This window comes from Mytilus edulis, chromosome 8 (assembly GCF_963676685.1).
Source record: "Mytilus edulis chromosome 8, xbMytEdul2.2, whole genome shotgun sequence".
In the NCBI taxonomy this organism is placed as follows: Eukaryota; Metazoa; Mollusca; class Bivalvia; order Mytilida; family Mytilidae; genus Mytilus; species Mytilus edulis.
In genome coordinates this window covers 49190898-49335076 of record NC_092351.1, presented here as the reverse complement: position 1 = coordinate 49335076, position 144179 = coordinate 49190898, and the positions used below count along the sequence as shown (strand labels likewise).

General features: G+C 31.5%; 6 protein-coding genes across 6 annotated transcripts; 1 reads left to right on the top strand and 5 right to left on the bottom strand.

Annotated features, from left to right (window-relative positions):
- Positions 1 to 1143: 1143 nt before the first annotated feature.
- Positions 1144 to 14313, bottom strand: LOC139485802 (uncharacterized). The gene is made up of 9 exons (XM_071270450.1): positions 14129 to 14313; positions 11964 to 12167; positions 11210 to 11374; positions 10158 to 10220; positions 9162 to 9371; positions 8088 to 8258; positions 7076 to 7306; positions 5927 to 6020; positions 1144 to 2860 (listed from the first exon to the last, which is right to left on the bottom strand). Exons 1-9 carry the CDS (start codon positions 14187 to 14189, stop codon positions 2548 to 2550), a joined length of 1512 nt encoding a protein of 503 aa, XP_071126551.1. The 5' UTR covers positions 14190 to 14313; the 3' UTR covers positions 1144 to 2547.
- Positions 14314 to 19165: 4852 nt separating this feature from the next.
- On the top strand, positions 19166 to 26664 carry LOC139485801 (oncoprotein-induced transcript 3 protein-like). Its single transcript, XM_071270449.1, has 9 exons — positions 19166 to 19323; positions 20250 to 20456; positions 21754 to 21918; positions 22522 to 22587; positions 23522 to 23731; positions 23958 to 24122; positions 24776 to 24844; positions 25327 to 25423; positions 26168 to 26664. Exons 1-9 carry the CDS (start codon positions 19266 to 19268, stop codon positions 26241 to 26243), a joined length of 1113 nt encoding a protein of 370 aa, XP_071126550.1. The 5' UTR covers positions 19166 to 19265; the 3' UTR covers positions 26244 to 26664.
- Positions 26665 to 33282: 6618 nt separating this feature from the next.
- On the bottom strand, positions 33283 to 55307 carry LOC139485800 (von Willebrand factor D and EGF domain-containing protein-like). Its single transcript, XM_071270448.1, has 19 exons — positions 55132 to 55307; positions 50662 to 50862; positions 49752 to 49940; positions 49113 to 49175; positions 48365 to 48729; positions 47853 to 47956; positions 46655 to 46970; positions 46172 to 46257; positions 43790 to 43868; positions 42418 to 42615; positions 41183 to 41385; positions 40232 to 40568; positions 39648 to 39803; positions 38908 to 39103; positions 36427 to 36617; positions 35223 to 35483; positions 34791 to 34815; positions 34410 to 34527; positions 33283 to 33586 (listed from the first exon to the last, which is right to left on the bottom strand). The coding sequence occupies exons 1-19, from the start codon at positions 55196 to 55198 to the stop codon at positions 33427 to 33429; spliced, it is 3315 nt and encodes a 1104-aa protein (XP_071126549.1). The 5' UTR covers positions 55199 to 55307; the 3' UTR covers positions 33283 to 33426.
- Positions 55308 to 66754: 11447 nt separating this feature from the next.
- Positions 66755 to 78900, bottom strand: LOC139485799 (oncoprotein-induced transcript 3 protein-like). The gene is made up of 12 exons (XM_071270446.1): positions 78452 to 78900; positions 77476 to 77682; positions 74701 to 74865; positions 74435 to 74500; positions 73553 to 73753; positions 73029 to 73193; positions 72393 to 72458; positions 71734 to 71943; positions 71321 to 71485; positions 70719 to 70802; positions 69135 to 69231; positions 66755 to 68644 (listed from the first exon to the last, which is right to left on the bottom strand). The coding sequence occupies exons 1-12, from the start codon at positions 78507 to 78509 to the stop codon at positions 68419 to 68421; spliced, it is 1710 nt and encodes a 569-aa protein (XP_071126547.1). The 5' UTR covers positions 78510 to 78900; the 3' UTR covers positions 66755 to 68418.
- A 28315-nt stretch (positions 78901 to 107215) lies between these two features.
- LOC139485798 (von Willebrand factor D and EGF domain-containing protein-like) lies at positions 107216 to 114288 on the bottom strand. The gene is made up of 8 exons (XM_071270445.1): positions 114091 to 114288; positions 113150 to 113311; positions 111946 to 112141; positions 110835 to 111025; positions 109747 to 110007; positions 109073 to 109097; positions 108361 to 108478; positions 107216 to 107973 (listed from the first exon to the last, which is right to left on the bottom strand). The coding sequence occupies exons 1-8, from the start codon at positions 114271 to 114273 to the stop codon at positions 107919 to 107921; spliced, it is 1191 nt and encodes a 396-aa protein (XP_071126546.1). The 5' UTR covers positions 114274 to 114288; the 3' UTR covers positions 107216 to 107918.
- A 2265-nt stretch (positions 114289 to 116553) lies between these two features.
- Positions 116554 to 129620, bottom strand: LOC139484160 (uncharacterized). The gene is made up of 6 exons (XM_071267891.1): positions 129577 to 129620; positions 127177 to 127501; positions 122380 to 122465; positions 122062 to 122140; positions 118808 to 119014; positions 116554 to 116772 (listed from the first exon to the last, which is right to left on the bottom strand). Exons 1-6 carry the CDS (start codon positions 129618 to 129620, stop codon positions 116554 to 116556), a joined length of 960 nt encoding a protein of 319 aa, XP_071123992.1.
- Positions 129621 to 144179: the final 14559 nt, after the last annotated feature.

Below are 144179 nucleotides of genomic sequence, written 5' to 3'. Positions count from 1 at the left end.
CGGGTATGGGTTGAGTTTGTCTGGGGCAAACAAAATATAGAAGTCGCAGTGATCATGAAGCGATCGGGCATTTGTCGAGTTAATCTGGACCATATATCAAACAGGTTTGTGTTGATTAGGAATTGATCGGATGTTAGTCAAACAAAGGTCGAAATGATCGAGTTCTAATCGGTAAAATATTTGTGTTCTGACTAAACTCGATCCCTACACAATCCTTTCCCGATCAAGTCTACCGCTACTTGACGATTTATCGATCTCTTCTCGAGTGACTGGTTTATCACTCCTAACTTGAATTTTGTTGACATGTCAAAAACTCTCAGGTAGAACGTCAGATCGATGACGACCAAGGTAGATCACCCGAACATTATTGTCGATTGAGTCAGACCAGTCTCTCGATCGCTTACTTTATAATCTTGATCGAGATTGATCGAGTTGGTATGACCAGCAGTGTGAACATAGCTTTAATAATTACTTGTTAAAAAAGATTCGAGTGTTTTGGGGGTCTTTTGCACGTATCACGTATACAGATCTTTCACGATTCTTTTGACGATCATCCAAATGCGGTACCCAATCTTTCATGATTTTATTCAAATATTACTGTGTTTGCAAAGTTTCTGAATACAATAAATCAATATAACTCCAAGAACCATTTCAAACAGTAATATTAAACGATATTTCTAGGAGAAAAAATAGTATATGCATTTCAATTTGGAAAAAACACCCGTTTGTTTACAATTTTATTTCTCTGAAATTTCGAAGAGAAATCCGCCTTTTAAATGTTTTTCATTGAATGATTTAACAATTTTTCCAATTATTATAAATACATGTATGCTGAATTGGATTTCGAACTTGTGTACTTTTATTACTTTTATTGACTGGTATACATTATATATGTGTTAAATAAAAAGACGCCCAAAGTAGAAAAAATATCATTGTAAAATAAACTCATTATCACTGAACTAGTATAATATATATTTGTTTAGGGGTCAGTTGAAGGATGCCTCCGGGTGCGGGAATTTCTCGCTGCATTGAAGACCTGTTGGTGACCTTCTGCGGTTGTCTGTTCTATGGTCGGGTTGTTGTTTCTTTGACACATTCCCCATTTCCATTCTCAGTTTTATCATCAATGTTTCAAGTCAGTCATGATTTTAATATTTTTTTAAATTGTATACGAATACGTATATGATTTCATGCTTTATGTTAGTATAAAAAATTGAATTTAAATTCATAATTTGGCATTAACATATCAATTCAATTGAATAATGGATCGGATCCGGAAACAAGCAGTTAACTTGTATGTGTATATTAATCTGTTTTCTGATTCAAAAAAGAAGATTTTATATCGTAATACTAAAGGAGTAGACATATATGAAAATAAACAATTTTACATAAGATCAAATATAACTAAAGGTTGTGAACGCAAGAAGAGAAAAAAAATCAGATATTTCGGAAAAATAATATTAAAGTACACATTTCTGAACGGACAAAATTAAATTAGATATATACATTATGTACTATAGACTTGTTGAACAAGATTTTTGTAATCAAATGTTTGAACTGCCGTGAATATCTCAATGGTTTGTTCGTAGCTGCTCAAGTTCTGGTGAACCGTATAGTAAGCATACTTTCTTTTGACAAGTTAGGCCCGATAAAACAGTTAGTTTCCCCTATCTGTCTATAATACTATAAAGACAATAAAAAAAATATCACCTGCACTTTTCTAACATGATTTGTTGTACATAATGTTTGACATTTACCCAAAAACATATAAAAAAAGAAAACTTCATCAGCTCGCTTTCTCTATGCAACACCAAGCACAAGGACAAATGTACATGTATGGATGAAGCCAGAGAGCGAAAATCACACATATGATTACCCAACCAAATCACTCACTTCTGCTCAAAATATCAAAAACAATTTATAGACATTATCTTAGATGACTTTACATTCATATAAAAGCAACAAAAACCTAGGTGATGGTAAAAATTCAAAAAATTAGGCAAATTTTTTTTTTTTTTAAATATTAGTACCCTGCAATTAAAGGAAATTGTATTTTGGGACAACGATAATTGAAGGTACATGCATGATGTAGATAACTGTGTTCCCGGACCAAGAAATGTGTGACTTTGATGATATAAAACTTATATTCACGTATGATGTACATGTGAAATCGACTCCTGGAACTTAAAAAAATGTTTAATACGGCGTTTGAGAGAGAGAAAAATCAATGCACTTCATATTCAATACTGTTCAATCATGACTACAAAGATAAGAATATCAATAAATAGATTATAACTGCTACATTTGAGTGACTGTCCCACTTCTGTTACGTATAATTTATAAATATCACATATTAGTTTGCAAGAACGCATGGATATAATAATAAAAAAACTGTACAATATGTGTATAATATAAATGTCAATCTCAATTCTTCGAAAACATAATGTCACAAAATTGGTTATGCTCTATCGATAAGTTCAGAAACAGAAAATCATATAATTATGTTGTACCGCATATTCATGCATTCATTGAAAAATCTCCGTTTTTTCAGTTTTTATCTAGTGGCACTGTGATAGGATTATGCAGATACATCATATTTTCATGTACGATCTGATTTGAAACAGGCATTGTAGCAAAGTTTTGAAGGTATAGTTTATTGTCCTGTACAGCCAGGTTTTTATCGTAAGGAATCTCGTCGTAGCCCTCATTGTGCATGTTGTCCTTTATTTCTGTTATAGAAGAGTAATGGTTCGTTTCCCCGATTTCGGCATACGGATTAGAAGTATTTTTTTCAGTCTTCATAATATCGTCATAAGTTGGTGGTGGTGGACTCATACACTTAGGTTTAATTCTGAACAACCTGAAAATAAATAATCGAGACTTGGTTTATAATTGCTTTTTGAAAACTTTATAAAAAGAGGTATTACTAAGTACATTTTAGCAAAACAGATGTTATTTAATTAAATGAAAGAAAGAAAGGAGTACATTCGTTTTTCCAATCATACTATGGATTTTTCGTTATCCTTTGATACTAAATTATTACTGTGTGTTTTGCAAGAAATATTGATTTTAATAAAATACAACTTAGTCCAATAATTCGTGAAAGGAACATCGCAAAAAAAGGCCTCAATACATGATCAATACTTTGACATCTTCACCTTTTCTAGCAGAGGTAAAGTTGGCCGTAGATACCCTTCCGAACAAAGGTTAACCCAGAGAAGCGGTGGAAAAACAAAGTTAATTAATTGAATGCGCTTCAACGTACTATACCGGTGTCACATACTAGCATATACACTGATGTGCGCCTGTCATAGTCAAAAACCATGTACGCTGCCAACACGCTAGTTAGTTTTAGACACATTCAACTTGTCAACCATATCTGCATCGAGTACACAACGAGCTTAAAACATGTTTAGGGCGTACAAGAAGCGTACATACATGTACGTGTGTATCGGGCGTTCAAGTGACGTATGTTGGCTTATGTCTGGCGTTTGTCTAACGTAAATGAAATAAACGGTACGATGGAAAAACGTCCTTCAAACATATTTGAGACGCGTCTCTGTCGTACCTGGACAGATTACCCATGCTTTCAGCAAGTCTGAGACATGTACTAGTAATTATGGGGTGTTCCACTGAACTAGTCATAGATGCATGCTTTTTGTATTAGTAATAAGTGGCTTTAAAATAGCTGTCAGTAACTGCGAGTACTCTCGGATGTGTTCTCATTGTCTGTTTGTTGTTGGAATATCCAAGTCCTCGTCCACGTCCACTCTGTGTAATATTTCTATTTGTATCCATCTGATGAGTTTTTTTCAATTGCTTTTTATAGTTTGTTCTTATGTTGTAATGACACACCATTGTCCCGGGTTAAGGGAAGGGTTAGGTATGTGCCTGTCTTAAGTCAGGAGCCTGTAATTCTGTCGTCGCTTGTTGATGTGTTACATATTTGTTTTTCGTTCATTTTTTGTACATAAATTTAATAGGTCGTTAGTTTTCACGTTTGAATTGCTAAGTTATAGTTATTGACCAAGCAAGTCGGTATATGTTATTTAATCTGCACAGCACGAGATGACCCAATAACCCGAACGACGTAGGAGTTCGGGTTATTGGGTCATCTCGTGCTGTGCAGATTAAATATCATATACCTATTTGATTGGCCAATAACTGTTTTAACACATGACGCAATCAATTTACGTAAACGTTTTAGAAATGTGGACGTTATTCCGCAATCAATGGATCATAGGAAAGTTTCTTGTAGGGTAAAGAAAGGGGGAAATACGACTTTGGTAAGTTTTAAATTAATATTTTTTTCATATTTAGACTCATTCTAAATTGCGATTTATAATGGTATATTTTTTTTTATCGTTTCCGTTAAATTTATTCCCAATTTTTTATTTAATTGGTGACGATTAAGACTTGACAAATTGTGTACTTTCAAATCGGTGTATGAAAAAAAAAATAACTGCAAGCTTTAATTTAGGGTTATTGAGTTTAAATTAGATTAATTGCTTTTGAATTTCTTTCCCTCAATGATATGCTCAGAGAAAAAAAGAACCGAGGAAGATGTTATATTACCTAAATTTAAAATGTTAAATAAACAAAAATACGTTTCTCTTTCAAAACCTTTTACGTACCGCACTCCCCCCACCCCCCCCCCCCCCCCCTTCCCTTTTCCAATTTTCTTTTTATCTACTGTATTACTTTTAAAGACACGTCCATCTAAATGAAGTCTGATTGATCTCCAGCTAATCCCCGTTTTGAAACTAACTTAAATATGATCCTCATTAAATTCGATCAAAAATAGTCCTTTTATAGGAATCGATATCCAAAAAGTCGTTAGAAATTCCATTGGGTCTGAAACTAATCCAAATCAGATTTCTTTTATTCGGATATTCTTAGATTCCTTTTTTTTTTTTTTTTGGCAGAAATTACTAAAAATTGTTTTAACTATCTTTCTAACTTTAAACACTGATTTAGATTTACGTTTTACACGAAATATAATAAAAAAGTTTATGTCCCAGCTTAGATAAAAAAACAAATAAATGAATGAGAAACCTTTCTTTTTCCTATTTTGAAACTACGATGTTTGTACGAAGTTCAATGTCGTAATTTCAAGGCAGATGGCGGATTTGGGGGTGGGGGCGAACAGGTACCTTGGATTGGACAAAGTATCGTGTTTTAGCTTAAAATCATCAATATTGTCTTTAGTCTCGCTACACTCGGTGATATTTTTTTTAGTTTGATAGAATAACGCCCCTTTCAAAATCCAGAAACCGCCCCTTAGGGTAAAAATAGATTTGAACTGTGCAGTATATCTGAGGTAGTTAATGCACACCTTAGCTGTGCATTATCCAGATTATAACACAGTAAGAACAAAGAGATTTAACTCTTGCCATGTGCTAATTTTACATTTGTCATTTCGGGGCATTTTGTAGCTGACTATGAAGTATGGGCTTTGCTCGTTGCTGAAGACCGTACGGTGACCTATAGTTGTAAATTTGTGTGTCATTTAGTCTCTTGTGAAGAGTTGTCTTATTGGCAATCATACCACATCTTCTTTTTTATATTGACAACACCATGTAAATAAAGCGACAAAAATAAAGGTATTCAAAACACTACATTAAAACCTTCAGACTGTCCAACCCGAACCAAGTAGTAATCTAAACCAGTGATGATATCGTGTGCTCCGGTACGATCAGTAGGAACTGCTCCACTTATGGCATCTGTTGTGTTGCATGTGGAAGTACAAACTTAGTGACAAGTCTAATTCGGTTATAAGTCGTACTCTGTAAATACTTCAGTATCAATGGCTTGTGTATTAAATTGTGTAAAGTTGGGATAATACTAAATCGATGGACAGTACCTCAATATATGAATTTCGGTGTATATTTATACGATCGTTTAGTTACTACGTAAAATGACTTACATAACAATTGTAACTATAACCACCAGCAGGACAAAGACAAGCACAATCAGGACTGCAACTATTACCATGATGTCAGCAGATTCTTCCTCTTTACCTAAAATTGACATATTGGATTTGCAAAATATATAGATAAACATTACAGGCGTTTATGTCAAGACAAACCGAAGTATAGCTGTACAATATGTTGTGAAAGAAAACTTATTTGGTAAATCTTCCGCGCTGTAATTTTCTTGAACAGATCTTTGCAATTTTCATTTCTGAGCCATACGTACGAAACTAACATTTCTCGTTTATACACTATTTTAAAAGTTAAGATATAAGAAAATAGATTTAAATTCAAATCAATGAATTCATTCTCGCTCCTACCAAGTGTCTCAGATAAAAATCGTTTTTATCTGGTCTCTAACATAAAATCATTCTGCTATCTGGTGTCTTACGTATGCACATTGGATCGCTTTAATCAGCTAATAAATGGCTATACAATTTATTATATCGGGTGTATTACATTAACCACTTCTATCTGGGTTATTTTTATGAAACGTGTATCTTTGTATTTTTGTCCATTTGATGAGTTAAGCCATTTTCAACTGATTTTTATAGTTCGTTCTTATGTTGTACTGTTATACCACTGTCCCAGGTTAGGGGGAGGGTTGAGATCCCGCTAACATGTTTAACCCCGCCACATTATTTATGTATGTGCCTGTCCCAAGTCAGGAGCCTGTAATTCAGTGGGTGTCATTTGTTTATGTGTTACATATTTGTTTTTCGTTCATTTTTTTTACATAAATAAGGCCGTTAGTTTTTTCACTTGAATTGTTTAACATTCGTCTTATCGGGACCTATTATAGCTGACTATGCGGTATGGGCTTGGCTCATTGTTGAAGGCCGTACGGTGACCTACATGTGTTAATGTCTGTGTCTTTTTGGTCTTTTGTTGATAGTTGTCTCATTGGCAATCATACCACATCTTCTTTTTTATATCTTCTTTTTTTCTCAATGTTACACGTTTTACACTTGTTTTATCCGTTTTATGAACTAACAAATGACTCTTGCATGTACATTGTGAACAAAGTTTACATTTGAGAAATAAAAATCATGATGCATTCAATATCAAGTATTATAAAAGTAAATGCATTATACTGTCTGTACCTTTATGAGGAAGATGTGATGTTGTATGTTTATTCAGTGATGAAGTAGTAGAGATCTCTCCTTTCTTAGTTATGGATGAAACAGGTTTTGTCTTGGTTGTCCATACTATTTCAAATGTTGAAGTTAATCTTGGTGTTGTTGTCGTTGGCTTGATTGCTGTCGTTGTTTTTGTTGTTGTGGTTGATCTTGTTGTCGTCGTTAATGTTGTTGGTTGTGGTAGTGGTAACATTCCTGGAGATGGAAATTCAAGAAAAATTTAGATATGTTATATAAATGGTGATTAATGGTGACACATGTGTGATGAAAGTATTAAACAGTCAGAATTGGTATACAATCGTGTAGTCTTCGTGCACTTTTTTGGGTATATGAATATTTTCATTTAAACTAAATTTGAAAAGCCTTAGTCTGTGCTAGTTCTTTCTACTTACAAATGTATATGGTCCATTTTATTTACAACTCAATTTGGTATTTGAATATTATGCTCAACACAGCGTTTTAAAAGACAATACGCAACGTGTCTACTCAGTACCATATAATATGTATTTTTATAAATATCTCTAATAAAAATTTAAATCATACACAAAAAAAAATGTTGTTCAAAGGGGATTTCAGAACATCATATACATTGTATTTGTCAATATATGATTATATTACATAACAACCTTAATAAAGAGTATCACTGATAGCAGGTAGAGATGGTAGAAAATTAAGTTTCCAAGCGACAGCTAGCGGATATGGTAAACGGTTATTTGCGATAATCAAATCATCAATTGATGCCGTTGCGGTTTACAATACAATATTGTTATCTCCATTCTAATGAAACTGACAGAAACAACGTCAAATCATATATTAGTACCTAAAATCTGTCATACGTCGTATGACCTTTTGCGTACGCTTTTTATGGCATCAATTGTGTATTAATGCCATGAATTTTGGTGACGTTTTCTATCAAAAAGGCCGTTACAAATGATGTTGCATTAGATAAAGCAATTTTCAAAGAACCAGCACTCACCGAAACAGTATGCTGATTTGTCAACATCTAACTGTGCCAGGTAATATGTTCTGTAGGTGCCACAGTTTCGTACTTTTATATCATATTCTTTTTCACAGGTATCAGTAAGTCCGGATCTACAGACTTTTCTATTTACAGTTTTATCTCTCTCTCTTCCATCTGGTATACTTCCTGAATGAAATACAGAATACAAAGTGTAATATGTCTTTTCAAAGAAAATACTTGAGGAAAATAATTTGTGACCGCATGTTTAATTTAACAATGAACCGTTTGTTCCCTTTAAAAAGAGAACATTCAAAATTCACAAATCAAAGAGATATTGACAACATCATTGCAGCCAAAAAAAGACGACAAAATGACAAGAAAAGGACAACGAATCTCCATACATTTTACTTGAAAATTGAACTAAAGACTGAGCAACACGAATTGCATAACAAAAATTGGGTATTCTTTGGTGGCCCAGTAGCGTCCACCATCCTGAACCACTCGTGGCACACATCATGTTGCTCTTGTTGTGGATAGATTCGACAACAAGTCTCAATCGATGACTGTACAGTTGAGGAGCCATATAATTATAACATGTACACAAGCATATGTATCATGGAATAAAATAAATACAGTAGGTAATGTGTCATCTTCATTGCTATGAGGTATGTTTTGCATATATGTACAGTCTCATATATAAGTGTACTTTAGTATGTACAAGATTATTTTTATAAATTGTCTGTACTTTTAGGGACATTTAAATTGTATGGATGTATTCTTTGAATTTGAAATTTATTAGTTTCTATACATTCTGAAATAAAAGGACTTTAAAGGTATATTTGACTTTATTATTTTAAAATAATGTATTATGGTTCATAATGTCTCTTATCATCATATATTTTTTTTTTTATTTACCTCATATATATATTCGCGCTTAAAAGCTATACATATAGTTGTTCAATAAAAACATAACAAAACATTACACCTACTGTGTAATCATTGCGGTTAAAAATCATATATTACGATTTGGTTCATCATAAAATAGTTTACAAAGGTCAACATATTCTTAAATAGAAATATTAAATAAACCTTTCATCCAGAGAGGATAAAGAGTGCCGCATTGCATCATGGGAACACTGTTGTTTACAATATCATTTCCGGTCACACTATCGATCCTATACCATCCTGTTCTAAGTCTACTATCTTCTATAGCTACGTCATTTACTGTCAGTGTATAATTGGAGGATCTTTTGACTTCTCCTTGTAGTGTACCATGATTACTGCTTTCGCAAGGATCAGCTAAAAAAATTTATACCCGACCGCTAATTTATGTGGAATAATTGTTAACAAATGTATGATGATCTATGATGTACGTATGATAAGCGTGATATAAACAATAAGACAAGAATTATTTTAATAAACATTCCTGGGTTTAATTTTCAGACAAGAAAATGTGAGTTTAAAACTGCACGTCATTAAACAGAAAAGTTTCAATTGTCTAATTAGATATAGAATGATATTGTCAAATACTGATTTATTTTTAACGATTTAAAATACACAATAGACAACTTTCGAGTTCGATGCATTTCCGTCAAAAACTCTGGTTTTAGTGAACGTCATTTGTGCGTTTAGGGGCGTCGTCACTTCCATTCCAATGTTGAGCGAGTGGTTGGAAAACTATAATTCTATATTGTACGAATTATACGACAAATTGAATTCTCAAAATTGACAATCAGCATTGATGTCATTAGGGAATTGTCATTAAGTACCTACAGAACAAACATTATTTCTAGTTTATCCTGCACAATGACGATCACCAAGACGCTTGATGAACGTAAATAGTGCAGGGATACAGGCGACCCCCTCTATCTGGTAAATGACGTCATAAAGGCGCGTATAATTGACGAGTTTTTTCCGGTGACGGATGAACTCGAAAGTGGTCTATTGTCAGATGTTACCAAGTGTTGTGAAACTCGGAAGAAGACAGAAAGAAAAGCATAATACAGAAACCTTTTTTTTTACAAATAAAGATACGATTAGCATACTAAAGCATGTACATGTACTAGGTTGATTGTTAATACTTACGTTCACAACCGGGACTGAAACCATTATTAGACGTTTCTCCTGGTGAACATGGTAGCTCTGATCCTGAAATATAACTTGTATTTGTAAAACTCCTTTTTTAACATGAAGTTTAAAATGGAAATAAATAGCATTTAGAATATTTGAATTACATTATGAGATGTTTGTTATTATGGGCCGGCACTAAGCCGGTCATTATATGATATATACTTTGCAGGTGTGAGTGCTGCCTTGTAGCGGCTTTAGCTTTCTCTCGTTAACAATCTACAAGGGTGTCTTTCACGTGCAAGAGATTTGTCTCTCTCTTAACACGGGTCAGTCATTTATCGTCCCTTTCCGACGGACTATCATTCATCGATTCTCTAGACCACATTCGCAAATGTTGTCAAGGCAGAACCGAAAATTCAGTCCCTGAAATGTTCACTAAAAACTGTGCAACGCCTCTCCATCGATATGTGGAAGTATAAGTCATAGTTAATGACATTCTGTTCATAAGATTTTTCCATTGATGCGTCTTGACTAAACAAGGGGTCTTGATAAAAATAAGGTCATCTTCACCTTCATTTCACATGTATACCGGTATGAGTGACTGATTTAAGTTTGCGTTAAAGTCCATATCTGAGATTCAACTCGAGGATAAATAATATTTTGTCAGTAGATGTGTCTGTAATATTCAGAATCTAGGTTTCTAAAAATATGTCATCTTGACATAAAATTCATTGATGAGTAAATGAGGTGAAAGGCTGCGTTTAAATCCACATCTGAGATGAGGAATACAAATATTTTGTCAGGAGATGCAACTTTGATAGTCACGTGTTTCAAAATCATGTGTTTAAAATGAATTAGATGATATTTCATTTAAGCAGATCCCCTTAAAAGATATTAATTGCATAAACTGCACAATCAAGTCATTTTTTATGGCAGTATCATAATTAATTGGATTGGACCAGTTCTGGCAATTTAGGATTATATCTAATGTATATCCACAGATACAGAATATCGTTGGTTAAAGAAGTATTCATTATGTTTATAGGTTAGCCCAATGTAAAACTCACCAAAGCAATAAGCCTGATAGCATGGTGCTACTGGAACTAAACTGTAGACAAGGTAACTGGTACAATTTTTCACTTTTATCTGATGTGAATAGGCACAACAATCTCCATTGTAGTTCGCTGCACATGCTGTAACTGATTTGGTTTCATTTGTTACCGGATAGGTTCCTATTATAATAATTAAACATTAAAAGGCATTGTTATTATCGTATGATTATGAATATTCATGAGCAGGTTTCAGATAACGGTATGAAATTGTACATTTAAACCATAACCATAAACTAGTGCATATGTTTAACATTGATACACAGTACATAAATATTTTATTTGAAATAAATTATTAGGGCATTTACTCTTGGGATATTTAGATTGTATAGGTGTTTTGGTATATAATACATTTAATTAACACATTTAAATATCTCAAGAAGGTGGTCTTTTTTATCCCCTTCATTATGTTGTATAATTGATATCTTTTGTGACCACTGACATTAAAATTTCTTTCTGACAAGAGTTGTTCATATATACTAGTATGTCAAATTGTTGAACAAAGTGAGACAAAAATTATTTTAGACGAAATTTTACTTTATTGAAACGTACATGTATAAACGTATTATATTAAAAAAGAAGATATTGAAGAAAGGACACTTTTTACAGAAATGTGTATATCCCAGTTCCTCTGATTGATATGTCTAGCGGACTGATAGTGTTTTCATCGTCATAAATATAAAACATTAACCATAAAATCTTTAATTTTTACCATTCATCCATATAGATGATATTGTCCCACAACGGAAACCTCCCTCTATACATTTCGTTGGCATTCTTTCACCCGCTTTGCTGATAATTCTGTACCATCCTGACTCCAGCATATTATCACATAACGAAGTTTTCTTACTATTGGCAGCAGATCGTTTGAAGTCGTCTGCTGAATCCAAAACTTTATAATTGTTACATGGGTTACCTGTAAATATTAAAAGAAGCAACTTTGATTCATTAAAAAATACACATATATGTGTTGAAAGAGACTATAATTGAATTATAAGTCTTCATTAATGACCCAAAAAATCCGGAATGAGCTGCAAAGTAGAGGCGCTGAGCGTAAAACGTTCAAAGAGAAATTCAATTTTAGCCAAACATTTTACACGCTTTGCATACATGATACTACATGTAATATAAGAAAAAACACAAAAAAGCCATGGTCTTAACAATTCGATCTAATCCAATAGACAGATACTTGTATAGAAGAACAGCAAGCATGTGATACGAACAAAAATATAATATGCAAGGAGAAAGTTAGTCCTAAAACTTATTTTCATTGACGTAGGTACAAACAAGATCAAAAGAGTATTCAATATTTTGCTTTCCTCAGTGAAGTGACAATAACTAACATATCTCTCCCTTTCGTAAGAAACCCTTGCAGACGAGAGTACGATGCCAACCAAGTTATCAAACAAAGCCAATTATGTATGTATGTACTTTATTAACAGGCATCATTTCTATAAAATCTAAATTAGCCATTGAACATGGAATAACAGCAAAAACACCATGTTTTTTCATAGATCACTCTCCACAATAACGATATAATGCATACTTTTATACTCTGTTTAGTATGGGAGAAGTAAAATGGTTGTATAAAGCCTTAATTACAACAAATACGATCTGACCTAAGATAGGATACCATTTGATCGTTTCATATCTTTCAACTTCTCTTAGATATTTCGTGACCCCTATTGCTTCTTCGTAGGTTATGCCTTCAATTTAAAAAAGAGATCCTGTTTTTGTTTAAATATACTGCTGGCGCAATATCATGGAATTTTTTGTTCATATTCGATATTCTTCGCACATTTCAAAATTCAATTTTTGTCATACATTGACAGATGTTTTTAGTGACTTTCTTTTCTTGTTCAATTCCACAATTACGCTGACGTATATATCCTTATGTTTTTTAAGATTTATATACTAAACATGTTAAATACTCATATCTAGAAAAGACTTAAAGACAATTTGAGATTTATATTTTAATTTCCACAGGAAAATTCCTTTTAGAAAAACCAGTATTAAAGGTAGATGTATATTAAATTTAAGAATGATTTGTTATGAGCATGAATTGTTTGTTTATAAGTTTCATCGAGTTATCTATGCTATCTCATTAAAAAAAATCAAAATTTATATGTCATTGTATAAATGAAGGCAACAGTAGTATACCGCTGTTCAAACTCATAAATCCATGGACAAAAAACTAAATCGGGGTAACAAACTAGAACTGAGGGAAACGCACCAAACATAAGAGGTGAACAACGACACAACACTACAATGTAACACACACAGAAACGGACCAAGCATCAGACAAAACCCACGAGAGAAACAAATATAACATCAAAATCAAATACATGAATATGGGATAGACAAGTACCGTGACACGTCTTATCGCAATGTGACTTTACACTCAAAAATAAGAGAAAACAAACGACGCAACGTTAAAATGTAACACACACAGAAACGAACTATAATATAACAATGACCATATTCCTGACTTGGTACAGGACATTTTTAAAGGAAAAAATGGTGGGTTGAACCTGGTTTTGTGGCATGCCAAACCTCGCACTTTATTGGCAATGTTAAATATAACATTGAAATGACAACATAATATTACAGGACTACAATACAAATAAATAGGAAAACGTGTTAGACAAAGAAAAACATGATTAATGGATAACAAAAAGTATCAGGTTTAAAATTCAATACGCCAAAAACGCGCCTCGTCCACAGAAGACTCACCAGTGACGCCCAGATATAAAATTTCAATTATATTGAAAAATGAGCCATATGTACATTTCGAGTATCAGAAGCGTTTTCTGGATTTATCTAGATTAAGAAGTTTATTGTTCCAAATTTACAAATATATAAGATTTACGTTCTCACCTTTTACCGAAATTATCAATATTCCAAAACGGAAAATCGATAAACCTAATATTGTTTTCATTTTTATAATTAGGTATGATAGCAATCCGACTTCATTTTAAATCAGTATGTTTATTAAGTGTTTAGTAACTTCCTTGTTGCATTGATCAGCTGACTTAAGTCTACATTGTATATATGAAAGAACTGTAATAAAGGTTTATTTTTTGTTTAAAACTCTATTCAAAACACAAAAAAATATTTAAATTCATTGTATCGTTTATTTAAAAAAACAATTGAATATACAATGATTTTTTTGTCCGTGATTATCATCCAACATATTATGTGTATTACTTTTACGTACACATCACAACGCAATGTTCTTCCTATCAAATTATGCTTATTTCTCAACTCATCATATACAACTATGTTAACGCAATATAATCAAAACATCAAATTCTATATATAGAAGTTATTCAAACAAGAATCCCAAAGTCTCAAGAAAGAAAACGAATAAATGCTGAAGAGTTTCGTTGAAATTGTGTCGACTAGATTTTTCATTTCTCGTTCATTAGGCTGTATTCTTCTGAACTTTTTATGGAACAGACTTTTTTATCATCCGTATAAGAGTCTGGCGATGTCTCAAATGACAGGTGGAATATCGGGAAATCAGAAGCAGCACACCTTCCACTGTTAGTTTACTACTACCAACAGCGAGAAATGACATATTCAAAAGCTTCTAATGAATTCATTGCACACATAACGCATACTTTGCACAATACGGGATAGGACAAAGATTTGATAGACGTAAACAGATTTGAAACAATACTAAATTTGACAAATGTTCTGCAGAAACAACGTTTTCCCACACCAGACACTAGATTACCACAAGCAGATTTTGGCTAATGGTTTTGAACGCTGTTCAACTTAGTTTTTTGAATAGCCATACAACTATTTTGATCCGAGAGCCTTGATGTGTCTTAAGTATTTCAAACGCGCTTTAGATGTATCACATAATGAGTATTTTATCTCGATGAGGTTTTGCCTGATCTCGTATTATGTTTTCCTTTGTATTAGATGTGAACTTATACGTTAAAAAGAGGGACACACGTTACCAGAAGGACATTTAAACTCATAATTCGAAAACAAACTGACAACGCCATTGCCAAAAAAGAAAAAAAAACATTAGTGAACAAAAGACTGAGCATCACGAACCCCCTCCATCCTCCAAATGGAAGTGATTTCAGAAAGGTTTTGCAGATCTTGCTAATCACGTTAGACCCGTCGTGTTGCTCAAGTTATTTAAAATCCAGTAACAAGTCTAACTTAGTAAATAATAATTTATTTAACAATGAAATATAATATACATGTACACATGTGATCAACACGGAAGATACCTTGGCCTAAACAAAAATGGTGAATACCTATTGAATGATATACGTATATATATCCGAAACGAATTTTATTGTAATTGAAAAGCTGTTAAACACCCATATGACTCATTGAATACATGTAGAATTTTTACAGTTGTAACGTTCAAATAAATAACAAAATAGGCTGATATGACAGATATAATTTATGCACGGAATTAGATTATCTTCTCTACCTTTTTGATGGGTATATTACAAAACTATTATTCATACTTTGGGACAAATTCGAGTGTCTCTTCATAATTTTCATCGTCAAGTACGACATTAGTTTTATTCTCCTGTCAGTTCATTTTAAGATCAGTATCAATTGAGGAGGACACAAGAATGCAAACGCATGTTCTTCAACAGATAAATGTGAATGCACATATAACTTAATACAAGTAAATAAAAGACCAAACAGAATTTCTTTTTGTCAAACCGAAAATATGTAAACGAAAATATCTAAATAAAGGCATCAGTAGTATACCGCTGTTCAAAATTCATAAATCGATTAGGTAAAAAAAAAATCCGGGTTACAAACTAAAACTGAGGGAACCACATCAAATATAAGAGGAGATCTACGGCACAACAGAAACACAACACTAAAATATAACACACACAGAAACGAACTTAAATATTACAATGGCCTCTTCACGCGGAATTATTACCGGTCGGCTTCATTTTCATAAAAATTTTCATTGCATCTGATTGTCCTTGTCCCGTTTCAAAACGAATTTTTCATTGAAAACCGATTCTATATATAGCTATTCTGCTATCCTACAAAGATGATCATTCCAGTTAAACGTTTTCATTATCTTATATGACGTTATCAAATAAAATAACTTAATCCACTTTAATCGTTATATATAAAATGTAACCAATTCATATTCGTCCGAGCCTTGTGTGAATATAAACGCGCGGTACGTGCATTTCAGGAGTTTTATCTTCGTAGGATAACATTTTCTCTTTTAAAGTGTTTTTTGTGAATTGATTCGTTATAAATATAACTCACTGAGTCGGTTTGACTGGTGTTAAAATTTTAAAATAAATTGATATGAATTGTAATGCGTTTTTGTCCGTTCAAGTTAAATTCGGGTTATTAGTGCAATGAGGGTTCATACTAATATTTTTTTATACGTCATGTTACAGTATATATGTTATATTTGCAACTCGACGTAAAAGCACTATGCATTCCATACAACTTTAGTTTTAGACGTGAGAACAATCAAAATTGAACAAAATACTGTTTATAATGAATTATCTACCATACTTCAGAACATGATAATAATCAATCGTTTCAATTTTCCTATTATTCATTGAAAGAAATAACAAAATCTTATTTCTTTTTATTGACTCATATATGCATTTCATATGCATATGATGAAGACATAATCTATCAATCAGTTTTATTTGGCTGGCATGTCTGTAACTGCTAGTAGTCCTGTGTTAATATAGGTGTCATTGAAATTTTGCTTAGTTTCGTTTGTGACCTTTTCTGATACTAGACTCGTTTTATTCTAAATTGGTTAGAAGTATAGGGAAGGGTTTTGATATATCACAAAACATCTGTATCCTCCACGCTTTCCTGCACCTGTCCCAAGTCAGGAGCCTGGGGCTTTTGTTTGTCGTGTGTATGTTTTAGAGTTTAGTAAGACGTCCATTTTCACTGAACTATTTCACATTTTGTTTTTGAGCTATCTAAAGCCCGCTACGGGTGAGGAATTTTCTCGCCGATGTGTTGAAGACCCAGATGTTTTCTGCTCTTTGTTCGGTTTATTATCTCTTTGACACATTCAACATTTCTATTCTCAACTTTATACTTCTTTATATAATGTAAGCCGTCTGATTTTCATTGTTAGAAATATATTAATGACAGTTAGTAAAAAGGTTCCTGTGTTGTAACATTGAGTGTTTCCAAAGAATTCAGTGAATTAAACGAATTATAAAGAAATTTTTACACCTAACAAGTTTAATTCAAAACTTATTATGTATGATTTAATTGTAACATTAAACTTTTCGATTTAACGATTACATTTGATTGTTAGGCAAAAAACATGCAATTCTATTCAAGCATATGACCAAACTGAACTACACCTTGACCTGAACAAATTTGATTATACTTGTTTAGTGATCTAGCACAAAGATATATGATACTTTATACAAATTATTACATACAACCGTTTCGATTAAAACGTTTTGATAAATAACAAAAATATATTTATAGACATTAACGTTATTGTAATATTAACTAATATGACAGATTTGTATTATGAACGGAATAAAATGGTGTTTTTTTTCAATTCATATGACAAATGTGTATGATAACAAAATGCCATTATAAATTTACAGCTGACTTTTGTTTTTCTTTATCAATACAAACAATCATTGTTTTGTTAAAATTATGGTGTAGTGTTGTAAGGTCGTTGAAGGTTTATTCAGGACAAGTATCATTTAGAAGTACACGATAGTGCAATTGATATGTTTTGGATTTTAGGGTGACGTCCATTTTCATTTAACTCGTATACATTTTGTTTGAGGGTCTGCTAAAGCCTGCATCCTGGTTGCGGAATGTTTTCCTGTGTGTTGAAGACCCATTGGTGACCTATAGAGGTTTTCTGTCCTTTGTTCGTAATGTTGTATTTTTGACACATTCTCCATTTCCATTCTCAATTAAGTTGTAACTATGGTTTATCAGTATTTTTTATACATGCCAATCATCTGATTTTACCCTAATGTGTGGGGTTCATGTTGACAGTAGTGTTTCTGTATAGTGTCTTGTTGAATCAGATTGTGTATCCAATCGAGGTATTCTTAGTCATCGTGTTGCCTGTTTTTCCTTGAAACATTTTGTTTGATTTGCCCAAAGCATTCCCTTCCTTTTTTCAGTTTACTATGATATGGTTTACGAGGCACACTAGTGGTTTGCTGCCACAATCCTTACAGTGCTAGTTGGAGTAATTTGACTAGTACAGTTATAAAAATATTTTTTCACTGAAAATAAACGGTCAAATATTGAGGTAACTTTAAGTCGATTACAATGAATTATTATCCGAAAAGTACTGACATTTACTTTTTTCAAATTTTACCCGTTAAAACGGATAACTATATAATAATGTATCTACATGTAGTTGCATGCTTAATTTAATCAATGAAGGCAGTATATATTGTATATTCAACAACACCGTTGTTACTCTAATTTGGTTCTGAAATTTTAAATCCTACTCCAGAAATATATACATTTTTTGTAGCTACGCATTTAGCTTGATTTGAAAATGTCCAGTGCTATATGAAGATGTTATTGAATATACCTTTCAAACCCATTAAATATAATCAGTACATTAATAGTGTATGTTTCAGCGTGTATCACAACTACATATTTATAAAACAAATGATCGAAAAATGGGCTGAATAAATGATTTACTTCATTAGTTATAATAAACAGCATTGGCGCTCGTACAACTGCTCCTTATTTTTGTTTATTTTGTAAAATTGCTATATTTTCTTCTGATCATAGTATGAATGTAGGTTAATGCCAATGATGACTGATATTGATTATTTTAACCTACTTTTTTATAATTTTGGTTCATATTTCAAAAGCATATTCAATAAATTCTTTATTTGAATTTTAAACTAATCACGTGTTCAATTTTAATGGGAAAGTAATGTATTATAATCAAACAATGTGTCGGACTACAATACTTCAATGCAAATGAAGTAACATAATGTGAAATTTAAATAACTATACAGTTACAATGGAGGAGATTTTAACATTATTTGGAATTCTTTTCATACGTTTTTCAACAAATAAATGTGAGTATCGTTTGATACTTTCTATAATTAATCAGAATAAAATATTTCAAAAGAGACTTATTAAGTAAACAAAATATAGCTTATATAAAACAAAGGAATCAAGTAAGTTATGTATTTGCGTGAGTACGGGCGTGTTTTACGTCTTCCTAAATACTAGTGTCAATGTTGTTAAAATGAGCATGTGAAAATAAATGCTAAAAATAGATTATTCAATTCTGTTTGTATTTTATTTCAATTAATAGTATTTAACGAATATGTTAATTCAATAGCATATTGTGGCATATGACAATGGTTTTTACACGGTTCATGTTTTAGTGAAGTAAGGCCTCTGAAAATGAATATGATATATACAAGATGCACTTTTTTATAAGTATAAAACAAATAAATGAAATTCCATAATGCGATCAGGGGAAACAATTAAGGGAATGTAATGCATTTGTATATTGCATGTGATAAATATCTATGGACTTTTGGAGGTTAAGTTTAATCTCCCACATTTGGTAAATGTGATTTAACTATTAGTCTGTTTTGAAGCATTTTATAAAACTTTACCTGCAATTTAAAAAATAGTTACAACAAAGTAATGTAGTACGATATTAAAACAATAATCTGTTCCGCGTATGTATTATTTATTTGTATTATAAGTCTATTGTATTTCTAAGTATCCCTGGTTTCTTAATAAGTATGTGAATATATAAAATGAAAGAGTACTAAAACAACAAAATCAACAAAAGTGGAATTATGACAATGTTAACGATAAATGAAAAATAAAAAAAAAAAAGAATGATTAAATAAATAATTAAACAATTACAAATGTATCAAATTTATACTTAACATATAATTATGAAAAGATTCCAAATAAAAATAAATAAACTATGTTCGTTACTAACTTTATCAGTTGAAATATTGTGTTCGTTTATTTAAAGGCGATCCATGTGTTAGTTACAAGGTTTTGGATACTGCAGATGCAATTACTCGGTCCGTAGCAAATGCTAATAATTCTCCCTCACTATGTGACAATACTCTAGAAGCTGGATGGTATCGTGTCACTAGCTATGCAGGAGAACGGATGCCAACAGAATGTATAATTGGTGGAATGAGGTGTGGAACATCATCTTCAATTTGGATGAATGGTATTTTTCTTTACTTTTGTTACATTGTAACCGTGTTTAAGAAAATAAGTTCAAAATATAAGTTGTCTTTGACACCGTGTTTAAGAAAATAAGTTCAAAATGTTAGTTGTCTTTGACATGTCCGAGAGACTTAGTGTTTCCACTACGGTGAAGGGACTCAGATTACACGTATAGGCACAGAAATATGGCTTAGGTAAACAAACCACTGGCACCCCTCTTTAACTCCATTCTTATATTGTATTGGTATTTTTCTACCCATGCATGTACTGCATGTACTGCAGGTGAAAATTGTAATTAATCGATTTGCTTTTCAAGATATATGCAGCAAAACAATTTATGATACATGTATCTTTCTATGAAATTTGATCATTCATATTAGTAGTAAATACGATCTATTCAGTAAAAAATATTACAGAAAACTAACCAGAAAATGAAGATTTCTGACCCATTGACTTATGAGAATCTACCTATTGTTATATTAATTCACAAAGTTGCACCTATCAAATATATTTGACTTTTCTTTAAAGTTACAAATACCAGCGGCACATCTGTCTTTGACTTCATAAAGGAAGAGAAATCCATTTAATACATACTTCTTAGTTATATCCTCCTTGATAACATTTTAGATTACAAGTCAGTCCTATATTGCAACAATTTTCGATTGAAAAACAATTATTTATAACGTACTGTTCTTGTTGGTAAAAAGAGGACATGTAAAATTTTATGTCGACAATGATTTGTTCATAGTTTTAAATGTTGTCATAGATAATTGTGTTCTGGAGCTTAATGTCGCGTGTCATGTTTCTCGTACAGTACACTTAAGGCAACTTCAATTGTGTTCATTCTATCATACATATATAAATAAAACAATGCAAAAAATCACATCGAGGTCTCTAATATAGCATACATTATGTATTTAAGTTTTATTCTGATTTGGTAAAAGTTTCAATTTATAGTATGTATCGGGCTGAATTCTGCCAAGACATGCCACTGCATTGGTTTGTCTTTGCAAATTTGTAGCAGTTGCGCATGAATACTGTTGAAATATGCATATCTATTAATTGAGAAAAGATATAATGTTTAACTGAAAAGAAGTATTGTTAAATACAAATCACACTTATGTTTTGATAATTTTCTTCTGCATGTTCTTTGAAGTATGTTCGAACTAGATATATTACAAAATTCTTTTCTTTTCTTATCCTTCTCTCTTACTTTGCTTTAATTTTGTTGTTTGCTATATTTTTCGCTTTTTGATTATCGAAGCAAATAAAAAACTATTTTTTTTTACTTTTCCTAGGAACGTATCCAGACATCGGAGATGTTAAGACAGTTCAAGCATGCGCAGCACATTACGATAGAGATTGTTGTAAACATTCTTATGACATTGAGGTCAAGAACTGTACAGATTATCTTGTGTACAATTTGAGTCCCGTGTCATCATGTTATCAGGCGTATTGCTTTGGTAGGCTTAATCCGAAGAAAGTAATTGCTAATGAAAAGATGACAGCTCTAATAATATTATTAAAAGCAAATCATCACGACAGGTCAACAAACAAACCAGTCGTGACATTTAAAATAGAATAAGTAAATAGGTATTTCCAATTAGTCTGAACCCGTATATCCATTTCAAATATACCAATCAATAAATTAAGTGAAAGCAAATGCATGAACCAAAACGAACGCATCGAGAAATTAAGCGTGTTTTGTATTCATCCAATAATCCGTATTTTTATGAAACTTGTCCATGTGTTTCTCTCAGTTTTAGTTTGTAACCCGGATTTTTTTTCTTTTCTCAATCGATTTATGAATTTCGAACAGCGGTATACTACTGTTGCCTTTATTTAGTTTGAAACCCAGATTTTCTCTCTCAATCGATGTTTGTTTTTTAAACAGCAATAGTCTGCTCATCCGTTTTTTACATCATAAAAAAATTGCAGAAAAAAAACGTATTTTTCAATGGGATTTTGCATTAGCAAATATGTGTATTATCCAGTCAGCTAAAAAAAATTACGTATATGTAAAATGTATGACTAACTTTGTGATACTAGATAAAATGAAATTCTAGGTTCTGAATTGAAATGTCCAGATGGACAAACTTCGGATAATGGAGGATTTACACCAGGATGTGAAAGTATGTATTTAGTATTTCTAGTACAAAATGTAACAAATAATTGCTAGGTTTGAAACAGAATATCAACAAGGTCTCAACATATTGAAAACTTGTAATTATATATTATTACACAGCTCTGCTATAGAATCTGAGTGAAAAACTAAGAGACAATGATAAAAAAAAAATTAAGGGAACCTCCGATTTCAAAATGCTGGTTGAAATAAAAATGTTGAGAATAAGGCTTTTAAATATTAAAAAACAAGTATTCTTTTTTCTGATCAACTTTAGAGACTCGTTTATTTTGTATTCGATCTTAACTGGCATTTTTGCATTTTTTGTTGCTTTGCGTTTAACGTAGGAAATTTGAAGTAATAATGCAAATATGCAAAACCAAATATAGAAATATAAAAACTGATGTTTAATAAACATGTAAAAAGTTAAATCACAAACATACTAAACTCCGAAGAAAATTTAAAACGGAAATTCCCTAATCAAATAGCAAAATTAAATGATAAAACACATCAAACGAATGAACAACAACCGTCATCTTCCTGACTTAGTAAATGCATTTCCAAATGTAGAAAATGGTGCATTAAACCTGGTTTTATAGCGCTAAAACTCTCACTTGTTCGACAGTCGCATCAAATTCCATAATATTTACAATGATTTGTGGACGTTATTTGGTAGATTTATATTACTTTATTTTCAAAACCAATGCAATACACAGGAGGTATTATAAAAATTTCTAGTTTGCTTAGAGAGTGTGAAGCATTTGACCAGAAATAAGATTGAGTCACACGAGATAAAAGAATCCAGATGTGTGGTACAACTATAAAATAAGATAATTATAACATACATGCATAATTTTTTCAATTATTGAGCAATGCCGATAATAAAACACTCTAGTTATTAGTCCAAAACAAAGATATGTAATAAATTTATTCAATTCTTTTAGTCGACCCATGTCATAGCAGTAACTATAGGATACTAATTGGGGAAATAAAACGATCATCGAACTATACACTGCAGGATAGCGATAATGTCATAGAGGATAGTCGATTAACAACAGGGTGGTACATGATCGATAGTGTAACAGGAAATGACATAGTTAATGGTAGCGTTACTATAATGGATTGTGGTACAATAAATCCATTGTGGATGAATGGTGAGTATTTTCATGCTGTACTTGCATTTTATTTTATTCTATTCTTTTTTTTTTGGGGGGGGGCGGGGTGTTATTGATGTTTACTTTACATCCTTCTTATCTGTGTTAATTGGTTTTGATGTTAAGAAATACAGCAGTATAAAATAAAAACCTTTTTTTTAAATTCAAGCAATAAACATAGTTTTGATATATCAACCAGTTATATAATCAAACACAAATATTGTAGGGAGCATACCCGATATGTTACACAAGACCGTTGATAGAAAAGTGTGTTATTCAGGATTATCAAACAGTTGTGAGAAGGAGTTTAATATAAAGGTTCGGAACTGTGGGAATTACAGGACATATTACTTGATTCAGTTGAATGTTGACAAATCTGCCTACTGTTTTGGTAAGCTAAACACATATGAATGTATCGTACAGACTGTTACAAAGGGTAGAATATGCATTTGAATGTATAAACAACTCGTTTCCGCTACAGTCGGATGATACAATTAGTTATTGTCATGTAAACTTTGATATCGTGAGTGCAAATCACTTTTCGGCAAGGTGCGTTCTACTATTAACTGAATTGATAAGAATTAACAATTTTCATGTTGTAGGAGTTTGTTTCTCTCCCTCTCCTTCTTTTTTTACTATAGCTTGTTCTGTCAAATGAGACTGACTGTTACGACCAAAAACTAATCAAAATAAAGTAAATGCAAAGAAGTTAGATATTTTTGTTTTAGAAATTCATTTTACATCCAATACGTATAGCATTTAAAGCATTATATTATTTAATAACTATTGTTTCCCTTATGTGCAATTTCGGGATCAGAACAAATAAACAAATAAAACAAAAAGAACCAAACGTGACCAACACTTCAACAAAGTTTACTGACGATCTGAAGAAGGATTTTTTAAATTTATTTACACTAGTTAACTCTAAGATTTTTAAAAGCTTTACTTTCATTTATTTAGTAGTGTATTATTAAAGATAAATGAATAAAAGATAAATCATTTCATCTGTTATTCATTTACTAGAACTATATTATTAACTTAAAGGTACATTACCAGTTCCTGATCCTACAAAAACAACAACAACGACCTCAACAAGGAGACGTACAAGCATAGGTATTTCGAGTTTTTACGATTTTAGAATATAAGCTTATCGAATATGCACCAATGCCATCGAAATATGCTATTTAAATGAGCTATACAGTATTGTGAATAGTAAACAAATGAAATAGAATAAAGCAGATGATTTGGGAAGATGAACTTTAGCTTCAAATCACGACCATTAAATAGCTGCCATATTTTATGACGATTATAAGAATTAAATGCGTCAAAATGATAAAATCATGCAATGAAGACTAAGTTTATGTTTTATATCCATGCATTTGTACAAGAATTGAATAAACATTCTTTTTTACAAGTCACTCGTTTCATATGACTTTAATATAAGTCGCTTACTTACAAAGAAAAGTTTGAAACCTAATATTGACAAATTGCATAGACAAATCTCGAATCTTACAATTAAACAAGCAAAAATATTCATATATAAGTGATGCCAATTTATATAATTTTCTTACATAGTATTCAATATACTTTGACAGATGATGAGAATAACAAGGAAGACAAACCTTATATTTGGGTTATAGTAGCTATTCTTGCAGTCTCTTCAGCCATATTATTGACTATACTGTTAGTAAAGTAAGTTTATTCTTTTGATGAAAGATAAAAGGTATTGCACAAAACATGATAGGTTTTTTTAGTTAAAACAGCACTTTTTTTTTAAAAGGAAAAACACAACATTGATATGAAAAGAACACACTCATCATATTTACACGTGTTGGATAAAAGAGAAATATACTGTTCCTCAGTAGGCAACACACTTGCATATCATATATTTTGTTCAAATAATAAGTTTGAACACATACGTTCATCACTATAAAGTGTCGCTGTACCAACACATATATAGTAGTTTCTACAACATATCTGTAGTACAATACATCATACACATGACGATAGAGTATATATATCGTGTATGCATCATGATGTTAACAATGAGTGAACTTTTTACAAAATAGATAACTTTTGATTGTTTGAAGCCGTTATCATGAAAAAGAGATATGTTAACGTTTGCATTGAAAATATATCTAAATGCGTTTTTTACGATTTGGAACAAACTGCAAACATATGGTGCAACATACGTCTTTCGTTTCGTTTTTTTATTTTAATTTTACATAATCCACAAAACATTTATATTTATAATTATTTGATCCAGAATAAATTCAAATGTCAAACAATTGTGCATATTTCTTCAATTACTTTTTGAATTTTCTTTAAAAATAAGATAGGCTAACTTCTTATTTTAAAATTGACAACATATCAAGAAACTTATTCATAAAGATCATCAAAACAATGTGTGTCAACAGTTTTTGCTATCTTTTAAAGATTTATATTGAAAAGAACAGCCCAAAAGCGCTCAGTCAGTTGTATAAGTGTGCAGAATACGTTTCCACCAAGTTAAAACGACAAAATTAAACAGTTGATGGAGAACCAAACCTCATGTCTTTGATCCTTATATATGCAATGCTAGCGCCACCAAGGAGTACTTACTATGCATACATAAGACATTATATTTTGTGGCATGGCTATACTGGCAGACCTACTTCAAATAATGCTGTGCGAAAGTTCGAACCGGACGATTTTAAATACATTGATTGATCAAATGATTTTGATTTAAGACTCGTCTGGTAGTTTTCAAACAATTATAAATATGAGAGAATTAGCAAAAAGCTATTTTTTAACGTATTGATCTTTTTTAAAGCGTTAATCCAAATGTAATTGCTTGTTAGATTTTAATGTACCGACATATTTGAATATATTATACATGTAATTGTTTTGTATATTTATATTTAGAAAAGTGATAATGCATAAATATTTGAAAATTTTTTCTATACTTTCTGAATTTCATTTTCAAGTATATGCAGCTAATTAGATAAAATTGTTCAATGATGACATACATAATTCACGGTAGAACGAATAGAACTTGTCATATATAATGAAATATTGTTATGATAACCCTTTTTAAATGACTCAAAAACATGAAGCATTATTTTTTTTTTAATTCGATATAGTATTAACCAAAAACTAATATATAATTGTCACATTATTGGTGCTTTAAGATAAGAGTTTTCTTTCATTTGTTATAATCTTATATAATCGCCGTATAGATATCTACTTTGTTTTCAATCAACACAAAAATGTGTATCAACGTTTTTTGTTCTTACGTGATATGTTACTCGACCAAATTGTATATGCAACATACAACGTTCGTTCGAAATGACAGCTTATTCGTTTGCATGTTATATACAAACTGATATCATTCTGATAACAAAATGTGACAAAATAAATTGTTGAGATGATGCATTTTTTTCACATCTAAAAAGTAATGAGCAATCTCAAAAGTGGCTTTTGCATGAGCCTTGAAATCACTGCCAAGTTTAGTTTTCAGTTGTTATTAAAACGTCTGCATAAAAATCAGTAAAAGCATTTGAAATATTTGCTGGTCGTTTGTGATGTAGTGTTTCCGAAAATTAGTTGGTTTTACGATTTTTCTGAGTATAGTTTTCGTTACACTGTATTTAAATTCATAATCATTTTTCAGAGACGGTACGATTAAATGGTTTTATGTTGAACTTCAATGTTTTCTTGTACATAATTGCATCGCCTACTTTACCATATTTATTGGTTTCAATGTTAACACGTGTATACCTAAACTATGGTTATTATTGTCTAAATTGTGTTAAGAATGGTAGATAGTGGTTGGATAACTTATGTTCCGATAATACGGCAATGTCCCATTTCGTATACCTAAAGAGTTATGATTATCAGACTGAAAATGACATGATACCACGTACTTTCAAAGTCACTAGAATGTATTTAAGAGCCATCTTGATAGTAATGTGTCTCAGATAACTGCTCATTGTTTAGCTAAATGTAGACAGATAATGTTGTTAGGCCAAAAATCCTTGTTTTGAAGTAATGGTTTAGATTCCTTTTTAACGTTGATCCTACCATAAATTCTTCATTGGCGTGGTTTAAACAGTACTACGTGTGTCATGTTAAATATGTATTGTTCTGAATAGCTCAATAGCCCCTCCTTAATTAAGGGGGTCAATGTTTGTAAGGTAAAATTTGGACATCCGTTTTCGGCTTACATCAGTCCTGTAAAGTTATCAATTGCTGGTTTGTGATCAATATAACTCCCATTAATATGAACAGATATTTGAAAAACAGGACAAATTAGTAACTACACTGTCAACTTAATTGTTTATTCCTCCCAGTTTGTTTCTTTATGAATCGCATTGTATGTTTGGGTCCGTTGCTATTACATTTTCCTTTCCACAATTTATAATAATTAAATCAACATTATTGTTTTGCTGCAATGATTTCTGTTGGGTGTTTCTTTGCAATTTTCTATAAAATCTACAGATTTGTATGCGCCTAGTAATATAGGATCTGATTGTTGAGGTCGATCTATTACATCATATGGTCAAGTTCAGTTGTAATCAAAGAAATCGACTGACTCATTTGACACAGTGAATTTATTCGTATTAACGGGGCGCATAGGTGTATACATGTGTTCACTCTTACCTATTGTCGACGGTTGTTTATTTCTGAATGATTTTTTAAAGACGTAATTGACATACGATTTCGTTTCCCTTTCGATTGGACTTCCTTCATTTTACTACTATGTCCCATAAAATTCATCTTGCCGACATCAGATGCTTACCAACTAAAAGTCTTGATTTCTGATTCAAATTTCATTGTTGTTTGGGAAATTTCAGCTTTTTAAAAATAAATCATATTGACGTTTGTTGTCGTCAATAACATTTTCAAGAAATTCAATGTTTGCTTTTCATTTCTTATCATATTTCTAACCCATTGACTCTTTCAATTGGCAAATACAATGTACTGTTAATAATCAATCACCTGCTTTAAGGTTTTTTTCACAAATGGTATCATTATTCTAATTGTCACTTGTTGGATTTACCGACCTAGTACTGACATCCGAGTCAACCTCAGAGTCGTCACCTTCTGTAAACAGTTGCATAATATACAATCCTTGGCGTATTTTTGTATGCTTCTAGCTTTATCTGTGGCTTTTCTATTGCAAGGCTCCCATTTGGAAACCCTTCTATCTCACCCGCCTGGGATAGCACAATATTTCTGTACCAAGTTATCAATAATTCGTTGCCTTTTAAAGTATGCATAATCATGTCAATAGTATTTTCCCCTCGGAAGGCTATATTTAACCTCACCTAAGTACATTATAGTTTGCTGCGATGGTATGTACGAGTCATGTTAGAATGGAATATTTTCTTGTGAATTGAACAGGTTATTGTAATTGTTGACATTTTGGGACTCGAATCTTTGGGACATTGAGATGAGTTCAATACATCGATTGCGTCAGCCATGGCGTTGTTAGCTATTTTTCGATCTATGAGTTGATTGTCCATCTGGTATCTTTTGCCCCTCTTTTGAAGTACATCAAAAGGAAATTTAACCGTATGTAAATAGAGATCAATTTGATACACCACAAATGAGACAGCAACCTCGCGACAAAACTAATTGATTAGTTGAAAATTATTAAAAAAAGAAAAATGGTAGTTAACCAGCTCATATTTTTCTACATTCATTTAATTTGTACATTCGTATTTTCTTCCCCATAAACAATTACGGTCTAGAAAAAATGTTCTCCCTTAAACGTTTCATTTTATTGATAAAAAAAAAAAGTATTGACCAATATGATATGGAAATGTGAGTTACAGGAAATGTATATTGCACAGATTTGTGTCGCTTTGAATCAATATCTGTCTGTAGTCAATGTACTGACTGGCTCTGCCTATTTTCATTGCTACAGTTGAGATAATAAAACCAATTGTAATGATTCATAGTTAATTTTCCTAATCTTTTTAACGTTGGATATTTGTTTTAATTCTAAGGGACCGAACTATTTGTACATGGAATGTAATAAATTTGACTTAAGTTTGTTCTATTCTGGGTTTTTTTTTGCCAGATATCCTCTGATTGTATCCATGTAGTTTTATCTAAAACATTTCACCGCTAACCTCTGTTTTTCTTATCTATTTTTTTTGTAAATATTGTTTTGAAGCCATAATTCTAAACCCTATAAAATCCTTGTTATTTTTTCATAATGTTTGAAAGAAAAAGGGTGCCAATGTTAAACAAACGAAAAATATAGCATACGGACCGGACCCTTCATTTTCTTCTCGTTTTCGGGTTACTTGATTTATATACCATTAATTTACAAGAGTCTTTTAAAAACCTTTTGTTTTTATAAACAGAATAGAAATTATCCTTAGCCCTAACACTTGAAAAGAAAACTCTTACTTAACACTAAAAACATACCCAACACAAGGATTCATGTGGCTGAAACAAAAACCGAAAATGCAGGTAGAATTAAGCAAGCTACACAATGTAATACGGTTTATAAATAGAAGGGAATTTTGTTAAATTTCCAATTTATATAAATTGAGAATGGAAATGGGGAATGTTTCTAAGAGACAACAACCCGATCATAGAGAAGACAACAGCAGATTTGAAGGTCACCAACAGGTCCTCAATGCAGCGAGAAATTCCCGCACCCGGAGGCGTCTTTATTTATACTATCAAATATCTGTAGACATAACCAAGTGTAGATAGAGATAATTAAGTCACATGTACGTAAAATTTTGTTTTTTGAATTACAGGGAAGACAATGTCTTTTGGTTTTCCTTTGTCTTCAGTTTCAAGCGACTCCACCAGGTGTATTTTAAGTTATCATGTAAGGCGTTTTGGTTGATGTACCTATTCCATCGTATTAGACTATATAGTCACTTCATCGATTTTGCTTAGGAGGTTAAACCGTGAACAGAGTATGCCGAAAATATTTGTCACTGACATCCGTCTGACTATGTGGTATGGGTTTACTCATTGTTGAAGCCGTACGGTGACATATTTTAATTTTTAATATCTGTGTTATTTTGGTCACTTGCTGAGAGTTGTCTCGTTGGCAATCATACCACATCTTCTTACTTTTAGATATAAAACTTATTATGATATATTATACCTTGAATGTCAGATTTCACTGTTAATGATTATCTTTCACAGTAGAAGCCACTTCGTCCTGTGAATATGTTCCCTCGTGGCAAAAAATTTAAAAATACTATGTAAAAGGTGTTAAAATATTCTTGTACGCAGGCGAACCAATCCTTTAAACATCCAAAATTTTGATCTTGAGGTCAAAGGTAATGTTACCTGAAGACAGGGTTTCCGCTGGCGGTCGCCATTTTCGCAATTTGCGAAAAAATAATAATTGTGGCGATTAAAATTCGTCATTGGCGAAAGAATTTGGCGAAAGAAATATATAAAACGATTTATTTTCAGCCATCTTGTTTATTTACTTTTTTCGGGTATCTCTGACTTTACCGATCAGACAATACTCGGAATTCACCTTGAACTCGTTAAGATTTTGACAGAAAATCAATAATCAGCTGATTGCATTCATAGATCAGTGGCGGATCCAGGGGGAAGGGGGGGGGGGGGGGGGTTCCGGGGGTGCGCACCCCCCCTTTATTTTTGCCGATCAATGCATTTGTATCGGGACATATGTTTTGCACCCCCTGCACCCCCCTTTGCCCTGGGTTAGCACCCCCCCTTTCGAAAATTCCTGCATCCGCCCCTGTAGATCATTCGTAGCTATCGACATCAAAGGACTAATTAATAAAGGTGTTGATTGTTATGATATATAACAAAATGATATGATTAAATGGCTTCTGTCACATGTCACAAAAGGGAACTATTAACCACTTCGCGACGCACGTGTTTGAAGCAAAATTTTTACGCTGCATCTCCTTCTTTTAATGATAGTCCAGAAAAGAAAATTGTTGTTATGACGAAAAATGTTCAAAAGCAAGAAAGGTCTCTGATTTAAAACTTTATCATTTAACTTTCATATAGATCATTGATTTGAGTGGGTACTCCAAAGTCGTTTCAGTGACACACGTGTTTCAAGCATATAGTTTTACTTATTTACGATGGTCTAGAAAAGAAAACTGTCGTTATGAAGAAATCTATTCAAAAAGTTTGGCATGAGAGTAACCCTTCAATGTAATGACTACACCTTACACCAGGGATCAATTCTTGCTTCGTTTTTTTGTAAAAACGACTTCTTATTTAGGGGGGGGGGGGGGGCTGGAAAAAAGGAAAATTTTAAAAGAAAAATATATTGTGTTTCTTGGCGAAAAAAATAATAAAGTGGCGAAAAATATATTGTTTTGGCGAAAGAGGTGGCGAAAAAAATAATTGACCCAGGGGAAACCCTGCCTGAAGATCATGATGATATGTGCATGTCATAAGGCAATACACGTGCATTACATGTATCATAAATCAAAATCAACCCCACACCACAGTTTTATCCTTAACTTAATTCATGAAATATTTGTCACTGAACGGTAGGTAAATTTAGAATATGTGCCTGTAACACAGACGAGTAATGTTATAACTTGTATATTTTCTTGTTCTAACAAGTCGTCTGTCAATTTGTTTTTATATATAGTTTTCCTTTTGATTTTGAATCGTTACTGTTTTACGCAATTGTTATCTTTTCACAAAAGACGGGATATTAGAATAATTCGTAGAAATTGAAATTTTATTCCATGAAGTAAATGTTTCTTTGGTTTTCTTTTCTTAACATCGTTTAATATACCGAGCTTATTTTGTTTTAAAAGTAGAAAAGATCCGTGAATCGCAATGTGACAAGTAGGAAAAAATAAACAGAAAACTACAAAAAGTGATGCCCCCGACTCCACACTGAAAGACCTGTATTATAGCAAAGTCAATGTGAGAATTTCTTTGAAATATAATTGTGTCTGGGAGACACAAATGATGCTCCCGCAGATGCAGAGATTTATTTAAAAATACACAAACATGAGGGCACAAATGTGTATGGTTCGCTCTAGAACTACCTCTTATACATATAAATTAGATACTCCTAACATGACAAAGTTCAACTTTCTCCCAAAAGGCAATTATTTATAAAATAAAAAACGACAACCTGCACACCTTCAATATTTGTACAAATAGACAGCAAATAGAAACCTTCCTAGCATGCAAACTGTAAAAGAAGTTATCCGGAAATGCATATGCACCTCTTATGCAAATATGTATATATATAGTCCTGAAATGACAAAATTCAATTATCTCCCAAAAGAGCAAATATCAATTAAAAAAATCAAAACCCTGAGTACATGCACATTGTCAGTATATGTACAAATAGACAGCAAAGTAAAACCTTCCTAGGATTCACACTGTCCGAGGAGGTATGTGGAAGAACGGTCACGGGCGCACGGACGGGGGTAAAACAAAACATTTAGTGCCCTTAGTGGACAAAACAAGATACCCCAGTAACTTTAGAGCACCTCATTTTCCACTGTATTTCCGTACTAATTTTCTCTTCTTTACATTATTATCTATCTGTTCAAACAACATAATTTATTAAAAAATTAAATAATACATTTTATCACGGACAATAACAGTAGAGTAAACACATATATTTATTCAATAAACATAATTTTGGCACATTCATTAGCGTTTAAATACAGCAGTGATACAAATTGCACTGCAATATCTGTTATGTAGGTCAGCTACTTCCATCCACACTTTGATTCATGGAAGTCAGTTGTAGATTCAGATCGGAATTTTTCAGATAAAAATATTTGTTCAGATGTCAGAAAATGAGATTTTGGCGCAGTCTGTCGTGTTGTGTTTGGTAAGCTCATTGTTGAATCTCTTATATAAGACTGCCTGAAATGAAAATAAAACACACACTTTTAATTATTTTTTTATCTTAATTGTAATAAGCTGAAAAAAAATTAAGAGACATTTTTTGTCATATTATATTTCCGTATAAAATCATCAGCTATGACAGCACATGCTACCCGTGACAATGTCGAAATAGTGCATTGAAAAACAAACAAAAAGGTTGGTATAACTCTTGAATTTATGGTTGTAGTATATACAATGTAGTTAAAAGAATTGAAAGCACCCGTTTATAATGTTATAGATTGGTAAAATTTGATCCTGTCCTCATTTTTAATACGAAGATGTACATGGACATACAAAATGTGTTTTGGTAAAATATTTCCATTTTACACACCAATATAATTAAAAGGTTAAAAAAAACTTGGACGCTGGTAAATGTTCTAATGCTCCATTTTTTTTTATTTTAAAGAGTTCACAAATTACTTATCCTTAATTTAATTGTCGTATGATTAATTTGGTTGCAGATTCATTTTTTTTCTTTTCATTCACATACTTTCCAAACTAGTTTGTTTTGGAAAAGATGAGAAAAAAGTAGACTCATTGTTACACTTTTATTTGCCAACAAAGGTCTCAATTCCATCAACTTGGACAATATCCTTTATAAAAAAAATGAATTCGAAAATACCTTCCTATTTGAAAGATCAGTTTGTACCTTTAATTTCTTATACTCTATCAAACCAAATAAAAAGAGGCATTAAACATGATTTGCATGCCATTTCTAACTTTGATTTCATACAATAATTTACTTAGTACTTTCTTTTAATACAATTCTTATTATATTCTTTGGTTTCATACCATTACTTACTTTGGTTTAAGCTTAAATTTAAATATAAGTACAGCGATAATAATCAATACAATGACAACAGCTGCAACTACCAGTACAATCATCAAAATTTTCGTCTTTGATTCATCATCTAGGGGTTCTGTGAATTTATTAACAAAATGTTATTTTACTGTATTTACATGTACAAATAAGTAAACAACTATATTACTATTTTCAATATATATAAGTTAAAAGATTGTTTTTTTTTTCTTTTGCATTTCTCATGAGTATGTTTCTTTTTAACAGAAATTAAAATATTTTATGCGATAGGGTGTTACTGATAGAATACAACCCATTTATTTATATGTCATACTTCAACAAATAAGCCAATTAGGGTTTATGCATAAGTAATGATTTACTTACTTTCAGCTTGAACAGGGCAAGTTGTCTGTAAAATAAAAGATAGAACGAAATGTTATTCAATACATGAAATAATTCAATAATGCAAGAGAAATTTTATCTTAATTTGAAGTCGTAGTTTTATAAGTGAAAATCGGATGGTAAAATGAACCATGCTTGCAAATTTTAGAACCTCTCTCCTTGTTTTGTATATTTGTACATTTGTAAATATTAAAAATAGTTATTGTTGTTATCTTTGTATCGATGTCATGCATTAACTTTATCAGAATAACGAAAGAAAGAAATTCAGACTTTCTATTTTTTCGAAGTGTTAGCGATTATCTTACTGGACAATTTATACCTACATTAGTACTCTAAACGTACAATTTTTTTCCCACATTTCTCATAGTAACATATATGACAACTATAACGTATAATAGTGATATATTGACTTACCAATTTTTCACATGATAGAGTTGTTGTGTTACATTCATAGCATGTAGAGTCAAAAACGATACTAGTGAGAGGTTCCGTGTAATTCTCTCCATTGTTGGAAACTGCGATTCGGTATCCAGTTGCAACAATATCAAAATCTGTAGATCTTTTTTCTCTTGATACAGGCATGTTACAGTACATGAAAAATGAACTTGCATAAGTACCAGGATGGGTAAATGTATCTCCCTCTTCAAGCAATGTTGTGGTGCCGTTAGATTTCAGCTACAAAAATACAGTGAGTATATTATAAATTCACATTTAATTTAATGAATCATTACAATCTGAATTGATCATTCGTGGCCAAGTATATTTTTTAGAACAATTTCTATATCAGTAGATAAACTATTAAAAAGTGTAATTATATTCTTTAATATTTGAATATACATACTTTGACAACTATTTAGCTTATATAATTACATCGACATGCATAATGTATCTTGTTTTCTGTGCACATCCAACTAAGGACACTCTTTAACATTGTGGGAGATAAAAGAATTCAGATAAAAATCGTTTCTTTGTTTCCTGTTTTCGTTGTTGTTTATCTTTATTGCTGATCATTTAAAGGATAATAACTCAGAAAGAAGATGATTTCGTCTATTTCGTCTTAATTGTAGATCTTGCCTCATTGATAATTTTATCGTTTAAAGTTTCTTTCTATCTTAGTTGATATGGTTTTTAAGATGAAAGGCAAACATGAAAAAAAAGTTAAGTTGACTTTTAATGGCAATACCTTCTATTAGACATTGCCTGATAATTTTGACGTATAGTTGCTTAAACTCAACCTTATAAACATGTTTTGTTTTATCTCCGGTCAGATTTCTTCATTTAAAACGGTTTTCAAAATAAACAAAACTTGAATTTCAGTCCAAGTACAAATAACAACAATTGATGGAAAATTTGAGTCTTGTCATTTAACATACATATTGAATAGACTCATCTTCACGTTTACCGGTTTAGGTTAATAGTGTGTTTTGGTCTTATCGTAAAACTCAAATGTGCAAAATGGTGTTAAAGATATTTTTGTTTTACTTACTCTTAAAAGTAAATATTTGCTAAAGATACATTGTACAACAACATTGAAAATTAACCTTGGTTATTTAACATGCTGCACTTTATCCGATGCAAAAACTATTACATTAAATACAAATTTATGTTTCAAACTTACAGACATTGAGGTATATTTGCATGATAGACCGGCTCCGTCGATGAAGTCATATCCAGGAACGATAAAAGTTCGGCATGGTTTCTTCGATGAATCACATAGATCTTCAAATGCATTTCTGATAACTGTAGGTGATTGGGAGGTTGTTATAGAACACGATTCTCCAAAGTACCCATTGTTGCATTGACATTCTTCTGTAATAGATAAAACAATTCTAATCTTATATTAAGTCTCATCTACTAATTGTTATTGTGTTTAATCTAGCCAATGTAATGACATAAGTAATTGTATGTGTCCGTTTTATGAATGACTAATTTGGTTTTTCTTTGAAAGAATAGTTTATCACGACTCAAACTGTCTTAACATGTAGACAACTAAAATTTGACCTATGTAAATTTCATGTACTGAAATAGTAAAATCCGTGGTTTACCGAATACGGTTGGTAACCCTTCTGTTCATATTTCGCGTATGCAAAGCATAGCTTTTAAAGAATAAAAGTGTCGCATGGAAAAACATGAAAAAGACATAGAATGTTTAATACAAGACTACAAAATGTCTCTACTAGCTTTTCGAAATTTTTGCTTTTCGAGTATTTTTTAAGCAAATATAGAGAGATAAAAACAATCTATTTTCATATGCGATTAACATTTACTGGGGAATTTAAATATGTCATTAATGGAAGAATGAATTTAAACAGTCAAACCAAAAAGGAGTCAGGTAATCGAATTCGCAACATTCTTTTGAAGATTAATCCACATGATTTTTTTTATCGAATTGTCCTTTTTAATTATCATTCATCAAAATAACTATTCCTAACGCTATTTCGAATTTAGATTAGTTTTGTAAACAAAACATGCAAAACTAGAATTTCAAAGTTCTAAGTACTAAGTAATTGTAATGTGTAATTCAATTGTAGGTTGCAGTTCAAGTTGCCCTACGGGGGTGTCGTGTTTTGAGATTCTAAAACTTAAAACTTTATCAGGTAAACTGTCACCAAACTCGATCGAACAGTCTTGGCGATGTCTTTTTGTTTTACATTTTGCCATCGTATACACAGCTACTTTTTTATAGGTACTATTTCTGTACTAAAAATATGTGGCACGGGAAACCTACTTTTAATATTAAGTACTATTTTGTTACTTTAAAATTATTGTAATATTTAGATACTTAGTATTGTACTAAATATTTTGATACAGATATAATACCAACAGTGATAACAATATTCCATGAAAATCAAAACTTTAAAGAGATTTGAAATGGAAAAACATTCAAAATTCTGAAAATGTAACGGTAGTAACCAAACATCTGTAGTACCTAAATTTCAAGTACAAATAAAGTACTGTAAAATACAGGTACCTAAATATTACAATCCTTTTAAAGTAACAAAATTGTACTGAATATTAAAAGTAGATTGCCAGTACTACAGATTTTTAGTACAGAAATAGTACAGAAAAAGTTCATATGAAAAAGTAGCTGTGTACTTATTTGAATAGTAAAATATAACATATTAAATAAAGGCAACAGTAGTATACCGCTGTTCAAAACTCATAAATCCATGGACAAAAAACAAAATCGGGGTAACAAACTAAAACCGAGGGAAACGCATTAAATATAAGAGGAGAACAACGACATAACACCGAAACGTAACACACACAGAAACGGACCAAGCATCAGACAAAACACCACGAGAATAACAAATATAACATGAAAACCAAATACATGAATTTGGGATAGACAAGTACCGTGCCACATCTTATCTCAATTTCTCAAAAATAAGAGAAAACACAAACGACTCAACGTTAAAATGCAACACACACAGAAACGAACAATGATATAACAATGGCCATCTTCCTGACTTGGTACAGGACACTTTTAAAGGGGAATAAAAGTGGTGGGTTGAACCTGGTTTTGTGGCATGCCAAACCTCGCACTTTAATGGCAAAGTTAAATATAACATTGAAATGACAACATAATATTACAGGACTACAATACAAATTAATAGAACATATTAGACAAAGAAAAACATGATTAATAGATAACAAAAAGCATCAGGTTTAAACACAAATTATATAATACATAATAAAAATAGCAATATTCAGCGTTTGTAATCTTTGACGAAAGGAGTTAGAACAATAGTTTCGTATCAATTTATCTAGATTTATTAACGGGAATTTTATTAATATATGTTGTTTAAATCATTGGTACTTTATATTGAACCGATGATACCATTGGTGACTAATAATCAACCTACGGTGAATTGAATAAAGTGCTAGACATAGAATACATCGCTATATAAATTGTTCAGGTCAGTGCTTTCCTGGCGTGACTTTATCGGTTTGGCTCCAGTCCAAAACTTTACTAACCAGAAAAAATAGATATGTAATAATAACAATTTAACTAACGCTGAATACTTATGTCTTTGTGACAATATTTTAATACTTCTGAAAACAGAAAATATAAGACTTGATTGTAATGCCAACTTACCATCTATACAGAGTCCATTGTTAGAACAGTCATCTGGACATGTCGACTCTTCAATAATAGAAGCGATTGGTTTGTCTGATCCTGTAGAATTTGTACTATTGGTGACCGTCAGTATTTCTAGTCGTTTTGATTCTTGAAGACATACACTCGCAAAGTTTCTTATTGTTACTTTCAACCAACTATCCCCGCCAGTAGACTGAAAATGATACATGTTGATATAAGTCAAAAAAATAAATTACCTGTTAACAAAACTTAAATTTTTTTTAAATATTAAGATTATACTTCAATATGAATACATTACCTTAGCTGTACTTGGAAAAACTTTGAGGAATTTGTTATCCTTAATGCTCTCCAACATCGTACTTTATTTGGCTTTTTAACTCTTTGTATTCGAGCGTCACCGATGAGTCTTTTGTAGACGAAACGCGCTTCTGGCCAAAATACAAAATGTCAATCCTGATTTCTACGATGAGTTTAATTCATGTATAGTAAATGACAAACAGATCATTTTCACAAACAGTCTCAAACGATCTGGAAATCTATAGTTTGTATGTAATGTGCAAAATCAATGTCCATCGAATTTAATTTGATAATTTATGTTAACCAAATTAATGCGTCTCAATATCAGGTAAAGGTAAATGAGATATCAATAAGTCTACACCACAGTAAATCTTTGAGGTCATTCTTTGTAAAAAAGTTTGATTTTTTAATGATTTGTAGGTTAAAAGTTTAACACTTACCTTTATATCTTTGATGCAGCCGTTGATGAATGGAGTTTTATCTACATAAGGAACATACTCAGAGCAAACATTGAAAGCCGGTGCCTTTTCAAAATGATATCTACAATGCTGTTCTGCTAATGCTTCCGTCCAATCATTTTTCCATTCTTCTGTCGTCTATAAAGTATAAGCAGCAAAATGTTATTTTGATAATTCGAAAATAATCATAGAATGTATAACGCGAAACAGCTGTCGTGTCATAATAAGATAATTATACTTTATTGGAGATGTTTGTTTTATAAATCAATAGAATAGTTCTACAAAAAGTGTAAATATTATGTTTCTAGGAGGCATATGCATGTACATCTATGAACAATCATATTAGCAGAGCTCTGGTTATTATGACACCGGAAGGGGGTCTGTGTGGATGTAGGTCGAAAACAAAGCAAGGTGCATATATAAATAATACGAGTCATATTCTAACAGTACAGCTATATATTCCCAAAGGAGAGATATTATAAATATTCAAAATCACATTAAAAGCTTAGTTTTGATTAGCATTCTTCGAGTCAACTTAGGAACAAAGGAATAGCAAAATATCTTACTATAACTGATGTCTCATCGTCAGAAACCATAGGATAAGAAGGAGGTTCATAATCAGAGGTAGATCTCTTTTGCCTTGCTGCTTTTTCTTTATAAGAGGCGGACCTCTTTTTCCGGGCTACTACTGTTGCACAATCAGCTGTAAAAACGCCTATGGCCGTTTTTGTATCTCTACATGGTTTCATGGCAGCTGTCAAATCACAATTGAATTCTGGACTACCATGTGGGTAGACATCATCGGGGGAGACACATGTGCAATACTGCTGACCATTATATATTGTCTCTTTTAACTCTCCGTCAGGGTGAAACAAAGTCTCGTCAGTGTAAGCACCTTTAACTCTGCAGTACATAAATTGGTAGTTTTATAAATCATTATTACTTTTTTTATTTTTTATTAGAAATGTAAATATTAATTTACTATACTCATGACACATAAACTTTACACAATAAATAGTCATAACAAATGTCAAAAATACTTCTGTTTCTGAATTTATCTATATTCATTACTTTGAGGAAAATTACTTGGTCATTCTTTATACCTCATCTATGCATCTTCGAATTATTTGGTGTATTTCTCTAAATATATTTACATTCTGTATACACCGTTCAATTTGTTAACAGAAAACCTGATATCACCCACGAATTTGATGGGATTCGTTGGTCTAATACTTAGTTCATTGTTTTTTATTTTCTATATTTTTCTTTGTCTTTTGGCAGTTTTGGTTCAGATTTTAGTATGTTGAGTTTTTTTTTTGTGGTTTTTTTTTTTTGTTAGTTTGTTTCTTTTGATTTTGCGTTGTCTATATATCATCATCTCATGCAATTGGATACAACTTTGGTTTCTATCTTTTCTCTTTTGGGTAATGAAATGATTTAAAGATATTACAATTTGTGTTCACATGTACATATTGAACAATAGATAATAGGTATTGTTTAAACTATCCAATACTTACTGCCATGAGGAAGCAAAAGTTTTGATATCTGTTACTGGAGCTAGCTGATCTCTAGGTATAAAATCATCACTCGAATTACCGTTGTAAATACCACACAGACCTTTTGTCATACCCGTATCTAATACTGACGGTATAATGTTAATGCCATCTACATAGCTAGAACCATAATTGAATGTGACTTTTGTTCCAGTAGGGAGAGTAATCTGTGTAATACACAATTAAACTTGAAAATTTATAAACAATAAAAACAGCAAAATCAAAACACAAGTAGTTCAATGAGAATGATACACATACACACTCTGCGTCACACCAAATGTTGTCTTAGATCAATTATTGGTCATTTTTCTGAAATAAACGTGAAAACCTAAATTGTCGGTTTTTGTCTGATACTACATAGATACCAACTGTGTACAATTATCTTTTCAAACATCTCATTAATACATTAAATATTATAAGTTATCTACGTTCATATCCGTAGATATGAATATTTTAACACCCTGAAGTACCCCAGTACACCATGAGGCGTAGCCGAAGGGTGTACAGGGCCCTGAAGGGTGTTAAAATATCCATATCTACGGATATGAACGTAAATAACGAATTTATCCCCGGTCTTAGCCCGAATCGGGCGAGTTTTATGGAAATTCGGGTACAAATCGTAACGCAAAAAGAACGTTTTTTTCATTATCTCAAAAAGTTTTATTGAAATTTGGAAATTTTACATATTTTTTATGGGGTGTAGGGTACTACCTTTGGTAGAACCCTACAGGTAGTCAAATATAAGACGTTATTAATACGAAGACAGAGAAACTGGATTTAGTCAAATTTGGCGCTCAATTTTGTGACCGTTACGCCATAGATGGTGTGACGTCAACGTGGGTAATTTGCATAGCTAGGTCAGTAGTCCCATTCCTTGAAAATGTGGCAGTCAAGTGATGCATTCAATGAAATGAGTGTAAATAATAGGCATAACAGGACAAAATCGTTAATGAATTAAATATTTAATTACAAACATCATGGATAATCTACAGAATTCAATATTTCACAAGGAGCAATCATGGAAATAAAACTTGCGTGAAGTTCCCCGGGATAATGGTTAGCAACGTCCGGGGATATGGGTTAGCAACACCCAGGGGCTATGGGTTTTGTAACGACGTGCGTTAACCAATCAAAATCCTAGATATATACTAAGCCGGGGATAATACATAATGTCACTATTGTCCTTTGTATATTCTTACCGAAAATGTAGTTCCAGATTTTGTTACTGTGAGACTTTGGTCGTCACACAATCTTTGAGTCATGTATCGATTCGTCTTTCTGTGGCCTTTATAATTTGTTTCACAGTAATTAGCAACGAATAGACTGTCACCACTTCTAACGGCAATACCACAGTTACACAGAATCAGAGAAGAACACTTCCTAAAGTAGGCGCTAACCTATAAATAAAATAAAGTAGACAAAAAGTTCAGAACAAATATCGAATTCACCCGTTTACGAATAACAAATTGCCATTTACTTTGGGAATACTCGCTTAGAATTTTCCTCGAAGTCCGTTTTTTTTTTTTTTTATTTTACTTTTTCGTGCATGTATCTGCCTAGTATATACACCAACGTGCAATGGCATCAAATGCACAGTTATAGAATTTCTATTATCTATTAATGATGCAATTCGATATTATTATCTAATATTTCAACATGTTCAAGGTTTAAAGGCATCTGCCTCATCATATGTCCTCAATTACCAAACAACTAAGTTTTCAAATTTTTTTTCAAATAAAGTTGACTTTGATGTTGTAGATCTTTTTCGGGAAATGCTTTTCCTTACGTTTTTACGTTATGATACATCCTTGACTTTTATATGTTTCTAATTGAGTGTTAAGGATGCAGGTTGGTCCAAATAACCAGGTTGAATGCAAGAAATGTATCAAATCTGTTCATGTCAGTTCAATTTATATCAGGAATATTTTGCTTCTTGTTTGAATTTGGCAGATATAGAAAATAAAAATATATTGAATAACTACGCAGTTAAAGATTTCGTTTACCAACTTTCAAGTTAAAGTATTCATAAACATATGGAGCAAACAAAGGTAGATCAAATTTATCAAATGTATACCTTCGTTTAAAAATTAAGTATAATTCAGACTGAAAACACTGATTTGTTTTGTGAGTCTTTGTTTACTCCTTGGTTTTGATTGTTATTGTTTTTGTGCTTTTGATGCAATTTGGTTTTGTGAGTCTATGTTTACCCCTTGGTTTTGATTGTTATTTTTTTTTTAACTTTTGGTGCAATAGATTTTTTATCGGATGTATCTTTACATTTTACAATATTCAACCATCACGTATATAGAATTCCTGATACTCAACACTTTACAAAACTTGTTATTTACCCTTTTGGTAACGTTGTGCATGGAAAATTAGTGACTTTTCTTTAGCCTTATATCCGCTCCACCAATTTTCCAAAACACAAGATCTAAAAATTACTGTGTTTTGAGGGTAAAAATTGACACAATATATTTGTAATAATATATTTATTGTTCCCAAGTGGTCAAAGCGTTCTTGCAAAAAAATAATACGAAAATGTTCTATATTAATATTATTCTTTCAAAATACCTGAATTGGCAGACGGTCGTGCTTGTACATAATGTATTCACCTTCTGTTAGTCCTTGGTGAAGCTGGAGTTCATAGTATCTAAAATTGAGTATTGTTTTTAAATATTGTACAGAAAATGTTTGCGGTAAAGTATATAATGATGCTTTGAATATCCGTAGCATTAGAGTATTGTATGTTCCTCCCCTAATAAACCTTTTCAACATCTCTCGACACCTATAGTTGAGAACGACTACGACATGTAAAATGTGAATGGTTGTCTTAAAAATTAAAAAAAATTAAATCATTATTGATTTTATTACTTTCATTGACAATGATACAACTTTCCCACATAACATGGATTTTTTTTATAGTCTATTATATATATACATATATATTATATATATATATAAGAAGAATGATGGACTTTAAGTCTTATTTCATCTTTTGAGACGTTGAGCTTCTAGCTGTCCTGGTAAAATTTGGAAAATGAAATGAACAAAGCATGCTAAATTGTAGTTACAATTTAATTAAACAATTTCTTATGTCTATTGACAAGGGTTGCACAATGTCTATTAGTTTTGGCCTGGGGTGCCTCCATAATGTACCCAATACTTTGTATATTTTTAATTCACCAATTTGGTGTTCCACTTGAATTCTGTATTCACCAATCACGCTATTAAATTTGCTGCTTTTTTTCTCCAATGTTATGGCTTACGATTAATTTGAGGTGTTGTAAATGATGTAACTAAAGGATGACGATTTGGATAAACTATGTCTCTTAGGAGAGCACAGTCCTCCGGGAAATGCAGCCGACCATTTCTTCGTATTTTGATCCAAATTATCCCTTATGTATGGTCATAGATGAGATATAAAAAAAAATCTTAAGTACGAAAAAAAATGAAAAAGGTACAAAACTTTGTTCCGCAAATTGGATATAGAGAAACAACATGAACAAATTCTGACCCGGTGAAAACAAAACAAAACACAGCAATGACAGTGTATAAATATAAAATCAACGAAATTTGATCAACTTCTTGTAAGAAACCAAAAGGTCATTTTCAGGAACAGGGGAAGAACACTATGACGAAGGGACAAGGTATGTTGTTTTCGGGACCTCAGCCGCTGGTCTCCAAGCCCCTGCTTAGCACTGACCATATTGTTTTTGCAATGTCAACGAGCTCTATAGTATTAACTAACAACTTGAAATATGAATTCCATACGCATGTATGTAAAAAAAATATGTACTGCTTAGATGTTGTAACACTAAAACGAAAAGTTAATTATATTTTTTTTTCAAAATTCATCATGAAAACATCAACTTTAATAAATATCTTGAAGCGGAGAAGTCCGCCGTTGATAAAAAAAAATAGATGTGAAATTTTCCTTAGACCTTCAACAAATCTATCTGTGATTATCCATCCATAAATTGAATACGTACATCAACTAAGGTGAAGACCGGTTGAAAAATACCAATTTGGTCGTGTTCACAAGTGTGATACGGACATATTGACAGTCCAGTATTTACTGTTTTACAAATTTTGAAAAAATTCATCAAAACTTTTACACCAACAAATTTATCTTTATTTTCATGCGGCAAATATTTGGTAAAATACTCACATAATCATAAAATTGAAGAGAAAGCGTATCAGGATGCAGAATGGTTGCTGTATTTGTTTTAATAAATTCAACATGAAATGTCGTGTAAATACATACAAAATAAAAATATTATATGACAGATACATATATTTATTTATCTATTTGGTTGATATATATTCTGAAGCTATATAGTCAAGACAGTATGTTACGTAATGATAATCATGAAGGTTTTGTTTTTGAGACGACCCTTCCATTTTACCTGTAACCTGTAGGAGTCATTAGTCGGTGTCGAGAGATGTTGAAAAGGTCTAATGATAAGGCTTGTCACTGATGAGGAAATAGTATTTATTATAGCTGTTGGGATATACGTTTCTTATAAAGGTAAAAAAATACTGTTTTGGTGCTTTATGAAAGCAAAACAATATATTTGAAGAGAAAACAAATGTTGTCAGTAAAATATTATACCAAGTAGTTGTACCTAATTTGGCCTACTTGTTATATTTACATCGTTGTTAATTCTGATTTGATAGGATCATGACTTCATTAAAGATGCTATAAACCAAAACGTTAACTAAACAATGTGGGCGAACTGGATAGCAACAAAGAGCAAAACACCTCCAGCATACTGTCATAGGCGGGTCAGGACCCCAAAATAGAATACCATGCATACATTTCTTTCTAGAGATTAAAAACAATTTTCTCGCAAAACAAAATATCCAAAGGAAAAAGGAGTTGGTCTTTTGCCAAATGCGTCATGTATGATTATATGTTAGAGTTTAAAAAGACTTTATTTAATCTGCACTTACTTCTGATCGAACGTCCTCATATGGGGATCGTTTTGTGAGTAACAGCTTCTACCTAATGTCACAATATCTTTGTCTTTTACATATACCTAAATTTATACCAAACATAATATTATTCACGAAAAGAATGAAACTTGAAACGAGGATTATGTCCATTATACATAAAATTTCATTTTTATTCATTCTGTGGTTGTTGTATTTACGTATCAACATGTACTATGTAAAGAATCAGTCTAAGCACTTTTGTGATCAAATTATGCTAATTCTTTAACAGATAAGTGCTTTTGGCCTATATAATCCATTTCATATTTTCATACCTTTCTTACCTTAATTTGAAAATGAATCGAAATAAGTTGACGAGATATAGATAGTGAACTATTCATCTTTTGTGTTATGCCTCATTTCTTTATTACGAATTTACAAAAAATATTGATCATGTTATCAAAACAAGGTTGTGGGTGATGAACAGGAAAAACAATACTTTACCTTAATATCTGGAAGGTGAATATTTTTCCAATACAATGTGCGAGGTTCTACTTCATCTGAGTTGTAAAGTCGTAACAACACAATTCTGTCAGCAACATTAACCACTAGATCTGTTTGACCCATTATTTTGATTATTTGTTTTTCCTGCCAGTTACTGTGAGAAAACTTGATTCCACATGTTTCGGAGTTGAATATTATTCCGTCTTTTGTTATCCCATTAATACACTCCTCTCCATTTAGTTGATAATCTGGTACACCATTTAAAAGAACCAACACACAATCATTCTGTTTGATATTGTCTATTCTATTTTTTTCTCTGAAATTTTGTAGACAAAAATCAAATAGAACAGGGCGAAACGTAAAGTTAAGGAAAGATTGAGAGAAACAACTAATTTCTACAATGTACTTGAATTTGATTTCCATTATATAAGTATCGTCTTTTTCCCAAAAGCTGAAAGACGATTATCGTTTTTAACATCAGAAATATCGGTGTGAATCAAATCGAAACAGTGAGTTGGCTATTCAAAACAAATTTGAAATAGACCATTGAAAACAAAAAGATCTAATCTCTGTGCAACATTTAGCTAAAGCCATCTGTTTCTGTAATTATATATCTTTTTTTAATAGTTAGATATCTGTTAGTTGTGTATATATCCCAAAGTACCATATACATAATATTTCCTGTAAAAAGAAGATGTGGTATAATTGCCAATGCGGCAACTCTCCACAAGAGACCAATTGACAGAGAAATAAACAACATTAGGTCACTGTACGGCCTTCAACAATGAAAAGGCCTTACCGCATAGTCAGCTATAAACAGCTCCGAATGGCAAATGCAAATCAATTCAAACGAGAAAACTAGTAGACGTGGCCGTGTACTTAAGGGAACTTAAGCCTTGGAGTTTTTATTTTATAAGCATTGAATGTTTTCAAGGAAATATGTTCCCTGAAATCGGATACACAAATTATAATTGTTCTTTTGTTCAATACATCATAAGTCCTGAGACACTATCGTTAATTAAAATATTTCATTGTTCAATACGGTCAATTCAGCTTTTAGCTTAATTGTTTACAATAAGTGATAACTGTTACAACCTAACCATGTACAATCTTTTATTTACGATTTTTTTTGTACAGATTAATTTAGTTATTCGTCTTTTTCCTCTTTTTAAAATTTTATGAAAAATATATGACGTACTCATTTTTTGGCCAAGCGCATGATAAAGGCATAGTAAGTTCTGCCGGTATGTGTAACTCTTCTCCCTCAAAAACTTGGTAATCTGTGGAAGATGATGGATCGATCTACAAAGTTAAAGCAATTCATTCAATCCCAATGTTATGTTTAGATATACCTTACATGTTCTCACATTTGTAGACCTGAGTTTTCATATATGCATGTACAAATAAAATAAGCATATTTTAAGTCTACTCCCTTTTTATAATTTTTCAAATAATTGTGCTTTTGTGGGTATTAAACATTGTAACGTTACAATAATAATACAACAACGCTATCATTAGAGCCATTAGTATGACAGTTGTTTCCATTCTTTCGATGTGTTTGAACTTTTTAGTTTGCCATTTCATAAAGGATTAAATTTTTTAAGAGGGTTGCTTTTTTCCGTTTTTTTTTTTGTATTTTGTAAACTACATATTTTTCAATATTTTATTAAATCACTTAACTTCAGCTTATTTCATACAAATTATGCAAACCTTTAAACCTGCAAAAAACACGTCTGAAGTGTGTTGTGGTCCATATGTTCCAAATCCCTCTCCTCCTACTTGTATAGCACACTTGACTATCATATTAGGCTTATAAGCCGATGTCCAGTGTTCTTCTAACATACGACCTAAACCAGCCTCTACATCTGTTTTTGACAATCCTTCCACAATGGCGTCTTTCATCTCAATATCATTGATATACCATCGTGTTTTATATTTGTATCCATCTGTTAGGTCATTTGCATGACATTCAAAAGTTGCTTGACTGTAAACCATTAATACCCCAAACTCACTGAATGCCTCTTTCTCTGTAAGAGTAGCTTTAACAAACGGTGTCACTTCTACATCAGGAAACGCTAAAGAGAAAAAAAATCACATATATCAAATGCTCATTCAAATCTAATAAGTAAAAAAAACCTAACAATGCCATCGAAGAAAAGTGAAAAAGACAAAATTGCCAACAGGGCCACAAACATAAGATAGAATATATGGATTCGGCAACACGAGTTCCACCACAAAACCGGTGATGAATCAAGTGAACCAGAACATCATGTTCAATACAAAACATTGTTTCAAGTCGACGTTGTTGCTAAAAGTAGACATGAAAAGATAGAAAAACTTTGTTTTAGCACAAAACATGTTAATCAAAACAAATCAATCCTTAAAATTTCATTTGAAAACAGTAATATAGTGTTAACGAAAAACTAAGTTTTAAGCTAATGAAACTTATGATACATACTGTCACATCCTGGTGAGAATCCGTTTTCAGATGTCGTGCCATTTTCACATGGAAGTTCTTTACCTAATAATATTTAAAAAGGTAACATTTATAATTATTGACACCGTTCTATGGTTATGCAAACAGATCAATGAAAATTATTTTGTCTAGTGATTAAAACAAACTAAAACAAAATTAAACTAGTTTAGCAGTTTTTGAATGACAATTACAATTTCTAATGGCAATAATTGAGAACCAAATGATTTTCATACATATTTTGTAAACGGAACCTTAACTGCTAGGATGTGATAAGTAAAGTATAAGGCAAAATTATAGTTAACATTTTTAAGAATTTTAAGGTGATACCCAACACTTTCACTAAAATTAATTTGGCTCGTTTAATTTTCATAAAATTTTGACAAAGTATTTACTTTGACTCTTTAACAGAAATATACAAATTTCAAAAATATTGAACCAACCATTTTACACTGGTTATATAGCAGTTTGACAAACACCAATTTTGATCACTGAGAAGCCTAATATTCCCTTTACAACACAACTTTATTAAAACGTTTAGCTGACTTTACAGAGTTATCTCCCTGTAGTATAAGGTACCACCTTAAAAGATATTTTTTTAACAAAGTGCGTGATAATTCTTACCAAAACAGTATGCTGACGTACATCCACCCGTTATACCTTTGAGGAAATAGACATAGTACCCATCACAGTTTTTTATTTGGATTTGGTATTCTGTATGTTTACAATTACCATCATAGTTGGAAGCAAATGCTGTTCTTGTAACTGTGACACCAACAGCAGGATAGGCTTTCTCTCCAGCAGGTAAATCATCTGAGAACATGAATACATATATTATTTCATTGAGGACGCAAAATACAATTTTTTATGTAGTTTTTAAGGATAATTTCATACAATCATTGATAAGAAAGAGTCTTTAAAACTAATCAAATGTATCAGGTGTATCATGTGTCACGACTGACGCATGTTTTGCCTTCATGTGACTCATCTATTAAGCTTGAATAAAAAATATTAAACATCTAAATTCAAGTTTGAACTGATACAGCATTGATAACAACAATTTTTGTTAACCTGTGTTGAAAATGGCTACGGTAATCTATGCGATAGGAATAAGATAATAAGTCTTTCAAAAATGTTAACTATAATGAATACTTAATTAAAACAATAAATTATCAAACTGTGGACTTATAGTTTAGTAAATAACAGGTCTGTTCTTGGTATTGCTCCAGACTATGTTTTCTTCTACTCTTAAAGAATTTTGAAGTATATAATATTATATGGCGTATATGTTTACGGTTAACAGAAATCTCATCATTGTGGCTCGAATAGAAATCGGAAGGTCACGAAGAAAGCCAGGCATCAAATAGTATGATCAAATTAACATTACGTATATAAATTGTTAATTTGATGGAGAGTTGTCTCATTGGCACTCATACCACATCTTCCTATATCTTTGTTATTTCTAGATTTGAGTGTTATTTTATAAACTAATCGTTAAATGATTATCGTTTTTATAACAGCTTTATCATCTCACCAGTATATAAATAGATTGGTTTGGCGGTATTACATCGTAATCCTCCTACTGGACATTCTGTTGGCATCAACTCTCCTGCACCACTTATAACTCTATACCATCCTTCAGCAAGGATATTATCACATATCTGTGTAGTATCCGTGGCAAATGCTACAGATCGCTGCCAGTCGTTTATATGTTCTGTTGTCGCACATGGGTCAGCTACGAAAACAAAAGAAAATCAATCAATGTTTTTCAGGATGTACACCTCTGAGGAGCCAAAAATTTCTAGAATTAAACTTTTTTTCAAAACCTAATTTTTGGGTTTATATGACTGTAAAAAAAAATTGGTGAAGAAAAAATCATATCTATGGTGGTTCACTTCTTTGTTAGCTATTGCCCTTTGAAAGTACCCAATTTTGATGATTTTTCCATTTTTCATCAATTTTAAACTATTTTTTTCTAAACCTAATTTTTGGAATTATATGACTGTAAAAAATAATTGGTGAAGAAAAAATCATATCTATGGTGGTTCACTTCTTTGCTAGCTATTGCCCTTTGAAAGTACCCAACTTTGATGATTTTTCCATTTTTCATCAATTTTAACCTATTTTGGGGCTATTATCATGAAAAAAAATCACAATTCCACAAGTAAACTGTTTGTCATACTTTCAGTAAAGATAAAGGTGACCAATCTGAATAAATTTGAATTAAAAAAAACTATAGGTGTTAATATAAGAAAGTTTTTTCTCATATTTTGATGCTTTTTTTTGTGTCAAATTTCCCATGTTATCAACTTTGTAAATTTATTATTTTTCTCAGTTTTAATTACAAATTGAAAATTTTACAATTTCTTTGTTATAAACGATTGAAAAAAGTACATATCTAAAAAATTGAAAAGAAAAAAAGGATGTGGGATGTACATATTTCTGGTAAAATCAATTTTTGTACATGCATCCCTCACCAATGTTCTCAAGGTTTTGGCTAAAAAGACTTATTTGATTGGTAATAAAATTTAAAAATGTGATTCCTCATAAACTACTCATTGGAAATACCCAATTATTCACAGGGTTTAGTTTAATTATGCTATTTATCGAATTCATTGCTATTTTCTACTTGTGAACCATGTTTTGGAAATAATTCCAGAATGAGGTTTCAATGAGACTGAATGAGACTGAAACGTCAGAAGAATACACCCTCAATTTACCTTGGCGAAAGATAACAATCGGGCATTCAAACTCATAAGTTTAAAATAAACTGCCAAGCTACATGTCCTCTCTTTCCGAAAGGTAGACCGTTTAAAACATTAAACAAAAATTGACTACTAACAGAACATTGCAGAACACTGAACATTCATTTAACATGTAATTTTAAATAAGAAAGGAGCTACATAAGTTTTAATTATACAAAACGAGACGAAGGTACTAAAGGGACATTATGAACTTCAAAACTGAAAGAGATACTGCCAACGCCATAGAATGACCTTGATTTGCAGTTGTATGAACCGTCTTAAATTTGAAAAGAGATAAGAGTGTTTGTTAATTTGTGTTGAAGGTCTCACTATTATAATTTGAAACGAAGAACTGCACTGTGAGCGCTGTTCCTTTGCTTTGTTGTTGTTGTTGTTTCTGCTGTGAATATATTGATTTTGTGTCGTGGGTAGATACCACATGTCCTTTGTGTTTTTATTAAAAACCAACGTACAGACAACAAATTCCTTAAAACATAACATCATAAACTTAAGTATGAAGAACCCGAATCAAATCAAAAGAGCGTGTTAGACGATGAAATGGAATTGTCTTCAAACTGGGGTTTTTTTCAAATCATGTGGGTTTTTTCAAGATACAAATTAAAATAATCAATTTGCCTATTTATATGGTATCCATAGTAGATAAACCGAATGAAGGGTGCACAGTGTGATCTTCAACTGAACAAATATCATATGATGTATGAATAGGGAGTTCGGATTGTATAGTGAAATTGAGAATGGAAATGGGGAATGTGCCAAAGAGACAACAACCCGACCATAGAAAAAAACAACAGCAGAAGGTCACCAACAGGTCTTCAATGTAGCGAGAAATTCCCGCACCTGGAGGCGTCCTTCAACTGGCCCCTAAACAAATATATACTAGTTCAGTGATAAAGAACGCCATACTAATTTCCAAATTGTACACAAGAAACTAAAATTAAAATAATACAAGACTAACAAAGGCCAGAGGCTCTTGACTTGGGACAGGCGCAAAAATGCGGCGGGGTTAAACATGTTTGTGAGATCTCAACCCTCCCCCTATACCTCTAGCCAATGTAGAAAAGTAAACGCATAACAATACGCACATTAAAATTCAGTTCAAGAGAAGTCCGAGTCTGATGTCAGAAGATGTAACCAAAGAACTACTTACCTATGGACCCATTAGAAATTTATAACAAGGATATATAGTTGCCGAAAACGTTACAACTCCAATACACGAAGTGTCATATTGAGTTTCCAACTCCTACTGGACATATCAACGTATTTTTGTAATATGCAAAGCCAAAATGGTTATCACTTTGAGTTTTGCGAATATGCTACTCTCAGAATTAGCGTATTGTAACTGTAATACATTATTTGGTGATAAAAAAACCGACCAGACATAAAGCAAAAACATGCACAAGGAGCCAGAGTATAAATGAGAGAGAAATAATTCTTACTTTAAAAAAAAATCCTTAATTTTGTACAACCCTTGGATGGTGTAAACTTCCCCGAAAAACGTGTATGGTGTAATGGTGTTTGGCATATGGTGCAATGGTGTAAGGTGTATGGTGCTATGGTGTATGGTGTAAGGGGAATGGTGTAATGGTGTTTTAGGAATGGTGTTTGAGGAATGGTGTGATTTTGTAACGTGTGATCGGGAATGGTGTGAATGATGGTGTACGACATTTCATTGGTTGCAAACAAAGTTCTTTTTATTTTATATTTTCGTATTGTAAACATAAACAATAATAATAATCTTAATATTTGAAATTTAATTGCATTATGGGTAATTTCGGATCGTTTAGATATAATTGGGAATGGTGTATGGTGTAATGTTTACGGTGTATGGTGCAAATGTGTAACGTGTATGGTGTAATGGTACAAGGTGTATGGTGTAATGGTGTATTGTGTATGGTGTAGTGGTGTATGGTGTTAGTGGGAATTTTACACCATCCAAGGACTGTAGCAACACATTTCTTGAAAACTATATACCGTAATCATCGTTACTCGTGTCTTTTTCGGGAATGATCGAGTGTTGGTGATATATAAATATCACCGGAAAAGTTTTTAGGTATGTGTACAAAACACTTATCATCGACTCAATGCCCCATAATTTTACAGATGGTCTTTCATTATCAGAAGACTTGTTATCATAACCATAACATATAGAATTTCAAAATTATGTTAAATGTTAACCAGTGTTCTTTGTTTATGGCTAGTTGGTAAGGAGTTATCAAAAATACAGCTTACATGTAAGTGATCGGAAAATAACTCGAATAAGATTAAAAATAGTCATCTTCTTTTAAGTAATGGTGTATAATCTGATACTTAAACAGGAAAACAGTATTAGGGTAGACAACTCATATATAGAGAAGTGTTAATTTTTAAAAGAAAGATCAATTTCAAAAACGCAATATCTGTTCATTTCATTGGCAACTATCTTATCGATACTTTGTAAAACAAATATTACACTCAAGAAAAAGGTATCGGTTGTAGAAATTATCAGAACTATCAGAACATATCCTCGGAGTTTCTAATGGAAAGAACGAAAGATATAATTATTTCCTTTTCAGAAAAACACATGACCCTTCCAAAATGATTTAAAATGGCTACTAAACTGGCATGTTTAACGGGCATTGCACCATACTTATATTCCTTTGTTAGTTTTAGTTTTAAAAAATAAGAATTTTAAAAATAAGAATTTTAAAAATAATAAAAAAAAAGTCCATTCATCATATCACTGAAAAAATATTAAACATAAATATACAAAAAAGTGTTTAAACTCTTATTAATAATGTAACTGATTATATTCGTTAATTAGTTTTTCTTTTACATATGCCAACTTTTAATCAAGCCTGCATTTGAAAATACACTATTTGTTAAATCCAATCTCTGACGAAATAAATTTTAAATTTATGCAAAGACATAATGTTTATAAGTATAAGTTTTAAGTCTTACGGTATATAAAATAAAATCGAGCTATCTAAGACGAGCCTAACATCATAATATATAAAATGAACGTTTTGTATTAATTATAAGAGACTAAATGATCACACTATTCCTATTCGAAACAAATCAAATACATTTCATATAGAACATAAGTCCTTATTTTATTAATTTACAAAACTTTTCAAATATTACCATTTTCACTTCACTTTTTGTCTGTCACCATTTTAAAAGAGCCAATTGGTGTGTCTTAAAAACACAAATGAATATTAATTAATATTGTACGTAAAGTATAGTATTAATTGATTACTTGCCTGTTTGTATTTTAGGAAGACAAATTACTGCTGTGATCACAACTAGGTGTGTACCAATACTCCACATTGTTTTTAGAAATGCATATCCCTTGTCATGTGTGTTATACAGCCGTGAATTTAGGTATTATAAACAGTTTCTTAAATAGCACATATGCATTAATGGACAGCCAATAAGATTAATCTATGTAACTGTAGTATACAAATAGTTCTTTTGATTTAAATGTCCATGACGAAATATATCTGTCAAAACTTCTATATAAATTGGCTTACAAACAAGAAGTAAAGAATCTAAACATTAATATGTGTACTAGATAATTCTTAATAAAAAAAAACCATTTTCTTTTTACCATTTTCAAGTTGGAAAAGCAGATTTTTTTACACAAAGTTAAACAAGCATGTTTTTTTCTCGATCTTTGGCAATCAAGATGAACAATTATACTACATGTTCCCATACAATTGATGAATTATGGCAGTAGGAACAGTAGGAACATATCAATGGAAAACATTTGGTGTTGATATTATTATTTTGAAGACTGGATGTAAAGATCTAAGTTTTGTTCTTTATTTTGTTATCTGCTGTGTAATTCATATGAAAGCAACGCTCTTTGATTTACAGATAAAATAAAATTTTACAACATATATTATTTAATATAAAAAAAGAGGTGATATGGATAGTTATCGAAGGTACCTGGTTTATAATTCAATACGCCAGACACGTGTTTCGTCTTCAAAACACTCATTCGTGATGATCAGATCAAAATAGTTACTAAGCAAATTGCCAAATAAAGGCAACAGTAGTATACCGCTGTTCAAACTCATAAATCCATGGACAAAAAACAAAATCGGGGTAACAAAAAGTTGTGCCAAATACTGCTAGGGTAACATATGCCTGGGATAAGAAAATCCTCAATATTTCGAATAATTCATACTTTTGTACACAATAAATTTATGAAAATGACCGTGAGATTGATATACATGTCAACACCGAACTGCTGACTACTGGATAGTGATCAACTCGTGGACGAAACGTCCACCAGCAATGGCATCAACCCTATGATTGTCAATGAGACAACTCTTCATAAGAGACCAATTGACACAGAAATTAATAACTATAGGTCTTCATGCAGCCTTCAACAATGAGCAAATCCTATACCGCATTGTCGGCTATAAAATACCCCGAAATGACAGATGTTAACATTGTTTTAGTTGCATAGTAACTTTATACACATCATTACTTGCAATAGACCATTTTACAGTACACATATATGTGAACAGGTGTATCAAATCAAGATAAAAAACGCCGAGCCATACTTTTCTTCAAATGTGTATTGCTGGTTCAATGTACAAATACATTTGACATATTCAGATATTTTATATATGTCATATGCATGCAGTTGTTAAATCGCTGTCTCATTTAACTAAACCATGCATTTCATTGTATTAGACATGTTACGAAAAGGTATATTCACGACGCTGAGGTTGACAAATTACACTTTAAATGTGGGGACTGTGTCGAAATTCAAAAGAGATTATCTGTGAATACATTGAATATTCTTTAAAAACTGCATTGATACTTTTTGAGGCAATTCCGCGATATGGAACGAATATTCAGAAACATTTTTACCATAAGAAATAAAAGAAATAGATATTAATAAATTCCATGATATTTTTAAGAAACTCTAATGCAAAAGATTGGAGGGGGGAGGGAGCGGTCATGTAAATGCAACGGAGACACGGGGTACATGCATGTGTAAATATTTCGGGCGAGCCCTTGCAAAATTGATAGAAGTTGCAAATACTCTTAAGTATTATAAACTACTTTACAAATACCTGCTCGTGAATATATGTAACGGTCATTTTTATATAGGTATGAAAAGCACACAAAGAAGTTTATGTATTTTGATCCAGTTGTTTGCCACCTAAATTTTTATCTGACGGGGTCTGTTTTAAAACACATAGACATGAGTTTTATACAATTTCAACTCGAATCATGTTGCATTCTAGTTTAGAAAATTTATACTCCCGGTCACATAGCTTCGAGGGCATGACTTTTCTTCCTTTATTTTCTTCCAACTTTGTCTTAATTTAAACAGTTTCAGCTCAATTTGTATTTTCTTTATAAGGTGTTTGTGATTGATTGATTATTGGTTGCATAACGTTCAGTGGCAAATATTTAATGTCTGTTTAGAACGATAAGAGGTTTGTGTAAAATATGACTCGCTACTCATCAGTTGAACATTCCCGCAGAGTTTCAAAAGCATTACATAATGACTTTGCATTTACACCTTAACACCACCTTATGCAGGTATTTTGTATTTTACAAATTCCTGGAAAGTTTGGTTGAAATTCGCCAACCGTTTCATAAGAAAATGACAATAGGAAAATTAACACCGATGGCCGATGGGTCTTTCCTCTATATAAGCTAACGATGCTAGGGGTTTCCTAAAATAATTATTATGGCGTTTTTATAGATGTGTACTAACCAGTTGGTTTTTTAGGGAGAGGGAGGGGGCTAGGATTAGATTTAAAAAAGGCATCAACTAAGAGCTAAACGACGAGCAGAAAGAAGAAAATAAAAAAAAATGAATTTTGCGTATATAAGAGTGGCGGGTATATGTCGAACACGATATAAGGCGCTTCAAAACTTTCAGAGTCAATGGAAGATTATGGAGACACCCGAGAGAAGAAATCAATCAGACAATAGAGCGTTGTGTGGGATTAATAAAGCCATACATTAAGCTTTTTCCGGAACTGTAATACAAAAATAAAATTATTATCTAACTGGCTTACTATGTACAAAAAAAATGTATATATAATCAATCTAGAATCGAATAAACTTGTATAACTCTCAGCCCCCCTTTTTCTATCCCACCCACTATTACACGCGTACAACTTTCAAGTCGTTTGATAGTCAAAAATATCACAAAAGCAAATGTCATAATATTAGGATGTTACGTAAATGTGATTTGAATTCACCAAGACGCACATGATTTAATTTTTATCTATAATCAATGTTTTGACACCGTCCTCAAATTTAAAGTGTAATTTGTCAACCTCAGCGACGAGAATATACCTTTTCGTAACATGTATATTTGCAACCAACATAGAACATACTGACAAATAAGTTCGATGAGAACATTTTCAATAAATTTCGTCTATTTTTTGGCAGTACATCTGTCTTTAAATCAGTACATTTACAGTAGTTTAAATCTATAAAAATGCTGATCTGTTTTTGGATTTAATTCCTTTTTTCCGAAACGAATCAGGAAGTTGGAAACATGTAATTAGATACACGTAACAGATAGTGTCAACTGATTGGTCTAGTTATTCATTATGTATGCACTCTTTAGACATGAAGTAGTTATATACAGATGTTTAAAAGATAGAATTTAAAGTTATCGTCGCGTTGGGCAGACTATCAATAAATAATTGTTTTTAAATTTGAAAAAAATCTAAACTGATCAAATATTCTTGTAATATGATATTAGGAACATTAAGACAAAATATAAACATAGTTAATACTACAGTGTTTCGAAAATTTTCAGTAGCTTGTCACATGATTATGTTTGTATCCATTTAAAATGTCCTTGTTTTCGCATTATCGAATACACACATTAACGTGCTTGGTTTTATTTATTTACATTAATTTTTCTTTACTATCGTTGAAAAAATAAAAGCTACCTAATATTCATTTTGCAATTAGTTTCCATTACGTTGCTATCTTAAACTAATTTAGTTTCAAATTGTTTCGTTTACACATTCACCACTTTCACTTTCATTTTAAAAGTATTAAATTATAATCCTGGTACCTTTGATAACTAATTATTCTGTTTATCTATCCGCTGACATTTTTGTTTGTTTTTGTTTTCGTTTTGTTACTTTGTTGTTTTAAATTAATGTTTCCATTGAATTGTGGGTAAAATCGGTTGGTTTTACTTTTTTTAACCATGCAGAGGAACAAAAAAGGGTAAACATATTATGCACTTGTGGTAGTATTTTTTCGATTTTGCTGCATTAAAAATACTTTGTGTTTCTAATATGTTGAATGAATTGTACAAATCGTAAGTCTCAATGTTGACAAAAGAAAATTTCTGCTTATTTTTTTCATTTTTAATAGCTATCAATTATAGTAATATGTTCTATCACGGTAAATGATTTGAAGACCGTTAAAATATTATTAATCTAACACCAATATAAATAGATAGGTAAACGAAACACAAAAATGAATAAGTTAATATATTTATTAGACTTTAAAAGTAACGGATAACAAGATAGGTTTTTGTTGCTAATGATTATGATATCAAGTGTTAAAATGAACACTTTTCGGAAAACCTACACAATGTACATGTGCAATCATGCAATTTATTTTATATATTATTTTGTTGTTTTAGAAATGTATCAGGAATTTGGAAACATGTCAATTGAATACCGTTAAAGATAGATTCAAACAATTGGACTATATATTCTTCATGTTTTATGTCATTTAACCATGACGTACTTGAAGATGTTTATTAGAATAAGTTTAAAATTATTGTTGTGCTGAACATTTATTACCAAAATATTATTGTTTATCAACAAAATACTATTTTAACTGATCAAATGTTGAGAATAGCTTTTCAATTTATAATAATAATCTTTTCTTGATGTTACAATTATGATCTATGTATACAATAGTATCTTTCATAATAAGTACTTTGGACTTTAACATACATGTTCAATTTTATAGCCTTACCTCTTTTTTTTAAATAAGTGTGGTATTGTCTAACATATCATTTAGTTCCAATAGTAAATCTTTCTATTTTGTTACAGCTTAATTTTATACAAACCAAGTCGAGATAATTTTGAGCTTGAAATAATGAAAGCGTCAGACGATAGAATAAATATACTACGAGTGTTACATGTTGGTCTTTTTCATTTTTAGCCATGGCGTTTCAGTTTATTTTCGATTTATAAGTTTGACCTATGGTATCGTTCGCCCCTCTTTTAAATTACTGGTGAAAGAAACCTGCATGTACACTGTCATTAGTAGCTTGTAACGATCATGATTTATAACATATTTAAGATAATTATAAATTAAAAAATGTTTAAACTACTGTTTCAAATACTCAATTGGAAGGTCACCTAAGATTGTGTATGTTACTCCTTGTCATTTGGATTTGTTCTTCAGGGTTCAAATGAAGCTTTGACTTTGATTTGCATCAGTCACGATTGATAAAAAATACACAAAAGCACCTCAGACAATTTTAAGTTGTCATTTTGATGAACAACAATTTTGTCGATTTAGCAAAAAACTATTAAGTGATATAGATTGAAGATTCCAGTACAACAATTTTTCTAAAAAATAATAATTTCAGTTTTTTTTTATATCAATTTGGTCATTTATCTCTTTTGGGGAAGTTGTTTTGTTTTGTTTATTGTTTTTCATTATTATTATTTTTTTGGAGGGGGGTTAAAAATGCAATGTACTGAAAATATGAGATTTGTTTTTATAGAATTCTTTACTGTCCAAGTTAATATCTGCCAAGTTTTTATTAAGTATATGTAAATGTGTATTCCCATATCTGACTAATATCTGTTTGTCAACAAGAACAATTTTAATTGACATAATGCAACCTGTTATCATGTTTATGGCACTGTCACCATTTATATTAACAATACGTATACCTCATCAGTATTGACGATTTTTGTGAATTGCTTTATTTGAAGCGAGTAAAAACAAAACCTCTTCGAGAAAATATTAACATTATAATCTAAACACTGAAAATTGTTTGAAAAACCTTATTCGTGTTGTTGGTAATTTAAATACAATAAATTATTTCAATACTATTTGGTTATGTGTAAAACATGTAAGAAGACGTAAAAGAGGGACGAAAAATACCAAAGGGACAGGACAGTCAAACTCATAAATTGAAAATAAACTGACAACGCCAAGGCTAAAAATGAAAAAGACAACACAATAGTAAACACAACATAGAAATCAAAAGAATAATAAACTAGAACCCCATTAAAAAACTAGGTTGATCTCAGGTGCTCTGGAAGGGTAAGCAGATCCTGCTCCACATGTAATACCCGTCGCGATGCTTATTTTATAACAAATCCGGTAAAAAGTCTAATTCGATAGGTTACATTCATGAAAGGGAAGGGGATTGAAGTTACGACGCAAGGAACATATCCGATATCATTTGTGAAACGGTTATTTTAAAACGGTCAACCAACTCGTGATGGCGTGACACGTAAATCCTCATTCAAAAATGTGAATGCAGTCATATAAACATAAGATAATAAATTTTTCGACAACTACATTGATATATGTGTATCTATTTCCTAAGAAAATCAATATTTTTTTAAACTTTAAGTAACGTATTTCTTTTTGATGTGTTGTCTGTCAAGATATTTATAGATTTCAAAATAAAGAATGTTAACCAAACATATAATGCCATGCAAATGAGCATAAAACAAAAACAAAAATAAAAGCAGCAATACCAACAACTAACTTGCCTTTTTTTATTTTGTTTCTTGTTGACAATTTTTTTACACGTCTTTATTATCACTCAATTTGCAGATAAAAATGCGCTTCTGTTTTTTGAAAGAACAATTTTATTGTACCTGTTTGTTATCAATTAGCTTTCATTTACCAACTTCAATTTGATTAGTATTGAAGATTTGTATAATAAAAGCAATGAATCATTGAAAATTGCCAGCATATTTTGTTACATGTATGCATTATTATCATTTAAATTAGCTAATAAAAGTTTAATTGATATATTGATCATATATAATTTGTATTCATCATGATCATGTTATTTGAGAAGAGTTATTTAAACACATAATTGAACCAAGAAGAGTTTGTTTTAAACAAACAAAGCGAACTTCAGTTAATAACACTAGTTTTTAAATCTTCCTTGGAAACTGAATATAATCAAAATAAAAACACTGGTTTTAAACGTTTGAAAATCCTATGAGGTTTTTCCGTCCATTATTCATAAAGAAAACAAACTACATTATTGACAACTAAAACTAATAATAGTTTTCAATTTAAGGGTCCCTATTGAGCCTATGCCGTTACCGTGGTCTATGTGCATATTCAGCAAAGAACACTCTTTAACATTGTAGAAGAGAATAGACGTAATGAATTATGTTTATATTGTATTACTGATCTTTTAGTTTATCTCTATCTTCTTTTGTTCTTCCTCAAAACACACAGGAGGGTAAAACATGCATATTGAAGGGCAAACAATCCAAAAAAGATTGACAGTCTACCAAATATATTGACAAACTTTTACCTTCAAACAGATCTTGCCCAGTTGATCATTTTTGTGATTTATTTATCTGTAATTTTATACTGCATGACGGACAAAAATGTTTCTCTCGAAACATCATAGTTTTTTTGATTACTGGCAAATATGAAAACAAAATAGTAAAATTTGTCATTTATCATGGTTACGGACAATAACTCCTATTTGAATTATTATAACAATTGGGAGAGCACATTATTCTGAACATTTTTGGTTCTTTCAGATTTTCTCTATTTATTACGATTCAAAAAATATACCAAACTTGCAAAACTTCCTATGTTCTATTCTATCTGTCAGACACGTTGGCTTGTATGCGGGATCATCGGACACATGTTTTTAGATAAGATAAGCTAATGATGATTGTGGTCAAATTGCTTAAATTTGTTTCAATAGACTTAGAAAAGACGAAGCAACTGCGACGGACAATTACAAAGAATACAAAAAAAACTATAAATGGCAATATCTCATAAGAGACAAAAGTAAAATCACAAAAATACTGAAATCCGAGGAAAATTCAAAAAGGAAAGTCCCAACACATCAAACGAATGGATAACAACTGTCATATTCCTGACTTGGTACAGGTATTTTCTAATGTAGAAAATGGCGGATTTAACCTGGTTTTATAGCTAGATAAACCTCTCACTTGTATGACAGTCGCATCAAATTTCATTATATTGTCAACGATGTGTGAACGAAACAAACAGACACACTAGGTAAAAATGTCAAAAATAGGGGTACAGCAGTCAACATTGTGTTATCATCTTATTCACTATAAAACAACAAATGTAACGAAGAAGCACTAAAAGGCATACATCAAATTTAACATCCTCATTTTGCTTATATTATACGATTTTATTTATCTATGTAAAATCCACCCATAAAGGATGGAAGGTTTTAAGTACAATTGATTATTTGTTCATGTTTGACTTATATGTAGATCTCAATTTGGTGCAAATTATTCCTTTATACAGTTTATCTCTAATAATATTCATGACATATCCCATGAAATGCAAAAACAGAATCTTAAAAACTACTGCCTTAGGGACAGCAAACCAACAGTTGGTTGTCTGATTCGATGACAATTTTAGGGCGGATAGAACTAAACCTAATGAACATGTTTACACATTCTCTAAGCTTCTTATATATGTGTGTTCTATTTTAGCCATGTATGTTATATTGGTTGGCAAGCAGGGTTGTCAGACACATTGTGAAGTAGATACCACAACTATTATTGTGACCAAATTCGGTTAAATTTGGCACAGTAGTTTCAGAGTGGAAAATTCTTGTAAAAATTAACGGACAATGACGACGGACGACAAGTAATAAAAAAAGCTCACTTGACCCAATATGCCAAAATTTGCAAAAAATGAATGAAATAGTACTACACCATATAAAGAACACAACAGTTCATCATAACGTATACTAATATCATTTTCATATTCAGTAATGCATTCCTTACTTTTGAAAAATTAAATCAGATCGTCCTTTCTTTTTTGCAGAAGTTTGTTTGTCACTTTAATTGTATATGGATTGTAAATAGTAAAACAAGATGTGTTATCATTGCCAATGAGCTCCAGACAAATATCCACCAAAGTTCTAATGAAGTTGGAGTAAGCAATTAAAGACAACTGTACAGCCTGTATGTATATTCATAGTGAGTTCTTTTAAACACATCTTGTTTTCCTTTTTTTTTCCCAATGTCACAGAGAGAGGTTTTGATCAAGTACCGAATAAGAACATTAACTACTAATTTTAATTGACTATGACGAAATAAAGATTTAATTGGGACAGCGTTTAAAGATTTAATCAGGAAGTTCCAAACAGATACTATTGATACACTTCAAGTTTTTGAATTGCATTATTTAAAGTCTAGAGATCGGTTGTGTAAATTTAGGTCAATGTCACTATTGATAAATAGACATGATTAGTTTATCATAATTTTAAGTCGAAAATTAAAACACAAAATCTAATAAAAGTGATCTTAACGGTGTGGTTTTTTTCTACTTGTTGAAAATCAAACAAACTAATATTAGCTATCAAAAAGGAACTGCAAATATTTTGAGGGAGTCACAATACAATCAGCCTTATACTATGTTTACCTAGCTTCGAGACCAACCATAAAATAATGATTATTATGTGAAAATCATCACTTTTCTGAAAAAGAAAAAAGCAAATCTTGCTTCTGTTTTGCAGAGTTGTATTTGTAAGCAATTCGTTACATTAATAGTTGAATGAATAAATTATTACAGGGTGAAGAGTTATTGTAATCATTTATTTTTTTCGTTGATACAAATATGGATTATAACTGTGGTCAAATGTGGAAAATGGACAGTATGATATGATTTAAACCATTACTATATATTTCCTCTTACTGGGAGAACGTACTAGATTTCATGCAGGAAGTTTGCCGACGGATACTTTAAATGCTCTCCAAATACTTGTATATTTCAATACAGGTCATTTAATGACAAGATAGACGTGATCAGTTTATTAAAGGCGTAACACCTTAAACACAAAAACGTATCAAAGGAACCTTAACGGTTTATTGAAATCAAACAGCATTGACTAATTTCAGAAGACTAATAGAAGATTATATATCATAAGATATAAGATTAATATTTGATTAAGGAAATCTAATTATTGGCATTCGTTTAGTTACACGAAACAGTTTCCATAATGTACATAATAGATTATTGCCAAACTATTGTCTATGTCATCAATTTATTTTTTCTGCATTACGATGACATGATATAAGCTACTAAATTCCCAAAATATTTTCTTTTAATAAATTGACAGTTTCTTGAATCTTACATTTTTACGATGAAATGTTTTCCTAATTTGTCTCCTTTGTTAAAATCATACTGTATGGGCGGGTACAAACAACGAACCCTTTGTTTCAAGAACAAAGTTTAGACCGGATTGTATAAAGTATTGCAAATATTTATATCATGTATACATTATGTGCATTTAAATTGAATACAGCAGTAACATAACAACAGGTTAAAGCCAATCCACATTATTGAACGTGTTTCAATTTGCACAGTTTTTAAAATTATGTGATGCCCTTTCAGTCAAAATATATTTGAACCAATAAAATTCTTAAATAAAACATCTCTATATGTAAGTGGTATATCATTTTAAAACTCGTGTATAAACACTACAATAACTTTATAAAACATATTCTCCCAGAATGTTATCGATGTCAATGTTCAATGCCTAAATATTGTTTGTCCGTTTCTTCGAGAGAAAAAAATCGGTGTTTTTGTTTAATTATTTATCTCTTATGGGCTTTGATATGCTTTCAGTTTTGTCATCGATTTTATTTAGACAATTTTTTAAGGAAAGGAAGGCCTGTTTATTTAATTACTGATATGTCGCTTAATGCAAGTCACAATCTTGCCACAAATATTTAATGATCTATATCCTAACTTAATTCATTATCATAGATACTGTTCACTGAGGTTTTCACAGAATACATGGTCATAACTTTTTCATACTCATTGCTATTTTTAGCCAAAATCATTTGTATTTTGTACTGTTGGATGCAGTTTTTTTCGCAATTTAATCACATGAAGGAATGCCATAATTGCTAGGGTATAACATGTATACCAGTAACAAAAGCAAACAAAACAAAACATTGTTTTGTTCTTTATATAATTTAAAACTTCCTTTGTAATAAATCGGAACAATTTACTTTTTGGTGTTATTATACATGTTATAATGGGGAAGTTCAAATCATCACTTCGTAAATTTTTCGGACGCCATCACGAGTTAGTTGACCGTAATGGGATGACTGTTTCACAGATGATATTGGATATTTTCCTTACGTCCTAATTACAATTCCCTTCCCTTTCATGAATATGACCTACCGAGTTCAACTATTTACCGGATTTGTTATCACATAAGTAACACGACGGATGCCACAGGTGGAGCAATTTTTGTGTGGGGTTCGTGTTGTTTATTCTTTAGTTTTCTATGTTGTGTCATGTGTATCATTGTTTGTCTGTTTGTCTTTTTAATTTTTAGCCATGACGTTGTCAGTTTTTTTTCGATTTATGAGTTTGACTGTCCCTCGGGTATCTGTTGTCCCTCTTTTATATCTTCACATCTACATCAATATGTTTTTTGCAGCATGATCATAAAATCGACACATGCCTAGATATGTTAATATAGCTCGGCAAATCCAAAGTAAAGGGTACGTAATTTTAATACGAAAATGTGATATATTAGGCCCCTTTTTGATTTTTGCAAGTTATTCAAACTTATCTTAGATAGATCGAGTTTTACTGTTTTAATATTCTAATATTAATAAATAAATTAACAAAACATTTTAACCAAACGTTTATTACAATAACAAAACCATGATTTCAAATCTGTCTAATCTAATACAGTTAAGTATATGTACATCTTTTAATGTATGACTCAGTAAACATTAAAACTGATTATATTATTTTAACAACTACGTTTTACAACGTTTTTAAACTCAAATGAAAATCCAGGAACATTACATAAATAGCAAAACTTACATGTGGAGCAGGATCTGCTTACCCTTCCGGAGCACCTGAGATCACCCCTAGTTTTTAGTTGGGTTCTTGTGGTTTATTCTTTAGTTTTCTATGTTTTGCCATGTGTACTATTGTTTTTCTGTTTGTCTTTTCCACTTTTAGCCATAGCGTTGTCAGTTTGTTTTAGATTTATGAGTTTGACTGTCCCTTTGGTATCTTTCGTCCCTCTTTTAATATCGCCATGTCAGTGCAGGAGAGAAAGGAGCAAACGCTTCTTCTATGTTAATTTTCGAAACTTAATCTAAATATCTCTATCCAAAAGTGTTCCCGTTTTATCAGACTTTACTTTTTAAAAAATCCGTAATGATTGTGTGTCAATACGTATTTAGTGGCCTCCGGCTTTATTTGTAGTTTTCCAATTATCAAAACTAACACATTATGAAGTGTGAATTAAGATTTCTTTTAAAATAATGTTGAGTCAGCATATCAAGATATACAAAAGACAATATGTACATCATATCTATTTTTCGGGAATGAACAATTCGTTACACATAATCTCAACCTTTTAATCACCTTCATCGTCCGATATTATTCCTAACCCTTATAGATAAAGTTAGACAGGTTTAATAATGATAGATATCAAGCAACACATAAATGCATAATGTATCAAACTATGTAAAAAAAGATATCAAAAGACGCAAGTACAAAAACAAACTGTCATTCTTACAGCATACAAAAGGAACATGTAAACATAAAAACAATATCTGGACGGTATCGTAAACTGAAGACCTTCAAGAGGTATGATTATACTAAAAATACATACAGCAGAAGTCCTCAATAAATAAAACTAAAGTAAACAAATTGATAGGACAATTCAATTAAAAATACATATTAATTTCTGTTAATAATTACATTAGATGTATGTTTTATTATAATAGGATATTTTGATTGGCTAACTGCACATCACGTGTTATTCCTTAAGTTATTGCATCCCACAATAAAGAGCACAGGTGAATTAAATACAAAAGTTGATAAAATTCGTGTTTTCATGATTCTAGCTAAAAAAATGTAATTTTTAGTATTCAATGCTTTTTGTAACTTCATATAGTTGAATAGCGTTGACCGTGCGCAAGCGCTTCATACAAAATGTACTCATTCAACGCTTTTACACCCGAATGAAGTTACAAAATAAGCATTCAATTCTTAAATAAATTGTATGATTCACATTGATATTTAACTTATAAATTTGCATGTTTGTAAACATTTTTCAATAATAAAAAAAACTGGGTTCACCAATCTACGGTTTGGTGATATTACAGCAGCAATACGAGAAAGACACGTTTTCAGATTAAGTTAAACTGATATACACAAACAAACAATGTTTGGATTAATATTTTATAATTTTTCAAAGAATATTACATTTAATTTGGATTTCCTTACAACAATTTTCGTCTATATATTTTAAAGACATGATCTGTACAAAGTATCTAAAATCTTTTCATTTGCCCGAAATTTGTACTATTTGGTGGAACTGATGCCGTACTAACAGTGAACTGATTCACAGGGGCGCTTTGCCCTACAGTATTAATCTCCAGCAACCGATTGTTTTTGTCGTTTTGTGTTGCCTCTTCGTAAGATGGACACTTTTCCTTCACCATGTTTACATTGACAAAGCTGACCGCGCGCTTAGATGCTGTTCTTTGTAAGAAGACTCTGAAAAAAACATATATATTTTACAGAAATTTGTTGATATTACCTCTTTTTGAAAAAATGTCTGCTTTCGTATTCTCTAAGGAGGACATAGTACAATTTGTCACGACGACATGTTCAAATATATATTACATCGAAAGAATACCAGTGACTGCACATGTAACCATTAAAAATAAGTGTGAAAAATGGAACATGTATACACATAGCTATGAGCTCATGGTCATGGCAAAAGACTTTACTCGTCGATCATACGTAAAGTATTGAATGAACACTATTAACGTCACAAACTATCAGAACATCAAAATATTTTCTATAATAACTCGTTTATAGCGAACAGATCAGTGGAAATTCTAGTATATAAATTCATTCCTCACGCCTTCTAAATGTGCTTGATTCATAGTGTTAACTTAAGAATTGGTTTATACGACAGTATTACATTAGTGTATTGTAATGTTTTGTGTTACGGCTTTTTATACACGTATCTAACACTTACTTTACAAGAAGTATAGCCAGCAATATTGTAGAAAGTACTGCTAGCATACCAACGATGACCCATATATAGGGTTTGTCATCTTTGTCGTTCTCATCATCTATTGAAACATAGTTAAATTCAAGTTTAAATCATCATTTTAAAAATTTTAAAACAACACGTTCACTATTGTTTAGCATTAGATGCGCTTTTCTAGATGTACCTTCATCAGGGACGCTCAATGCCAAACATTTGAAATTCGAGGATGTATAAGTACCTAATCCGTTCAAGGGCTACATGTATATGTCAAAAATACCTAAAATAAATAGCCAAATTCATCTAAAGCCAATTTTACATGCGGAAGTTGAAACCTTAGTTTCTCATTAATTTCAAAACTTATAAACGGAGAGTTTTAGAAAAGTTTGTGAAATTATGTCAGTACCGTAGTACTGACTACTGAGCTGATGATACCCTCGGGTACTTATAGTCCACCAGCAGAGGTATCGACCCATTGATGTAAATAATTGAAAACAACACTTTTGACAAGTTCTTGCGTCCGATGCGCTTTTCTAAATGTTTTAGAATAAGCTTAACCAGGAACGCTCAAGGTTAAACATTTGAAATCCGAAGATGTATTAGTACCGAAACCGCTGAAGAGCTATATGTTAATAATACTTTAACTAAAAAGGCTTACTCAGCTTAAGTCAACTTCGCCTTAGGGAGTTAAAATCTAAGTGTCTGTATAATTTCAAAATTTGTAAAAATATTATTTTAGTAATGTTTGTGAAATCATGTCAGTACCAAAGTGCTGACTATTGATAGTCCACCTGCAGAGGTATTAACCTAGTGATGTAAAAAAAAATTGAAAAAAACCATGTTTGATTATTTCTTGCGGCCAATTGATACCGTGTTCGTTTCCAAACTAAAAGTAAAAGTAAAGACCATATGTACAGAAAATAAAGGAATATGTTAAGCATTCCTAAGTTTTTTTAAATTTCTAACGCAACAATAAGTGTCGTGAAATAACGGATAAAACTTTCACAAGAGTATACATTTGGCCTTTTAACACATACTATTAGATATACTATGTATATATAAACACAACAATATAAAGAGAAATAGTATTTAAGAATAAATTATCAATTACACAGTCTTTGCACTGAAACATTTTTCAATGTCGCGATGTTACAAGTTGGCTATCACATATTGGTTTTCATGGAGTTTGCGTGGGTATGTTATTATTCACACGCAGACTGGTGACAGTATATAGTGATTGCCAATCTGAGACATATAATCTTTAAAGGATATCTCTGTTGACCGATGGTACATAATTTGCCATCTTTGAGCCTCCGATATTCGATTTTTGCATTGTAAATGTATTTCTTTGTCAGAATAATGACAGGGGTTAGCGACAATTTGACAATAATATGATAAAAATACTTTTACATGAACTGATATAAATAAAACATATTTTATCATGGTTCATAAAATCATTCCCTTACATTCTACATGTTCGGAAAGCAATGAATGTTGATTTTAAAATAACACTAGAAGATTTATTTAAATTGCAATAAGATGTATCAAATAATAAATATAAACTGTCGATACCTTCTTTTGAAGGATGGTTTCCTGGTGGTGTTCTTCGTGTGGTGGGTGGTGTAGTAGTTGTAGGATCAGGAACAGGGAATGTACCTTAAATATCAAATAAATAACAAAATAATATGAATACATCCATTTTGTCCTCCTTTTATATAAAATTATATCGATGGTCTTCTGTGAGTAATAAACTGGACAACAACAAAGTACTAATACTAATGAATTTCTTCTGATTATTTGCATTGCATTTGCATTACATCTTCTCGAGTAACATTTCCCATTAATAATGTGTAATTTCAAAAATGATATTAAACGCATCATCTTTTTAATCAATAATTCAAAAAACTTTTCATTTCAAATGCCTGAAACCTCGACATTTTTTTGAAGTAGAATGTAGTAACGTGCATGGTAACAACGACAATTTGTCATAACAGGTAGGACCATAAGAGATATGATTAATTGATACAATGCATATGTTCACTGAACATTAACAAAAGTAAACGCCGACATATTAAGAAACAGACATTAGATTATAATTGTAATATTCCTTACTGGATACATGTCATTTTAAGAAAGAAGATGGGTAAATTTATTTTTTCAAACATAAAACTTACCAAAGCAGTAGGCCGATTTATCAACATTCAACTGTGTCAAGTAATAAGTCCTGTAGGTACCACAATTTCTAACTTTAATATCATACTCCTGGTCACATGTGCTATATAATCCTGATTGACATACTTTTCTGTCAACGGTTTTGTCAGAAACATCAGGTAGGCTTCCTAAAATATAAGAGCTTTAATGTTGATCGCTTAAATATGTTAAATCTGATTAGGTACCAAATAACAGTTTATTAGACAGATTTTAGAATTTTCATTACTTCACATGAATATAATATCAAAGATGTATTATAAGTATCTCTTTGTAACATATATAATGACGTTATTTATATACCTACAAAAACAACAAAAAAATAATACAAATATACACTACAGTCCGCATACACAAGTATTAAATGAAAAATATTCACCTTCCATCCAAAGCGGATATAACGTTCCACACTGCATCATTACAACGCTATCATTGACTATGTCATTTCCTGTTACACTATCGATCTTGTACCATCCTGTTGTTAATCGACTGTCCTCTATCGCCACGTCAGTCGTTTGTAGCGTATAGTTCGATGACCGTTTCATTTCACCTTCCAGTATACCGTAGTTACTGCTATGACATGGGTCGACTTAAACAATAATATGACTTTTTTATTGAACCTTTCTAATTCGGCATAATAATATGTAAATATGTTTTCTTTATTATCAGGTTATCAAGGTATTCATTCGGTTTACACTTTTAATCACTTTTATTTTGTAAATATTCAATTTGATTCTTAGGCAGACGTTAACTACTTTAGCTGCATTTAGCAAAACCATTCAGAACATAGTATCTGCAATGAACGTTAACTTCGAATGTTAATTATATTATCACTTTTTTATTCGAGCGCATTTTATCTTTTTTCTGTAGACTGGACACGTCTGACCTACACATGTATAAGCTTGGTACTTTTTTTTTTTTTAAAGTATTTCGAGTGTACAAAAATTGTACGTTTACACATAATAACACAAAGCTCGTTACAATTATGAAAGATAATGGACTTGAATTTATTGGAGCACACATTCACGTTATACGTACATTCACATCCTGGTGTAAACCCTTCATTATCAGATGTTTCTCCCACTGGACATTTTACCTCAGTACCTACGAAAATCATTTAAAGCATTATTTAAGTTAATCAAAACAAGTAACAAATAATTATCAATATCTTTAGAACTGTCTATTTTTTTAGTTATTTCAGCCAACATTTTATATGTGTCTGGTACCTGATAAAATTAAACCGCTAGTCCATTCTTTGACAATGAGATGTCAATGGTTTAGCATTTACAGCATATAGATTGCTTCGAGTTCCATTGGTCACAATGTATCAGTACGGGTTAAATAAATACCCCGTTCATTAGTTGTGTCGATTTCCCCGTGACCTGTTATATTGAGTTGATGCAGATCATACTCCGCTTTCCCAGTCGATGCACTCGTTGTTAGCTCATACCTTCCCCTCAGGAGTAATTACTGCTAAGGCATATTTCAAACGGACTACCGAGGTCATACCATCATTATTAAACAGCTATTGCAATAAATGAATTCAAAGTTTTGCTTGTTATATTTTTATTTTGTTGTTGTTTGTCTGTATTAAAAAATTGCTAAACAGTATTTTGATTATATACTTTTTCGAATAATAGTTGGATTAAAAGAACTAAAATGACATTATCTCACCAAAACAATATGCTTGGTAGCATCCACTGGTAGGTTTCAAGTTGTATATGTAAAAATCGTCACAGTTTTTAACCTGCATGTCATAAGAACTAGTACAACATCCTCCGTTATAATTTCCAACACATGCCGTTACATTTGCAATTTCACCTGAAGACGGGTAAGATCCTGCAAGTAAATTATACAACAGTTTGTAATAAAGAAAAAAATGGCTACGTAAAGCATACTTATATTTTTATTGAAAACATTAGCAAAGAACAAACTTCAATAATGAGTCGTTCCTTTAGTAATTTTATAAATATCAATAATAACAACGTAGATTCATTAGAGAACAAAGTGTTTTATCTTTAGAAGATCTTTTTATATATAATTTCTTTCTCAGGAAGATAATTCTATGTTTCAATTGATTTTTCATGACTATTTTAAAATGCAGTTAGCTGTTGACATGTATTTCCATTAAAATATATATTGCGTAGGTATGTGCCCAAAGAGCCTATTAATTTCAATTGAATGAGATAAGTTCCTACCATCCATCCATATTGGAGAACTAGTTCCACATTTGTATCCACCTTGTGGACATTCTGTTGGCATCGTATTTCCTACGGCACTTATTGGACGGTACCATCCTGGTGTTAGGGTATTGTCACATAGATTTCCTATTTCTGTATTGTTAACTGATCGCTCCCAATGATCTAAAGATTGATGGTTTTCCTCGAGGCACGGCTCATCTACAAAAGAATTCTTTATAAACTGGAAGTTCTGCAGGTTCAAATGAGCAAAAAAAAAGTCCGGTTTCTATTGACTATAAACACACGAGTTAACATAGAATCACCGCCCGTACATGTACTCCACTTATAACTACCGGTTATCAAAACGTTCTGTGATTACTTGTACACAACTAGGTTCAGTTAAATACTTTGCTCTTGCTAGGAGTTATTTTTTTACTATATTTCGTAATGTTTATCTAAGTTTTCTGCAAAAACATTATCATGATTATTGAATACCATTCTAATTTTTATCCTTAAGAAAGATCTAAAAATATTTTTGTACATAAATAATTTCAACTGGATGTTTGGATACTCAGATACTCATCCCGTCCATTCTTATGCATATTGCAACAAATCAATCAACAGATTAAATTAAACATGTTTATTTTTAAATTTGGCAGTAATGCGTTTGTCAAAATAGAAAATTGTTCAAATAAAACGAATGATATCACACGTCTAATGCAATTATGTAAAAGATGAACGTATTTGTGATAGGGTGGCAATTCTGGTCCTCTTCGTGTCAACTTGATGTGTTTATAATATACAACATGCTATGGACTTCTGTTATATCAGAATAATAGGAAGTAGGAAAATATCCTATACCATCGGCTATTAGAACCAGGTAATTCATTTAAAACTCACATCTACATCCAGGGGTAAACCCGTTGTTGTCTGATGTTTCACCTGCAGGACATGCCAATTCGGAACCTATAATGACAAGATTTTATAACAATTATGATCGAAAAAAGTACTTACAAAAAGATATCTAATAAGAGATATATTTCAAAATGCTGCTATTCTAGTAATGATAATAGACAATATGACATTAAAAGATTTTTGTATATCTTAATGAATACTTTCTTCATTCTCACATCATACTTTAATTAAAACTAATGATGATAATATACCAAAGCAATATGCCTGATAGCACGATGACACTGGCACCAAATTGTACACAAGGTAATCTGTACAGTTCTTGACCTCAATGTCATAAGAGTGTTTACAACAATCTCCATCATAATGTGCTGCGCATGCTTGAACTGTTTTCACATCTCCTGTGTCTGGGTAAGCTCCTAGTGAAAAACAAAAATGAATGGAATATAAAAATAGGCGTCTATATAATGTAGTGCAATGTTTACAAAAAAACTGAGATATCTAAACATTAAAAAAAAAAAAAAAAATTGAAAAACAAGCAAAAACGAAAGAGGATATAGAACGATAAAATGGAAGAAAGACAGACCCACATATATAATATACAAGAAAAAAGTAATCAACCATCAGTTGGTTCATTTCAATATTCAACAGACTTAATATCTAAATTTAGTCCAAGTCTCGTCGCCATTATTCTTCGTTTTAACCATTCTGTCAAATTCTATATCTTATTTATTTAACGAAAATATCAGATATTCATACATTATATGCGTTTGTCTGTATTAAATCACCCTCAATTTTTGTAATCCTTGTTATTATGACTGACACATCGATTAATTACATCTTTAATATGTTTAATCTTAAATACATCAGTGTAATGATCCCATTTAGATTTGATATTTGTTTCATTATTTATTTTTACATGAAATTGAGTTTATACAATAAATGGCATGTATTTAATGGCTTGTTACAATATATATGTTACAGGCATTTTCTAAATTTAGGCATTTTGTAAAATGACTGAATTTTCAGGCAATTTAGAAAATGCCTAACCTTTACAGGCATTATACAAAATGACTAAAAATACCTAGTCATTTTGTAAAATGACTGAAATTTTGAAGCAAAATTCCACAAATTGCCTGTTGAGTTTCAGGCAATTTGTAGAATATCATTGAGATGCAAATGTCAAAGGTTGACAAAAACACAATATCTTCCAAAGAAAATTTATTCTCAAAAACCGTATCGGAAGGGTTTTTTTGGGGCCTTATGATAGGTTCTTTTAGTGAACCTACGTTAAGTACTTACTCACTTTGTATTTCAGATACCAACATTGAATCAATGATTATTTTGTCAAAATGACATAAAGAAAAATTGTTCTGTCAATAGAACAAAATTTACAATCAAATTTTTAGAAAATCTAGATTCAATACACTAAAGTGAAACATGAAATAGAGAAAAGTTTGTTTTTATTTGACCGATTGCTGTTTTTTTTTTTGCTTTCTGTCGCAAATATGTCATGCATTTTTAAGACGTGCACAATTTGGTTATAATTCGTATGGGTTATTTCTACAGAGGATTGAACAAGATTAAGGACAGAAATTTAGACTGCAGATTGCAATTGAAATGAAGGTATTTTAGACAAAATCAGAAAATTCCCCTGCAGAACAGCCATAGAGTTGTAAACGTGTTGTCCGATCGTCTAAAAATGTCAGGGCTGGTAGATCTCAACCTGATGAACTTTTTAACCCCCATGTCAGATTTTATCTAAATGCAGTTTAGAGATGTATTAAGCAAAAAAAAACTGTATTTTCCCATATGTTCCATTTATAGCCATGTTGGTCATGTTGTTTGGCAATCAGGGATTAATGGGACAGTTTTTTAAAACAAAATACTCTAATGACAATTTTGGCCAAGTTTGGATAAATTTTACCTAGTAGCTCTATAGGAGAACATGTCTGTGAAAGTAAACAGACGAAGACGAAAGACAGCAGCCAAGTGGTGAGCAAAGCTTACTTGACTCATTTGACTAGGAGAGCTAAAAATCGACAAAGAAAAAACATAACAGTGCTTTGTCAGATATTAAAATAAATTCTAGTTCTGTGCTTCTGTGAATTAATTGCATTTATTCAGTAAAATGTATTCTTGATTATTTAAGCTCTTCTTTTTTAATTAAGTAATTATCATAAATAAAACAGCTCTGGTGTTCAAATCTTTCAATTGTTTTTTTTAACATTTTATTCTATAAAATGATTTCAGGCATTTTGTAAAATGCCTTTCAATTTTTCCAGGCATTTTGTAAAATGCCTAGAAAATTTAGTCATTATGTATAATGATGTATAATGACTGAATCTTGCAGGCATTTTAGAAAATGCCTAAAGTTTTCAGGCATTTTACAAAATGCCTAAATTTAGAAAATGCCTGTAACATATATATATCATTTATTTAAAAACAAAAATTGAAAAAGTATATATTATATTTAAATATCTCAATGTCAAACTATCATCTGGTTTTGTTAGGACATACGTTCTTCGTGAATGTATATATCACACAAATAACAAAAGTTAGCTACTAATGTTCTCATTTTTGCATGATAATTGAACAACAGACATAAAATGAACTAGAACATATAAGTGGCTTAAATTCTACCTTTAATCACAAGTCTAGTATAGTCGACTATGCAGTATGTACTTTGCTCTTTGTCGAAGGCCGTACGGTGACCTAAAATTGTTAATGTCTGTGTCATTTGGGCCCTTGAAGAATCTTGTCTCATTGGCAATTATACTTCGTGTTTCTTTTATTATTTACCTAGTTTGATTAAAATTCAAAGATACCTGGCTACGTTGTTTAACCTAAGAAAGGAGACATATAATGGTTGAAATAATGTTCTATATCTTATTTTGAAGTTAAAACTACATGTTGCGTTAAATCTTAAAAAGAAGGCTATCTAACAAAATATATATACTAACTCGTCTCTTAAAGAAAATTGTAGATTCAATTTATATCTCAAGCATATAAAGAAAGGAAGAAATTACCATTCATCCAAATTGACATAGATGTTCCACACCTCATTCCGCCATATACGCATTCTGTTGGCATTCGTTCTCCAGCATAGCTAGTGATACGGTACCAGCCAGCTTCTAATGTATTGTCACATATTGCGGACGGTAAGGCTGCATTTGCTACGGACCTAGCATCTTCATTTGGTGTATCCAAAACTTTGTAGGTAAGGCACGGATCACCTTGAAATAAACCAGTAATTAAATTAACCACCAAACATTTGTCAGCATGCTTTTTTGTTATTTTTATCGTACTTCCCTTTAATTATGAATTAAATAAAGAAGAGGATTAAATTTATCGTAAAAAGTACTAGTTAATTAATATACTTGAACTGGAATATAATGAATAGACATATTCACTTATGTTCCCCGCATTTTACTTACTAACTGAATTTATTTTAATTTTATATTTTTATATAAATTAATCTTCAAAAGATTATATTACTTTCAACAATAACTTCTTCAAGGAATGTACAATTGTTTCTACGATTTGAACCAGTGAGCTGGGTAATGAAATTTGTTTTCGGGTTTAATTTATTATTTGAGATACATGTGTACAAAAAACGGTAATTTAAAACCATTAAAAATCAAAATGATTGTTAGCTTTAAAATTATGATTCATGCATGTTACCCTAGGTTCACTATATTTGTTCTGGGTAGAACCTTTATTAGATATCAAATTTGTTATATTAAACGATGTGTTATAAAATTCAAATATTCAACCTGTTAAAAAATGTTAACAAAATACCTATTTCTAAAATAATATGTTATTCAGAATCTATGTTTACATCAAAATTGATTACGACAATATTATAATACATCGTATAGATCCGTTTTTACACTAAAAATAAACTTAACTGATAATATATGTTAGCCATAGTGATAATTAGTTTTAGCCACCATTGATATATTTTATTTTAATTCAGTTAACTAAAGTATAAGAAATACTCACATTTCGTTTTTACAAAATGAATGAAAAGTATAAAAAATAATGTTAACATGTTCTCCATTGTAGATGTTTAGTTATTTTGCTTTCCCATTATGTTACTTCCAATACATTAAAGTCTGACATTTTGTTTGATTGTCCTCATATACTTCCTGATTAATATTTGTCACGTGATTGGTTTAAAACCCAAACAAAGAATCTATTGATTGTTCATATAACATATGAGCCAAATTTATAAAAATGTAAAACGTATCAACATCATCTTTTGGCAAGGACGTATATTGATTTCATGATCACCAGCAATAACAATTTTCCGATATGTTCTTTATAATCAATAAACCATATCAAATTTTCTTCTCAGTTTTTCTATTATAATGAACTTGTGAGTCGTAATGCATAGTGATGCATATCCCTGTAATTTTATGATTATTTTTCGACATGTTTAGAATTACCAATGTATAAGTGATGAATAATTCAGGGCCATTAAATATCTATATTGGAGGTTACGATGTTTACTCTTATCGTGTATTAGTGCTATAAAACATAAATTCTATTTATAACATTGGAAATTTTCAAATAACGTGGATGGGTTTCAAAATTTGTCATTTATGTGGTCTAATCTTTAAAAGAATTACAGTTTGAAAATAATCTTAATATAAAATATAAGTCAATTTTGCACAAAGTATACTTTTTGTCCAATTTTTTGACGAATGAAAAGTAATTATGTAATTATTTTTATTCACACCGTTTAACGGAAATGTTTATTAATAAAAAAAAGAATACAAGTCAAAATCACTATTCTAAAAAAAATCCTAGACGTGAAAAGTTGGCTATTTTAATTTCGTAATAAATATATACCTTTCCTGCAAATAAAATCGGTAACTATATTTGTGAAATGTCCTGGATTACCACCAAAAGACAACAAAATCTTGAGTCATGTTGGAAAATAATTTATTTAAACATATGTAACATTTTTAAGATTGCTATACACATGATACAGTGTTATCAAAAAAGATTAATCGTTTTATTGACTCTCGTGCCCCTAACAAATATAAGAAAGAGTTTAGATTTGTTTAAAACCAAAATATATCCAGTTAAACAGCTTTGCTATTTAGTAAATTTGGATAAACACAAAAAAAATATCTCACATGACTTCATACTTAACAGACAAACTGATTTTTGAGAAACACAAACCAAAACAAACATCGGTAGCCTATTGGGTTATAAATTCCTATGCAATTGTCCCATTAAACGCATCTATCATATTGCATAGGTGTAATACGTAAAACAGTATATAGTATTATAGATAGTATTTATACGTTTGGATTTGGATTTTTAAGATTTATGACAGAAAACAGAGATGTTATGTTTAGTCCTTTATGTTATAACTATATGTGGTTTTCTAATTTACTGACTATAAATCAATAACTTTTGCATATTTTTTCCAAACATTAACGTTCGTACAAGATTACTGTAAAGAAAGCACCTAAAGCGATAATGAAGTATCAAAAGTATGTAGATTTAAAAAAAGAATCTGCTTATTTTGGAAGTGTAATTGTGTTATGTTGATTTTAAAATACCATATAATTAAAGCTATTTTATGCCATGCTTGTAACATCTAATATAGTTATTTACGTCAGGGTTTTTTAAAGTCAGAGTCAGTTCAAATTCATATTACTATAATTAGGGCCATGTAACTGGTATTTACAAATATTGTCTGGGTCAAGGTATCTTCCGTGTTTATCATATTTAAAGATCAAATTACAATTGGTATGCCAATTTTTTGTATGAAATCTATTTAATTGTAGTGACTGAGATAATTGCAGATAATGACACATGTAGAGAAAAAAAAAGTAATGTGTAATATATTTATTTAGCTTTTGTTGTCGTATCAAATGCAATTGTTTTCTTTTGAAACCTCATAATTATGAAAATTTATATATGTTATCCTTGAAACAGATTTCTAGCAGTTGATAAGTCATTTATTGGTAATTATGAAAATAACAACAAAACTTTATTATGGCGTTTAATCACGCATAGGTGAAAGGTGTTGATATGTGATTTTTTTCAGAATGTTTTATAAAGAAAACGCAATTTACGATTTGATAGTTATGTCAAAATATATCTTCCATAACTGCACCTAGTGTGATACGATATTTCTCCATTCGAGACATTTACAATTAAATGTTTAAAACACAATGAAAACAAACATACATATGCTAAGTTCAAGAAACCGTAGCCGTAAAAACAAATATAAAAAGGTATCTTAAAATATATTATAGAAACAATTTTGATTAACCGCTATCACACATCTTTTTACCCATGGTTTTGACAGTTTATTTTTAATTCTTGATTTTGAATGTCCCTTTCGTATCTTTTGGCTCCCATGAAGTTACATATATATTTAGGGTGCTTGTAATCCAAAATGTGATATAGAACCATTGTATTACACCTGCGAACCAAAGTCACTTTATAAGAATTCGTATGCTGAATATTGTCATTTCGAAAAAAAGATCAACCTTTAAAAATCCGCCAGAACACTTCATGTTTCTTTTTTGTGCAATACATCTATTCTTTATAAATGAAAATCGCAAGAATTTCTCTCACAGTAAAATATATATAACTCAACCCGGTGTCTGCTAATGAGTTCTAATTGAACAGATTTGTTTGTTTTAAAGTGATAAAGATTATAACATAATGATGACTGTTGAACCCTTTTTCAACAATCTTTTACTGCTATGTCTGATTGTTTTTTTCACACATCGTTGTCAATTGTGCAATGTATTTTTTTTTTTGGCGACTTTCATACAATTAACAGATCTAGTAAGCTATAAAACCAGGTTTAATCCACCGTTTTCTAAAATAGAAATGCCTTTACCAAGTCAGGTTATGTCAGTTGAAATCCATTCGTTTGATGTGTTTGATCTATTGATTTTGACATTTGGTATGGGACTTTGCATTTTAAATTTTCATTATAATTCGGTAATTTTGTTATTTTACTTGTTTTAGGCAGATGAAAAACATGAATATGCGACGATAAGAAAATATAAACCTTTAATAAAAAGTTTTTAAAAAATGTTGAATTTGAATTTAAGTTTCTATCATCATGGTCAACTTATCTTATCCAATGAACAATTGTCGTTTAATTGTTCATAATTAATTAGTTGCCAATTGTTGAATTAAGTGAATTGACGTTGTATTTTTTCAACTACTGACTGGATAAGTAAAAATGTCGATTTAGTGTTTACGGTTTCTTTTTTAAATTTTGTATCAATGGAATACGCTATAAAACTAGGTTAATACCATCATTGTAATTATGCAGAAGATAATGCCTGTACCAAGTCAACAATATAACTGTTTTTTATCCATTCGTTTGATGTGTATGAGCTTTTGGCTTTGCTATTTGATTAGGGACTTTTCTGTTTTGAATAGAGTTCAGTATTTTTGTGATTTTACTTTTGCACAAGAGGGCATTAATGAATAGACATATAATGCGTCTCTATCCTCATTTGTTGCCAGTAATAATCGCAGAGCAGTTAATCCATGTATTATCTTTATTTTCGTAAAACATATTTTGATTGTATCCCAAAAATATCATAAAACTGCTTAGGTATAACAATTCTATTAAAATTGAAAGTTACATGGTCAAGATGATGACACAGTATATTTGAACAGTCTATTAAATAAACTAACATTTGTTAATTCTTGATCTTTAAATGGATCAGATTTCAGTCATATGACAACATGTACTTGCAAATATTCGATAGCAAACAAACTTCAAATAATATTAATCATCAAATGTTAATGTGTTGTCAATAGACGACATAGACAGGAAGTTGATTTATACTCTTGAATAAAACACGCAATGCATCATTTGAATAAAAATGGCAAAATGAGTGACAGCAAAGGGGTTGTAAGAAAGAAGGCGCACACAAGTCTTCAACAGAATACAATGTACATGTACTTACATTTGTAATTCAGTGAAACGATTAATTACTTCAAATGTAATTGTTTTCTTCTGGTATGTAATGCATACATGCTTTTAAACTTTTTTTCATGATACATGTGAAGGACTCTAAGTGCGATAGTCACGCTTAAATTCAATGGCCCAGGCTTAAGAACGATGGTTTTGATGCGTGCAATGGTATGTGTTATTCATTTGAACCCGCTTAAATGCGTTTTTTCCACAAATTTATTTACGTTATTAACGTTAAACAGCATTATGACGAGAAGGTTTGTACAGATTTAGGATATTTATTCCACTAGAAAAAAAAGACTAGAGAAACAAACGAGCACGGTCTGAGATATTTTTTATCGTTGCTTGATGGGTTAAACTTTATTTGTAAAATAGTAAAAAGAAATTTAATCAAAATAGCTAAGGTGCCGAATAAGTCTTAATTTCACTTTCTAATTGAACAATTCTATAAAATAAAACAAATATGGTTTCTTATTTCTGTAAATGAATATACGTCAACTAGACAGCTACCTAACAAAGAGATCATCATGTGAAGTAACATCATATGATAGACAGTAAGACAACTCTCTAGCCAAGACCTAATGCCATTTATGTATGCAACTTTAGGTTATAGTATGACCTTTAACGCAGAGCATTGGCCCACATTGCATAGTACTTTATTATGACAAAAGGGTTTCAAAACAACCAGTGAAAAACAATTCAAACGAGAAAAATAACAACTTGATTTAATTTTACCTGTCTATATAACTGTCTTTTGATTCACATGACTACAGTTACAATAAAGTAGAAATACTGACCTATTTTTACATCCTTACAGCATTTTCAGATTTATCAAAAGTAGATATTAAACAAATTATGTAATTTTAAAGTCTGACTGTACTGAGAGTCACACAACTTTATTTGGGCTTTTCTTGTTTGCCAGGTGTTATTTTCTAACAAAAAAAGTACTCCTCTTCACATTTAAAATAAAAACAAAATATGTTTCATGGTAAAGTACAATATCTTTATAACTGACGTAGCAACATCAAACAAAATCACTGAACTTGGTCATAATTATGTCTGAAATATTTCATCCTTTATTAAATTTTAGATTGTATATATACTAGAACACACCCGCGAAATCGCGGGCACATACAGCTTGTAAACTTTTGTCTGATGAATTTTTGTAAAAGATAATATGACTGGAGAATGTCATATAAGGTACTGATCAAAAGCCTTCTCCCTTTTTTTCAAAGTCCGTTCTGTGCTTCCTTTCTGTTAAGTTCAATTATTTTTCGTGTTTCTGGGCTTATATCACAATTATTCTTCCCCTTTGCGACAATGCATTTTTTGGTAAAAGTCAGATTAAAATAAAATTTATAGCGCTTTAAACATGAAATGAATGAAACTGCTTATAGACAATTATGACTCTAATAAAATGTGCTTCTAGGACAATCCATCAGTGCTTTTCCTTTTGAGAGCCCTATTAAGATGCCAATGATAGGATTTAAATCTCGTATAAATGACTAAAGCTTCTTTGAGGGGTAGTCTGAATGGCCCTGATCCCGAAATCCCGGGCTTAAAAACATGAAATCCCGACGTTCATATTTTAACAAAATTCATATCCCGACATCCCGAAATTAAAAAAAATATATATATTCCCGCATCCCCTAAAGATCAAACCCGAAATCCCGAGCTTAAAAACACCCGATCCCGACGTCCCTAATAAGTCCTGCCTCCCTCTAATCTCTACCCTACTTTCATTTTGGCCAAATCACTACTTTCACTTTCAACAATAAATGTTAATGCCCCATTTATGGGAATTGTGTTTTCTAGTCTGTTCGTCCGTTCGTTCGTCCGTCCGTCCTTCTGTCCGGCTCCAGGTTAAAGTTTTCACTTTCAACAATAAATTTGTATGCCCCATCTATGGAAATTATGTTTTCTAATTTGTTCGTCCGTTCGTTCGGTCGTCTATCTGTCCCGCTTCAGGTTAAAGTTTTTGTCGAGGTAGTTTTTGATAAAGTTGAAGTCCAACCAACTAGAAACTTAGTAAACATGTTCCCTATGATATGATATTTCTAATTTTAATGCCAAATTAGAGATTTTACCCCCATTTCACGGTCCACTACGCATAGTAAATGTAAATGTGGCATCGGTAACTATGGACACATTCTTGTTTCCATATGTTAAAAACTTTTACTTATTTCAATATATATGCAACTGGTTTGACCCCTTAGATAGTAAATATTTCAGAAAAAAGTAGACAGAATACAGAGAGTCTCTGTATATTATAGTAGTATAATCGTAGTTTACAGAAGGATAAATTCAAAAACATAATAGTCTTTAAGGAGATATAATAGTTGTGGTTCTTACGATCTAAAAACCATGATATGGAGAACACTCTGATTGGCTTATTTGTTTTTCATTTTTGTAATCTATCATACGATTGGTTGTTCTTGTGCATGTTTAAAACTGGAAGTCTTATCTATGACTAAAAGTTAGTCTGATAACGGAAAAAATATCCGGACATCTATTTTGTCGTTTTTCTCCCAAAACTACTCAATTTGAATTATCATAAAAATTGATGACAAATGCGACTATGCATGTTACTTAAAGAACACAGAGGCATGATGATTCTTTTATTGTGGAAGGAAGAGAAGCTACACACACAATGAGGTCTTCTCGTTTAATAGTATAGATGAAATGGATAAGAAATTATAGAATTGAAGAAAATTGATCTACTGATCAGTGATAAACTGTAAATTAATACCTTCTGTTTTGGGCATACTCATTACACATTGCACATCTTGGCAGAATTAAATAAATTTTGATTTAAAAATCCTTTGAAAAAGAAACAGGTCATCAGGATTAACTTAGTTATTCCAATTTTATAAAAAAAAACTCCTTTGATCTCATTAACTGATTTTTTTTCAATTTGTAGCACAGAAGACTGATATGAAAACTTATCGCTAGAAACTAAAAGCGGTTGTCAATAAAACTAGCAACGTCATCATCGGTAAAATAACGATAAACAGATTATCATTGGTTACCTCAACTCGATTGCTTTTCTCACGTTCGCCGTGCCGGATCAAGCGAGAAAATCAATATCGTTGAGATGATCAACGATAATCTTTAAATCACAATACATATTGAAATTTACTAGAAAAGCAATACACAACTTAAGATAAAATGAAATTTTCAATTTACCTGTAAAACATACATGTACTGAGGAAACAACCTCTTATTAAGGTGCTAGTATGCCATTTCTTTAATTTCAACAAAACTGAAATAATCAAATCTAAATAAGTATTGCAACTTTAGACAACAATCATGCTTAGAAGGTTTTCAACACTTGCTATGGAAGTTCTATAATTATATCACATTCTCAGTTTTTAGAAAAAAAAAAGTTTCATTCTAAAAAAAATATTTAGTAGCTTCATAATATGATAAAAAAAATAGTATTCATTGCATTATCAACTTAACTTGACTGACACTATGCATTTATACCAGGCATAAGCTATCATTTTTAGTCACCATAACATATACCGGTATCTGATATCTTTAAAATTGTCTTAATACAATTTAAGATTTTTAAATAATGTTCGAAAGTTTTTGGTGTACACCATGCAATGTGAAGATGCTGATGTATAAAAAATAATCACCGAAAACCTTATTCATTTATTGATGTGTTAATACAACCATAAAGGGGCCTCGGTGGCCGAGTGGTCTAAGTAGTTGCTTCTGTAATTACTAGCCAGTCAACAATGAGGTTGTGAGTTCGAACCCCGCTCGTGCGGGTGCACTCGACTTCAATTTAGATTAACAAGGGTTGTCCGTTTTCCTATCAAAGGTCGATGGTTTTTCACAGGGCACGCCGGCTTCCTCCACCAATTAAAACTGCCCATCATGACATAGCATAAATGCAGTACTTAAAAGTGGTGTTAAAACACCAAAAATCAAATCAAATACAACCATAAATCACTTCCTGTGATCATCTTGCTTTTATTGTCATTTTGGAGGATATGTATGTACATTCTACACACAAAAAAAATGGTAAAATCACAAAACAACTCAACGGAAAATTTAAAACGGAAAGTCCATACTCAAGTGACAAAATCAAAAGCATCATGAAAGGAAACAACTGTATATTTCTGATTTTAGACAGGTATTCTCTTATGAAGAAAATGGTAGATTGAACCTGTTTTATAGCATGCTAAACATCTAACTTGTATAACAGTCGCATCAAATTCCAAAATATTGACAACGATGCGTGAACAAAACGAACAGACAATGTAAACATGGCAATAATACAGCAGTCAAAATTGTGCTATAAAACATGTAACAAAGATGCAAAAATGTCTTACAGACCAAGCCTATAGTAAAACTTAAAGACAAGAATACATAAAATAACCATAGTAAGTGCTGATGATGATTATGGTGTTGATCACAATATTATTCGTATGATCTTTGTTGTGAAATGTTGGTTTAAAGCTATTAAATACATTTCGGATTTCAAATTGTTGTTCAAATTTCTAGTCAATGCAAAAAATAACTGTTGTTCTCAAATTGATGAAATACAAGTATTAGATAAAATACAAAGGTAACAAAGAAACAGGCCGGTAACAACCGTTGCCGGATAGTTTTTCTGCACGTGTAGTCAGGTCAAGGTTCGAGGCGATATTTCTACGTTCCCTTGTCACCATCTTACGGTGTTTATATATCTCAACTTGTACGATTCGCTCGTGTATGTAACAATGTTTTAGATTTTAACAAGAGAAATTTATGTATTACCATGATTACTGCAAAATTATTACACCAGGGTTTTCGATATCACAAACTAGTCAAAACATTTACTAAATTTTATCATCGGTATAAGGACATCATTCGTAAATATAGCTCAACTGTAGACTTCTTATACGTTCAGGTATTTCACATCCAATTTTTTATGGAAATATTTTTTATAAAGCACAAAGGTGTCAGTATTCACCTCAAAAACTAACATAACCTTTGAATAGACTTATTAAGAAGGGATATAGTTACGATACTGTTGTCAGGTCAATAAAGATTGCATATTTTGGCGTTAATATTGATTCACTTATAGGGTCTTTGCATCGGAACTAAACACATTTATTCAAAAACCAGTTGTTGGCATGACACGGGTTATGTTCTTCTCATATATGTTATGATGGTATGATACTAAACCAATAAATGGGGAATAAAAACATTATGTCGTGCAATTTAATAACAAACCTCTTCAAACATGTTATTTTCAATTATAGCTTAAAATACAAAATACCAAATATTCAAACCTATTTAGAGGTAATTATAATAAATGCTAAGCTTTTTTATATTTTGAGATAATTTACCTGCTAGTGAAGAACCATACCCAGCTGTTGGTGTCACAGTTACAAGAACTGCATATGCTTCCAACTATGATGGTAACTGTAAACATACAGAATATGAAATCCAAATAAAATACTGTAATGGGTACTATGTTTATTTCCTAAAAAGTATAACGGGTGGATGTACGTCAGCTTACTGTCTCGGTTAGTATCAAAATTCATCATCACTTATTTATATATAGTTTGAACTTTTACTAATAACACCGTTTGAATTTCTTAAACATTTGAAAGAACAAACTGTATTTGGAATCTGCTTATCTGATTGGTGTTTTTTTTTCCTGTAGTTGATTTTTTGTTAATTGGTTTCGCCGAGTAATACCATTGTTGTTCTGTGCATTTAGAAGTATAATTTAAAAGTTGCTTAACAAAATTGAGGATTCTGTTTAGTTATCATATCATCGTGTTGTCATTCCTTGGACAAAGCAATTCGAATTTATCTTTTTCAAGTTTTATACAACAGTTACCATTATTATCAAGTTTATATGTTATATTGGTTATTCTCATCGGATTTTGTATAATGCGTAGTCCGTTGCTGTGTGTGTTACATTTTAATGTTGTGTCGTTGTTCCCCTCTAATATTTAATGCGTTTCCCTCAGTTTTAGTTTGTTACCCCGATTTTGTTTTTTGTCCATATATTTATGAGTTTTGAACAGCGGTATACTACTGTTGCCTTTATTTATCTATTATTATGGGGTTTTTTTGGGTTTTTTTTTTTGTGTTTCATGTGACCAACTGCCCTGTAAAAATGGTACAATATCTGAAAATGGATTTTCACCAGGGTGTAAAAGTATGTACATATCATCTGTTTGATTATAAAAAATATTTACCTTAACCGTCCTTGGATGATGCAAACTTCCCAATTGTACCATACACGTTACACTTTATATCTACACTATCCCAAATTACCCGTAATGCAATTTAATTTCAAACAAAGATTGCGACTACAAACTATTTTATTTACTTTAAAAAAAGAAATTTTAATCACTATATTGTAAATTAATGTATTAAATTAAAAATCAATATTTTTCATAGTTTTAACCTTTGATAACCACACTTTATATACACGTTACACAATCACACCATGTCTTATATAGTTATCAAAGGAACTATGTTAACATTTGTGTACGCCAGACGCTCAGATCAAAATAGTTTGAAAGCCAAACACGTACAAAGTTGAAGAGCAATGAGAACCAAATATTCTAAAAAAAAGTTGTGCCAAATACGTCTAAGGTAATCTTTGCCTGGGATAAGAAAATTAATAGTTTTATAGACATGAAATTTATAAAAATGACCATATACTATTACACCATTCCCCTGACATAATACATAATAGCATCATATAACTTCTATAATTGACCCACATGCCATATCCATTACACCATACACTTTTTGGGGGAAGTTTACACCATCCAATCACTATGGACATGCTACAAAAAACTATTAAAACGAAGCGGAAAACAATAAAAGGATATTCTTAACTCATGGTAGTGGAAAATGAATTGACAAAAACAAAGATGTCTAAAACAAAATAAGTTCACAAAACACAGCAAAGAAAACTTAATTGGCTAGTACAAACCCCTAAAATTTTTTCCTTTAGACACATGTGTGTCAAAAAAAAATAGTCTTATTATGTTCATATCCTTTTTTCTTTTTACCAGCAGCAACCGTAAACATTTTACATGACATTGAATATTTTTCTTGTATGATCTAATACATGTAATAACGTGCGATATTGTAACATAATTTCTTCTTTTCGTTTAGCGTTCCCAAATGTAACAGTGTCACCGTATGTTAACGTTACTCTAACAGAGACGGTAACTGTGACTGAATGGAATGTTACAATGGTTAACACTAAGGCAACTTTTGAATGTCATGCAGACGACTTACAAGATATATATAAATATAAAATACGATGGTATATCAATGAAATTGAGATTGAAGATGCCAAATTTGAAGATTTGTCAAAAACAGATTTTAAGGCCGGATTATGTCGTATGTTAGAAGAACACTGGACATCAAAACACAAATCAAATATGTTAGTGACGTGTGCTATTCAAATAGGAGGTGATGAATTTGAAACTTATGGCCCGCAACATAATTCGAAAGTTTTCTTTGCGGGGTTAAAGGTATGTATGCTTTAAAAAAAGGTGATATCAGCAAAATATTTATTTATTTGAATGGAAGAATCGCTCTCTCTCTCTCTTGAAATCATCATATTAAAAAGTCCTTTGATTGACTGTTCTTCCGTTTCGTTTTTTTTCAAAGGAAAGATATTATTCTCGAGTCAATTTAGAAAAAAAATGTTCAGTGATATAGAATTATGTGTAAGGTAGATTATCATATAATTTATTTTTCTGTCCTTTTGTTTTGTAGATTGACTCATCAACTCCAACAGAATATCAAGTGTTAGAGGGACAAGAATTAGATATACCAGTAGAATTAACTATGCCATTATCATGTGCTTGGCCAAAACATGCGTATGTTGAATAGAATGAATCAGATGTTATTAAAACAAAACTATCTGCCAAGAAACCAAATCTTTTGACCTGATTAAAATAAATGTATTTTCTTTCTAATCTTCTATAGATGTAAGATTATGAGATATTAGAGCTTACACCGAACAGCAAGCCATATAAGGACCCAAACTGACTAGCGTAAAACTATTTGAACAGGGAAACCAAAGGTCTAATCTATCTAAAAACAACGAGAAACAAGACACACTATTGAAACCACATCAACAAACGACAACCACAGACAATGTTTCATAATTTTAAAAATAAGACAAAGGCAAAGATGACCGATAATATTTTCGCTTCATTTCTTTAGGTGAATAATCATATTGTAATACACAGACATTAAGTCCCCGAGGGTATTACCAGCTCAGTAGTCAACATTTCGGTGTTGACATGAATATCAATAATTTGGTCATTTTTTGTAGATTTCCTGTTTACAAAACTTTGAATTTTTCGAAAAACTAAGGATTTTCTTATTCCATGAATAGATTACCTTAGTCGTATTTGGCCCAACTTTTTGGATTCTCAATGCTCTTCAACTATCTACTTGTTTGGCTTTATAAATATTTCGATATGAGCGTCACTGATGAGTCTTTTGTAGATGAAACGAATGTCTGTTCTTCTAAATTATAATCCTGGTACTTTTGATAACTATTACATCAAATCACAAAACTTCGAACACAATTCGCCATGCTTAAGTCAGAAGAAAACAAAACAGTACTACAGCAAGACTACGTGTGAAAATCTGCTTTTCGACAATTTTCACAAAAGTACTAAACACCGAGAAAATTCAAAACGGTAAGTCTCTTATCAAATTGTAAAATCAAACACAACAAATAAGTAATAGTCCAAGTCAGGCTTACACCGTACCTTTTTAAACAGAAGATATTTCGGAAAGGAGCTCCATAACCATAACCAATACCGTAGCAGTTTATTTTCGCGTGGTGTAAATTTTTTTGCTTATTTTTGCGGATAGAACAAAATCGCCAAAAAATAAATTGCGCCAATTTAAAAGTGTACATGCAAAGGTATCGAGAAAATTCAAAACGGTAAGTCTCTTATCAAATTGTAAAATCAAACACAACAAATAAGTAATAGTCCAAGTCAGGCTTACACCGTACCTTTTTAAACAGAAGATATTTCGGAAAGGAGCTCCATAACCATAACCAATACCGTAGCAGTTTATTTTCGCGTGGTGTAAATTTTTTTGCTTATTTTTGCGGATAGAACAAAATCGCCAAAAAATAAATTGCGCCAATTTAAAAGTGTACATGCAAAGGTATTGATAAAAGTTTTAATCCGCCAAAATAATAACCGTCAAAATATTTCATATACCTTGTCTAATGAAAATTGCGAAATTTTACACCACTAAAATAATCTGCTGGTATTTGTAGCTTTTAGAGCCATTGCTTATACTTTTCAAATTTTAGCATGAATTTTAAATCCCAGATATTGTTTTGAATCATCCTTCATGTAAGTACATCCTTAGAGTTATATTTTATTTTTTTGTTTTCATTTTTTTCTGCAATAAATGATTGACCTTAAATGCGATACAAATACAGTAGTACAGATAACATGCACTGATGTTTACTAATTTACGTATATTTTCGCTCATCGTTCAGACAAAAATGGCCTCTCTTTTGTCCCTGTTTCGAAAGCTTAAACGTTAATTTCAAATTTTCCAACAATGTACTAATATTGTATTATGTCAATTTGTATTTCGTTCATTCTGTCTTTCATATATATACTTTCAGTACACCAAGTACCAAAGACAACATCAAACAAAATAGTTGTCTCTTGGTTCTCTTAAATGGGGTACCAGATTATCAACATGATAAAGTAAACGAGGAAAAGTGCGTAAACGGAAAAACAGTAGATGGGATCGTCTTCAAGCCAGACAGATGTGGTATTAAGTTTTCTCATAGTAACTGGAAGGAAAAACAAACAATTAAAATATTTGGCCAAACAGATCAACTGGTAAATGTTCAGGATATAATAATATTTTTACGACTGTACAACGCCGATGATGTGGCACCAACTGACCCAATACTTAATTAGAAAAACATTCACCTGCCAGATATCAAGGTGTGTAATTATTCTATTCAGCCTTTTCAATATTTCAATGTAATACGTAGTTTGTTTTCGTAAAATACCGTTTATTGGTATTTTTAGAATTGAAAATTCAAATTTTCTTTAATTTATAAAAGATAAAAAAAACTTTATACATCTACCATATATTGAATGAGGCAATCTAATTCAGGTTTATGTTAAGGACGCAGATATTTTAACATTAGGAAAAAGCTGCTACTCGCACAACGATCCTCATATGATGACCTTCGATCAAAGGTATGTTCAAACTGTTTTATGTATTTTTATTTTGTTTTGGTTTCTTTACGTTAAAACATTTTATTACGAATGTAATAAAATTTCCTTAATACAATTTTTAGATTAAAAATATCGTTTAAAAAAAACCTCAGAATTCTTTTCTAATTCATAAGACGAAAATGTTACAAATCTATAAAAAAAAAAAGGCAACAGTAGTATACCGCTGTTCAAAACTCATAAATCCATGGACAAAAAACAAAATCGGGATAACAAACTAAAACCGAGGGAAACGCATTAAATATAAGAGGAGAACAACGACATAACACTAAAATGTAACACACATAGACAAAATCCCACGAGAATAACAAATATAACATATATATATAACATCAAAACCAAATACATGAATTTGGGATAGACAAGTACCGTGACACGTCTTATCGCAATGTGAATTTACACTCAAAAATAAGAGAAAGCAAACGACACAACGTTATAATGTAATACACACAGAAACGAACTATAATATAACAATGACCATATTCCTGACTTGGTACAGGGCATTTTTAAAGGAAAAAATGGTGGGTTGAACCTGGTTTTGTGGCATGCCAAACCTCGCACTTTTATGGCCATGTGAAATATAACATCAAAATGACAACACAGGACTACAATATAAATAAATTGGAGAACACAATTGACAAAGAATCACACGAACAACAGCCAACAAAAGGCAACAAGTTCAAAATTTTAATACGCCAGAAGTGTATTTTGTCCACACAAGACCTATGTGTGACGCACAGATAAAATACGTGGCAAATATATTGTTGTTCCCGCAGGAGAAGGAGATTTACGCAAGGGCATTTCATCAGCATCTCCTTATGGTGTTCAATAGTGAGATATCAATATTTCAGAACATGTATTCGGTACCATCATTCCCCCGATATGGGGTTTACCCAAACCAGGAAGCTTTTAAAACAAAAGATTGAAACAGTCTTCTCCACTTGATGACGTCCTGATTTGAAACGGTAATGCGGCATTGATATGATGCCAAAATATATGAATAAATACAATAATTATACATCTGACGATTAAAACTTAAACTGACTTGTAATTGCATCATTTTCAGTTTCGTCAATTGGGCTTGTTAGAGTATAACATGTATAATTCGTAGGATTTGTCGTATCAAATTTAAGTTCATATGATATATGCTTATACATATTCAATACCATAAAGAACTCAGAAGGAAATGATTAGAACGTTGAGGGATACATGTGTGCTTATATTGTTTTCTTCAGACATTTAATGCAAGTTATTATTTTAGTAATTATGAACTCCAGATTTACAATGGGCTTACAGAAGGGGAATATATATTGTACAAGCACGATAGTTTGCCATTTCAGGTAAATTAAATGATTTAGATACCATGTTTGTACAATGTCAGATTAAATATGATGAAAAGTAATGTTTCTGTTGTGAATCCTTAATTTAAAAAAAAAATGAATTATGATCAACTAAAAATCCATCTTGTTAAAAATGTCTCATTCCTGTTCATATTAATTCCGTGTAAATAAAAAGACCTGTTGAAGAACTTGCAGTCTTGTCTGAATTGATATATCATAAAATGAAAAATTTACATTTATTTCTCATGTCTGAGGGAGATACGAAAATTTAGTTGAACTACTAAAAAAAATTTCCGAGGGAAAATTCAGGTTGAACAACGAGACCCGATATTACCGATACTCAGAGGTATGAAGTTTTGTTAAATGTTTTATAGAGACTTAACAAAGCAGTTATATTGATTTCGCTGTTAATATTTACATGCAGTGGAAAAATAAAAAGTTACCAGTAACTTATAATCTAAAAACAAATGAATCTGAATCAGTTAAATATGGGTAACAATCCTCTTGTGCTACAAACAAGCAAGATTAAAATAGTGACAGTAAAATAAAAACAATAAGTAGACCAAAATACGTATAATGATGAAAACTATGTTTCCAACAAAAGGTATTGGTTTATAATACTTCTACTCACATTTTAAGATAAGTTGTATGTGATTTCAAATGACTACCAAGAAGGTGGTCACTCATTCTGAAATGGACAATACACTTATATTTATTTTTAAAGAACACCCTATAATGACGAAATTAGGATTTTCAACAAGCATCATATCATGTGCCAAGTTTACATACTCGAACACATCCCGTATTTTTTCTCAATATGTTGAGAGCGAAAAGTACATGGCATTATGCCTGATTTATATCAATTTTTAAGGCCAAGTGGAATGCATTATGATCGTCTCATATTCATACAAAGGCCACAAATTCAAGTATAATCATTAAAAACTGTTTACCGCACATTTCTTAACCCACATCATGCATTGTAACTGTTTGTTAATCATGACATCCCTGAACAAGAAAACTGTTTATTGCAATACACTTACATCTTAACAACAAAACAAAAGATAAATGGAATATGTAGCTAAAAACACACGTTGCACGATCTGAAATTTACGTACTAATATTTGAAATCGCATATACTTGAAGCGATTGCAATTGTATTGGCTTATCAAGCATTAACATGAACATACCCATTTTCATTGAAATGTTTTATTTGAATTTGTATTTTCCGTTTCTGTTCAATAGGTCAGTGTGTTATACAAGAATTTTCTGTAACTGCGGTATTGCTGTACGAAGTAGTGACAGCCTGTTTGTAGCAAATTATTGTGAGACAAATTATAAGGGACAAAGAAAGACAAATCGATACATGTCACAAAGATTATGTGATGACCAAAGCCTTATAGTTACAAAAAAGGGAACAACATATGAGGTACGATATATATATTTATTTCTCTTCATAATATTTAAAACTTTGGAGTAGGTCCAGTAAGACCCGTGTTTGTCCCAAAATATAGCAGTTTTACAAAATTGTTAAAATGTAAACTTTTATTTATTTATTGGAAAGAAGAATGCTTCTGCTATATTAGGGGCTGGTTTTTTACAAAATAATGCACATATATCGTGTACTAGCATCATTTAGTCATTCTTTGTTACTGAAATCTTTACAATTTTAGCATTTCAGTTAAATTTTAAACGATTTCCGTCTGAAATAAAAGTGGCCGCTTTTGTGTTCATTCTTAATATTGAAATGTAAATTGTATTTGATGATAATACATAACATATATAAAAATTGAGGATGAACACGCATGCGGCCACTTTCATTTTTGACAAAAACCATCTGAAAAATTCCGTTTTATGACATATATGATAGATTTTTCATATTTGAGCTTGAATCGGAGCATTTATAATTACTAAATTAGATGAAATAGATATTTAAGTGTTTAAAAAAGTGTCCAAAATCTTTCGTCAGATGAACCTGAAATTTGAGGCCAAAATCGGCCCTTAACCGACCTACTCCTTTATAAGTTTCCAAATGGTGAAGTTGAAATCATCCCTTGGTAAATATTACGGACGCCATCACGAGTTGGTTGACCGTTATGGAATAACCGTTTCACAAATGATATCGGATATGTTCCTAACGTCGTAACTACAATCCACTTCCCTTTCATGAATGTGACCTACCTAATTAGACTATTTACCGGATTTGTTATCACATAAGCAACACGACGGTTGCCACATGTGGAGCAGGATCTGGTTACCCTTCCGGAGCACCGGAGATCATCCATAGTTTTTGGTTGGGTTCGTTAATTATGCTTAGTCTTTAGTTTTTTTATACTGTGTCATGTGTACTATTGTTTTTCTGTTTGTCTTTTTCATTTTTAGCCATGGTGTTGTCAGTTTATTTTCGATTTATGAGTTTGACTGTCCCTTTGGTATCTTTCGTCCCCCTCCCCCCTTGTTAATTGAACTAATAGTTATTTGCGTTTGATAACCGCGTCAGTTACTGAGGTAAAATATTAAGTAGGGTGGGTATTCTGCTGTTTTCTACTAATTTGTCGCGTTCTTTGATGCTTTATTTGTTACCATTCTGAGATTTAATGATAATAATCGTTTTACCTGTTCCAGGAGAGTGCAATTGCAACGATGGCCATTATGGCGATTCCTGTTCCCTAACACGTTACAACGCATCAACAATTATCAAAAATGCATTTGAAGATCTATGCGATTCATCACAGAAACCATGCCGTACTTTTATCATTCCTGGATCTGACTTCATCAATGGAACAGGTCTTACATGCAAATATACCTCTATGTCTGTAAGTTTTAGGTTATCAATGGGTTTTTTTTATTGCAAAGTTAAAAATGTACATTCTTTTAAAGAACCGATGATGTAGCATTATGATATATCTCTATATCAAAACGGTGCAGTATATTTTTGCATAAAAAGTAATTGAAGGCGGAAATCTGTGCATTTTTCAAGTTTAGTAGTAAACAACAACAAAAAACATTACATTTTTAAGAAATGACAAGCACATTTGATTTAAGTTTGTATTATTATGATTACAACATGAATACCATTTCTAATGCAGTTTATCTTGAAAACTACGATCGCTGTTTCGGCTAATTAGTCGGGCAGTTGCCTATGTTTTACACATTCAACTTTACCATTCTCTTTTTTATTTCATTTTTTAAAATAAACACATTTACTAGATGGCAGTACTACTTACAGTTCAGATAGATGTATCGGTACATTTAAATGAATTGTTGCCATGGGATGTACATTGACGTTTACAGATTTGGAAGCAATGTACTAGTATGTGGATTTTAAAATATACCCCTTCTCAATCTCCACCCTGAATTGTTTTGAGTTGAATATATGCCCAATTTATTCAATGTTTATGTGCCTTCGAATCCCAAACAGGACATGATGTTGTAGAGAAGTTATTCATTGTGATGAGAAAGAAATCTTTCAAACTTATGTTGGGAAAGTATTCTCCTTATCCCAACAACAGACAAAAACACATCGATTTATTGATCTAGGTTGTTGATAGCGCAACGTCCAAGGACTAATTATTTTAAGCATCCTCAAATTAAGAAGAACACATCACAGTCCCTTAAGAGTCTTGGAATTCAAACGGTTCAATACCAACTTCTGAGGACGAATACTTGGTAAATGGATACTGATTTAAGCTCCTCCCATTCATATCTTTTCCTATCAAAAGCAGTCAATGGAATGATTAAATGGTACTGTAACTAAGTTAATCCGTTTATAAAAATAACAATGTATTCACTCGTGGAACAGAGGAAAAATATTTAAATCATGTAACAATGATGCATTAATGATATGTCTAAAGAGTATTTTATGTATTTTGTAGTTAAAATCTAACGGAAGCACAACATTGCTTGAAGTTGGAGATATGTTTACCTATCCTGGCACATATGCAAATTCACTATTTATGTACTGTAAATTGCCAGGATTGAGGAAGAAAAGATCAGTTGAAGTAACTATCGTTGCTACTGGATACCGAATAGCAGTTTCAAACAATAAAGAAAATTACTCTGAAATACTCACTAATATCGTCTTTGACTCTACGTGCTATGCATGCAACACCACAACTATGTCATGTGACAAATTGGTAAGTCAAAATTGAAGAGAACTCCTCGCTACGTTATAGGGGTCAAGTGTACTACAATATAACTTTATGTGGTAGATTCAATTTTCAATGTTTACAGAGAAGGGATATACTGTCCACATAAAAAGTTTTACACTTCTACAATAAATGTTATACATTAAATAATACAAATCACTTGAAAAACTAAACTGGCATATTTTTTCTAACGAACAAAATTTTTGACTTGGTAAATGCTTCCAGCACGTTTTTCGTTAATTATGCAACAAATATATCTGTGTTGTTGTTGTTTGATGTCACATCATAAGGGTTGTGAGCGTCAAATGTGCAATACTTTACACAGTTTAACGAATACATTAATATACTATCAAACTTAATTCCATAACTGTCCGGTGTAGATTCTAACGAACTTATCTATTAAATATGTAGAAAAAAACAAAATGATACTGCCATACATGAACATGTTTTACAGATTAGTTTAGTGTTTAATCTTTGTTATAAGATTGATTTATTGATTTGTTTGTGTTTAAACGCCATTTTCTGCATTATCAGCCATTTCGTGGTAGCATTATGTTTTGAAGGCATTCGGAGTAGAGATAAGCAAATCGATCTTCGGTTAGAAAACTAAAATTCTTATTTGATAACGATTGAAGTCGAGTTCATGTTCATATTGTAGGGTTCGAACTAACAACCAAAGTATTGATCGGCTAGTGGTACAGAAGAGGACGACCACCGCGGCCCCGGTTATGGCCAGATATTACTTAAATATTAAATTATATACTTGTAATTATAGTTATGTCTCAATATGTTTTTATAGAAAAGACAGTTTAACTAAATTTACTTTCATGTCTTCTCTTTTTTTTTCTATTCTACAGACAACCTGTTACATGTATATTAAAGTTGATAGTAAGTAAACATTATTTATGCAAATACTTGGTCCGGGTACACAGTTATTTCGTAGTGCATTTCTTTTAAACAATAAATGAAAATAACAAAAATCTTATTTCGTAGTGCATTTTTTTAAAGTTATAAATGAAAATGAAAAAAAATAAAGATTGATATTTGGTCTCAGAGTATTTGGTGTACACTTATCTGCAACTTTTGTACTTGTATTATTGCATTCGTTAATTCACATACTCTTCAGGCGAATCAGAGATGAAACTTTTGATAATAATACCAATAGTAGCGACTGCTGTCATTGTATTGATTTTCATGGCTGTACTCATCTGCAAATGGAAACAAAAACCAAAGTAAGTAGTGATATAAAAATTACATTTTTTTGCTTTTTTTTACAATGCAAGTATCTGTCAAGAAAGCCTTCAGTATGTTTACATCCCAGCTCCTTTGTTCTACCAGGGTTAATCTGGGCCGGATCATCCCTACCAGATCACCCCAGCTTGAGTTTCTTTGTTTTGCATGCTTTCCTTTACATATAGTCAGTTACAAACACATCAAAATTCAATGTTAGTTCAGATACTAGTATGTTTTTAATTAATATAATATTTCTCCATATGGTCATCTGTTACTTTTATAACGGGATTATCCAATACAAAATATTTGTCTAATAAGAAATTTTCTTTTCTCTGATGTAAAATATTTAAACATCGTATTCGGGGGTCATGAAGGGTATATATTATGATAATATATAAAGAATACTATAATGATTGTGTGGCGTTCTAGATTGTATATTGACCTGTAAATGGTTTTCCGTCTAATCTAAAACAACTGGAATGTAAAATGGTATCCCATTCGGACTTGGTGTGTCATTGTTACATGTAGATCAGCCTCTGGCCTCCGGTCATCGGGTTGATCCTACACTGATACACTGCGTCCTCATGGGATAACTATTACTTACCTATTAACCTCGTAAATGGTGAGCCATTGTTATATTTAAATGTATGTTTTTATTACATTTTTTTTTAACTCTTAAGTGGTATTTTGATATATTGATGACCATGGCAAGTGTTTAAAACATTTATTATTTTGAAAATATATTTAGAAACAGGAAGATTTGAAGCTTGGTATAATGCGTTGACACTTATCTTATGATGTACACCGTATGACAAAAGAATAATCTAAAATTTGATTGTATTCATATAAGAGTGATTCTTTTATAGATAAATGAATTATATTGTATTTACCAATCAAACAGCAATACAAGAAAAAGCAGGTGGTGTTAAAAATAAAAGTTAAGTGGGAATAATAACACTCTCAAAAGTATAACTTGCGTTTCTGATACAGTTATATGTATCTTAAAATATGTTAATGATGAGCGAGTTTGACTAAGTATTTTGGATAATATAATGCTGCATTGTTATTGAATGAATTACATGGTATTTTTCACCAATTTCTATGTGGTGAGCTTTTCTTTCTCTGCTGGTGTATTTGCCATTAGGGCATTCCATGTGCCATGATAGATGGGGAATACTATGTCTAAAAGTAACCAAAAGAATTATTGATATTTTAAAAGGACAAATTTATAGTTATTATTTATATATTGCAACTCCTATAACTGTTCCAAATGATATATTTAGGATAAAAAAAAACGTCATTATAGAATTTGGAGTGGCTGACGTTAAAATTCCCCGGATTTATACATTGATGTCGTTGATAAAAACTCAACGGAAACGCACTGTCAACGTCATGAATAAGGATATATCTATTCATACTGCAACTAGTTGTGGGTATTTTCTTAATATATTGACGCAGCTATATTTTCTGCAATGTCAATTTCGTCATGGAACACTTTTTCCACAGTCAGGGATTCATTTAGGGATGAAAATAAGTTTGAAATGTGTTTTCCTATTTCAAAAGCTATCAATGTATTAATTCAAGTTGCAGTATCAAAACAGTATTAGGTCAATGTAAAAAAATATACACTTTTTTGTAGTAGGAACAAAACTAGGGAAGGGCTCGGTTTCTCAGTCTCATACAAAAAAGTTTATATATTTCTGACATTGACCTGATATTGTATATATATATATATATATGGTCAGTGACTGTACATCAAAAAATTATCAGAAATGATAATACTGTCAAATCAATTTGACAACGCAAATAGGACAGCTGCAATATTTATACAAAAAATATAAAATTCAGTAGAAACTCCATATGATACCCGACTACAATAAAATTTCAGAGGTAAAGATAGATTCAAAAAACATTCGTAGGCATCAAACAATTATATATCATGCATACAAGGGGTTTTTGCCAAAAATACTGGTTTCGACGTTAACAAATTTCCCTCGCCTAAAGGCTCCGGCAATTTTCACCTCTAAACGAGAAAACACTTTTAACAATGTTTAATATATAACTATATATTTGTATACAATTGTGAATGAAGTTTCAACTATCATAATGATAATTAAAGTCATATGCAACTTCAAATTAAAAACAAATTATGGATACGTTTTTATAGCTAAATTACTAGTTATTTTATTGAACTTTCGCATGTTTCGTATTTATACTCAAGAACATTTGATAATTTTTCTAAGCTTAGAAGAAATTTAGTTTTATAATTATCTGCTTCCAGTAAACAATTCGCCGATATTTTTTCCGTATTCAGCGAACTAAGCGTGACCTTTCTCGAAAATATCCGGTGAGTGCAATACGCCTGCGGTATATTCATTTAAATTAATTAGTATCTTATTGAACATTTTATACGCGTGGTCAACATCCATGCTTTTTTGTTGATTGTTTACCTTATGGATACAATTGGTAAACTACGGCTTTAAAACATGATAATTAATTTAATAAATGACTTTAATAGTCCTGTCTTTTCTCATTTCAGAGAGTCGTATTTTAGAAACTCAACATTAAGCCTGCCAACCACATCACAACAGACAGGGCCAAATTCTCATTTTATGGACACAGAAAACATAGTTCTAACTGACAAATTACCATCTGAATCTGACTTAAATAATACAAAGTTTGGTCGGTTATAGATGACTATATTAGCAGATATTGCAGTTCATTTGCAGATTGTTGACTTTTTAGCGATAATGAATAAGCGAAAATTTATGACATTGTTAACGCATTTGTACTCTCCTTTCTCTTTTCCATATGTCATATGGTATTGTTATTTGTATTAGAGCTATAATAATGTTTATAAAGAAAGCATGTGACAAAAGTACGTTTGAAATATTGTTGCTCCACATTTCCGGTTATGTGTTTAATCTTGATTGTTTTCGGCTTGTTTTCCCTTTTTGTCATTAAACAATATACGGACGTTCTCTTCTTCGAAAAATAAAATAAGATATATCTATAGAAAAAATAGAAAAAAGAAAGAAGGACATATAGCTCATGTGATAATATTTATTATCCTTTTTCATGCCCTGATATCCGACCATGTTTTGTCACAATAAGACAATTACACCTATGTAGTTAAAAACCTAATTGAGTGTGTAATGAATAGCTTGCTTAATCCTGTTGCCCCTTGGGGAAGCATATATATATGCCAATAACGAGATTTCTCTACCTTGTTTTGTTTTTTTGTTAGCCTCTCCAGATCATGTCACATGTACCCTTCTTTCCACATCTCGGCTGCGACATTCCTTCTCCCACAGATCTTGGTTTGATCTCAGGCCATCTGATGTTAAGAATGTCCCTGAGACAGTTGTTAATGAAGACTTGTTTTTGAAGCAGGCCTTTAGTTGTTTTTCAAGTCTCAGCTCCAGATAAGAGAATGTTTTTACATTTGAGTTGAACATGCGTATTTTGGTCTTAAAAGTGATGTATCATGCTTTCCAAATTCATCCAATCATATTAAACGCAATTCTAACTCCTGATTTTCTATATCTTTATATGAACTACCGAGACTACGCTTGCATGGTATATGGAGGAATCCCCTCCTTATAATGTACAGTACAAGTCAGTAAATAAACTTAAAGTAAATAAATTTAAAAGAAAATATATCAATCTTTATAGGTAAAATATTTGACTTATACACATCCATAGTTTATGTACAAGCCAAAGGATCTTCCAAAAACTAAACATATCACTGATTTGAATCACTCCTTCCATCCATTGTCAGGTTAGATAAACAACAAACATTTATGTCTACTCTCTTTTTCTTCGGGAACAACGTGTACATGGAAAATCAAATATGATTCACAGCAACAAATGTCAATCACTGAAACATAGGATTCTAACTTGGAAAAGGCAGATACAGAACGTGTTGGTTTAACAAGTTTGTTACATTTTTGTTTATTTATTCAAGTGAAAACGAATATAAAAAAATTTGAACTAATTTTTGAAATTGTCACCTATCAAGTCTATTCGTTTTGTATATATATCGTTGTCAACATGATGAAATTTTATGCGATTGTCATACACGTTATAGGAGTAGCTAGCTGATTTTAACCACTATTTTTACATATGAAAATGCATGTTCCAAGTCAAGAATATGACAGTTATTAACCATTCGTTTGATGTGTGTGAGCTTTTAGTTTTGCCATTTTATCAAGGACTTTCCGTTACGAATTTTCATCGGAGTTCGGTTTTTTTTTTTTTACTTTTTGCCAACTATATATATAATTTAGAAGATTTTGTTTGATTGCCAATTAGACAACTCTTCACAACAGACTAAATGACACAGATATAACAACTATTGGTCGCCGTCAAGGCTTCAACAATGAACAAAGCCCATATCACCTAGTCAATTATAAAAGATCGCGACAAAGCTAAGGTAAAAGATTTCAAACGTGGAAAATAAGCCTAACTTATGTATTTAATATGATAAAGAACAAAAAATAATTATACTATAAACTGTTTTTGTGATCTATTATCACAACGTAAAGTTGTCAATATCTAGCAACAACTACCACTCATATCAGTGCTAGATACCGTCTCGGATTTGCGGTAAGGGATATGATAGTTTCATCCATTCGTTTGATGTGTTTGAGTGTTTTAGTTTGCCATTTGATTAGGGTCTTTCCATTTTGTGCTTTCCCCGCAGTTCAGTTTTTTTTTGTGATTTTACTTTGGGATAACTTTATAATACATTATAATCGACAAATAAAAACGTCTGGTAAACATGTATGTTTATTTTTTTAACCAACTGGACAATAAAGGTAGATAGTTATAAAATTGGATCATAAAGATCCCTGCTAAACAAAAGCGGAAAAAATTAAGGGGCTATGAGCAGATTTTTTAATTGAACAGTATTTGTCGTCTGTAATTGAACAAAAAGTGGACGTTTCGTATCACCAACACTGTAATCAGCACTTCAGTGTTGACATTAAAATCTATCGTATGGTCATTTTTATTATTTCCTGTTCACAAAACTTTTTCAAAAAACTAAGGATTTTCTTTTCCAAGGAATATTTTACCTTAGCCGTATTTGTCACAAATTTTGGGAATTTTGGCTCCTCCATGCTCTTCAACTTTGTACTTTTTTGGCATTATAACTTTTTTTATATGAGCTTCACTGATGAGTATGGTGTATTAAATTATAATCCTGGTACCTTTGATAACCAATTTGGTAATAGTTCAATAATATGGATTTTTTTATGCTAAACACACAGAGACTTGATTTCATTTATAAATAATTTAGAAGACAAGTAAACTGAAGCCGATCAAGGTTTCCTCGATGAGTACCACAAATACAATGTAACCTTACTGAGATGCTGATGTACGTATCGAGCAGCCAGTGGAATTACAGCATCGGTAAATCAAAATGATATGATATTGTATTTTTTTACTCCATCAATAAAACGCAGTTTCGTTAATTCACATTGCATCATTATGATCCGTACGTGAAAGTTGTATTCGGATAGCGAATCTGTTTTCGTCTTGTTTATGTGTATATAAGATTTGTTTTAAATGTAGTATGGTTGGCAATGAGACAATGAGACAACTCTCGAAAACAAAAGGCTAATTGTTGAATTGTAACTGAAACAAGCCTTATGTGAGTATTGCATGGCCATATAGGAAGAAAATTCTAACTTAATCTAAAATTTGTCATGGTGTAAACTATAAAACAGATAACAAGTCAATATCTTCAAGCATGAAAGCTGATTGTGTATGTGAAATTTCTAAGTCCAAGGACCATAACTCTGCAAATCAAAATCATCAGATCAAAATTTAAACTAAATAATTATGTTACTTGTCATGATAAAACTATTTACCAGTTATCAAATCAATATCTCCAAAATTGACAAAATAAAGTGTGGAAAACTGATTATTTGAGTGAATTTTCAAAGTCCATGGATCACAAATCTACACAAAATTAGCAGACCGGAATGTAGTGTTTATTGTTGTCACCGAATTTGTCAAATGTCACAACGTTTGTAGTTGTAAATCGTATTTTTTTCTGTTGTATTCGTGTGTTGTGTTGGGGATAACTACTCATCCAGTTCATTTGGTAGATTTAATTTTGGATCAACGAAACTTACACGATATATTTCGTTTGCAGTTTGATCAGAAGAAACACCCACAAAGCAAGATAATACAATGAATTATCTAATTACTACTACAATTGAATATTAATGAGTACTATAATTTTCACTGTTATTAATATTAGTTAGATAAGTCATACAAATCTAATCTTGAATTTCATTCTAATTCTTTCTTAATTTTCGGACCACGTTTTAGAAATTTATATGTGACGTCAATATGGGCGTTGCATTGACTATGGCTAACAGGCTGTTATTTTGTAATGTATTCGTTTTTATTCTATAGCTAGTCACCCCTTTAGTTTCATCATGTTTATTTATTATATAGTCATTTTATAATTATTCTTGATAATAATGATGTTTTTGTCCCAGGCGGATAACCCTGGCCTAACAACTTTTTGGAACTTTTGGTACTCGGCGATCTTCAACTTTTTAGTTGTTATGGCTTTCAAACTTTTTACATCTGAGCATAGTTCTGTGGGGATGTAGCGCGCGTCTGGCGTACAAAAATATTTATAACCTGTTACCTTTTGATGGCTATTATTCGTTTGTTTCTCTGTCCAATATTTTCTCCCACTTATCTGTTTATTTGTTGTAACCCTGTCGTGTAATGTTGTCATTGTAATGTTATAATTAACACTTCCATTAAAGTGGGTGGTTTGGCATGCCACAAAACCATATTCAAAACCCACCATTAATTCATAAAATGCCCTGTACCAAGTGAGGAAAATGGCCATTGTAACATTTTAGTTCGTTTCTGTGTGTGTTACATTTCGGTGTTGTGTCTCTGTTGTGTCGTATTTCTCTTATATTTGATACGTTTCTCTCAGTTATAGTCTGTAACCCGGATTTGTTTTTTCTCTATCGATTTATGAATTTTGAACAGCGGTATACTACTGTTGCCTTTATATAGCTCCCTCAATATGTCTTAATTTTATTCAAATAACTAGTCAATGAAAATATACCAGTAAGATGTTAGTTTAAACATATTTATTTATAGTGGATTGGGAAACAAGTTTTGCAACTTATATTAATCCCTTTCCACTTTGCGGGTGCGAGTGCTGCCTTGTAGCGGCATTAGCCTGCTCTTTTTCGAAATCTACAAGGGTGTCTTTAACGTGCAAAAGATATGACTCTCTCTTAACACGGGTCAGCCATTTATCGTCCCCGTCCGACGGACTATCATCGTTTCCTCAAGACCATACTCGCAAATGGTGTCAAGGGAGAGCCGAAAATTCAGTCCCTGAAATTTTCATCCCAGACGATGTTTTATCAGAATTTCATCAAAGTACAGTAAATAGTTATCAAAGGTACCAGGATTATAATTTAGTACGCTAGACGCGCGTTTCGTCTACATATGACTCATCAGTGACGCTCATATCAAAATATTTATAAAGCCAAAGTATTTCATGTATTTATGGAAGTTGTTATGCCTGTTCGCATTATAAATAGCTCACATTTGTAACAGGACCTTTTCGGCAAGATTTTCTTGTGAAAATGCATATATTACCTTGTTCATCACCATCTTACTTAAGGTATAACTACATAAAGTAAACGGCATATATTCGGCATACATTTTAGATACAAAAGTTTAAGATATTCTTTATTAGCTAACATGCACTCGAATCTAGAAGTTACAATATATTATGATTTTATACTTTCTTAGTACTTCAATGTTTTATATACAAATAAGCCATACAATAGGACCCTTATCATGCTTATCATATGAAAAGATGACACATTATAATTTGATTAACACATTGATTGAGTCATTTGGTCAGAATAACATATTCATTTCAACTGTAACGCACATTTATGGATACTTCGATGCATATATAAATTCTTCAGTTCTGCAACGTCTCCAATAACAGATATCGTATTTCATCTGTTTAGCTTTATTCAAAATTTTGATAGACTTGGAAAGATTTAAAGATCAACATATTGTATAAAAACTGTTCTATTATTGGATACTGTAAGTATCCCTTCATCCACCAAATACTCAAACAAATTTTTAAATAATGTATATTTTCAATTCTTGTTCTAAGAAATAAAAATATTTTAAAATATTTGATTTTGATCATTTTCACACAGTCAATAAAAATGCTTAACGTCTAATTTTGATTTTAAAATTCCTGAATATTAGTTATAATGCCTTTATCACGTTATGGTACAGAACATTTACATATATGCATACATATAGACCATTAAATTATCACATTTGAGCAAATAACTCTACAAAATTTCCTGATTCGTCAATAGATTTGAATACTGTTTTTACAGATATGCCGAAACCATTAAATAATCACTTTTGACTAATTACAAATGTAACACTGCAAACTTTCTTGTTTCGTCATTAAACTTAAATACTGTTTTTAGTCATGGTCTTCATGTCACCAACATATGGTTCTTGTTGCCTGAAATCAGAAAGATAGGTCTCGGTTAAATAGAAATAATGTAGACATCAATAATGCATCTTAATCTTAAATATGAAAGCATTAGTTACACTTATGAAGTTTTTGACCGACCAGCCGACATCATTTCAATTCAATGGAACTAATACGGATCATTATAATAGTCAACATACTTTTGTGCCTTTTTTTTCTTATTCTAGCGTTATATTTTATTCCTGTGTTCATTTGTTTTATTAAATTTGAAAATTGCATGCTTTAAAATATAGAATACAGGGAAGTGCTGTGTTTTGTATATAAGATAACAAGTACATAAACGAATTCTAACAGAATGTGTGAATGTTTAATTAAGTATTTGAAACGTATATAACTATGTAAACTTATTTTATTAACCTTGTTCTTATTTTTTTCTTCAGACACAGTAATCCAACTATCAACATGATAATCGAAATCGATATAGCCAACGAAATTACCAAAAATATAGATATTGAGTCTGTTGGTGTCGTAGGCTCTGAAATCAAATAACATAAAAACCGTTAAGTATATGAAAAATTATCTATATCATCATAAGAAGTGTCAGAATAATGTTTTCATAACTTTTGTTATCATTTGTATACCCTAGAGCAAAAATACTGTATAACTGTTTCAGGGCAGAAATGTGAGGATCCGATTACGGGTTGAAAGTTATATAATCGAACTGACCAAAACTGTTCTAAAAAATGTTATCCCTATGATAGAAGTATGTCCAGGGTTAGAAATAATGAATATAATTTAGTACGGAACCAATTCCGTCAATACTTTTGCTATGGTATTAGAACTATTCTATATACTGTACCAGTACATTTCTCTTCACAGATTTCAGAGAGATAATAACTAGCCTCATTCCACAGTATAATTATTATACAAATAAGGAGATGAATGATACAAGTGAGACTATTATTCAACATATGAAGATATTTTATGACGTCCTCAGCGGGACACTATGTTTTCAAGCTATAAAAGACATTCAAAGTAAAGAAATGAAAATAACATTTCTAATTTCCAACAAATCTTTACTGATACATCAATCTATTGCATCATTACAATTGTTCTAAATAAAACATACCTTCTTTTAATCCTGGGCATGTATCCTGCAAAAACATTTAAAGGTTATTAAAACTAGTGTTCAGTCTGATAATCAGCGCATCTTAATAAGTTATAGTCGTTATGACGTAAATAACAGATTTTTCTTCACAAAATAAAATTTCATTAAGCCCTTTATAAGAAGTGAATATTCGCTGGTTTAATAGTCATAACAAAATCTCATTATCGATAACAGGTTAACAATGTATTAAACGTATTATCAAGACTCGAAGGTTACGTCAAAACTAATTGGAAAAGCACTGAATAACAAATCGGTATGCTTTTATTCACCTAGAGATACCTATACATTGACAATTGAGAGGAAGGGGCTGGCAAGAAATTTAAAAAAAGGAAAGAGAACACAGAAGTTTTAAGCAGGATGCGAAATTTGGCAAAATAAAAGGTAAACTTAGAATTTATGTATACAAAGTCAGGATAAACTAATGAAAAACACAGGACCAAATAGAGTGTAAAATAAAAATGCTGCACAGAGATTAAAACTAAAAAATGCATCCTAGCCCTTCCCCAAAAAAATCAACAAGTAGTTCCCTAATGCATTATCTGTTATTTAATTATATACATACTAAAAGAAAGTTATGAAACACTTCAAGCTGGGCTCGAACAAAGTTAGTTTATCAAACATGTGCTTTTACTCACCAATTCGTCGCACTGCAATTCCGTTAGATTACATTTGAAACATGAAGAATCAAAAACGATAATTGTGAGAGGTTCAGTAAAAACCGAACCATTGTTTGATACTGAAACATCATATCCTTCCACATTTTTCTGATCATCTGTAGACCGTTTACGTCGAGTTTCAGGCAATTCGCAATTCATGAAAAAAGAACTTCGAAATTTTCCAGGATACATAAAAGTTTCGTCCCACACAACAGTGCTTGAGGAAGTGTTCTTCAGTATCTGATAAAAAAAACATATTTTTAAATCAGAAAAGTTGCATGATTTCAAATGTATGTTGCACATATGCAGAATTTAAACGGACAACTAAAGGTCTGTCGTGAAGGCCAATTCACTGAGTGCCATTAACAGCTATAAAAACGAATTACGACAAATGAGTTAAAATACAGATAAAATGACGCTTTCGATATGAATAAATTAAAATGCATAATATAATTGACGAAGGTCTACATGGCTGTTTTTATCATGATAAAACCATTTTCAAAAGCCATTTAAAATTGCGAAATTTAAAAACATTTAAAATTAAAAACTAGCACTCGTTATTTTTTTCATTTGTAAATCGTGGCGAAATTTTCTCTATTACAGATGAAGGAAATAGTCAATAGCATGAAACGTATACCTGAATTAAAAAGGAGACTATGAACCGACAGTTTTGAAATTTGAATAGTTTTACATAAATAATTACAATATAATTTAGAATATGACACGTTACAACAGACATTTATAATTTAATGACAAGTAGATAATCCGTTTCTTGCATTAACGGACAGGTAAATGTCGATACGTGCACATGGATTGACCTTTATTTGTTAATGATCTGTGGAATACATGGAAGATGAGCAAAGTAAGTTATAAGACAAATTAATTATTTTGCCTGGACAAAAATGAAATAGGAAATTGAATAAAAAGTTGTATTGCTTCCTCGTGGAACTGATAAAGTTGTAAACAAAACAAAACATCTTCCTCGTCAATGTTTACTCCAATTAGAAAAATATATATATATTTCTGAATTACTGTTCAAGATTATTTATGATATGCCGCAAACTAACCCTAAAAGACTCAAATCTACAAGTCAGGTTACCGTCATCAATAAAATTACTGCCAGGAATTATAAATTTCTTGCATGGTTTTTTCGCCGTATCACATTCTCCTTCAAATGCGTTTCTTATTAATAGCGGTGGTTGTGAAGCATCAGATGAACAAGACGATCCAAAATATCCAGTTGTACAATTACAAACACCTAGAAATAAATACAAACTGCGTTTTGTTCTATCCGTCGAACATTAATTAAAACGCATTGATACAGATTAACTATTTGTGTCATGTTGTTTAGACATTATATAAGAACAAAGTGGTTATTGGCATGTTACTTTTAAAATAAAAAACAATTATTTGTCAAAAAAAACAGTTGACATTTGATCAACTTAAGTATCTTGTAAAGTTACTTTTGAGCACTGAACGCATAAGTACATTAGTATTTTCCACTGCTACCATGATCAATATTTCAAAATAACCTTATAATGAACTTATTTGTATTTTAGTCTTATATACATGATTTTTTCATTGGTTTATATTGGCTTTGAACTAGCTGTCAGTAACTGCGAGTATTCTCAGATCTGTATCTAGTGTCTTTTTTATGTTGGATGTATAAGTACCAGTCGACGTTCACTCAATAGTTTTGTTATGTGAATTAATATACATTAGATAAGTTAAGCCTTTTCAATATTGAATTTTATATCTTGTTCTAGTGTTGTACTGTAACACCATTGTACCAGGTTTGCAAAGAAATGATCGCTCATAAACATGTTTAACACCGCCACATTTTTTTAAGTGCCTGTCCTAAGTTCAAAGCGTGCATTTAATATAAGTGGTTGTCGTTTATTCAAGTCTGTCATATTTAATTTTTTCGTTTTAAATAGTTTTCTTAATTGAAAGTTTTCATATCTTTCATGTCTGACACTTTTAAAGCCAACCATACGGTATGATTGTTTTCATTGTTATAACTGCTTACATCCACTTTTACTTGAACTTTATTGACAATCATAACACATCTCCTTAGTTTTATATTTCATAAATGTTAGGTGTTAACTGATCAACAAATTCAATATCAAATTTCTTTACTTAATTTTACATTATTTTTGAACAATTTGAACGTCTTACCTTCCAAACATTGTCCATGACCTGAACAATTGTCTGCACATGTCGATTCCGATATAAGGTCAAAAATAGATTTCTCGACCCCCAAAGATGTTGTGTCGTTTGTTTTAGTCAAATTTTCTAGTTTCTGTGCTTTTTCTAAACAAACATCGGCAAAACCTTCCAATGTCGACTTGATCCAAGTAGAATTACCTTCATACTGTCAAAGGAATAATTTGATTAATGGATGCAAAACGTAAGTTGTGTTCTATAAAACTTGTGTTAAGTCATGCTAAATTGCTGAAATCTTCACAATGTTAGAATTTGAGTCAAATTTTAGACGTTTCCGTTTTTAATAAAAGTAGCCGCATTTGTGTTCATTCTTAATATTGAAATGTAAGTTGTAAATGAAGATAATTCATTTTATATAAAGATTGAGAGTGAACAGGGATGAGGCCACTTTCATTTTTGACAAAAAACATCTGAAAATTAGCATATTAAGACACATTTGATAGATTTGTCATATTCATGCTTGAATTTATGCGTCTGTAATTACTATCTGAGTTCGAATCTTTCATTTAATTTAATTACATTGTAAATTGACTGAAGTGGACAATTAAGTGTTTAAAACGTGTCCAAATTTTTCATCCGATGAAACTAAACTTTTAGGCTAGGATCGGCCTTTACAGGACAAACTCCTTTTTCAAAACAAATCATGAACACTGAAACTTCTAGCCATTAAGTTTGATTGTTTGTAAAATAAGCAAAAGATCGAGCCCCGAAAAAAATCATAATGGAAAGTCCCACATCAAATGGCAAAACACATCATACGCATGGATAACAAATTTCATTTTCATGACTCGGTACAACATTTTTCTTGTTATATAGCTAGCTAAACATCTCACTTGTAATACAGTCGCATCAATATCCATTATCTTCTTAATCACTATACATACAAATAAATGTGTCAACAAGAAAACGAAAATTGCAAATAGGAAATGCACCTTATCATAACCGATCAACAAAAATACAAAAATTTACCACCAAAGGTCAATAGCACAATGATTTGATTTATAAGTAACGAGCCAAGTCAAATGAATGACACCAAAATATTATAAACTATAATTGAAGTACCATATAAACATGATAAATGAACAAAAAAACGAAATCAATTTAACCTGAAAAAAAATAATTTACTGAAAAAAGTCAACGTTTACATTTAACAAACCTTGATATCCAATATGCAGTTTTCTATGTAGGCCTCTGGATCCATAAATGGAACATATTGGGAACAAGGACCGAATGCAGGAGCGTTATAAATACTGTCAGTACAAAATTGGCGTGCAGTATCATTAGTCCAGCCATTCGACCAGTCAGACTCAATCTGGTTCTAAATGAAAGATAATAATATTTGTTTATCGACAACTTATTTGAAACGTTAATGGGTCGTATTTTTGGACAAGCAATTGAATTTCTATTTTATTTGGACAGCACTGAATATGTTTTTATCATGTGCAATATAATTGGTGCCATTATAACGAATAATATATTTCGTATAACGAATTACCACAGACCACAGATATGTTGTTGTTGTTTTTATGTCCACTTTGTATTCATTTTCTCTTTTTGTGACCTTAAAAAACAACTCTCATCACCAAGACTCAACCCGAATTGTCTTCACTTTGTGTTTCTAGCTATAGATAATAAATATTATTTTAACCATTCCGTAGAACCTGAGATCAGCCAAGGTTTTCTGTGGGGTAAGTATTGATCACTCTTATGTTTCTTTATAGTCTCTTCTAAATAATTTTCCGTCTTTTCTTTTTGCTATTGGGTTATAAGGGAATCTCGACTTATAAGTGTTGAATGTCCTCCTAGAAAGCCACATTTTTTTTTTATTTTTTTTTTGCAATTCATGAGGTGCTTATTGTAATAACTTTGAATACTGTATAACGAATTGTCAATTCACTCGAAATTTTGTTTATTATAATTATTATCATCTTCTTTACAAAATGATCGGATTCATTCAATTAATAAAGTAATATGTACGTTTCATCGTTTGGTGTATGTATCAAAATGGCGACTTATTTCTTATGCCTATATTTGTATTTTTTGACTCGCAATATATTTTTTAACTGATAAATACCTCTTTGTGATTTAAAAACTTACACTTTCATCTACATTTGAATCAGACGTCATTGGATACATAGTTGGCTTATCATCATCTTCCTCAGTTTCGTCAGTCGATTTTGTAATACCACGTCCAACTGATCTCTTCGAAAAGTATACTCTGTTTTTACAGGATGTTGTGTATACACTCTTAAGTATTTTTGTACTTCTACATGTCTTCATTGCAGCGGATAAATTACAGTCCGCACTTCTATAAGGGTAGTGTTCATCAAGAAGTGAACATTTACAAAACTGTGGTACAGAATATTCCGTTGGCTTTAATTTTCCTTCTGAGTCAAATAACGTCAAATCTTGAATATCGTTTTCGACTCTATTAAAATAAAAAAATGAAAACTGCATTATATATCACCGCCTCCGAAAAACATAAAAAAATAGAAGAACAACAGATGTCAAGGTGGCTATATTGATAACTGCAAATAATATAAAAAAAAATAACACTTTCGGATCAGCATATCTTAGAGTGCAAACATTGACATAATTTCCGTATATGTAGATCTTATCTTGTTGGACATTTTTGCAATTTGTTTTAGGTTTTTTTTCTCTTTAAAACTTGTCTTTAAAAGAACAAAAATATGGATAAAATGGAAATACTTATTTGTTATCCATTTCCGAAGTTGGTCATGTTTACTAATAATGAGAACTTATTTTGCTATTAATATTTGCAATGTAAACGTTTCCTGTATCTACTTTCTTGTCAGCCATTGATCAAATAGTTATCAAAGATACCAGGATTATAATTTAGTATGTCAGACGCGCGTTTCGTCTGCATAAGACTCATCAGTAACGCTCGTATCGAAATAGTTAAAATGCCAAAGAAGTACAAAATTGAAGAGCAATGAGGATCCAAAATCATGCGTATTAATTGGTATTCAAGTCCAATTACTTCTTTGTATGAGAGTCTAATTGTGGGGCCCATAAATTCTATATTCTTTAGATTTTAAGTTTTTTATTTGTCTTTAAAATAACTCATGTTCTGTAAAATGTTCAACAAATTATTCTTATTTTGATTTTTTTTAAGGATTAGAAGATTTTTTAAAACTGTACATATTTCAGTTCAATAATCAATAATCAAATATTGCCTAGTAATTCTTTGTGTTTCACAGTTATTCTTTTTTTTACACCCGATTATTGTCTTTTCTTTATTGTTTTGGCTGATTTTTATGTATGTAGTAACTTTCGTTTTCTACAATTTTATATATATTTTTACCATCATGATTTCTACTAATTGTTTCTCTACATTCTAAACCAAAACACAAAAATATGTATTAAAATGTAAATAAAGGTCACGAAGGTCTATAAGGAGTCGTCTGATGATTTAGTTAGAATTATTTATTTTGCAAATCTATAGTTTCTGATTATTTCAAACTAGATATATAAAATATCTTTACGCAAATATCGTAAAGAAATTATCTTCTATGATGGGTCGACTTAAAATTTAGTTCAGGTGACCTATTTGTAGAAATACGTTTGCTGAGTATTTGGTTTATTTCCCTGTTATAGTTTTCGTGAGAATTCCAATTAACAATATGTAAAATATGTTATCATATACGGAACTGCACATGTTCATATAAGGAGCCAATTGATTATTTTGACAATGTTGACATGTATGTTGATTTTTTTCTTGCTGACAGTTCATTTTGGTTTCACGTTTTTTCGGTTTCTCGTTATATTTTGCAGTTTCTGAAAAAATGCACACTCCAAAATAGAATGCTTTTTAGACCTTACGATCATTTACGAGCAAGTACTCATTTTAGATTTCATCTTCAATTCATTTAATATGGAAATTAGAATTAATATAATAACGAAGGTCTTCGAACTAAAAGCAAATAAGATAAGGTTGTTTATTTTATTGGTTGTGTGGTGACAGAGCAAATCTAAAGCAAGTAAAAGATGGTGGCCGATACCAAGAGGACATTCAGAACAGTCGAGAGAAACTGATACCAAAATGTCATAATCATGAGGACGATGAAAAGATCAAAACCGTCCAGTTTTGAAATTAGAAATAAAGGAAAACAATTTTCAATGAAAATACAATCACTCATTTTAGCCATTAACTGACAGTTTTAGCAATTTGTACTCATTTGTAATTTATCGTTCGACAAATGTTCGAGTCTAGAAAATCGATTAAAAAGACACATCAAAGAATTCCAAGAACCGAAAATAGCAAGACCTTGTACAAGCATCAACCGCAACGCGAATGTATACTCAATCAAAATGTTTTAACTAGTTTAATAACACATCAGACGACTTACTGGTATCTTAAGAATTTTTTTAAAAAGACCTCAGTTCATGATGGTAGCCTTAAAAATTGTGTAGTGTAATTTTTATACGTTCGTCATAATACAATGTAACTTTCTTTGGTCAAATTACAAGCGAAGAGTGAATTGTATATTGACAGTAAATCAATACAACATGTATTTAATTATTGATGTTTGTAAAGACTTACTTCCAGGATTTTGCAAATGTGGCTGCATCAGAAGTTATAAATTGTTTCCTTGGTATTAAACTGTCATCTGTCTTGCCAGTGTAGGATCCACACAGACCTGATGTCATTTCAAGATCTAGAGAAGATGGAAATATGGATATTTGTTGAATGGTATGTTTGCCATCATTCGACGTTGTATGGGAAAAAAGTACTTTTGTACCAGTTGGAAGAATTATCTGAAACAAAAAGAATAATGAACCTAAGGAAATAAATAATCAGTGTAACGATCGGAATTCAAATAAATAGATTTTAAAGTTGCTTCGTTACTTATTGGATTCGGGATACATTTATGGAAATAATTGCAATTAGGAACGACAAATACAATCTCGTTTGAATTATTCCATATTCGAGATATGCGTGTGACTTTTGAGGTATTTTATTTGCCTGCTATACAGTATTGGTTTTGCTCATCTTGTTCCTTTAACTCTGACGGGTATTTCGTCCGAAGACAATCCTACAACATCACTTCATTTTTAACATATAATACAATAATATGACATTATTCAGATTAAAAGTCATGCTTCTGCACACAAATTAAGTTCTTTGTCATACTGCTACAAAAAATTATAAGTTTTCAAAAGAGTTAACAATACAATGTGTTATATATGTGACCCGACATGACATTTCCAGGCTTATGTTTTAGCTCGGTTTTAGTTTGTTATCCCGATTTTGTTTTTTGTCCATGGATTTATGAGTTTTGAACAGCGGTATACTACTGTTGCCTTTATTAATGGAGGTGGAACGTCATTGTTAGAAAAATTATAAACATGATAAATATCGTGATTCAATGAAATACGTATTTGTGAAGAAGAGATAAACACTTTCCTTGGCTTCTTTTTTGCGGACGCCGAACTATACATCATTGAAAAAGTTTTACTTTTTCGTTAGAAGTTCAAAATATTTGAATCTACATTTTAAATTGATACAAAAAAAAAACTCTCTATAGATTTTCCTTCATAAATGGAGTCAGAAATATATCCATAACAAACACCTACATAAACTGTTACGCGTCGCATACTATGTATAGAGACATGCATAATAAATCTAAGGAATTCTTAACTCTTACTTTGACAAATTTTAAACTAACTTCATTTCAACAATTTTAAATTACATGTTCTAAAAAAGAGCTACAAAAAAACCCAAAAAGCTCTGCTCTATATATTTTCTTTCATAAATGGAGTCAGAAATATATCCATAAGAAACAACTACTTATAAACTGTTACGCGTCGCATACTATGTATAGAGACATGCATAATAAATCTAAGGAATTCTTAACTCTTACTTTGACAAATTTTAAACTAACTTCATTTCAACAACTTTAAATTACATGTTCTAAAATAGAGCTACAAAAAACTAAAAATGCTCTGCTCTATAGATTTTATTTCATAAATAGAGTCTTAAATATATCCATAATAAATGCACCGTATTAAATGCATATATGAGAACACCAAGACTTATAAACTGTTACGCGTCACATACTATGTTTAGAGACATGCATGATAAATTTAAATTAAGAGACAAAAAAAAAGGAATTCTTAAAGCTTACAAATTTTAAACTAACTTCGTTTCAACAAGTTTAAATTACATGTTCTAAAATAGAGCTAAGAATTGTTTGTAATGTAGTAAATTTAATTCTTTGAAATGTTATTCAAATACGCTATTGAACATTACTAAGGGCCAATACATACAATAATTTTGTATTTTATATATAAGTGCCTTCAAGAAATAAAAGTCGTCATAGAACAGTCTCATTTTCATACCGGTATTCGAAATGACTCGTTTCATTGCTATTAGAACAAATAAATGTCATAATAACATGACAGATAGTTTTGTTTCGGAATATTATATAGATAAATATACAAGAAGCAAATTTTAGACAATGTACCCTCCTAAGCCTGGAAGTGATTTGTCACATATAGTTAACGGCGTTTTTTCTCACAATTACGTTCTACTACCATAAGCCTGGATATGTTGTGGCTGGTCACATATGTGTATTAAACACAACTATGTGTATTTCCAAATTTACCGTATACTTTTTAGTATTTTTTTCATCATTTTACTTTTGACATGTACATTAAGAAGGACCAATGTTTAAATGACAATTATATATATTTAAAAAAAATAGTGTGTTTGATGTTTTCTTAACGTCCAGGTGTGAATGCTTCTTGTATAAAGAATACATAATAGTATTAGAATGAAAGAGATTACAACCTTAAATTTATCGCCGGTTTCTTCCACAATAAGGTTCTGGTCATCACATAACCTCTGTATAATATAATTGTTTGTTCTTCTCTCACCATTCGTCAATTCTGTTTCACAAAAATTGGTTACAAATAAGCTGTCACCACTTCTGACTGCTACTCCACAATTACACAATGCATTGCTTCCACTTTTACATCGTTTGAAGAATGCGTTTACCTACAAATAAAATTTTACTTATATTAAAATTGAGAATTGAAATGGGGATTGTGTCAAAGAGACAACAACCCGACAAGGAGCAAATAACAGCCGAATGCCACCAATGAGTCTTTAATACAGCGAGAAAATCCTGCACCTGAGGGCGTGCTTCAGATGGCACCTAAACAAAAATGTGTACTAGATCAGTGATAAAAAAAAACGTCATATTAAACTCCGAAATATAGAAATGAACAAAAATAAAAATCATAAAAGACTGACAAAGGTGAGGCTCTAGACTTTGGACAGCCGCAAAAGTTTTTGATATCTCAACCCTCCCCCTATATCTCTACCCAATCTAGAAAAAAACACACAGCAATGCGCACAGTAAAACTCAGTTTAAAAGAATTCCGAGACCGATGTCAGAATAGGTAACAAAAGAAACTTAACAAAATGACAATGATACATAAATTAACAAGATTTACTAGCAGTTATTGACATGCCAGCTTCAGACCTTAATTACACTGATTGAAAGATTATGTCTTCATCATATGAATATAAAGCATAATCCCTCCCGTTAGGGGTTTAGTATCATACCATCAAAACATATATTAGAAGAACATAACACATATCATGCCAACTACTAGTTTTAGAATAAATGTGTTTATTTTCCATGCAAAATCCCTATAAGTGAATCTGTATTAAAGCCAAAATATGCCATTTTTAATGACCTGACAATAGTGTTGTAACTATATCCCTGCTTAAAAGTCTGTTCAAAGGTTTTGTTGGCTTTAGATGTGTAAGCCGAAATTTTTGTGCTTTGTAAAGAATATTACCCTAACAGATTGAATGTGAAATACCTGAACGTATAAGATGTCTGTACGTTGATTTATATTTACGAATGATGTCCTTGTACCGATGATAAGATTAAGTTAATGTTTTCACTAATGTGTGATATCAAAAACCCTGCTGTAATAAGTTTTCAGTAGTACATAGACTTGTTTCGTTAAAATCTAATACGTTGATACATACACGGGCGAATCGAACAAGTTGGGATATAGAAACACCATAAGATGGTGACAAGGGAACGTCACAATCTAATAATGGATCATTAACAATAAGAAATGAAAAAATAAATCTTTTATCATAAATTTTGGTTTTAAGCTAATGATATAAATACCAAGATCCAGGAAAGAGCAGTGGTCATTGTTAGTATTAGCTTTATTTAAAGTTAATTCAGCAGGATAAATCTCTTTAGTGTACATAGGTAAATCGTCATAATTGAAATCCAATGTATCACCCAAATATCTAAAAGTTTTTTTTATTAAATTTAGTATAAGATGGGTCTTTGCTGATATTAGAAATAAATTGTAACTCATTACAATCCAGAAAAGGTCCGCAGTAAGTGGTGCACAGTTAGTTCCCATTAGTTTTGAATAAAAAGTTTTGTATCCATTTTTAGTCGTGAATTTAACGGGGGGGGGAAGCAGATAATTTAACTATAGGATTGAATAAATTGTTCCTTAAATCTCGAATGGTTTGTAGTTTTAGAATATGGGCGAATACATTCAGAAAAAAAATTGGTTCTGAGAAACATATAAAATTGCTTCCCTGTGAAAAGGGAAATAAAAGACAATCGCTTAAACGATAATAGAATATTGTCTTTAAAGGGTACATGCTACTTCAATGAGTCAGCCTATGATTTTTGTCATATTGATATTTTATAGATCTTTATACCGTTTTTTGCTAGAAAAAATATAAACAGTTAAAACCTAAGTATGACAATTTTTAAGATTAGAGGAAAATACTAGAAAATGAGTAGACCATCCCCTTTAAAGGGCAATAACTCAGGTAAGGAGTCTTTTATTAGTAACGGTCAGCTTGTCATTTTTGCAAACTATATATAAATTATCATTTTTGCTGTTTAAAATTTTTACTCAAGACATGTATTAAAATTTTTGAAACAATTAACAACAACTTGAGAATCAGTTACACATTGAAGTTTTAGGGAACTATCTTCTCAAGTACAAACGAAATGTTATCGAGCACCAATTGTATACTAGTCTAGTAGCTTAATTGTTGATATTCACTCTACATGTAATAAGTTTTAGAATAGTTTAATTGATATACAAGAAATTTCTTGGCGTTCCTAAATGTCTTTCTATGTTGTGATGTTACACAATTTTATTAGATAAGGGTGAAGGTTTGGTACCCTTAAACCGTCAAAACCTGCTGCAATACTTTGCACCTGTCTAGAGCCAGGAATCTGATATTCAGTAGTTGTCGTTTGTTGATGTGTTCATAAGTGTTTTTTTTCTAAATAGATTATACCATTGGTTTTCCCGTTTGAATGGTTTTACACTAGTTATTTTTTTTGCCCTTTATAGCTTACTGTTCGTTGTGAGCCAAGACTCCGTGTTGAAGACCGTACTCCGACATATAATGGTTTACTTTTACAAATTGTGACTTGGATGGAGAGTTGTTTCATTGTCACTCATAATACATATTCCTATATATATATACAATAGGTCTTGAACATTATGTTTTTGATTTTGACAGATCATGTTTTTTGGTATTGCAAGTTTTAGTTGCATCCCTCATCAAGGATCTTCTCTTCCGAGGTTTTTTTTATATCAAGGTAGATTATCTTTTAATGTAGCATACCTCGAACTCATGGCAATTTGTGTTTCATTGCACTATACTTCTAATACATGGTGAATTAAAGGTGATCAACAAAAGAGCTTTATGTTTAAAGTTGCAGATCATGAATTTGATAAGCGAAATGTGCAAAAACCTGTTGTTCAGTGGTTGTCGTTTGTTGATGTGGTTCAAACATGTTTTTCGGTTCTTGTTGTATTATAGATTTCATCATTGTTTCCTGTTTGAAAGGTTTTACACTAGTTATTTATAGCTTTCTGTTTGGGTGAGCCAAGGCTCAGTGTGGAAGGTCATACTTTAACCTATCATGGTTTACTTTACAAATTGTGATTTGTACGGAGAGTTGTCTCATTGGCACTAATACCAAATCTTCTTATATCTATATATGACCAAAATATTAAAGTTCACTATACCTGTAATGGAAGCTTTTTATGTTCATACATTATATATTCTCCTGCAGTTAGCCCATTAATATTCTGCAGCTCATATTTTCTGAAAATTAGATTCAGAATACAAATAAAAATCAGTTTACATAATTCGTAAAAGAAATATGATTATATAGTTTACGTAAATATTTTTCAATACATACTCAGTCTGTTATAAAAAAAAATACAATAAAAAAGCTGTTCATTCACACAATATAGAATTATGTGCATTGATTTTGAACAAGCATTGTTTTTGTCTTGGCTTTTTCAAATAAAGTTATAATAATCGTGCAATTATGTGCATACCTTTGACCAAATGTCCTCATATGAGGATCATTTTGGGCGTAACATTCCTTTCCTAATGTCGCTTCATCTGTGTCATGAATTACTACCTATAAAAAGGACATCAATTTTTAAATGTGGTATTTAATAAGACAATAATTTGAATAATAAACACCAATAAATTAAACCCTGTAGAGTAATCGTAGTTCTAGGTGAATCAAAATTACTAGAATAACAATTGAAAACTGAATAAACGTTTTGTTTCATAAAACAAAAATGGTTAGGAAGTACTTTTTATAGTATATATATATATTTATGGGTCAAATTTAAAATAACAATGTAGAAAAGCATGACTATATGCTTCTTGTGCAAATACAAAATTTCATTCCTGATATCTATGATGAGTTTATATATAAGTGACTAAATTAATGTGACTAGCTTGAATAATCTTTTCACAGCTAATGTACCATCCGATGAAATATTGCTTTTTTTTTTGCTTTTTTTTAGTAGTTTTTTATATTGATCTCACGAGTCGAAACAGTTTCCGTCTTTTTTTTACAGTGTGTTTTTATGTACTGTTGAATCACCATAAAACCAGGAAAAACGGATAGCTTCGCACTAAAATTAATTAACAGTACAGTACAGTGACAGCATAGATTCTTACATCACCTTCCTTCGGTATTTATTATTTTAATCTATCATTGGCAATTATACCACGTCTCATTGTTCATAAATATGTTGATATGTATAAACCATTAAGTTTTAGACAAGGTATGTTTACATTAAATTGAAAACTAGTATCCAAATCTACTATAATCTTTATCATTAGTCTATGGGTTTCTGTGTTGTGTTTTTTTGTACTGTTATTTCTCTGTTGGTCGTTTTCTCTTTTAGCCATGACGTTGTCAGTTTATTTTCAACTTATGTGCATGATGAGTTTGAATGTTCCTTTGGTATCTTATGCTTCTTATACATGTATAAAGTGGTCTTTCAGACATACAAAATATATATTTCAAACATTTCAAATGTGTTTGTACAATAATGTCTTTGTTGTAGACGGTATGTTAGTGAAAAGTTTTCAAAATTTTATGCGTACCTCTTTAATGATGTAAACATCAAGTAAGAAATATTCATAAACAGACAAGCGGGATATTAAAAGTGTTATTTAGTCTACAATTCAAAAAACGAGACATCAGTTGATGTTTTGATTTGTATCAATGAATAGACTGAGGTGGGGGTTTTTAAAAGTGTATGTAATGTACTGCAAACTTTGCGACTGTATACTGCCCTTTTCTTTATGTTTTGTGAGACATGATGACATGTTTACCAGATGTCTAAAGAATCGACTTTTAATGAATCAAACAAGTCAATTATGTTGCACAAAAAGAAGGAATAATGAGACCACTTTATCCCGTTGAATTCGAAAACCAAACAGCCTCATACATTAAGCAAGTAATACACTTCAGGTATTCCTGCGATATCTGTCTGACAAAAACCAGTATTCATACTTTTTGATTTTGTCTAAGTAGTCTTTTGTCTTCCAGTACACAACACACTACTATAATTTTGTGAACAACTGATGTAACATCATATTATTAGATCCTGTCGTTAATTTTAAATATTGGCAAATGCTTTACTTAGTCAAATATTTTGCTTCATATTTAATTCAGATCGTAATGCGACGAAAATTCTTGTATTGGGTTAAGCCACGGCCTCATATATTTTTGCTCATACACTATGCGTAAAATAGTCATATTAAGGACGAGCAGGACATTACGTCACGTGATGTTTTGATTTGTCACATGATCGTCATGGTAAATATAGAACCGGAACCGCGTCTGTCAAAATCTGGCGGTAAACAAACATGGCAGACGACAAGTATTCCCACCGTGTTCGAGGAAAGATGGCAAGTACCGTTAGGAGTAAAAAGGCGGACCGTATGAGCAAATGAATCGGAAGGATACAATAAACGGTGAAGACCATATTTACGGTGCTGTTTTGAGGGAAGGTCCTGTAAATGCAACTGATTTGCAAGTTTGGGAAAACGTGGAACTTGGACCTTCCAACTGTCCAAACCTTGGTTCCAAGGACGACGTGTTGTGGAGTTTGTAGACGTACTGGCCAGGTCCATGAATTGTGAAAAATGCAACTCATGGCTCCGCGTTTCCGACATTAAGGATGAGATGATTTATGGGATGGCTAGTTTTTTATATTTCTCGTGACCAAACAGTGCTTGCCAAAAAAATTGTAGAACTTCAGTAGTAGAAGTAAAGTAGAAGTAGAACACATTAGTCTCAGCAGTCTTCATGCTTAACTAAGTCCTACAGCCATGGCTTGCAGAATTGTTTGGGGGCTTGTAAAATTTTGATCTACAAGCCAACAGAATCCAACTTAAATGTTCGTAAAATTGAGCTTCCGGCTTGTGGATTCAAAAGTTTATCGTGAAGACTGAGTCTGGTACCAATAGGGAAGAGGAGCGACACCAAAGGCTTTGATATAATCTACAAAGTTTGTTTAGGTAATATACAGAAAACTACATAGATATAGGATCAAGGGAAAATATTAAGATAATCAATTTACAATTTAACATCTTTCATACAATTTTTTTAGGGGTACAACTAAGCAACTAATGAACTATCAAAGTATGAAAGAATAAGATTGACACAAGACCTGTGGTGATTTTCGGCTAAATATTAGGGGCCCAGCCCAAGATTCAGTAGCATTGGCTTCTTGGCCCCTGCCAATCTCTTTCTCTGAAGAATGATAAAAAATTAACCGATGCCGATGGTGGGTCCTTAATCAACCTCAGCCAAGCTGCAGCTGCCTTTCCCCAAAAAATAAAAATATGATGTGTACATATTTGATGAAATAGTTATCAACTCCAGCTTTAAAAGAAAACACAAACAACACTCTACCAAATGCCAGACAAAATACAATAAGGCATATATCTTTTGGTTAAGAACTGGCAATTTAACCTTGAACATGATACACCCTAGCTTTACCTTTTATGTATTGTCCCCACAACAATAGGTTGAAATATACTAGTGTATAATTGGGAATGTACATAGCCTTTGGGGGTCCTCCTTTAAACGTTTGAACGGCAAACAAAAAAAGCTCTTTACAATTCACACTATGATTTTTGAAAAGGAACGGTAATATTTTTGTCAAGATATACTTTGTAAGGCCTTGTAACACCCAGTTAACCCTCATGCACAACCTGATAATTGTGATTGAAATCTGGTGATACATGTACATGTAGTATGTTTTTTTTATTTGTATTTAATTAACAGAATAACCAAATGAAAGCTCAGTAGGAATACATGTAGAAAAAAAATATGAAACAAATTATTTAGACCAAACTGAAACTGTATATATGGACATGCATGTGTATATATTTCAATGTGATTTTTTTTTGGAAAAATAAATAAATAAAACTATTAACACCAATGTAAGTATTTTTTATTATCCTGCAATCAGCTAGTTATTTGTCCGAGACCACAGTCCCTTGATTTTCGTTGTTCAAATATAGTCCCTAGTGTTGACAGTGGGTTACTTGCCATTAAGTTTTATACCCCTTCCAAATTTATTTCTCCATCTTTAATGCCTCAAATTGCAAGTAGGGGGGGGGGGGGGGGAATTACACTGTAAAAAAAATTGGGTCCAGAATTTTAAAGGAAAGTAGTGATTTGGTCCAGCTGAAAAAGGTTAAAAATAAGCACTTCGGAAGCTGTCAAAAGATTTCAAGACGCCCTAAACATAAAATTGTCTATATTTTAAGTTAGAGCCAATGAAGTTTTCTATAATTTTGATATAATTTGTCCCAAAAGTAGTACAACACACTGTAAAAGTTTCTTTGAGAAAGCGCAGGTGGGATGTTTTTTATTTTCATTTATGTTCTAAAAGAAATGCACTACGAAATAATTGTGGTCTCGGTCCTATTGCATGTACAAATGACAGGGACACAAGTAATGTTTGCTTTATTTGCACATTTACAAATAGTCTCCTGTTACCCCGCCACCCTCTTCAATGTTAAGCAATCGGTAATATGGATATTTCTTTCTGGGTAACAATTCATTTTGGGGTCCTCTTCGCGGTCCGCGTTTCAATTATGTCGATTTCTTTCAAACAATCAGAGGCAATGATTTGGATTTAAACAACTAATGCTAAAATACCATGTGTAAATTGCAGGATAAAAACAATATACAATATATATAAAATGTATGTAAAATGTCGGTAATATCAAATGTATTTGTACTCGCTGCAAAACTGGAGAAAAGCTCGGCAAGCCTCGCTTTTCGTCCTGTTTCTAAAGCTCGTGCAAATACTTTATTTTCCGACAATGTACATACATTGTATATATACACATGTAAGCTTATGACAGAGATTATGCCGATCAATTCTAATGGTGTGTCCCAAACATCTAACCATCTAACTTCAAGGTGGGAGGGGGGGGGGTATTATTTTTCCCTAAATCAATATTTTTTATGGTCCCTTAATTTGAGAAAATAAAGATCAGTAAGGAAGGGTAACAAATAACTATTTTAAAAGTGAACATATCCATATATATGTCAATTGCATTCTGTTTATATACTAGTAGTTTAAGTTACATCTCAAGTAATGTTTATGCACTTTTAAGTTATAAGAAGATGTGGTATGAGTATTCACTTAAGCATGTTTAGTTTCTAGATCATAATTATATGTTTGGTCATTAATCGCTAAAACGAACATAATTTTCAGTGTCTTAAGTAATTTTACTGCTATTTTGGCAATTTCAGGTGCCCAATAACGAAACTCTTCCGGAAACTGTTATTTGGTTCGTACCTTGATATCTATAAGATGTATACCAGTCCATACTTTCAGAGAACTTGACGGTAATACATGATCTGGGTCATTGAATAAACGCAGGTAAACAATACTGTCCCCGCTATTGATCTGACCATTGGAAGCACCTGTTACATGTACATACTGAGTTTCTGTCCAATTAGCATAGTTAAATGCAATTCCACATTGTTCTGAATTGAATACCAAACCCTCATCTGATATTCCGTTTTTACAGAATGACCCATCGGTTTGATAATTAGGTACTCCATTTAGTAAATTAAGTACACACCGATTTTGTTTGATGTAGTCAATTTCAGATTCATCACTGAAACAAATTTGAAAAAGGAATTAATACAAGTGATTCATGCAAGCGATATATACCAACTGCATCGGGTTTTTTTCTTTCAGTCTTTTTTTTTTTGTTTTTTTTTTGTTTGGTTTTTTTTTTTTGGGGGGGGGGGGGGGGTATAAAAATAAAAGAGATATGATAAAGTATCTTTCAATTTGAAAATAAAAAAGCATTAAAATGAAAATAAACTAGGAAAAAATTAGAACAACACGTTATAAATTTAATACGTCCGAAGCGCTTTCGCTTTTCTGGATTTACCTTTATTACGGACGCTCAAAACCGATTTTTTGAAAGCGTACATGTATGTATAAAAACAGAAACAATTGAAGGGCTTCATCACAAAAAGTTTTTAAAAAATAACAAAATCGATCTTAGGTCAACTTTTGTTCATACATCGTTGTCAATATAATGGAATTTGACACGACAGTCATACAAGTGAAAGGTTTAGATTGCTATAAAACCAGGTTCAATCAACCATTTTCTATATAATAAAATGCCTGAACCACGTCAGGAATATGACAGTTGTTATCCATTCGTTTGATATGTTTGAACTTTCGATATTCTCATTTGAAGTGGGATTTTCCTGTTTTAATTTTCCTCGGAGTTCAGTATTTGTTGTGATTTTACTTTTTGTCTGATGGATTTGAAATCCCAGTTTTTTTATTATTTCAAAATTTATAAACCAGAAAGCTTAGTTGACCACCCGACATTTGTTTGTCATTTTTTGTATTTGTCTTTGGAATACCTTTTTGTGTTCGCAATTGATTCCTATTCTATTTTGTTCTGATGCAAAACTGAGAAAAAGTATTTTATCCTCATTTTATTATAGGGTTGGCAGGTCTGTAAGCCATGCCTTAAAACCTTTAAGATGTCTTATACGCAGGTGTTAATGGTTGTAATTGGATCCCATTACTTGAAACATGAATTATCCAGAATAACACAATACAAATAAACATTCATCACATTCAACTATAAAAGAGTTAAGATAAATGTTAAGAAGAGATGAATATGTCATGAACATTTATTAAACATCATTACATAATACTTTTAACTACACTCTGTATTTTTACAGCGGATGACCGTGAGAGCAATCTGGTGTATTGCTATCGCCTATATTTTCATTACGTTATATTCGTTTGGGTTTTTAACCGATCTATAGACATGATGAATACGTAGACATCATCAAGTGCAAGCTAACATTCCTTATCGCTTGTTATAAATTCATTTCTTTAATGAATATTCATCAAATACTTTTTAAAGAAGATACATTGATAATATTAAAATGTTTTGTTATATGTATAAACATATAAGTAAAAAAATCATTAATATCTATGCACACGCATGCGGAAGAATATCTCACGAACGTTTGCAATCTCAAGGAACGATAACTCTGCACGGATGATTAAACATTTTTTGCGGGAAAATACGAATGCCTACTCAAATTCATTCTATTACAAAAGAGTGACGTGTCCACCATGCACTTGCACTGTACTATTATCAATATTATAGTAGAATATAATGATATACAAATGCATGAAAATTATGTATACATGTAACTGTATTATACAAGTATTAACATAATATATAACAATAAACCAGAGTATACTGATTTGTATCACTATTATATAATTATAGTCATTACGGTGATGATGAATTCCCTGTCATTAATTTATCATCTACGCACGAACTTGTCTCAGGTATAGAGATGGGATTTTTTTTCTGAGATAAGCGCTTGTCGGACCATCCACAAGCAATTGCGGTCATCCGATGTTCAGTACTTCAGTACTTTGATTTTACAGATATTTTTTTCACTATTCAGTGTTATGCTATAAATGTACAATTGTAATAAGGCTAATCAATCACAAATTATTTTCTTGGAAGAAAGATAATTTAGGAATATTAAAAAAAAACATTAGTCGAAGACAATCTGAAAACGACGGAACAACAACACGGCACAAGACCAAAGACCATAGATGTTTTATACACAAAATAGAACATGTAGAAAACAAAAAACTAAGCAAAACAAACGTAAATTGTAGGAATGCACATACGTATGTTCCATCACATTTGGTAATACTAATAGTATAACTACCATTGAGTCGATACTTCTGCTTATGGACTATTGGTCGTCGTGTGTATTACCGGCTACGTAGCTCTGTGCTTTGGTTACTTGTATGTAAATATTGGTTTTGGTTTGTTAAAAATCATTTTTTATAAAACTAAGGATCTGATATCATATAAAAGAATGCATATACATGTGTAGCTTTGGTGATTCTTCGTCCAGGTTTGGCTATAATTAAGACTATTGATGACTTTGAAAGCTACAATGTATAGTTGAGTACTTTGATCAAACAAATACTTAATATGATATATTACGATTTGCATGTTAACATTTGCACGTATATACATACAAATATGTTTGCATTCCTATACTATACTTTATCGGTGATAAAAAAAATGCAGTTCGTATACTTACTATGTAGTTGGCCAAAAACAAGAGAGCGGCATTGTTAATTCTACTGGAATTGATATCGCTTCATTTTCGTTTATAATATATTCTGTTTGGTCGATCTATTAAAAAAGTTATAGTTCAAATAAAAACTAAATAACATATTTTGAAAGTTTGATTAATATTAAATCTTAAGTTTCTATTTTAAATTGAAATATTATAAGATGGAGAAACGCACTGAGACAATACATGTCGACAGACTAGATAGATTAAACATGATGTGTACATATCCAATATTACCTTTGCTGTCTTATTCCGTGGATAGATGAAACAATTGTGTATGCTCAAGAAAAACGCAGATTTGTTACCTTTCTTTACATCGAATAACGTTTACCAAATTTTTTTGTACTTAATTATCTGCAAAATTTTTCTACAACTATCGTTACGAATCTTTCAAATAACATATATATGCACATGTAACAAAACTCCCTTATGAATCGAACCCTATAATTATTTCCATATTGCTAACCTTTTCTTTTTTGTATCAATATTACATGTGCAAATGGTTCCGATGTTACATGTTTTCATTAGATTTTTATTGGGTCATGTGTTTCCCTAATATATATATTTTGTATTTTTGCCATTATTTAGACATGTTGACTCGACTTTGCTATTTTATCAATTAATGTATCAAAAAAATAGTAGCTTCGAGACAGTATCATTTTCAAATTTCATACATATGAAATATAAAAACAATCTCTCAGTCAATAGTTGATGTACTGCAAAAATAACTTTACCTTAAAAAATCGGGGTACGGAAAAAAAAAGCTAAGGTATTGACTCAAATTATCACACTTTACGGATGACACATGTGGATCAGGATCAGCTTACATTTCCGGAGCACCTGAGATCACCCCTATTTTTGGTGGGGTTCGTGTTGCTTATTCTTTAGTTTTTTATGCTGTGTCATGTGTAATACTGTTTTTCTGTTTGTCTTTTTCAGTTCTAGCCATGGCGTTGTCAGTTTATTTTCGATTAATCAGTTTGACTGTCCCTCTGGTATCTTTCGTCCCTCTTTTATCTTCGAAAATTGGTAAGAAATTTAAAACATCATAAACCTTTAAAGATCTTTCTTGAACCACCCATTGCTTTAGTAGACTAAAATTACCCTCAAAGACTTCCTGGTAGAAGCTGATTTATCCCTTTAATAAGGTTCTTCGTCGGTAGACTCTTTTATAAAAGGATTTAGGAGCAAGCATGCTGATGTGTTAGCAAAGTTAATCTTTACTACCAAAATTTCTGACAGTCACTCTTTTGGTACCGACTGTTACCAGTTTTTGCAATTTTAATTGCAAGACTACAAATGTCTATTTCATACAGTTCTAATGCAGTATACGGTTTCTCGTTGAGTGAGAAAGCAATTGCACAAACATATACTAACGGCCATCGTTGTGACTGTAGATGCAAGCAAGAAGAACATCATCATAGTTGACATTTTAAACTCCAATGTCACAATAACGCAGATTTCAATCGACTGACTATTACATTATCTTTAGACGTGACATTGTACTTATATGGCCCGAGAACACAGTTATTTCGTAGTGCATTTCTTTTAGACCATAAATTCAAATTAACAAAATCGCACCTGCTCTTTCTCAAAAAGATTTTTACAGTATAGTGTACTACCAGTGAGACAAATAATATCAAAATTATAGAAACTTCTACCAGCTCTAACTCAAAATATTGACAATTCTGTGTTAAGGGGGTGTAAAATTCAGTTTGACAGCTTCAGACGTGATAAAATTTGACCCTTTTCAACTGGACCAAATCACTACTTAACATAAAGATTCAGCACCCAAATTTTTTTAACATGTAATTACATCCCCCTACTTAATATTTCATGCATTTAATATCAAGAAATAAATTGGGAAAGTGTATTAAATAAAACATGCAAGTTATACACTGTTTATACTAGGGACTACATTCGTAGACAACGAAAACCAAAGGACGATAACTGTGTCCTGGACCATATATCCCTCATTGTGTTTATTGTTTTAATAACTTTTGTATTCTTGTCTTCCATTTTGGCTAATGTGCTTTGTCCATATGCCTATTTGTTTGTCTGTGATATATGTGACGTGGCTCTGTACTTTTACATCTTGTCACTGTGTTTTTGTTCTGTAATAATGTGTGTACATATGACGTGGCTCTGTTCTTATATGTGTTTGAGTTTTTAATTTTGTCATTTAATTACATTATGGATTTTCCTCACAGTAAAGTATTTTTGTGATTTTACATTTTACCATCAAACACAACAACACTGTTCGATTTAGGGAGTAGATAATAACTCTGAAACGACTTTGTATAAGAATACTAAAAAGATGGCACCAAATTTGGTCAGAGGTTTAGGACTAATCGCACAGTGCTGTTTATTCGGCGTATGGTCCGAGACCACAATTGTCGTCCCTTGATTTTCGCTGTTCACGAATATAGTCCCTAGTGTAGACAGTGGGTTACTTGCTATTGATTTTTATACCCCTTCCAAAATAATTTCTCCATGTTTAATGCCTCAAATTGCAAGTAGAAGGTGAAATTACACTGTAAAAAAATTTGGGTCTATAATTTTAAGGGAAAGTAGTGATTTGGTCCAGCTGAAAAAGGTTGAAAATTAGCACTTCGGAAGCTGTCAAAAAATTTCAAGACACCCTAAACATAAAATTGTCCATATTTTGAGTTAGAGCCGATGAAGTTTTCTATAATTTTGATATAATTTGTACCAAAAGTAGAACAACACACTGTAAAAGTTTCTTTGAGAAAGCGCAGGTGGGATTTTTTCATTTTCATTTATGTTCTAAAATGCACTACAAAATAATTGTGGTCTCGGACCTTATACAGTATACTACTGTACTTCTATTACATTCGTCAATTCTAAAATTCTAGAATTTACAATTTTAAATTACTCAAGGCCATTAATTTCGAGATGTTCTAATACGCAGCCCCTGTTGTAATTACTTAACCTTTGTAAACTTTGAAGTTTAAAACGTATACAAGCTCTGCAACTTTTGTCACCATTGAAATTTAAGCATTGTACCAGTTCATATCGCACGTTTAAAACCAGATCAATATAGTCCAGTCGAATTGTGAAAAAATTGCTCAGAATGTGGTAAAAGCATCAAACTTTGCAGAGTGTTAGTTGAGGTCATAACTAACATTTTTAGCTATGGACCCAATTTAGAAAATCAAAATGGCGGCTCTGGGCGGCCATTTTGAAATCATGTCCAAAAAAATTAGAAAAATAATTAGAAAAAATATGAAAAATATATTTCTTTACCAATTTTGATAAACTTTGTATGACAGAGAATATCAACTGAGGACTATTGAAGCATTTAGTGGCCATCTTGAATGGTGGCCATCTTGGAAACGTAAATTTCCAATATATCATTATTCGCTATCCTAAATTTTTTTTTGTATTAATATTAAGTTTTATTTGCATTTACAACTAGTTTTGCTAATCATTTATTTATGACTGTTAATATAGGATATATTCACCAAGTGCTCAAATAAGCTATGCGTATGTAAACACGGTTAACAAATAAATGTATGTAAAGAAATACGTACATTCTTTTAATTGCAGTTAAGCATATAGGGCTCAGTTACTTGTTTACCTTCAAAAAATGTGTATATACAATATGAGTTATGACCACTGTATGTTGAAAAGGAAAACTGCGTAGCTATTAAAATCACTGGAGCTGAAAAAAATAATAAAAAAAATAGACTGGAAAGAATTCCGTAACGCGAAGAGAGGACACGTAAGGATTTGCAATGCCAGGCAAATACAAAAAGAGCAGACATAGACATTTGAGCTGGTAATCAGTCAGTTGTTGTAAGCATAAAACTGTTCCAAGTTGATGAAGGACATGTAATGGGAGAATCACAAGGCAAAAGGTAATAATCCTTTCAAGGCAAATCTTAAGATCAAAATATATTTTGTCAGGAAAAACGAAAAATGTCTGATGAGTCACGGATTGAAAAAAAAACCAGTAAAATAACCAGCCACAATTGTGATGAATCAACAAGAACAATGACTGCAGGGTGTTTTGTTTTTCTTTCTTTTTGATGAGGTATCTGACTATCATTCATCATCAAGCATCGACAATTATGATCGACAATAGTGTACGTTACTGTCACTTGAACTACTAACCATTGTTCTTTTAGCCAGACTCAGTGCAGGAGATTTATATTTCAAGAGCAGATAACATGCTAAATGTTTGTTAAAACTGCACGATTAGACAATTAGACGGAATTCGAGACACAGAAAGAAAGTCAAGAATCTGTTATCCATGGAATGGGCCTCGCCAAAATGATAGAAAACAGTGACGGCTACAGTCTGGAATTGTTTTAATATTTGAAATTGATGATATCTGTAAATTGTACAGTGAATGTTCTTAGTAAATATGAGTTGTTATGAAAGGAATGATCAATACAACACTTCTAAAAATTGAAAACTAGCTGCCATAGATGATATGCAAGCACACATGAATAGTTGCGTCTTTCTCTGGATTCTCAACGAATATGTTGGGGATGTTCTGAAAAAGGCCATGTCTTTTAGTCGTGATGGTGAAGGCCTCTTCATAGTCAAAGTAACTAGAATAGTTTGGAGTTAGGCTTGCTACTATAAAAAGGTTTACAGGGACACTCAATATAGGCTTTCAAAATGAATCAGTTCCACAATCTTTGAGACATCTTACTCTCTATCCGATGGCTGATAAATTTCAGTTGTATCCTTTCGACTACGAGTTGCACAATTGAACTATTATAGCTGAGAAATGGTATGTTTGTCTGCCACTCAACGATATAACTGGACTGTGTCACGATGGTATGCCATCATGTATCATTCTTACTGAGGAAACTTATATCTGTTGGACTGATTCGTGTCAACAGCGTTTACTGAGTGTCCCTGTAAAGCTATTTTTAGTATCAAGCATATATATATTTGCCTGCTATGGCTATGGGGATGCCTTTATTTTTACCCTTTTATAAAGAGGTCTGTTCTAGAGCGTCACGAATACCTTTGTTGAAAATCAAGAGAACTAATTTATCTTGCTTGTATGCTTGCTATGGCAGCTACATTCCAATTTTGTTAACAGCGTTGTATCAGTTCTTCCTTCCATGAAAACTCCCAAGTTGTTCCAGGCGTTAACTTTACAATTTATCGTGATGTGCAAGCTTGGAGATTAGTACAATACCTCTTCCAGACCGTGTGCCATCAATGTATTTTATTATTTTGGAAAGCATAGCTCTAATGATAAAAGATTCCTGGCTTTCTTTCTGTGTCTTGTACTCTCTGATTTGCTATGTTGTCAAGTTTTATCAATCATCAAGCAGGATATTAGTGAGTTGACATCTTCAGCACTTACTTTGGCTAGGGGAATATGTCTTGTAGTACAGGTGCACAGTCATGCCCTATTTTTGTCGATTTGAAAATGTCGATGTATCATGGAGATCTTCAGATACATCACCACAGAAAAAATACACTGCAGTCATTGATTTGGTTGATCCAGTATCACCTTACATTGTCTGGTTACTTATTGTTTTCTTTCAATTGGCAACTTATCTAGTATGTTTTCCCTTTTACTGATGAAATATTTTGAGATCTGAACATTTGTTTGACATGAGTTGTGCCATTATGCCTTGTGATTCTGGAGTGCTTCTGCAGTTCCATAGCCCTCATTCAACTGTTTTGAATTGAGCGAAAGGAAAAGCATTTCAAAACCCAACATCTTCATATGTTTGCATCAAAAGAGTGATTGCAAGCTCAAATGTATATGTCTGTTCCATTTGTATCTGCTTGGCATTGCAAACCCTCACATGTCCTCTCTTGTCGTTTCACACATTCCTTACAGTCTAATCGCCCATAATGTTCTTCTGATATCTAGCCCCAGGGTTTTCGAAATCTACAATTTGTATCTTTTCCAACAAAAACTTTCGGTCATAAATTATATCATGTATACGTAATTTCTGTTTTAAAAAGTTACTTAGGCAAACATGTAAGTAACAAAAATTCTGATACTGATATCTTTATTTTGTAAACATGTGCATGCCTTATCTGACTTCTTTGTGAATATCAAATATAGATTAGTAAAAAATGTATGAATGCAAACAGTGAATTAATAAGATAAGCAAATAATGATATATTGGAAAATCATGTTTTCAAAATGGCCATCATTCAAGATGGCTACCCAAAAAAAAAATCAATATATATGAAGTTCTCAGATGACAGGCCTTGTCATCTGTGATGAATATACCATATGACTATATAATAACTTCCTGCAGTAAGCGCTCAACTTATACATGTTATAAGTCAAAGTGAACACGGTTCCTAAGGAAATGCAAATGTGTAAAAAAAGTATTAAGTAGTACTACGATATGTAAACGTGGATGACAATGTGATCGAATATGATAGACAGAGTGTGATTTGGTAAAACATATACATTTCATTTATTGTTAGATATTTTTAACGTCAATTGAAAACATTTGCGTAATTGATGTTCTTTTAACATTACTTGCATGATATGTAAGTCATTATGTCTGCAACCAAGGTTTTTGAAAGTTTTTTTAAATGAACAATATCAACAAAACGAATTATCCTGTAATCAGACAATTATTATAAACGACAGGTATACACATATTTTCTTGCTTTATTTGTACTTGTAAAATAAAATCTCCTGTTATTCTATGTTGAACAAGCGGTGGAACGAATATTGGTTTTAGAGTAATAGTTCATTTTATGATCCTCTTCGTGGTCCTCGTTTTAATGCTATTATACCCGATACACAACAGAAGAATAACTCGGGGAGGGGGGTATGCTCACTTTTTTTCCTATTTATATAGCTCAAACAAATACATTTGTATATCTTCGACAATGCATTTTTTTTTAATTTTTATCGAAAAATGACTACATATTTTGGCTTAAAAAATCAAGACTTTTCAAGATGGCCGCCATTCAATATGGGAAATATTTCCAAAACTTTTGTTCAACAAGACAATTGAAATCGGCACTGTTGTTCTATTAACCAGGTTTCATGTCAACATCTTCTCTAATATCATTTTCATGATTTTTTTTTATTAATCTACAAAGATTTAACGGCCGCCATTTTAAAATGGCCGCCTCGTCCACAAATTTCGACTTTCAGAGTGGGTCCATAGCTTGAAATGTTGTCCATGACATATACTACTACTATGCCAAATTTCATGCTTTTACCACAATCTGAGCAATTTTGTCAAAAATCTGCACAAATCGACTGGACTAATATGTCCATTTATTCATATACTGGATGTTTGAAGGTATTTGAAAAATCAACGTGAACAAATATAACATCGGTCATGTGTGTATTTGTTAAATTATTTACTTTATGAAAAGTAAATCAGGAAATATACTGTACTCCGAGAAAACTCTTCTATATTCTATATACGACAGATATGCTTGATTACCTTAATGCCAGCAAAGAAAGGTTGGGAGTACTGCTCTGGACCAGGAGCCTTATAACCAAATCCTCGGACTTTTATTGAACACTTCACAATAAAGTTTGGGCTGAATAACAATTTCCAGTGTTCTTCTAACATTTTTCCATTCCCATTTTCAACTTCATTTTTAGTCAGATTGTTGGATTTTGCTGCGGCAATTTCGAATTCACTAATATACCACCTTATTTCATATACATAATCATCAAGTAGATCCTCTGCATGACATTGGAATGTGGCCCTGCTAAACATTAAATCCTCTACCTGCGTTTCTTCAAGCTGTGTTGTGACATAAGGAAGTACTTCAACTTCCGGATAAGCTGCAAATATTTTTATTTAGTAAAGAAAAAACTAAAATCAAAAATCAGTTTGATCAGTATATTTTTATAACTGTGATCACATTAAAGGGTATTAGCTACGAGATATAAAAAAAAATGGACATTTTTGTACAAACATTTACATGATTTCCTTGGGAAGTCGCTCCTGAATTATTCACTTGGAAGTAAACCAAATTACCTCACTGAATCCGTATTCATTTGACCTTATATTTAGTCCTTTAACTAAAGACGTGTTACGCATGAATTAAGCGTGGAACGTTTTTAAAAGGAAACAAATATCAACATTTAAAATGATATCTGTATTGTATTCAAATACATGCTAGAAATATCTGCAAGGTTGTTTATGCATTATAAGACACACAATTGCAGGATTAAATGCTTTATTTTTGTGTTGTCGATTCTTTTTAAATCCTAATTTCTATCTCCCTCCTCTTTGTTATATTTATTGGCATGCTTGTTTAACTTAAATTTTAATTTTTTTTGAAATAATGTTAATATTATGCATGTTACATACATGTATACAGTCTCATGTGAAAGGTATTTAATAAAAAAAAACATATATATGCTACAGGCATTTTTAAAAATGACTGAATATTCTGTCTTGCAAAGAAAATAACTTATGGTTCAATAGAATTAATTTATTTTCTAAAAACCAGCTGGGAAGGGTTGCGTATCATATGATGTGTACTTTTTTGTGAAACTACATAAAGTTCATACACACTTTGTATTTCAGATACCAGTAGTGAATTTATGATTAGTTTGTCAAAATGCCAGAAGCCTGAAGGACAAATTGTTCTGTCAATACAACAAACTTTACAATAGAAATTTTAGAAATTCTGATTACAAAATATAGTGGAAAATATTAGCAGGCAAAATAGAGGGAATTGTGCAAAAGATGATACAAGCATGAAAATTACCACAAAGCATCATTATTATATACCTTTTAAGAAACAACTCCTGGTCATTAAAAAAAATCTTTTTTTTTCAAGATGGCTACGGCCTTTTTCTAAAATGGCTGTTTTTTTCTTTGAAAATACTGATTTTTTCTGGAAAAATTTTCTTTTACCTTCTTTTAGTTGAAAAAAATCTATCAGGTTTAATAGCTACCTTCCTTACATGTGAAGAATTTACTAGAAATTAATATTTTTGACATATCCATGCTTTGCACATGCGCGAAAATGTAACAAAATTCATTAAAAAACATTTGAACCATTTACTATAAAATTAGTGTTTTTGGGATTTTGAATGATATTATGATTTGGTTTGATAACATTTTTTCAAGGTTATAATACTCACGATGTAACCATTTTGCGCATGCGCAAACTATTTATAGACATAAAGAGCTATCTGTATGCACTACTAGGATACACTGGTATAAATCGTAGTTAATCTGATTACTCTAAAAATCGAGACTCTTGTAGAGCTGTTCAAGTAAGTGTAACATCTATGATGCCATTGTTTAAAAATAAGCCCATTCAGTTGCAATGATCAGGTATTCCATGGATAAGGCAACAAATGGGGTTAATACGGGAGAAACATCAATAGTAAAGGCATATGAGCCACTTTTGGTAATGGCTATTCAGTGGGAATGGCCTCATTTGTACGGAGCAGATAGGTTTATCGTCATGTGAGGTTGATTGCACATTGAAATGACGTTATAAAATTATGGGTGATATATTACGTGATAGTGAGTGGATGGACATGTGTCCTCACTAAAACCAATATTGCACCTAGAAAGGCAGATTCTTTGTATGTATGTTCAAATGTACATCTGATAACTGTATGTGTTTTGCTTGAATTGTATATATCGGTTTAAGAAAGCTAAACACAGAAATTATAATCATGTCATGACTCTGTGACGTTCAATGATAGACTGGTTAAAGGAAATATAGTCATCTCGACCACAGTTTAATTCCTGGCGTTCAATTATAAAATAAGAACCTTTTGTGAGTTTGGTAGTATGCTCATTTTATGAGTCAGATTTTGTACAAACAGTCCATAAAAAGCATGATACCTTATTTATCTAGATCTTGATCGTGTAATTTGTGCTCCACGAAACCTCTTTCTAAATTATTAGCATCTATTTTATCAGCAATCAAAGACGGGCTTCAAAGTTATTGTGAAACTGCCTATTCTAGAGGGGGCGTGAATCAGATGTGGATACTTAAAAATTCCAAAGATCTTTTAGAGTACATACAATCTAACTCTCTTTCATTTTGTAACAGCATTAAAACATTTGTCTTTTCTACTCTGTACACTAGTATTCCACATTCCAAACTAAAAGACAAATTGAAAGAGTTTTTATTGCTTTGCTTCGTAAAAAAGAATGGCCAACGTAGAAACAAGTATCTTGTTAGGGAGGGATAAATCCTACTTTGTAAAGGATCACTCTGATTCGAACAAAAAATTCTCTGAAACTGATATTATCAAGATGCTTGATTTCTTGATTGACAACATATTTGTTACGTTCGGAGGACGTGTTTTTCGACAGACTGTCGGCATTCCAATGGGAACAAACTGTGCCCCTCTACTTGCCGACTTGTTTCTTTATTATTATGAGGCTGACTTCATGCAGGAACTTCTTAGAAAAAAAGATAAGAAGTTAGCAATATCTTTTAACTCTACTTTTCGCTATATAGATGATGTTCTTTCACTAAATAATTCAAAATTTGGTGACTATGTGGAACGCATCTATCCAATCGAGCTAGAGATAAAGGATACTACAGATACAGTTAAGTCGGCCTCATATCTTGACTTACATCTAGAAATTGACAATGAGGGTCGGTTGAAAACAAAACTTTACGACAAAAGAGATGATTTCAGCTTTCCAATTGTGAACTTTCCATTTCTAAGTAGCAACATTCCAGCAGCACCTGCATACGGGGTATATATCTCCCAATTGATACGATATTCCCGTGCTTGCATTTCCTATCATGATTTTCTTGATAGAGGGTTGCTGCTCACAAGGAAGCTATTTAAGGAAACTGCTCCTCCGTTTTTGTCTCAGGATGTCAATTTAAACAGTGGTATTAAATCTGTGCAAATGGGAGTACTTGAAATAGTTTGCGATTTGCTGATCCAATTCTGACGCATTTATCGTTGGTGGGGCAGCAACGGTTAATTCCAGGCCACCTTGTTGGGCAACACTATTTGATATATTGCAAATGATGTCATACTGCCATACATAAAATCTTGCATCGATAAGTATTCAAGAGTAGACATTGTATTTGATGTTCACTAAGCGAATAATTTAAAGGCTAGATGTGACAAGTCAAAAGCAAGGTTCTTGTGCTAGACGGAAAGGTGTTGGTTCTGGTAGAACACCAGGGGATTGGAGTAGTTTTTTCTGTGAAGATGACAACGAAACGAAATTTTTACAGTTTCTTGCCGACAAAATTGCCTCTTTAGAGACTAATAAGAATACTTTCCAGCTGCCCCTTGTAATCATGGAGAGGCAGATACACGAATGTTTGTCCACGTTCGGTATGATTATGTAAATTGTTGTAAAACGGTAATTTTAGGTAGCACTTACACATATGTAGTAGTATTAAGAATTGCAACACTCCCAACATATGGTAGAACAAACTGTGGATAGGTTTTGGCAGGCATGACGACTTTTGATTGCTTTAAGTACGTGACATATCAAATGCGTTTGGTCCTTGTGTAGCTACTCTTTCTGCATTCAGTGAATGTGACATTTGTCGGATTTTCGTGGGAAAGGGAATAGGTCAGTTTGGATGAAGTATTTCAAGATTTAAGGGACGCTTTTTTTCTTCGCTGAAGTATAAAGACACATACATGGACATCATAGAAGCATTTGTTTGCATCATGTATGACAGAACAACATCAACATTTGTTGTTAACGAGGCACGATGTAAATTGCTACCCAGGAAGGAGCGGCATTGTGATGCAGTTCCGCCCACAAAAGTTTTTTTTTCCGGAGCACATCCAAAGAGAAGCATATCAAGGACAAGTTTGGGCTCAGTCTGATTTATGTATTTGACAGGTGCATGTACCAAGTCATGAACACTGGGGCTGGACGAAAGAAAAAAAATCGATGACCGTTAGAAACCAAAAAGGACTTCTTCGGCTACCGGTAACGTTGCACCCTCCTGTCAGGAACTTTTGAACTTTTGAAAAAAGGACAAGTTTGGGCTCAGTCTGATTTATGTATTCGACAGGTGCATGTACCAAGTCATGAACACTGGGGCTGGACGAAAGAAAAAAATCGATGACCGTTAGAAACCAAAAAGGACTTCTTCGGCTACCGGTAACGTTGCACCCTCCTGCCAGGAACTTTTGAAATGCGGCGGCAAAAAATCCAGCTGTGTTGTTTACTGTAAATGTCACCGTTCTGTCCTTTCTTGTCCGGGTTTTTGTGTTGGCTACTGTCAGATAATTATAAGATAACCAACCTGTCTGTCTAACAAAACTAGACATTTAAACTTAACAAAGAATGTGATATCACTTGTTAAGTTGATGAAAGTTATAAAAAAAATACATTTTCAAAATTTTTGCCGCCATTTTAGAACCGGAAGTCATCTTTTATGTAATGTTTTGTCGTACTTCAGGAACTGTAAATTACGTTTTATCAAAACTTACATTAGATTATACCTAAAACACAGCTTTCAAGTATTTACGAAATGTAGCCAACTTGATATGACGCCATTAACCACAAAATCGGTGGCCATCTTGAAAAAATGGAAATGTTTTGATGACCAGCACCTGATTTTTTTTAATTATCATTTAGTCAACCTTTATACCAAATTTCATGCTTGTATCACGATTTGCACAATTATGTCCATAATATCTCCCACTAATAGTATATTAAAATGAAACATAGGAGGCAGAAGACTTTTTTACTGACTGATTGTTTTTGTTTGCTTTCAGTCGCAAATATGTCATGCATTTTTATAACCAGAACAAATTGGTTATAATCCATATGGGTTATTCTGTAGGGGATTGAACCGAATAAATGACAGACGCTTGCAATTGAAATGAAGTACAGACAATTCTAACTGCAGAACATCCATGAATAAAAATAAAAAAATGAAGAATTCTAAACGTGAAGAAAGTATTGCATTTTACTAACATCTGACAAAATTTAATATTCCCATTAAGAAATAATGAGAATTTTAATTTCATACACCCACATGGAAACAGATTCCCCTCTGCAATGTGGATTTTGCCATACAACAAGGATGTGTTTTGATGTGATGCAAAGATGTGGTTGGTAGTGTCATCGGATACAGTTTTCAATCAAAATAGCCTATTGGAAATTGTGGCTAGGTCTACATTTATTTGTGAAAAAGATTACAATTTTTTTTTTAAATGTTTAAAATTTACTATAAAGGGCAATAACTCTATAAGGGGTCAATAGACAATTGCTTATTGCGAATGTTTAATGATTCAAGTTTTATTCAATATAATTGAAGTGCTAAAACCAGATTTTATGCCAATCAATTATGTATTTACAAAAATTCAGAACAAATTTTGTGTAACTTTATGATAAATAATTGTCCAGTTTTTTGGAATAATTCAGTAAAATGTATTCTTGATTATTTAAACTCTTCTTTTTTCATTCAGTTATAATTATCATAAATCAAGTTGTGCCGGTGTTCAAAGCTTTCATTTGTTTTTTAATTTTAATATTTCTTTCTTTAAAATGATTTTAGGCATTTTGTAAAATGCCTAGAAAAATTAGTCATTATGTATAATGACTGAATCTTGCAGGCATTTTATAGAATGCCTTAATTTTCAGGTATTTTATAAAATTCCTAAATTTGGAAAATGCCTGTAACATATATATACTGAAGGTTTATCGTGTTCAAATTATTATTTGTTATGATTTTTTCTATACAGAAATTTCCAGTTTCTTGATAAAAAAAAATATGAAATAAATCAATGATTATTTTTTTTTTTAGAGAAATCACTGTTGAAAAACAAATAATATATTTGTACACACAAAACACCATAAAGCTATATATAGGAATAAAATACTAGTACATTTAATTTCAATATGTATATACAAATAGTAATGAAACTTCATAAAAAAATATTTCTTAATGACCAGTTTAAAAATTTAAGCTGCATCTGATAGCAAACGACCTTATGCAAATCGAAATCCATATATCTGTTCACCTATTTCTGGTTGAAAAAAAAACTGTATGGAACCAATGTATCTGTTTGAAAATTGATTTCTGATGACAACCCTACAGCATGTACAGCACAGTAAAAAGTAATTCTTTCGCATTTAAATATCCTAACAGCAATTAAAGTCTTATGCATGCACATGCATAAGGTCAATTTTTATCCGATGCATATCATTTAACATTCATCAAATCCAT

Bases quoted from the DNA above. Each gene is read 5' to 3' on its own strand.
- LOC139485798 (XM_071270445.1), bottom strand. From the start codon at position 114,273: ATGAAGACATGTAGAAGTACAAAAATACTTAAGAGTGTATACACAACA. The intron at 111,026-111,945 runs GTAAGACGTTCA...ATTTATTTCTAG, and splicing joins TCATGGACAATGTTTGGAAG to GTGTTTGTAATTGTACAACT. The intron at 110,008-110,834 runs GTTAGTTTGCGG...TTTTTTTATCAG, and splicing joins GTAGATTTGAGTCTTTTAGG to ATACTGAAGAACACTTCCTC.
- LOC139485801 (XM_071270449.1), top strand. From the start codon at position 19,266: ATGGAGGAGATTTTAACATTATTTGGAATTCTTTTCATACGTTTTTCA. The intron at 24,123-24,775 runs GTAAGCTAAACA...ATTAACTTAAAG, and splicing joins CAAATCTGCCTACTGTTTTG to GTACATTACCAGTTCCTGAT. The intron at 24,845-25,326 runs GTATTTCGAGTT...ATACTTTGACAG, and splicing joins AAGGAGACGTACAAGCATAG to ATGATGAGAATAACAAGGAA.
- LOC139485799 (XM_071270446.1), bottom strand. From the start codon at position 78,509: ATGGAGAACATGTTAACATTATTTTTTATACTTTTCATTCATTTTGTA. The intron at 73,194-73,552 runs GTAGGAACTTAT...ATTTACTTGCAG, and splicing joins TTCTCCAATATGGATGGATG to GATCTTACCCGTCTTCAGGT. The intron at 69,232-70,718 runs GTATCGACAGTT...ATGTTTCAATAG, and splicing joins AAACCATCCTTCAAAAGAAG to ATGATGAGAACGACAAAGAT.
- LOC139485802 (XM_071270450.1), bottom strand. From the start codon at position 14,189: ATGAAAACAATATTAGGTTTATCGATTTTCCGTTTTGGAATATTGATA. The intron at 10,221-11,209 runs GTGAGTTTTACA...GTTATATTTCAG, and splicing joins CTATCAGGCTTATTGCTTTG to GATCAGAGCTACCATGTTCA. The intron at 2,861-5,926 runs GTAAGTCATTTT...ATTTATTTTCAG, and splicing joins GTTATAGTTACAATTGTTAT to GTTGTTCAGAATTAAACCTA.
- LOC139485800 (XM_071270448.1), bottom strand. From the start codon at position 55,198: ATGTGGAGTATTGGTACACACCTAGTTGTGATCACAGCAGTAATTTGT. The intron at 49,941-50,661 runs GTGAGATGATAA...TCATGTTCTCAG, and splicing joins ACCAATCTATTTATATACTG to ATGATTTACCTGCTGGAGAG. The intron at 41,386-42,417 runs GTAAGAATATAC...TGTATTACACAG, and splicing joins AATCTGGAACTACATTTTCG to ATTACTCTCCCTACTGGAAC.
- LOC139484160 (XM_071267891.1), bottom strand. From the start codon at position 129,620: ATGGTAGTTATACTATTAGTATTACCAAATGTGATGGAACATAC. The intron at 122,141-122,379 runs GTATGCACATAA...TCTAATTTTCAG, and splicing joins ATGAGGACATTTGGTCAAAG to AAAATATGAGCTGCAGAATA. The intron at 116,773-118,807 runs GTTGTAATCTCT...TTTTTGTTTCAG, and splicing joins AAACCGGCGATAAATTTAAG to ATAATTCTTCCAACTGGTAC.